General features: G+C 45.6%; 3 protein-coding genes and 2 long non-coding RNA genes across 10 annotated transcripts; 2 read left to right on the top strand and 3 right to left on the bottom strand.

Annotated features, from left to right (window-relative positions):
- Nucleotides 1-2,247: 2,247 nt before the first annotated feature.
- Nucleotides 2,248-8,072, bottom strand: Gm26748. Its single transcript, XR_869306.2, has 3 exons — nucleotides 8,048-8,072; nucleotides 6,563-6,701; nucleotides 2,248-5,072 (listed from the first exon to the last, which is right to left on the bottom strand). It is a non-coding gene; the product is annotated as a predicted gene, 26748 (long non-coding RNA).
- A 392-nt stretch (nucleotides 8,073-8,464) lies between these two features.
- Nucleotides 8,465-23,558, top strand: Prok2 (prokineticin 2). Of its 3 annotated transcripts, NM_015768.2 has the most exons (4): nucleotides 8,465-8,629; nucleotides 12,223-12,348; nucleotides 20,376-20,438; nucleotides 22,400-23,558. In NM_015768.2, exons 1-4 carry the CDS (start codon nucleotides 8,537-8,539, stop codon nucleotides 22,502-22,504), a joined length of 387 nt encoding a protein of 128 aa, NP_056583.1. In that variant the 5' UTR covers nucleotides 8,465-8,536; the 3' UTR covers nucleotides 22,505-23,558. The 3 variants fall into 3 exon arrangements, with proteins under 3 accessions (NP_056583.1, NP_001032628.1, NP_001163890.1); NM_001037539.2 differs by lacking the exon at nucleotides 20,376-20,438; NM_001170419.1 differs by lacking the exons at nucleotides 12,223-12,348; nucleotides 20,376-20,438.
- Nucleotides 23,559-39,790: 16,232 nt separating this feature from the next.
- Gpr27 (G protein-coupled receptor 27) lies at nucleotides 39,791-42,490 on the bottom strand. Its single transcript, NM_008158.2, has one exon. It carries the CDS (start codon nucleotides 42,176-42,178, stop codon nucleotides 41,039-41,041), a length of 1,140 nt encoding a protein of 379 aa, NP_032184.1. The 5' UTR covers nucleotides 42,179-42,490; the 3' UTR covers nucleotides 39,791-41,038.
- On the top strand, nucleotides 41,984-112,978 carry Eif4e3 (eukaryotic translation initiation factor 4E member 3). 4 transcript variants are annotated; one of them, XM_030255549.1, is made up of 8 exons: nucleotides 42,277-42,727; nucleotides 65,290-65,434; nucleotides 83,066-83,138; nucleotides 94,147-94,241; nucleotides 95,634-95,694; nucleotides 98,682-98,748; nucleotides 102,445-102,600; nucleotides 107,804-109,739. In XM_030255549.1, the coding sequence occupies exons 4-8, from the start codon at nucleotides 94,216-94,218 to the stop codon at nucleotides 107,848-107,850; spliced, it is 357 nt and encodes a 118-aa protein (XP_030111409.1). In that variant the 5' UTR covers nucleotides 42,277-42,727; nucleotides 65,290-65,434; nucleotides 83,066-83,138; nucleotides 94,147-94,215; the 3' UTR covers nucleotides 107,851-109,739. The 4 variants fall into 4 exon arrangements, with proteins under 4 accessions (XP_030111410.1, XP_030111409.1, XP_030111408.1 ...); XM_030255548.1 differs by lacking the exon at nucleotides 42,277-42,727 and adding an exon at nucleotides 64,637-64,807; XM_030255550.1 differs by lacking the exon at nucleotides 65,290-65,434 and having other exon boundaries at nucleotides 41,984-42,727; nucleotides 107,804-112,978.
- Nucleotides 57,304-64,469, bottom strand: Gm52869. The gene is made up of 3 exons (XR_003956343.1): nucleotides 64,039-64,469; nucleotides 62,871-62,992; nucleotides 57,304-57,522 (listed from the first exon to the last, which is right to left on the bottom strand). It is a non-coding gene; the product is annotated as a predicted gene, 52869 (long non-coding RNA).
- Nucleotides 112,979-143,257: the final 30,279 nt, after the last annotated feature.

Genomic DNA, 143,257 nt, shown 5'->3' with positions numbered 1-143,257 from the left:
GTGTGCTGTTCTCCCAGGTCAAGTGGCTCTTGCCTGTCCCTAAAGCCAGACAGTGTCATCTGGCGGCTGTCCCACGGGTGCTGTGTGACTAAGTCTCCTTGCTTCTATCCTTCCTAATTCACTTTTCAAAGCCCATTTTTTTTGTGTGTATGTGTGCATGTTTGCATGTGTGGGGGCAGACCTGTGAGTGGCCATACATGGATGTTTTGTGCGTGCACGTGAAGGGTGTCGGGATGATCCTCAGTCACTCTTCCGCCTTATCCTTCGAGGCAGGTCTCTCCGTTAAACGCACAGCTTACTAATATGGCTAGTTTTGCTAGTCAGCTTGTTCTGGACAACCCACATCTCTTCCCCCCAAAGCCAAAATTGCAGGTGGTCTGGTGCCTACTTAACATTTATGTGGATTTCTGTCCTCACACTTGCAGGGCAAGGGCTTTAGCTGCAGAGACATCTTCCTGCTCTTCTTTCAAATTCTTTATTTTAAAACAATATTAGTTTCAAAAGCTATTGTAAAAATAATGTAGAGGGTTGCTTAATACCATTCCCTGCCCACGAGTGCTTGCACACACACACACACACACACACACACACACACACACACACACGCTGCTCTTTTGTTCTAACAGCACCTGGCCTTGCAACCTCAAACAGGTACAGCAAGCCAGTTCCTCTCTGCTGGAGTCACTTACCATATCTTCTCCTTCATGGTACCTCTCCCACTTGAAGAGAGAAAGCAGAATGAATTTTATTGGGTAGAATTCTTATAAAAACTTACACATTCCACCAAGGACATAAAAAATCTGATAGCTATTGATTTCCATAAACTAAATGCTAAAAGATCCATTTACAACCCAGACTGATAACGAGGTCATTTTAAAATAACTGTTGACTATAGGCAGTGGATAATGAATAGGATATGTGGCATTTCATCAGCTCCAAGGAAGACTGTGAGGCCCCTGCTTAAGACTGGTACCCTACCCATGCAGCAAGGAAAACTGTTCTGTTTTAAGCATCCCGATGAAAACATCTCTAGACTCCTTCCTGTTTCTCTGCTTCTCCATCTCCTGCTGTTATGATGGGATCTATTAGCTCTATTAGACAGACAGACAGACAGACACAAGAAAGAAGAGGGAAGAGTGTTCTAGACCATCCTGAAAGTAGATAGCCATAGATCAGTGGCCCAGGCTCTGCACTACTGTTCTCTGGCAAGTCACATGTGGAGGCTCAGAAACATCTGAGATTTGTGGAAACAAGTTTAAAGATTGAGTATATGGAATACTCCCACCAAATTGCTGTGTCTTACTTCTAGTTATTGGCCACCCAAGGTTTTTATGGCAATGTTATAAATTTGAAGAGAAACTCTAACAGTTAAAAGCTTGGCACCAGAGCACACTGGGTTTAAATCTAGTTTCTTTCCTTAGCAATTACCCTGGCTTGAGATGGCATGGTTGACCTTTCTAAATTCCACTTTGCTCTTCCATAATGGCCAAGAGTTCTACCCAGAGGGTCCCTGGGGTTTTTATAGAAGATGTACTGGAATTCACAAAGTACTTACTGTGTGCAACGCATAGCTCTGCACTTTTGAAATGAAAACACCACAATTGGCTTGTGCCCCAAAACAAAGAAACAAAACAAAATAAAGCTAGGAGTCATAATGTGAACCCTAGTTCCCTAGCAAGCCTCCTGCCTCAGCTTCCTGAATGCTGGGATTTCAAGCTAAGAGCCACCACATCTGGTTATAAAAGTTTTGTACCTATTATTTCATATGTATATGAATATGTCTTGTTACTTCTTCTAGGTCCTTTCCTTCTTTAAATGTTGCTGAATGAGGTTTATTTCGCTGTGATAGATAGTTCCTGTTGACCTGAAAGGATGATAAAGTAACTACCTAGTCATGGTTTTTAATCTTAAGAAAACCCCTTTCTTAGGTGAGACTTCTTTTTTTTCCATCTGGAAAGTTACCAAATACGCCACACATTTGCATAACAATCTCTTTGAATGAAGACAGCAGCGCACGCAGCACCAGCTTTTGCCTTTAGGGCCATCTTCAATAGAAAAAAAATAAAAAAAATAAAAAAGCTGACAGAGAAGAGCAGCGAACGTTATAATGAGAACATCTGAATCTTTTAGAACCAAATGTTCTTCGGTGACCCTTCATATTATCTCAAAGTCACGGTGTGCTAATTGCTTGAAGAAAACCCTTTCTCCGGGATTAATACTTCAGCTATTTAAAAATAGATAAACTTTACTGTACATTATCACTTGAATGGAACAAATGCTTTTCAGTGCCTCCGTAGACAATTGGCGTTCACATTGAATCCTGGTGATTTATTATTTTTTTTTAAATAAAGAGAAAATCATCAGCATTGAACTAGATTAAAATAGACATCTTATTTAGAATTATAAAAGCCATTCCTTTTTCATGTCACATTTAAAATACGGTTATTATTTTAGAATGATAGCACAGATGATATTATAGGTTTAACAAGAAGAGCCACGTGGAACAGTGCCTCAATAAAGGATGAAGGCAAAGTAGAAAGGAGAATATCCATCTTATTTCATTTGACTTTTTTTTTGGAACAAATCTAAATGAAAAGTCATTTACACAAAGGCAAATAAAACCCAGTAATGAAATTACCGGGCCCACCTATTGTGTTACCATAATAAGCCATAAGAAAAAGACGCATGCAAAGTAAGGTTTCAGCAAAGCCAGAGTCACTCTTAACAACAGAGCCATGTGAGGAAGCGTCTGGAACAGTTTCCTCTTCTGTGGCTGAGAAAATGCCTGACACTTTCCGTGCAAGATGGAGAGCAAGGCCTGTGTTTCTTGATCTTTCTTTGATAACCTCATCACTCTTGATGAAGCATCTACTGTGTGCTGGATCATTGGAATCAGTTATAGTAAGGTTAATATGCAAAATAGCAATCAGTAAGCCAGAACTTTGGGCAATATCCGAAAGTCCAAAAGAATGTGGATTACATCAGTGAGTTGGAGTCTGCGCAGTACATCTCACAGGAAGTTCAAGCAAAGACAGTGGAGGCAAGATCAGTAAGAGTTTGTAAAACTGCAGTATGAGACAGTACAGAGACTCTAGGCTCTTTTTTTTTTTTTAAACACATGAATCTAGAAACAACAGAGCTGGAAAATAGCCCAGTCATAAGCACAACAAACTAATTTGCTCACTAGGACCCAATGTGAAGCAAGCCAGACTGATGGGTGGTATACACACATCATCCACTGTGTTTGTTCACAAGAACCCGTGCAAAATAAGCTGGACCAGCGATGGTATAGTATACACATATCATCTCAGGCAGAGACAGGCAGATCTCTGGGGCTCGCTGGCCAGCCAACCTAGCTTACCCGGTGAGTCCCAGGCCTAGTGAAAGACCCTATCTCAGAAAAGAAGGTAGAAGGCTCTTGAAGAATGTCAGCTGGGGCTGTCCCCTGGCCTCCACATGCAAAGACGCAGTGTGTGCCCACGAATGCGCACACACACACACACACAACGAGGAATCAGCAAGCTTTCTCTACACTAGCAGATAGAAGATATTTTTTGGCTTTTCCAATCATGTGGTCTCACAAGTACTCAGTAAAAAGCAGACACGGGCAATACAGAAACAGGCATGGCTAGATAGAACATAAAAAATAAATAATAGATAGATAGATAGATAGATAGATAGATAGATAGATAGATAGATAGATAGAATACTGGCTAGTTTTGTGTCAACTTGACACAGCTGGAGTTATCACAGAGAGGGGAGCTTCAGTTGGGGAAATGCCTCCATGAGATACAACTGTAAGGCATTTTCTCAATTAGTGATCAAGAGGGAAAGGCCCCTTGTGGGTGGGACCATCTCTGGGCTGGTAGTCTTGGGTTCTATAAGAGAGCAGGCTGAGCAAGCCAGGGGAAGGAAGACAGTAAGTAACATCCCTCCATGGCCTCTGCATTAGCTTCTGCTTCCTGACCTGCTTGAGTTCCAGTCCTGACTTCCTTTGGTGATGAAGAGCAGTATGGAAGTGTAAGCCGAATAAACCCTTTCCTCCCCAACTTGCTTCTTGGTCATCATGTTTGTACAAGAATAGAAACCCTGACTAAGACAGATAGATAGACAACAAAAAGCAATGTGTCAACGTTTTCCCAGTTTCTACTAAATCCTAGTCATTGTGGCTACATTCTATGAAATGAAAAAATTTTAAAGTCCAACAAGAAGCCACTGGTTGGCCATTTCTTTCTTTAGCTCAGCTGCTCCCCCTCGCCCTGCCTGCCTTTGTCCAATCCCATGTAAGCACCAGAGTCCCTCCTGCGAGCCAGTTACCACAGTGAGGTTCCTCCTTCCTCCCCACTCCCAATAGTTCCTGCCCTTCTTTCTCTTGACTGCCCACAAGGATTCTGCAGTGCTCTGCCTTCAGGAGATGGATGGTGACTTCTCTCAGTCCTCCATCATGCTCTTCTCCACATTCCTAGTGATTTGGTCAGCCAAAATCGAGTGCTTTGTTCAATTCTTGGTACATAGCTTGTGCTTAGTAAGTACCTGCTGAATGAGTGAATGAATGATGGTCTATTAGTTAAAACAAAGCACTCTCAGCTTGCACATTTGTACTCTTTCACCATGTATCACTTGAAGGACTAAACAAACAAATACAGACACACATTATCCTTTGGAGTAAGAATTACTAAGGTTGGCCAAAGTACAGTGGCTCCTTTCCTGTAGCACTGCTTACCAGATTTCTGGTCTTAGCAGCAACTACATTTGCACTGCTGTCTTTAGCAAGGTGAACTGTCACGTGACCCGTTTCCGTCACTGTGGCACAGTCAGGCTTGAGTTCCAGGCAGAGGCAGCAGAAAGCTGAATTGCAACCCTCCAGCCCCACCCTTCCTTTTAGTTTCCCAGAGGTTCTAGGAGAAGTGAGCAGAACTAGGTGGCATCGCACATCAGAGGTTATTTTCTTGTAGCTCTGGATGTTAGAAGTCCAAAATCAAGGATGCTTTCCCCAGCTCTTCTGAATTCTGAAAGCCAGCTGTGGGGGAGGAGGTGTGTCATATCAGTCTCTATATCCAAAGATCTTGCATCTGTTATAAAAAGATGGGAAAATAGCTTAGTCAGCAAAGGGCTTGCCTCGAAAACATTGATGTCCTGAGTTCAGTCTCCAGAACTCAAAAAAGCCAGGTGCGGTGACTTGAGTCTGTGGCTACCTGAGTCTGTAATCCCAACAATGGTAAAATGGGAGGCCGAGGCAGGCAGATTTCCTGAGGCTCACAGGACAGTGAGGCTGACCTACATGTCAAAGTTCCAGTCTAGTGAGAGACCCTGTCCCAAACAAAAGGTAGAAGCCGTCTGGTACTCAAGGTTGTCTGACCTGCACATATGCTGTGTGTAGAGGTGCCCACACATACACAAATGCATACTCATGCATGCACAGACACACACACACACAAAACCACACTTTTTAAAAAAAATGACAAAGATATCAGTTGTTGGGTTTAGGGCATACTCTCATCCAGTATGACTTCAAGTTTGGTTGATCATATCAGCAAGGACCCTACTTCCAAATAAAGACACAGGAACCAGGAGCTAGAGTTTCAACATAACTTTCTAGGTGAGACTTAGTATAACCCTAGTCTGGAATCATCATAAATCATCAGTTCAAATAAAGTCCCCCTCAGCTGAGCTCCCAGAGTGCCTGCTGTAGCTTGAATGTGTGACAGCTGTAAGACATGTCTCCAGGGGCCCCTCATTCCAGTCCCATATTCTTGGAGGAAACAGCAGGCGAATCCCCTGCACCAGGTCTCTCTTTCCCTCTAAGCTTTTGCTGCCTGCATTCGTGATCCATGTAGATTAAGTAAGTGCATCTACACTGTGTGATTCTTGCTTCTAACCTCTCTCTGTCCCTGATCACAAAATCCACTCCTGGTGCTCATCAATCATTGTCTGAGTGCTGGCTAATGCCACATGCAAGAAGGATTTTCAGGAGAAATGGACTCCTAGCCAGCACGTGTATGCGATCTAATTAGGTGGGCAGGACAGAAAACAGCCGTATCAGTGTTCAATGAACCTATCAGGGAAAAGCACATGATAAGATTTAACTAGAGTGCACCCCCTTGCAGGACTTCCAGGCTATCACAGACTTGGTGCTTAGCACTTTCAAAGGTGTTCTCTTTGAGCTTCATGGTGGCTGGACCAGGAAGTTGGTATTTTATGCCCACAGGGAGCCAGAGACCTTAAGAGGTCAAAGGTTCAGTTGCCACAAAAGACTCCAATCCAGGTCACTCTAACTTTCAAATGTAGGGTTCTTCGTATCACACTGTCAAACCAGCTGAGAGGTGGTAGTCATGCAAGACTGCCAGCTATATATACTCTGAACCCACGAAGTTTTGGTCCTCACCCAAAGGTTGTTCCTGGCTAATTTGACCACAATGACTGATCGAACCAACAGGTTGCAGTAACAAAACAGAACTTGAATTTCATTATTGTTTTATCGTTGTCTTACGGTGGGGAGGAGTGTAATTCAAACAGTGTCTTTCCATTTCTAATAAATGAAATCAGACTTGATCTAACTTACCTGTGGGGTCCAAAGAAGTTCTGTTGAAGAGTTTTCATTTCTTCTATCAAGTATTAAAGCCATTAAACCCTTCCAAAGAGGTTTAGGGGGTAGCCGAGCAGTAGAATTGACCCAGGATGTCCATGCCCTTGGTTGCAACCTCAGCACAGGAAAACAGAAGAGCCTTAAACCAGTCTTATGTTTAAGCATCTCTAACCTTGATTCAAAAGTCTTAGGAGACTGTTTTGGGAACAGTCAATCTCAATGGAAGGTTAGCATTTCCCTGGGTAGAGATGGCCTGTTTTCTACGCTCTGAGAAGTAGGGAATACCCAGTTGGCATTTGATAGTAACAAATATGAAACCGACCATTTAAGAAAAGAATTAAAAGAGTGTCAGGAATGTTAAAGTTCATGTTGACTGGTTTTTACATTTCCCCCGGGCTGCACTCCCATGCCTTCGTTGGCATGGAGACTGGAAAGGAAACTTTCCACCAGTCTGTCACTTGCTACTGTTTCCACTTAGTTTACTGTGAATCCACTTTTAACAGTTTTCTCAAAGTTAAAAAGGAGTTTGATCCCGGGTGTGTTTTCGGTCTCAGGATGCTTCTTGAACTCAAAAACATGGTACAAAAAGGCTTTAAAACTCAGCCAAAGATCTAGGGTTTGAAACGCCCAGCTGTTTAACATTCAAATAATTCCCTGGCCCTTTGTTCATTTTTTTTCCCCTCTACATTTCGTCTGAATGCTTTGGCATGAGGGAGCCCACAGACTGAAAGTAACTGTGGCCCAGCTCTCCTTACTGTATTGATTAAAGTGGCTGAAAAGGCCCATCTGCCTTTCAGCAGTCTGTGGTCCTATGGGACATGGGAAAGTCTAAGGTCCCTAGCTGTCTAGGAGTGAGGTGGGCTCCCCCAAACCTCAGAAAAAGTCAAATTGATCATCCTTGTAGAAGCAAGCAAGATGAGATTATTGGAGCCAAATTAGGAACACAGAGAGGGTTGTCTCTTGTCTCATGGGATGAATGCCTAGAGTCCAGCAGACACACCTAAGTGATTGATCAGAACCCCCACCACCACCACCAAAAAAAAATATATATATATGTATAAGACTTGGAGTTTCCTAGGCTGGAGAACCGAGCTGGGAGAGAGCCACCTTCCCAGGGCCTCAGGCTGGCAGAGCAAGCTGGGAGTTCTCCTTTTTTCCCCCTTTGGCAACATCCTGTTCTGCCTGAAGCAGGCTGGAAGCTGCAGAGGGGAGGGAACGCACGTGAGAGAAATCAGGGCAGAAAGGGTCAGGAACAGATGTGGGCACCGGAGAAGTCATTTCCAAAAAGGAAAGGAGACTCCCACAGCTGGAGGGGCAGCCGAGTCCCTCCAACTTCTTAAGAGATGTGGGACGGGGTGTGCTGGCGCTTTGTTCTTCCAGCCTGCTATGTTCGCTTGCCCTTTGCTTGTTTGTCTGTTCTTTCTATGTTGTGCCACCTCAGGGCAGAGCCGGTGGCAGTACCTGGCACGCACGGATCTCTCACTGTAGATATGCTGAACAAATGTGTACAAATACAGTGCAGTTGTGTCCGCCGCGTCTGGCACGTCGTGGGTACCCCCTGCACATCTGTATGGCAAATGATGTGCCTCTGCGAGTGTGGGGGCTGAGCACGTGAGGCTCTGGAAAACAGGACGGCGAAGGAGGAGGGTTTCTGAGACCACAAAAGCTTCAGGAAGGCTGGCTAGGGCTGCGGCGCCCCGCGGGGGCTCTGCCCGCGTGGCGCTTTGCGCGTGGGGCGCGGGGCACGTGCGCGTGTGCGCGTGGAGCGCGGGGTGTGTGCCCGCGCCGTGCCCCCCGCGTGCTGCCTGGCGTGAGTCACCGCGGGGCTCGCCTTTATAACCGCCGCCAGGCTCGCAGCTCCGCAGAGCAGCCCGGCCACGCGTCCCCAACGTCCCGGGTCCCAACGCCCCGGAACGCGTCCCCTAACCGCCACCGCGTCCCCGGGACGCCATGGGGGACCCGCGCTGTGCCCCGCTACTGCTACTTCTGCTGCTACCGCTGCTGTTCACACCGCCCGCCGGGGATGCCGCGGTCATCACCGGGGTAAGCTGCCCGCGCACCTGTCGCGCCAGGATCGCCCAAGAGACACCGGGCTCAGGGTGTGTAGGGCCCAGGAAGGGCGTGCCCTGTGTGGCATTCTCTGGGATAGTTCTTTGGCCACTTGGGAACACGTTCTGCTCCCAAGGCAGGGGACAGCCAGGCTCAAGATGGAATTAAACAGCCTCAGCTGCTGCTGTCTTCCCCTTCCCTCCCTCCCGCACTCCTCCGGTTTGGTCTGCTGTTCTATTCAGCAGCTCAAACAAGTTTCTTCCCCAGCGAGAAAGTTATTTTCCAGGAGCTGGAAAACCTACACCCCCAAATCCGGCCGCTCTTACTTAATTTGGAAAAGAGCAAGATGTACACCTCAAACTCCACGGCTCCCGAGTGGCTTCTTACCCTGTGAAATAACTTGGGTCCGGGCCACGTGTGGGGCTTTGGAAAGCAATTGTGGGCTCTTCTTACTGGGTTCTGGGGCAGCTGCTCTTTTATATTATTCTTTACCACCCTCTTCCCTCCCTTTCACCGTGAAGTTCTCCTTACATAAATTGTCAAGTATGACTCCTGATACCTCACTCCTAGGGCTTAGTGATGGAGCAGGCTGTTGCTAGACATTATTTAAACTCACAGAGAGTGTCTTCTTCATGCTTAGAAATAGCCCATTCTTTCAAAACTCCTGACAGGTTGTTGTTGTTGTTTTTTTTGGTCTATCTGAAGAATGAGTTCACAGTACAAAATTTCGGAAGTCTCTTTTAATAGCCCAGCAGAACCTTGGCTGTTGGCTGTTGTTTTACTCGTTAAAGAAAAAAATAAAGTTGCTAGCATTTTTTTTTTACTAGATTTACTTATTTAAATCACTTTTAACATCTAAGTACACATGATTGGATTTTAATAGAGATGTGATTGGAACAACATACAGGTAATAAAGTAACAAGTCACTTACAAGAAGGGTCATTATGCTGAATAAATAAAGATTGATGGTCTCCATGTTTCTTAGTGTGCAGATTACATTCTGAAAGCTCTGGCCTATGACAGCATTGGGCGATACCCCATAGATACTCGATTTTTAATGCCTTGTGGTATTTATTAGAGTAGCAATTCTTAAAACCATGTATATAGCTTCACTGGTTGCCAGTTGGTGTGCATGAACAAACGTTTCTACAGTGTCTTTGTAACACATGGGAATGGAAACATGATTGGGTTGGGTTTTTTTTTCCTCCCTGCTGGTCCATTCTAAGTGTTTCCTAATCCTCTAAGCCCCAAGGTTCCTGGGCAGTGCAAATGTCGTTTTGTTCCACTCACAGGAGGACACTGTTTGCTTGGCTCTGCAATGGGTTAAGAAGAATGAAGGGTACTCGGAAGCAGCTGTCTAATTAAAACGATATAAACTTATGCAATTCTTTGTAAATTTCCAACAAATGAAGCTTTGTGTTATGAAATGAAATTTTATCTCATTTCAAGTTTACATGCTGGTGGGGTTGGGTGGTTGTGATAAAGTCTTGTGGACTCCTGGTTTTGTTTTTTTTGTTTTTTTTTTTTTTTTTTTGGTTTTTGGTTGTCGTTGTTGTTGTTAATTCAATGTTATGAAAAGGGTATTGGAAAACATTTTTTTTCCTAAAGCAATGTGGCAGTAAAACATAGTTAGGTTCCCCTGACAGAAACCATCTGGACTCAAATGAAAAAGTCAGTGATTTATCTAGATATATTGTATACAGGGTGATAAACATCTAAGTGAGTGATTGAATTTTAAAGGATTTTAGCTGGCTTTTTAAAAAATGGTCTAAGAAAAAGAGCTCACGGGGCTTCAGAAGGTAGAGTATATGTTCAGAAGATTGTATATATGTTACAAACACGAGTCTCTAACACACATCTTTGAACTTGATATCTTTGTATAGATGTATTAAAACCATATTGCAAAAGGTTGTTGAGTAGACCTCACATAGGACTCTGATGGTCATGTTTGCATGATTTCTGGTATTCAGAAACAAAAGGTGGAAATGTTTAAACACCATCCTTTTTCTTTCTTTCTTTCTTTTTTTAAAAGCCATCCAAAGTTAAAGTTGTGGGTTTTTTGTTTTTTGTTTATTTTTGTTTTTGTTTTTGTTTTACAAGATAGGGTTTCTCTGTGTAGCCCTGGCTGTCCTGGAACTCACTTTGTAGACCAGGCTGGCCTCGAACTCAGAGATCCACCTGCCTCTGCCTCCCAAGTGCTGGGATTAAAGGTGTGCACCACCACCACCCGGCTAAAGTTGTGGTTTTTAACCACTACTTATTTTGAACAACGGACTTCTGCACATGGTTTAAACAAAAGCATCCCATTCTATTGTTTTTATCGTTGTTGTTGTTGTTGTTGGCTCTAAGAAGGATTGGTGGTTCTTAAGACAAGCTTTCAGGGACACCAACACAGGCTTATTCTATTTACTGCTACACGGAAGTCCTCCACAGTGGAGTCTTTGGCTCTCTAAATGGCTGCACATATCTGTAGTTTGTATGGGCCGTGTGTGTCCTTTGAGGAATGACGGCTGCATCTGTGCTGTGTGCTGTGCCTGTCCTCACCTGTTGGACCTCAGGGGCTTGTTCAACTGAGTTTCTAACACATACTTTCTGTCCATGAGTTTCTGTCCATCCTAAACCAGTCAGTTCCTTTCTGCATGTCACTGGTACGAAAGGCTAGTGGGATGGGACAAAAGTCTTGGTCTGTCCCCTCTCATGCTCAGAGAGTTATTTTGAAAGAGGAAATGGTGAAAATCAGGGTACCCATGCAAGAAGCATCCAGCGTAAGTACAATGGTGCCCTTACAGGTCTGCACTGGGTTGTTTCATACTTACAGACCATTTCAATCTGTTTCTCTCTAAACTAGGCCCCATATATTCCGCAGTTGATAATGATAAAATTATGTGATTTGATCTGTGTAGTTCTACATGACTGTATAGTGCAAGGCTAGCATAAACACGTTCTTCAAGTGCAGCCATAAAGCACCAGAAGAAGAGAGCAGAAGTGTTGTTGGTCCCCCCCTCCCAGCCCCCTACTCTCCTGTCCTTCCTCCTAAATCCTATGTCTCATCTTATAGGAGCTCTTTAGTCTATGGAAACATTCTGATCGATGTTGACAGTAGATGTAAACACGCAAATGGAACTTCCGGTTTTATTTTATTAAAATTGCTGCTTTGGATTTTTCCTGTGTATGTACATGCGCATGTTTGGGGAGAGTGTTTCACACATGCATGTATGGGCACGTGTGTGGAAGACAAGAGTTAAACTCAGATGTTCTCAAGTGCTATCCACCTTGTTTTTTGAGACATAGTTTCTCACATGGCTTAGAATGCCCCAATCCAGCTAGATTGGTGGTTGGCCACCCAGGGCCCAAGGAGCCACCTGCCTCCATCTTCCCAGAGCCAGGATTGCAGGTGCAAGCCACCACATCTCTGGCTTTTCTTATAGATTCTGAGGATTGAACGTGTGTCCTCATGCACGTGTGGCAAATACTTTATGGGCTGGGCATTTGGATATTTAAAGGGGATTTTCCCTGCTAATTTTAGAGTTCCCTAGCCTGAGCCTTTCCCACCATCTATATTTATCTGTTGGTTCTTTTCCTTTCAGGCTTGCGACAAGGACTCTCAGTGCGGAGGAGGCATGTGCTGTGCTGTCAGTATCTGGGTTAAGAGCATAAGGATCTGCACACCTATGGGCCAAGTGGGCGACAGCTGCCACCCCCTGACTCGGAAAGTTAGTGTCTGCACGGGGATACTGGGGGTACCTTCCCACTGAGCAAGGCCTGTATGACAAAAAACTTGGCTAGCTCACTTGAGACAGAAACCGGAGGACGGTACAGTGGGGATGCACCTATTTCTTTCTTCTCTCCCCTTCCACTCCAGTGGTCATTTCTAGACCATTGCTCTCCTGACATTAAAGATAACCTTACACCAACATGATTTCTAACCTGTGGACAAAGTAGATATTTTACTGGAACATGCTCTGTAAAATCAAAGAGTTCTTTTAAAAGACTCTATGCTCAACCAGCTGATGGAGCAGGAATCAGTCATCTTTGTGGATTTTGTTTGTTTTGGTTTTTTGTTTTTTGTTTTTCAGACAATCACCAATAACAAATACACTTATTCTTGTATCTTAAACTTTGTTTTGTTGGTGTTTGTTTTTGAGACAGCTTCTCACGTTGTCCAGGCTGGCCTTGAACTCCTGATTCTATTTTCTTTGCCCTGCACCCAGTGCTGAGCTTGCACCACAGTGGCCAGTTAAAGTTTTGTATTTTGCTTCTGCACCTGTGAGATACGATTCTTATTACTTCTGGAGATTAGAGACATTGAAGTGTCTGGTGTGATTGCAGACCAGCTCAATGTCACGATGACCTAGAAAATTTTGGAAAGACTATGTGCCCTGAGAGGCAAGGCCATGCATGCGCCTTCCGGATCGGGTCAGATGGGGGGGCTTAGAGGTTGTGTTCCTAGAAATTGCAGATTCTCAACCGGAGGTAAATGGGGGAGATTGAAAGATGTGTCCCTCTCTGTCACACAGAAAACATTTAAACACAGTGTGGTCAGGCAGGCAGGTTCTCTAGGTTGGCAAGTGGCTATCTCTCTTGTCATTGTTGTAGTCAATACATTTTGGTCCAAGGGCAGTGAAACAAAGGTCTAGGGCAGGTTGCTTCTTGAAGGAAGACACTGTGTTTCTTTTCTTTCTTTGTTTGTTTTGTTTGTTTGGGTTTTTTTTTTTTCTCACAGGTACAGGTAGCATATTTTAAAATCAAATAGAATTCTCCCTTCTGCCTTCTTTTCTCTTCCCCCTTTGGGTTTGAAGCTATGATAGCCATTCCAGCCATCCCTGGGATCTGAACTGTGCCAGATAACACTCCGTATTTTCACACCCCTAAGGAAATGAACTTTGGAAGTGAGGTCAGGCGAGGTGCGCTTCAGTGTGGGGACCCCACTTGGTTGCTGGGGAGCCCCGTCTGAAAGCGGTATTCATGGCCAGCTTCCCTGTGGTTGGGGGGCCTTGAGAAATGCTTCCTGTTACTTTTGGGCCTCTCTTCCTGTGGTTTGACCGTACAAAACTTCACTTGTCATTTTTTTTTTTTTTTAAGCACGGCACCACCTTTTATTCCTGGACATTCTAAGATACAACTGGCTTTCCCGATAGTCACCTGTCTAAATGCTGGGCTTCCCAGAAGCCGGTGAGGCTGGCCCAGCTGCTTTGGCTAACAAATCCAGTTTCTTCCTTACTCCTATCGAGTCCTCTTCTGTGCACTGAAGCCATTGTCCCTAAGGAGCATCCCATCATCTCTCTGCTCTGAGAATTGTATGGGTTGTGTATAGAGTTTATAGAGTATACATTTTAACAGTGGCCTTTTCTTGTTGATAGCAGTGACTATCGTGGGTCAGGTGTGAGTATGAGCCATATGGTCTATATAAAATGTTATGTATGTCACTCTTACACAATACATCACACCCGTGCTGTACTTTTATATTTGCCATGTACTCTATATATAACATTAATCCCAGTTGAGGTCACATAGATAGCATGTGAGAGCAACCCTTATGTCTTTCTGACCCTCCCCCCTCCTTCCTATGCAGCCCTGACCACTCGACTCCTCTACCCCAGTGAAATCAACTGTGGTCATTTGAGCATTTTTTCCTTAACTGAAGCCCACCAGGATAAATGCTAATAGTCCAGGCTTTAGTTTGTGTCATGTGTGCATACGTGTGTATGTACTTGTGTGCGCGTGCTTCTGAGTTTGCCTATGGATGCCAGACATTGATGTGGGTCATCTTCCTTGCTTGGTGCTTATGGATGCCAGACATTGATGTGGGTCGTCTTCCTCACTTGGTGCCTGGCTTTTTTTTACATAAGTGCTAAGGATCTGAACACAGGTCCTTGTGTGTGCTTGGCAAGTGGTTTATAGTCTGATCCATTTCCCAGGTCCTTCCATTTGCATGCCAACAGGACCAGCTGAGAGTTCTCAGCCTGGACCACAAGCAGGGGCCAGAGGGCACCCAGGGAACCTCAGATCCATTCCTAGTGACACACCTTCTCCAACAGGGCCACACCTCCTAATCCTCCCCAAACAGTTACACCAACTCAGGACTAAGTGTTCAAATGTAGGAGCCTATGGGGCCCATTATTATCCAAACCACCACAGGCTGCTTTGTTCTGTAGGTCAGCAGAGTGAAGACCATCTGCCTTGCTGAGCAGAAACTTGGCAAATAATTCCAGGTATCTTGTTTTCTCTGCTTTTTGAAACCATATCTAGGGAACCTGCCTGTGCTGACATCCTGACATGTTTTCCTTGTGTCTAATTTTTTTTCTCCAGTATGGTTTTGTTTAGAGTTCCTTGGCTTATTTGACATATTCTATGTGCCCCCCCCATAAATTTGGGGATCTTTTCTCCAGTTATGCAAAGTTACTCTTGCTGTTAAAAGTCACCCACCCACTGTTACACTGGGGCCAAAATATCTATATGTCTAGTAATATTTTGTTGTTATAAAATTGGGTGCTGTTCCAACTCTTGACATATAAATCTACACCACTACATTGGTTTTTTTTAATCTATTTTTCTTATCCTTGTTTATTTTATAAATTTGATAGTTTACTATATTGGTAGTATTTCTTTTTCATTGGTGAGTTTCTTTTTCTAGTGGGATTTATTCATGTTCTTAATGATGTTATTTACTAAATTCTTTCTCTTCTGCGTATAGGAGTCCCTTAAGCATCTTTTGTAAACATGGCTTTGTGGCTGTGAGGCCCCTTGATTTAACCTTATCACAGAGGTGTACCCACTTGTCCGTTGACTGTGATGGGCAGCCTTGCTGGGTACAGCAATCTTAGCTGTACTTTCCTTCAGGGCCCAAAATACATCATTCTGTGCCCTCCTGGCACTTAGAGTTCCTTCTGAGATCTGCCATAAATCTAATATATTTGCCTTCAAATGTTACTTGACATTTCTAGCAGATTGTAATATTCTTTTTGTCCTATACTTTTAACAGCTTAGCTATGCTATATCATGATGACCTACTTCTGTGGTTATGTGTGTTTAAGGTTCTAAATGTTTCTTGTACCTGGATGTCCATGTCTTTCCTAAGACTTGGTGAGTTTTCTTCTGTTATTTTACTGATGAGGTTTTCTATGCCCCCCATCTCCACCAACCTGTAGTTCTCCCTCATAATCGAATATTTCTTTTCTTTTCTTTTCTTTTCTTTTTTTTTTTTTTTTTTTTTTTTGGTTTTTCAAGACAGGGTTTCTCTTTATAGCCCTGGCAGTCCTGGAGCTCACTCTGCAGACCAGGCTGGCCTCGAACTCAGAAATCCACCTGCCTCTGGCTCCCGAGTGCTGAGATTAAAGGAGTGTGCCACCATGCCCGGCTTGAATATTTCATTTTTTAAGGGTTCTTAATCTGTCTGACATTAACAATTCAACCGATCTGTCTTTAAGCCCTGTCATTTTTTTTTTCTTCGGCTTGATCTAATCTGTTACTGAAGCCACCAACTAGTGTTTCTACCTGACCTGCAGAGGCCCCGGGTTCCTCTGTGACTCCCGTCAGTTCTCGGTTCTCCTTCTGACCCTGTGCTGCCTTTCTTAGTTCATTTCACTGAAGTGTGTTTTTTTCATTATTCTTTTATTTCTGTTGAGAATGGTTCATCTGTTGGGATGGGCATCATTTATGACATTATGTGTCCTCTTGAAAGTATGTCTTGGGAGGTGTCAGTCCTGGGTTTTGATTGATTCACAGCACAGATTGTCTCGTTCTTATAACGATCTTCAAGGCTAATCTTCCACCAAGTTTCTTCCTCACAAGACCCCAATGAGGCAAAGCTTAAGTTAGAAAGAGGGTAGCTGAGCGATCACGTGGGCAGGATGGGATGGGGTGGGGCGGGGCGGGGCCGGGGCGGGGCCGGGGGCAGGGCAGGGACTCCCTTGCCATTTTTGATACTTAAAAAGCACCTTAATTTTGTTTCCATGATTCAAGTTCATTTCAATCCTGAAAGCAAGAGAGTCCATCTTTCCCACATCTCTGCTTATATTCCTGCAGTTTGTTTTCATGGGCGGCCAAATACATCTTTAAATAATATAATAGGTTTATAGTAAAAATCAACTGATAAACTGGCAAAGCGCTCAAAGACAAGATTTTGTGTCATGGTCACCTTCCTCCATCGAGTTGTCTACATGAAATATATTTCTAGAACTCAGTTTTATGACATTCTATATTCTTTCCCCCTGTTTTGGAAACACTGAAAGGCCACTTTGATGAGCTGTTTTCAGGGCCAAGAACTGAAGTTGATAATCATAGTGAAGATAAAGCTAATGTATTCTAGAGAAATATAGTTCTTCTAGAGTGTCCTCAGCTACATTCAAGGTAGGCAAGGAAGGATGTTTTTATAAATATCTCCTGATGTATAGTACAGCTTTTCATTTCTACTCAAGATCCAAAAAGGTTTCTTAGTAAACTGTAAAACTATAGAACCTTTATGGGAAATTCTCCTTCTTCAGTTTTGCCCCCAAATCCGTCTTTTGAATAAACAGAAGAGCATTTAAGATGAAGTGAGAGCGTGAGTAAGGGCAGGTAGTTCTGAGGCCAGTCTCCTGCTCTGTCTCAGGAGCATCCATTGACCTGTGGTCTACCGTTTTAAAAGTACAGAAGTTTTTACTTCCTATCTGGTCATTGGAAGTGGTAAGAACAGAGGGACCTTACTACACATGGCTGTAATCTCAGCACTTGGGACCCTGGGGCAGGTGGATCCGGAGTTCAAGTCCAACCTGGCTTAGGGGGAACGTTCCTAGGCTTATGGTTAGAAGCATGGACCTCATGGAGCCAAGGACCTGAGTTCAATCCTGAGCACCGGCAAAGGCAAAATAATCAAGGAAGCAAAAGCCCAAAACACTAGCCCAAAACCTGGAGAAAATACATCTTATGTCAAACAATAGTTTTAACCGGTATTCATTTCTTTAACACTTTGTGATTTATACAGTCATGTTTTTAGGAAACACTGCTACAAAATACACTATCTTAATTCTATTAGTAGTTACATTGTGATTTTTATTAGATTATGATTTTCATAATTAAAAAAAAAAACAAGAATACTGAAAAAGAAGGATTTTGATGCCAGGCTTTCTGTTCCAATTGATGAATATATTTAACACTTGAAATTTTTTGTTTTATTCTTTTTCACTTTAAGGAGGTGTTCTTTGATCTCATCTTTAAATTTGTTCAACCTTCTGGTTTGTTTGTCCAGGGACTAAACATAGAGCTTTGCCCACTCTGGAGTTCTCCCACTGAGTTATACACCCAGCTCCAATCCACTTTTTGTGTGTGTCTTTAATATATGTTTATATAGGTGTGTGTGTGTGCGCGCGTGCGTGCGCGTACACGTGTTAAGACCAGGGATCAATGTTGCTGTCATTTTCTACCTCATTTTTTGAGACATGGTCTTTTCACTGAACCTGGAGTTCCTGACAGGTGTTTGCCAGTCATCCAGCTGTTTTAGCTCACTGGGATTACAGATGTGCAGTGTGCCTGGCTTTCCTGTGGATGCTGGGATGAGAGTCAGGTCTGAGCTTACACAGCGGACACTTAACTGGCAGCGATTTCCCTGCCCCACCCACTTTTATATAAACATTTTAACATAATTTTCTTTCTTTTCTTTTTTCTTTCCATTTTCACTCTCTCTTCCTCTCTGTCTCTTTCTATTTCTCTTTCATTTTTCAGTCACTCACTATGTAGAATTTGTAACCGTCCACCTCCTGAATATTGAGATTACAGTAAGTAACCTACTAAGAAAGATTTTGAAGATGTAGAACTTAGTTGTTCTCCTTCTGAAGCCAGTGTATGACTAAGCACTGTGAATACGATGTAAGCATGTGTTCTTTTCAAAAGGCTTTGATAGTATTTGTTAATGCTGAACATTTTTAGTAAGAATAAAAGATAACGTGGCTTAACAGTTTAGTAAAAGATGGATAGAGAGAAGGTACCGTGTGGTTTCCTCATTCTTCCTAATGAGGACATCAAGAATCACCAGTGCAGTATCAGAGCTGTGGCTGCAGGTTCAAGTCAACTGTGCCTCACGGACAGAAACAGCTCGCAGCTTGACCTAGGGTCCTCAACCTTCACTCTATACCCAGTTTCTCCAGTTGGTGGCATCTTGCAAAACTAGAGGACAATTCAGCAACAGGCAATTGTACAGTCAGCATAGAAAGCAGTTCCATTACTCCAGAGTCAGCTCCCACGCTTCCTTCTTCCCTCCCCTGCCCCTGTGTGTGTGCGCATGTGTGTGTGTGTGTGTGTGTGTGTGTGTGTGTGTGTGTGTGTGTTTCATTGGAGATTGAAACTAGGACCTCAATGCTTAGGCGAGCACTCTGCCACCAAGCTATCTCCTCAGCAACATGTTTTTTTGTATTTTGAGATAGGGTCTCACTAAGTGGTCCAAGCTGGCCTTGAACTCACTATCTTCCTGCCTCAGTTCCCCCCAAGTAGCTAGGATTTTACAGGTCTGTGCTTCAGTCTTCCCTTTTAGAAGTGCCATCTTCCCTTTAGAAGTTCTCCAAGTAAGAACGAGCCAGGTTCTGTCTTGATGAGTTTAGAATTTGCTGTTTGGAATTGTAGGCTGTAAGAGACTGGTGCCCCACTGGTTCTAAAGCCACCAGGTTTGGACTAGTGGGTAGAATGTGCACCGATGTAAACATCTCATCCCTCCGTTGACACCCGTGTGCTTCATTTTGTGCTGCTTCTGAACCTAGAAGTGAATGGAGAAGCAGGCAAGAGTCTGCAGAACGGGTGTTTGCCGCTAGGGACTTCAGGTGGAGAGGAAGAAAGAGAACTGTGCTGACCTCAGGCTGCTTGGAAAGGATGCTTGGAAGAAGTGCTGATTGGGTCTTGGTTTGCATGAGAAAAGGCAAGCACCCAGAGGAGGGGCCCATAGGCCCCTAGAGTCAGGTGTGCCTTGGTGTTCCTACAAAGGGCCTTTCCTTTCTGCTTCCTTGTATCTTTCAGTGCCTAGAACAGGGGCTGGAGATCAGTACCTAGAACAGGGGCAGCACGTCTGCTTTTACCTTGCTTCCTGTGTCCTGAGCAGAACCCTTGGATAAGCAGTATTTGACTATTTTACACTTGCCTGGGACAGGCACAGTTCCGTAACTATAGCTGCCAGCTCTTGGTTATTAATTTCCATGACCATTTTGAGCCAGCTCACTGTTTACTAAAAGGGCTCTCCTGGACAACTAGGGCTTTAGCACATTTCTAGCATCTATTCACTAAAATAAGCATCTCCCCCATCCCAGCTGTGACAAACACAATTGGCTGGGTATTGCCCTATGAATGGAATCACCCCTGGTAATTGGGAACCACTGCTCTATTTTGGACTTTAAGGCTTGCCTCAGAGGAGTCTGGCAAAAATCTCAGAGCCAAAGCAGATGGCCCCATCTCACACTGCCCAAGTTGTGGTTGTCTAAGCTGGCCCAGCTGTGCTCACCTGTCTGATGTGTTGTGGGTGGTAGGCATCAAGGCAGCAGCCTTGACTCCCTCAGTGGCAGGACCATTCTGAGCATACCATCTGCCCTAGCCCTACGGACAGCATGGCTGTGTATAGATGCCATGTTTAGTCCTTCGGAAATAGCCATGCATCAGAAAGGCCCCAGAGGAGCCTGGCTGAGCCCTGCTCTGCCTGCTGACCACACCACCAGCCCTGCCCTCTATTACTTCTCTGACTTCCTTTGTGTTTTATTGATGTCACTCATCTCCCTGACCCATTCAGAGTCATGTTGCAAATGGAAGGCAGGAAAGAAGAAGGGCGAAGAGAAGAAAGAGGAAGAAGGAGGTAAGAAAGAGAGAGCACGGACCTGCCAAAGCATGCGCCGAGGGCGCCCGGCTTTTATCGTGTGCATCACAATTAGGTCTGCCCTGTTAGAGCAAACCAAGAGTAAGGTCAGAATGGTTTTGCCACTGTCTGAAGACAGACTTTTGCTTTTTTTTTTTTTTAATGTATAAAAGAATTCTATTTTGAAAGCATCTGGGTAATTGTTGTGGGGTGTCTTCTTCTGATAGGACAGACTAGAAATACATAGAATGACAGCTAACATAAGATTTGAAGTTGGAAACGGGAAGTTTGAATTTTCTGACAAGGAGCTCTCTCTCTCTCTCTCTCTCTCTCTCTCTCTCTCTCTCTCTCTCTCTCTCTCATCCAGGCTACTCTCAAATTCATGATTCTCCCTTTTTGGTATTCTGAGTGCCGTGATTATGGGACTGAACCATCCAACCTGGCCAGGGTGTTAGCTGAACTAGAGGTCCTGTGCCTACAGGGTGGGGGCGGGTTTCCTGTCTCTGTTTTAGGCCATTGGAAAGCATATGTATTTTCTAGTGTTAGCCATATCAGTTAACGTCTCAGTCCAGCTCCACCAATGGTATGTACAGGGACTGAGAAGTGGCTTTGGGCATTAGGCAGGCCTTCTCTCCTGGGTCAGCTTCTGGTCCCGTCTCGTTCTTCAGACTGAGCTTATCTTTCCCGTGAATTCGCTCTGAACATCCTCAGTGATCTAGCTTTGGTGGCTGTGTGTGAATGCTCGGACTTGTGTGTTCCTGACTGGCTGGCTGTGGATTCGTACTTGCATGGAATACATGTATGTGGTCCTGTCTAGGCATGCCTTCCCTTATAGGGCTTAGATAGGGAGATGGCTCATTCAGTAACATGCCACTTGCGACACAAGCATAAAGCTCTGGATTCTGTTCTCCAGAACCTCTCAGTACAAAGGCCACATGCAGTGGTGAACGTCTGTAATCCCAGGGCTGGGGAGGCAGCAAGTGGATTCTGCGGCTCAGTGGGCAGCCAGCCTAGCGGAATCAGCCATTCCAGCTTCATAAGAGACACTGTCTCAAAAAGTGGGAAAGTGATGGAGGAAAGAGCATTCAGCATCCAGCTTAGCCCTCCACATGGAGTCTGCATAAATGCACCTCTGTACACCACATTGTGTGTGTGTGTGTGTGCACTACACACACACACATACACACACACACACACACACGCACGCACGCACATGCACACAAAACACCAATATGAGAAAATGCAGAAGGCATAAAGACTATTTCCTTTCCATCTGTAGCCAAACCTTCACCTCCAGATGTGTGAACTTGGGCTGTATTCTCCTCTCTGCTCCCCCATCTCTCATCTGTAAAACAGGTGTGAGTCTGTATTTGAAATCTTCACAAACTGATGGCAGGGATGGGAGGCAGAATGGATACACTCACTCACTCACACACACACACACACACACACACACACACACGGTTTTGTGTATGGTCTAGTGAGCATTTGATAATACAGATTTAGGATTCAATCATCTGCAAAATGGCATCATTTGTTTTAACTTTTATTTTGTATGCGTGCTGGACAGATGGCTCTGTGGGTAAGAGCTTGTTCTGCAAGCACAAAAGGCCCTAGTTCGAATCTCCAATATGCACATAAAAAGCCAAGCATGGGTGCTTATGCCTGTGACCCCCAACACTGGGGAGCAGAGACAGGTGTACCCCGAGATATCACTGACCTGCCAACCTAGTTGAAACAGCAATTGTATGGTTCAGTAAAAGACCCTGTTCTGACAAAATAAGATGTCCATAGATAGAGGAAGATGGACGGCCTGCTCTGGCTTCTGCCTTCATGTGTGTGGGGATCGTCCTGCACACTGAAGTGCACGTACCATACATAGACATACACATTACACACTAAACCAACAGGTAAGTTGAAAGGTCAATTTTTTCCTGACTTGGTCCCCTTTTCTCTCTTAGGTTCCATTTTGGGGGCGGAGGATGCACCACACCTGCCCCTGCCTGCCAGGCTTGGCGTGTTTAAGGACTTCTTTCAACCGGTTTATTTGCTTGGCCCGGAAATGATCACTCTGAAGTAGGAACTTGAAATGCGACCCTCCGCTGCACAATGTCCGTCGAGTCTCACTTGTAATTGTGGCAAACAAAGAATACTCCAGAAAGAAATGTTCTCCCCCTTCCTTGACTTTCCAAGTAACGTTTCTATCTTTGATTTTTGAAGTGGCTTTTTTTTTTTTTTTTTTTTCCTTTCCTTGAAGGAAAGTTTTGATTTTTGGAGAGATTTATAGAGGACTTTCTGACATGGCTTCTCATTTCCCTGTTTATGTTTTGCCTTGACATTTTTGAATGCCAATAACAACTGTTTTCACAAATAGGAGAATAAGAGGGAACAATCTGTTGCAGAAACTTCCTTTTGCCCTTTGCCCCACTCGCCCCGCCCCGCCCCGCCCCGCCCTGCCCATGCGCAGACAGACACACCCTTACTCTTCAAAGACTCTGATGATCCTCACCTTACTGTAGCATTGTGGGTTTCTACACTTCCCCGCCTTGCTGGTGGACCCACTGAGGAGGCTCAGAGAGCTAGCACTGTACAGGTTTGAACCAGATCCCCCAAGCAGCTCATTTGGGGCAGACGTTGGGAGCGCTCCAGGAACTTTCCTGCACCCATCTGGCCCACTGGCTTTCAGTTCTGCTGTTTAACTGGTGGGAGGACAAAATTAACGGGACCCTGAAGGAACCTGGCCCGTTTATCTAGATTTGTTTAAGTAAAAGACATTTTCTCCTTGTTGTGGAATATTACATGTCTTTTTCTTTTTTATCTGAAGCTTTTTTTTTTTTTCTTTAAGTCTTCTTGTTGGAGACATTTTAAAGAACGCCACTCGAGGAAGCATTGATTTTCATCTGGCATGACAGGAGTCATCATTTTAAAAAATCGGTGTTAAGTTATAATTTAAACTTTATTTGTAACCCAAAGGTCTAATGTAAATGGATTTCCTGATATCCTGCCATTTGTACTGGTATCAATATTTCTATGTAAAAAAAAAAAAAAATTCTGTATCAGAATAATGACAATACTGTATATCCTTTGATTTATTTTGATATTATATCCTTATTTTTGTCACGGCTGTCAACAGTTTTTATTACGAGCGGATTTCTATATAGCCCTCATCCTAAAGTCGGCAGACACCCCAAAGCTGGTGAATTCACTCTAACGATACATGCATTTTCATCTCACATCCAGGAGAGCTGTGTTTGTGTGAATTTCAAGGTAGCACAAAAACGAATAAATAAACCATGTGTATTCAAAAAAACAAAAGCCAAAACAAAAAAGCTTTGGCAAGTGAAGGAAAGCATGGCACCCGGAAGCGATTGTTAGCTGGCATGGACCCGTAGGCTTGCCCTGCGAGATCCGATGGGGCATGTGTGATGCGTGGCGTGACATGGGTTAGGCTCGAACTGCACAGTGGTACCAATGTGGTCTGGCCTTGAACAACTCACTAAGTGTTGTCAACCCATATTGTGTCACAAATAAACATCTGAACCCTCAAGTTTAACTGACTACACATTTGCCACGCCTACCCACCCACCCGATGTTCCCTGAAGTGGACCCTGGGGTCTGCTCTGGTGGTTTGCTCAGTCAGGGACTGCACAGGAACTGATGTCTGGTACAACTGGATGGGATCTGGGTATACTAATCACCATCGCTGCTAGGCAAAGTGGTCTCCGTTTATGCTGGAAGAAAACAAGAAACATCAACAAGGAGAATTATGGGAAAGAAAACGGGCATGCCAAGAAATCTGGCTGAAGTTATTTTTACCTATCATTCCAGAGACTCTAAGTGTCACTAAGTGGCAACATGTAATTTTAATCTTAATTTTCACCAGAATTGAAAGCCACAACTATCTCTTAAACAATCTTGCTCTTACATATAAGCAATCCAGTTTTAAGGTTCATACATAAAGGGATAGAGTCTCAGGTGCCCAGCCAAGAGGACCAAAATACGGCAGAGCTGGGTAGCCATTCCCACCTGCAGCCCCCGAGCCTTGGTGTTTGCTCTCTTTCCCTCAGCTCATTATTTTCTACTATGTTTTAGCATCACATTCTTAATTGCCATCAAAACCCATCACCTTTCAAATAACTTTCACAAACCTTGTGATCCCATTTCTCAGAAGTTATATTTCCTTAAGTATTATGTGTAAGAGAGACCGTGTGAGGAAGGAGGCATGTGCCAAGGCACCAAGGAGGCAAGGTGACCTGTGAAGGTCACCTGGGGAGCAAACTCAGGTGGTCAGGTTTGCACAGAAAATGCTTGTAACAGCCTGGGCCATCTATCCAGTCAGCCCTCAGAGGTGGTCTGGGACATTTTTATGTGACTAGATAGGTCTATACCCTGGCAACTGCATCTTCTGCTCCCAGGATGGCCCTTCAGAATGTCTGGGATGTCCTAGTCCTGATGGGGTGTCCTAGTCCTGAAACCCTACAAGGTAAGGCAAGGTGGGGATTTCCAGGTGAAAAAACAAATAGCTGGTCTATTTCTGGCAAATACATGGTGTGAGTTTTCTAAAGTGCAAGACGGCAGAACTAGCCAACAGCTAGTGACCAAATTCAAGTGACCTTTCCACTTTTTTTTTCTGTCAGCTTTCATAGACAGTGTAAAGTTTGAATGTGAAATGGCCTCCACACTCAACCACCAAGGGGACGAGCCACTGTGAGGATTCGTACCCTGGCCACCTCCCACCCTGTTGTCTTCCTGTTTCTCTGCTCTGGGTGCAATGTGACATCCAGCTTCAGTCTTCTGCTGCCACGCCTTCTCCTCGCAGATAGATGTAGTATCCCCTCAAGCTGTGACCCCACATAGCCCATTCCTCAGGTTGCTTCTTGTGGAGTATTTTGTCAGAGCAACGGGAAGAGGAGCTGACACAGACCAAAGGTCATTTCTAACTTTGCACTAAAAAATTGGGCTTTGTTATTTTACCAAAGGAAAAGTTGGTGCTGAAACTACTACTCCCAACAGCCAAAGGCTCTGGTACTCCTTGTCAGTCACTCCAATGTGGCTCTTGTTTCGAAAGCTGTGCAGAGTCAAGTCAATCCAGGTACAAACCAAACACAATCCCATCCTCCTCTGGGTCTCATATCAGGAACCTCACTCAATCTGTTCTTTCCTGGCTTACTTTGCCAGAGGATGGAAGGCAGACTGTATTGTTAATCTCAAGATCAGGGCATGATATTTAGCACACACCACTATAAAACCCACTGATAACCCCTTGTGACCTTTCTGTTTCATATGCTCACACACTTCAGATAATATCCTTGGAACTAATATTTAATACTACTGTGATCTGTCCCCTGCTCCATTTGTGTGTGTGTGTGTTTAACATCTATACACCTTCCACTACTGAAAAAAAGTTAATTCGCAAATAAAATGTCTATGGTATCCATACTATTTTGAGTTATACATATATTGTAAAATGGCTAGCCTGCTCTAATTGGCATTCCCACCCACCTCACATATCTATTCTTCATTGTGAAGACATTGAACATCTATGTGTGGGAGGTAACGCTAACTGTAGTCACCATTCCACACAACAGATTTCTCTGCTAGCATTTCTAAAGATATCCTAAGACAGACTTTTATCAATGGATCCTTTTTTAAAAAGATTTTATTGTATGTATATTAGTGCTCTATCTGCATGTACAGTTGCCTGCCAGAAGAAGGCATCAGATCCCATTATAGATGGCTATGAAGAGCAGACAGTGCTCTTAACCGCTGAGCCATCTCTCCAGCCCTGCCAATGGATCCTTAAGAAAATCAGTCTTTACTCCCACCAAACTCACCAGGCTGTATTCAGTACACACATTCCCCAGTGCTAGAGGCACTCTTGATATGCACTTCTCCGTGTTAGAGGCATGCAGGGTCTCACCATATGTGACAGGCTATGAACCATTTTATTCCTGCCTCATCCTCTCAAGTGCCAGGATTAGAGTTGTGCATCTATGCTCGGCTGACACATTGTTTTGGAGGTTCTGTTCCCAGCTTTCCCAACATCTCCCATCCTCCAGGATGTTAATTTGCTTTGTCTGGGATGAAGCCTGGGTGTTGATACTTTTAAAAGCTTTTCTCCTTTAAGGTCTGCCTATAGTTGAGAGGCACTGAAAAAGAGTAAAAGGACTGCAAGTCTCTGGAAAGGACACCACTAAGTGACATTGACCAACAAGACACATTTCTACTTAAGTTGGAAGGCAGGAGATAAATATCTTTGAAAGTTCTTTTGTTCCTTGGCATAATTCACTCTGATATCTCTCTCTCTCTCTCTCTCTCTCTCTCTCTCTCTCTCTCTCTCTCTCTCTCTCTCTCTTTCTCTCTCTCTCTCTCATTATAGAAGGAAACACACAGAGGAGAGCTGCCCTAGAGAATTCAGTGGTGGTCGCAGTAGTGTGCAGTTCTTTTGAACAACCTGGAAAGCACCACCCCTACCCCAAGGCAGGTGAAGCAAGCAGGTGGTGGTTGGGGGAGGCAGGTGATGGGAGGGAGGGTTTTACCCATTTGACCTGTGGCTCTCCTGTAGCTCCCTTCTCTCTTGACTGTGGACTTCCCAGGGGGACGTTTCAGATGACTCATTGTCTGCCCCCCCCCCCAACATCTGGTTCGTGCCCTTGATTCCCAGAACTTCTGCTCTACTGGTCCATAAGTCATCATTTCATCCAAATGTCCACTAGTCACCAAAGACTAAGACCAAGAAAGTGGGAAGTCCTCAACATGGACACAGTGATTCATGGTGACAAGATGCTCAGATTGCACATGTACTTTTGAGTACCTGTCCTGTCCTTGTGCCCTCCTGGGGACTTCCTTGTGATATCTGGGCCCCTCATGCTTGCAGCTGTGCAGTGGCCTGCTCTCTGGAGTTACCACCCATGCATATTCCCAGGTGTCTTTGTCCCCATGAGTTCCTGGGGTTCATGCCCACCCACCCCGCATCCTGCTAACTTTGTGGTTGGCAGTATTGTACCCTGTAGTAGGATTCCAGTATCCTACCCTAGCTCTGACAGCGTCATTAGACATTGTCATGTTTCTTCTGGAGGCAGCAGGTTGAGATGAGAACCTGTGCTTTAGACTAAAGCTCTTTTGTGTCTACTTGATTTTTCTTTTAAAGATTTATTTATTTAGTTTATGTATATGAGCACACTGTCACAGTCTTCAGACACACCAGAAGAGGGAATCAGAACCCACTGCAGATGGCTGTGAGCCACCATGTGGTTGCTGGGAATTGAACTCAGGACCTCCGGAAGAGCAGTCAGTGCTCTTAACTACTGAGCCATCTCTCCAGCCCAACTTAATATTTTTTTTAAACTTTACATTTTACCTCCTCAAAAGATAAAACAATCATAAAAGTTAACCCTTGGCAGACTGTGGAGACAGCTCAGTTGGTCAAGTACTTGTGCAAACATAATGACCTCAAGTACTTGTGCAAACATAATGACCTGAGTACCATCTCCGGAAATCACATAAAAAGTAGAAAGTAGCAGCAAATGCCAACAATCCCAGACCTGGCGCAGAGGAGACTGGAGTCCTGGGGTTTGCAAACCAGTCATCCTTGGGGTTTTGGTGAGTTTGGGTTCAGTGAGAGAGTCTGTCTTAAAAACTAAGGTGGAGAAAAATCGAGGAAGACACCAGAGGTTCACCTCTGGCCTACACACTCAAATGCACATACATGTGAACATATAGAAACATATATGTACACACAGACACAAGAGGAAATTACAAAGGGCAATATCAAAGGAAACAATAAATTCAAAGTAGTAGAAAGGCAATGTAGCATAGCTAGATGTTCCCTGCTTGTCCCTTGTGGGTCAGTGCAGAAGCAAGAGGCTCAGTGACACTCATCACTAAGGACTGGTTTATTCTCTAGGCCATACTGCTAACCATGCTTCCACAATTGTTGAAATTCCTATGTTTATTTTTCTGATTAAAATACAAGTAATCTGTGTGTGGAAGGGAGAGTTTCCCATTAAAGAAATTCAAGTAAAGTTGGAGAAAACGGTTTTATTAAGTTAGGTTTGAGTATCTATTGAGAAGTTTCCTGGATTGCATTCCTCTGTAGACAAGATTAGTGCTGACATGAGTGAGTTTGGCTCATTTAAAAAACACAACTCAATCAACAAAACTTTTATTATGGAAATTTTAAACATACCCATTCTTTTTGTTTGTTTGTTTTCAAGACATAGCTTTTCTGTGTAGTTTTTCTGTGATGTCCTGGAACTTTACCCTGTAGTCCAGGCTAGCCTCAAACTCAGAGATCTACCTGTCTCTGGCTCCCAAGAGCTGGGATTAAAGGCACTGGTCACCATCGCCTAGCAAACATAGACCTTCCTAAGAGGAGGGGTCAATGCAATGGCTCAGACAAAGGCACTTATCACTCTCCCAACACAAACCTTAGGGCCTGAGTTCTATCACTAATACCTTCATGAAAATCTGATAAGTGACATCAAAGGGGTTTCACTGGGAGGTTTCATGTCATCTGAAAGGAGGGAACCTCAGTTGTGAGATCTATAAGATCTGGCTGTAAACATTTTCTTAGTGATTGAGGGGCAAGAACCCAGTCCACTGTAGAAAGTATCATTCTCGGGCTGGTGAGAATCATTCCTGCGCATGCCTTTAATCCCAGCACTCGGGAGGCAGAGGCAGGCGGATTTCTGAGTTCTAGGCCAGCTTGGTCTACAAAGTGAGTTCCAGGACAGCCAGGGCTATACAGAGAAACCCTGTCTCGAAAAACAAAAAACAAAAAACAGAAAAAACAAAAAAAAAAGAAAGAAAGAAGGAAGGAAGGAAGGAAGGAAGGGAGGGAGGGAGGGAGGGAGGGAGGAAGGAAGGAAGGAAGGAAGGAAGGAAGGAAGGAAGGAAGGAAGGAAGGAAGGAAAGAAGTAAGGTAGAGTAAGCCGTGATGAGCAACCCAGTAAGCAGCACTCCTCCATGGCCTCTGCATCTGCTCCTGCCTCCAGGTTCCAGCCCTGTTTGAGTTCCTGCTTTGACTTCCTTTAATAGTGAACAGTAATGTGAATAAACTCCTCCTTCCAAACTTGCCTTGTTCGTGGTGTTTCGTCACAGCCATAGGAACCCTAACTAAGGGGTTTTTATTAAAGAGCAAACTTGGGTCCTCCTAATGACTCCACTCCAGCTTCCTGTGTTACCCTGAGATTATCCCCTCTCATCATCGAGCCATCTACCAAGGTGCAATGCAGCCAAAAGGTGCTCCCCGAACACGAGATGCATAGCAAGTAGTATTTGCTTTGTTTTTATGAGGATACAGAAATAAATTATTAGTCCTTTGCATGGCCAATGTTAATATTCCCTATCACTTTTCTTCTTTCATTTCATTAAGAGCTGAGAAACCTATGGCTAGTAGAAGAGATCTATGGATCGCAGCTGTCCTCTACAGCTCATTCAGAGACCGTTTACTGATTGTTCACGTGTGACTGTGTGACTTAAATTCAGAGCAGCGGAAGGGAGCAGATGTGATCTCCCTTACTTTACTAAAAGAAAATTGAGCTTCCTCTCCAACAGAGATGAGTACATTTGGCATAAGGCCCAGGCAGTGAAGGACCTGGGGAAGCTGGTTGAGTTGACTTAACAGCCAGAATCCCTGGGGCCTCCTGAAACACACACCCTCAATGCAGGAAGAAGCATTCAAGTGGCCCTTGTTTGGAGTCATCTTGGTAGACATCTCCATCATCTCTTTCCTAATCTAATGAGTATTTCTAATGGGTTATCATTTTGTTACACTTTAAATTTCAGTGTGTTACCTTTTAAAATCACTATAGGGTGCTAGGGATATGGCTCAGTGGTTAAGAGCACTTGTCTTAGTGAGGATTTTACTGCTGTGAACAGGCACCATGACCAGGGCAATTCTTATAAAGAACAACATTTAATTGGGGCTGGCTTACAGGTTCAGAGGTTCAGTCCATTATTACAAGGCAGGAGATAGGCAGCATTGAGGCACGTATAGTACAGGAGGAGCTGAGAGTTCTACATCTTCATCTGAAGGCTGCTAGTGGAATATTGATTTCCAGGCAGCTAGGGTGAGGGTGTTAAGCCCATGCCCATGGTGACACACCTAATCCAACAAGGCCACACCTCCTAATAATGCCACTCCCTGGGCCAAGCATATACAAACCATGGCAGCACTCTTCCAGAGGACCTTGGCTTCCATGGTTACCAGACCTACACATGGTACACAGACATGCCTGCAGACAAAGAAACAATACACATAAAATAAAGATAAATAAATCATTACAAATAAATAAATAAAACACTAGTGGCCAGGTATAGTGGCACATAGCTGTAATCCCAGTACTCAGGAGATCGAGGCTGGAGAATCAGGAGTTCAAGGTCTTCCTGTTACATACTGAGTTTGAGGCTACTTAAGTAGCACTTGCAGACCAGGCTCTACCTGGTCTCAAAACCAAAATTTAAAAATAAAGATGCTCATTTTGTAGTGATTGTCCTTCAGAAAGTGGGATCAACCCCACACCTCAGATTGGTTTTGGTGTTGAGACTGGTGACAGGCCAAAGGGGTGTACCTAGATTTTATGTGGGTACATGGTGATAGCCAAACAGGCACACAGTTGGCAACAACAAGGACAGGAGGTCTTAGCCTTTAATGTGAACTAGAGGTAAAAGTGGGGCTGAACCAATGTAAGCTTACAAATAAATGAGACTCAGACTCTGGTTATTTTATTTGGCTTTGGCAATTAAGGGGTAACCCCTAATCTGCTTTTCTAACTGCTGGCCTGGCTACCTCCCCAGCAGTGTTCTCAAATACTTGCTGTCTCTCCTGGCTATGTGCTCATGGTTCATCTCCTCTAGTGGTGTCTTCTCCCCTCTCTCCTCGTGGTCTCTCCTCTCCTTTCCAGCTTCTCTACCCCCAACCAGGTAACTCAAGACCTACCAGATTCTAATTGCTCAATAATCGGGTGTAGCCAATTTTATTTAACCAATAGTTTTAAGTTAAGGAACAACAAAAGCTTATAAATGTGAGAATTTGCTTTGAGCACAGAATTTAGCTTTCCAATACATAGCAACAGACCATACCTCAACAGTCTTTTTGGGGTTGGCCAGCTCAGGAATGGAACCAGAATGGAGGAGAGGAAATGGCTGGAGAGTTACAGTGGTCACAGGTCAGACAGGAGTTCTCCCTCCTGAAGTCTGAGAATTTTCAAACTATGGAGGACTAGACTTGCATGCATTTCCTCCTCGTAGTCCTGATGGTCCCACAAGAAGAAGAAATTGCTGAGTGGAGCAAGGATCTTTTTAGAAATGGTGAAACTCAAGTAGTTTGATCATGAGCACCCCAGGATAGAAAAGACCACAAAGACTGTGAGCCTGTCTGTCTTGTAGCTAGTGTCCAAAGCTGGAAACATGTCGAATGCCCACAGATTAAGAAATTCAGGGAGCAGGGAATCAGAGAGTCACAAAACAACTGTACATTTTCTCATGGTGTTTAAGTGAATGTAATTCTTTCTAAGAAGTGTTGGTGGTGGGGTGTGAAGGAGAAATCAACTTTAAATGATAAACTTTCGGGGAACAACAATGGCAAAGGTAAGAAGCCATTGGCAGCAGACTAATGGCTTTATGTAATTGTGTTCCTTCAATAGAAACAGGTTATTAAATATATACCTAGCACTATTTAATTCTAATATCTTTACAAACTCATAAAGCAACTTAACAAATTTTCTTTCAAAAATCCTTTGTCAGACCACACATGTCGCCGTATTCATAAAAGATTAGAACAATTATGCAAATAGCATTCTAGAAATAGCTCTGGGTATCCCATAATTCCTCAAGATAGATATGCAAATGAAACTGATCTCGACTTTGAGCTTAAAGAATTACCCATGGCCCAATTACACTCTCCATGCCACTTCGCTGAATGCAGGCCTGCAGTAAGAATCCTTTCTCTGTCTGCCCAGCCCGTGGCCACACTTACACAATAGTCAGGGACCATTGTGGGGAAAAAAAGGGGGGAGGAAGCAAGGAATGTTAAATGGGGGGAGGGGAGAAATCTCATCATCTTGTGCATTTCAAATAAAATTTTTAGCCCCAGGTCTGGGGATGGAACTTAAGCCCCATGCTTGCCACACAAGCCCTCTACCACTGAGGTAAATCCCCAAGCTCTGCTATAGATTTTCTTTTCTCCTCTCTCTTCAATTTGCTCTCTCTCCCTTGCTCTCTGTCTCTGTCTGTCTGTCTATCTATCTGTCTGTCTGTCTGTCTGTCTTCTCTCTCTCTCTGAGTGTGCATGTGTGTTTGTGTGTGTGCGTGTGTGCGTGTGTGCGTGTGTGCGTGTGTGTGTGTGTGTGTGTGTGTGTGTGTGTGTGTGTGGTGTAGTAGATGTATGTATGCAGATGCATGTGTGCAGATAGAGACCACAGTTTATCTAATGTCTTCCTCAATCACTCCTCACTTTACTTTTTGAGGCAGGGTCTCTCAGGAACCTGGAGCTCAGTCATTCATCTAGACTGGCCAGAATGCATTCTGTGGCCTCTGTAGCATGGGATGACAGAGCTGCACGCTTGTCCTCAGCTTTTTACCTAGGTCCTGGGGGGTCAGAACCCAGGTCCCCATGCTTACTGTACCCAATGAGCCACCTCCCCAGCCCATACTAAGTAACTATTAAACTGAGAGACACTACCCAGCACACTGCCGTTGAAGTGTGAATGATTTCCAAGGCCCCTTTGAAACTGATGTGTGTATCTGTTCTTTCCAGGTTCCAAGCCAGAAACCATGTGCGTTTCTCACATGTCATTTCCCAGCAGAAAATTAAGCTGTCTCTCCCACAGGGCTACACCAACCAGCGTTCTACAGGTAATACAGCTGTACTCAAGAGCTTTTTTAAAAAGTATATAGCTTTCTAACAGTTTATCTTCTCCGCAGCTGTTGTAGGCCGGCCACTTAAAACTTAATTTGTAAATAACTAAATGATTCCTTCCAGAAACTGGGATGTAATCGCTTCTATTTACCTGTCTCTGTAATGGTATCAGGAAATGAGATGACTGTATTTATACTTCTGAAATGTGTTTGCAGTTCCTTGATATAATTCAGACTGGCTTTGAGACTTCCACCTTCCAGATGTAAATCTCAGGCTATTTATTTACCAGGATCTAGGGTTGGTTGGGCAGCTCCTAAGCCTTTCTTGACTAAGTCTGTTCTTTCTTAAAAACCAAACCCACAAAATCCCTTTTCCTGTGGTGTAAGCCTGCTCCTCGTTCACGTTTTAGGAGGGTTCTGTGGTCCTTTTGAGCGAAACATGTTTGCCTCTTGCAAAGTTTGGACAGAACCCGCCAGCGGCGCGTCCACTGGCTCTCCCGGCATTGGAGCGTTACATAACAAACGTCTCTCCCATGAAAGCGACCCCATTCCTTCCTGGCACTAGAGTTTTTTGGATAGATCAGAGACAGGAAATTTTGAAGGGAGAATTCTGTGATTTTATTTTACTGAGAGAAATAAATTTTTTTACATGGATTCCAGAGTGAAGGGAGCGCTGACTGAGGCAGAAGGAGGTGCATAGCCAGGAGGAGGGGAGGGTGGAGTCCGGGGTATTTAGGTTTCATTGTTCTAGCTCCCCCTTTCTTGTCAACTGAGAAACCAGAGCTGGATGCTAGTCAGCCTTTCCAGACAAGCTGGAATGAAGTCTGGCCTGTGTGCTGGCCCAGCCCTCTTGTGGACCCCTCTTGGCATCTCTCTGGTTCTGCCTTGCTTTATGACGCTGAGTGCCTTTGCCAAGTTTCCCCAGTTAATTAACTAGTAACCAAGAAAACTGCACCTCACTGGCCCCTGTGTCCAGCACTGGCTTTGTGCTGGCTTTCCGTGTGTGTTGGTTGGGTGGATTTATGTGTCATTTCCCAGATTCCTGTAATTAGATATATGACTGTGGTCATTACTTTTCTATTCTCTGTGACGATACCCGACAGGAGTAACTTCAGGGAAGAAGGATTTACTCTGGCTCACAGCTCAGGGACTATAATTCACCATGGTAGACCATGAGGCCCCGTGGATGCGAGGTGAATACCATTCACCAAGGCATGGTGGCTGGAGAGCAGGTGGGGTCTGCGATGGTGGCTATCATAACAGCAGCCTCTCACAAAGAGTGACCAGGAAGCAGAGGTAGGACAGGAAATAAAGTGGGCTGTGACCTCCCAGGGTGTGCCTCTGTGATCTATATCAGCCAACAAGGTCCTATTTGCCAGTGGTTCCACGGCCTCCCAAAATAGATCTGCTAGCTGAGGGGCTAAATGTTCAAAACACACGAGCCTGGGTAAAAGGGAGTGTGGGACAGGACATGTCACATCCAAACCATAAGAATAACCTTTAGAGTTTACACATTCATTGGTCAAAAAGCTTACAATATAATTATATAGAGCCTATCTTGTTATAATGAAAATGAGAGGTCTATTTCAAGCTAGGTGTGGTAGTATATGCCTTTAATAACAACAGTTGAGAGACAGAGGCAGATTTCTGTGAGTTCAAGTTCAGCTGGATCAATATAGTGAGTTCCAGGCCTGCCAAGGGTACATATTCGAGACCATATCAAAAATAAATAAATAAATAAATAAATAAATAAATAAATAACAATAAAACCAAAGCAAACAAAACAAAAACAAAAAACAAGCAAACTAAAGAACACTCTATTTTATTATTTTTCTGGTATGAGGATTATTAGTAGCAGATAGGACAATCTGACAGGTAGAAAGCATGACTTTGATATCCATCTTTGTGTGTGTGTGCACGGGTACTAGATGTCCAAGTGTGCCCATGTGTAAAGATGTATGTGGAGCTCAGAGGACAAGCTATGGTGTTGATCCTCAGGCACCATATACTTAATTTTTTAAAAAATTTTGCTTATGCGGTACGCATCTGTGTGTATACATGTTTGCATGTGTGTGGGTGTGCATGGGTACCGATGTGTGGAGGCCAGATGTGTCCCTCAGCTGCTCTCCACCATATACACTGAGTTAAGGCCTTTTACTTGAACCTAGAGCTTACCAGTTGAGCTCGTTTATCTAGCCAGCTTGCTTTGGGATCCTGTCTCTACTTTTTGTGTTCTGGGATTACAGTCTGGTTACCATGCCTGCCCTGGACTCGCATGGGTGAATAGATCTGGACTCTGCTCTCCTAGTCTTCTGGCTTGCTCAGCAAGTGCTCTACCCATTTCAATTATTTGTTTGTTTGTTTTGAGGCAGGATCTCTCAGGAGCCTGGGGTTACCCTTGCTGGACAGGGAGCTGCAGAGATCTTGCAATGACTCCAACCATAGGTGCTTTTACTGCAAAGCTAGAGTAGAGAGCAGCAGTTCCCAATCTGTGGGTCACAAAGCCTTTGGGGGAATCACATCTCAAATATCCTGCATATCTGATATTCACATTAGGATCCAGAACAGTAACAAAGTCACAGTTGGGAAGTAACAAGAAAATAATTTTTATGGTTCAGGGTCACCGCGACCTGAGGAACTGTGTTAAAGGGCTGCGGCATTAGGGAGGCTGAGAACCACTGAGCTAGAGAGTAAGGAGCACTAAGGCAGGCACTTGTGCATCCTTCGTCCGTGGCTTTCACTGCGATCACAGCGCCTGTCCTCGTGGTCTTAAGGCAGCTGGGCTACTGTAGCTCCAGATATCATGTCTTCACCCAAGAGCACCCCAAAGGGAATGAAATGAGTAAAAGGGAGGAGGGAGACTTTTTACCAGCTGGGCTCAACCTGAAACATTCTGTTCAAGATGGAGGAAAAGGAGAAGGAATCTCTTGAATTCCGCTAACTCTTGCTTTTACTTTTCTTTCCTCCTGGAGTAGCCGAGAGGTACAACAAGGACTGACACAGAACCAGCTGTCAGTGGGGGAGAAGGGCTCCCCATTATCTCCCTTACCCCTCACAGAGAAGGCCCTGAAAGTCAGTGGTCTTGGCTCCCCACATGGGTGAAGCATCTCTCAGATACCTGAGAGGATATTTTGAGCCAGCCACCTTAGCATCCTGACAGTTTAAGGCACCAGAGACAGTAAGTCAGTACTTGACTGCTCCAGGAATAAATCTCATGGCTACAGCGGCGCCTTGAATCTCTCCCACAGCATGCATTGGGATAAAGCCCATCACTGTGTGGAGGCCAAGCATTGACTCTTTGTGTGTGTCTGAAAGATTAAATAGAAGTTCAGAAGCGTCAGGGTATATCTTTGGACAGAGGGACAAATCATAGTGTATGTGACACTGCCATTGACCTGGAACAGCTGGGGAACAAGAGAGGGGCAGAGGAGGGACCTGGAGAGGGAACAGGAGATACCAGGTGTCCCCTGAGCTGATACACATGGCCCTCTTGGTGGGGGTGGGGGGGATCAGAGTGTAGGACATTGTAGCTGGCCAAGAAGAGTTTCCTAAAGTACACAGCCTGGGTCCAACACAGAACCAATGCCCAGGGAGGACCTGAGGGCACTGCTGTTTATACAGTCTCCTTGGGCTTGTGGCATCTTAGACGTTGACCTGCTGGACATGACATAGGGAGGAGTCCCCAGGCAGGTGTGGGGAGCATGGGGGTATGCCCACAGGCAATTCAAGAGGGGAATGTGGGCATACAAAGAGACTCAGAGGTGGACCAAAGAGCTGTGCCCATGGATGCCCTCCCAGAATAACAGAGATGGTTCTGCACAATCCTGAAGGTTGTTAGGAAAATACGTGACACGTCCCACCAACTCTGTGATCTACCTGAAAGTTAAACTGAGCTCTCTGCCTTGGTTCCATCTTCCTTGGAACTTCTGGGCCATGAGAATGATATAGAGGCAGACACAAAGATGCAGAGGAACAAGGAAGTTGGCTCATGCATCTATGGGGGCTGCAGGAGCAGAAAAAAACAAACAAACAAACAAACAAACAAAAAAACGGACTGCCAGAGACTGCCGTGCTGGTAGAGCCAGTGGACTGCACGCCATGTCCATAACTGTCTGGATGGATTGAGACTGTCAGTATCTGACCAGTAAGACCACCTCTGAGAGAATGCCTTGTCTTATAACCTAGATAGTCCTTGTTGATCCGCTGCTCCAGACCTGTGGCATTTGGGGACTGGTTCTGTTCTCTCCAGGGTCAAACATCTCTTTTTGCTATCTCAGCGGAAGAAATTAAGACCACTACCAGCACCACCAAAAACAAGCAATCAGTAAGCCCCAAATCAGACCTAGAATCTTGCCTCTCCTTGAGGGCAGGGCATCTGAAAGATGTGGAGCCATTGCCTAACCAAAGAATGGGCTGAAATAACGTATTTCTTTAAAAGGATCTCAAGAGCCAGGCGGTGGTAACACATGCCTTTAATCCCTGCATTTAGGAGACAGAGGTAGGCAGATCTCTGAGTTCAAGGACAGCTTGGTGTACAAATGAGATCCAGGGTAGCCAGGGCTACACACAGAAACCCTGTCTCCAACTACTTCTCCTCACACCCCCAAAAAAGAAAAAGGGGGAGGTAGGAGAGATAAAGGCAATAAAAAGGAAAGGGTAAAGAAGAAGGTGTGAGCTGGTGAAACGGGCCAGCTTGCTGCTCACAAAGCCTGATAAGTTGTTTGATCTCATATGGTTGGGAAAACCAACCTCTTCAAGCTGCCCTCTGTCTTCCACTTGTACACCACAGCATGGACATATCACACAAACATGCGCACACACATGAACCCGCACATAAAATGAGTGGAAACAAATTTGACAAAGTGACAGGTTCTGATAAGACTGCAAGGTGGGTCCAGAGCCTGTCATTGTGGCTGCCGATTTGTTATGTGCTCCCCAACTTGCTAGAAGTACCCACTTTTTTAAAAAGGGAAAGTCAGGTTTCAATTTACACAGCACGACTCTTGCTGCAAAGCTACTAGATAGAAGGTACCAAAGACCAGAAACTGCTTATTTTAAACTCAATAAATCCATGACAGCACATGAAGATAGAGATTTCTATACATAGCTTTTCCCCTTCTTTTGCTTTGAGCATGGGGACAACTCATTCATCTCACCCTGGGGATGGGGCAGACTGAATTAATATCCCAGATTAGCACATGAGCCATCTTACTTAGTTCCTGTCTTCTTTGAGTGCACTGTACCTGCTCTGCTATAATGAGCTGAGCATCCGGGACACAGCTGCCCAGTCCTTAATGGCTGCTTGTTGCTCTGCCTTGCATTCTCAGTGGAAACCATGCCTTCCTCTATAAGCAAGTTTGTACACAGCATGTCGAAAGTAAATCACGACTTGAGCCAACTGAGGGATGTAGAAGGTGACTTCTCCGTGGAAAAGAGCTCCCAACTCAGCACAACCCAATAGGAACCACTGAGCTGTGTAAGCCCGGCCATCTAATTCCTCTGAAAATAACCCTGGGACTCAGGAGTCCCAGCATCACCTGGTGATGTGTCTCTGATAGAGTCTGGCTGCTGCCCAAGATCAAAATAACTCAGGGATATCCTGGGATGGAGGGATTCCTGTGGCATGCTGGGTGCCAATTATTCTGAATAAAACATGGCCTTGGTGACCTCTGTGACTTGAACTTGAGTCACTTGGATAGGCATGTGAGAGAGGAGGATTAATTTCCCCTGCCCTCTCTGTCTTGGACTTAAGATTTCTGATGAATGACCCTTGAAAACCCAGGGGTGGAACTCTACCTGAACTGAGGCCACGGGGAGAACAGGAGCCTTCCAAGTGGACTGGTGTCTTCAGCTCTCACAAGCCGAACAAAATGATGCTATTTAGTGGAGACAGATTGGCCACACGCCCTTATTGTTCATCTCTCTTGAACATAATGTTTAATAGTTAATGTTATCCTCAAAATAAACCATAAATTTACTACATCCATTATGAATAGTTTGTCAAATTGATTTTTTTTTCTTTTAAACCAGTGGAGTTTATTACCCCCCACCCCCGGCAACTCTAGGAATCAAACTCCAGGCCTCTCAGGTTCTAGGCAAATGCTCTCCTCCTGAGCTCCATTTGTAGCCCATGCTTAGGAGATGGCTCAATGGTGACCTGCTTGCTGCAGAAGCTTGAGAGGCTAAGCTCCAAGAAAAAATCTGGGGGCACCTGAAATTCCCAGGCTTAAGGTCCCCGGGCTTCCTGGCCAGCCAGCCCAGACAATTGGCAAGCTTCTGTTTGACGGAGAGACCCTGTCTCAAAAACATAACATGGAGAGGAAGAGCCACAGAGCTCAGCGTCTGGCCTCCATGACTAACCCCCACCCTTGTTCACAAGAGATGCCAATATCCAAACCAAACACCTGACACGGGACAGCAGACACCAACGGACAGCATGTGTTACTTAGCAACAGACCTAAGAGATTTGGCCTCAAAAACAAAACAGCCACTCCAGAGTGAAAATACTGGTATATTTGTGTAATGCAAAGAGAAGTACAGATAGAAATCTTCAAAACGCAAGTTACATTAATAAAAACAGAGCAGTTTAAGCAAAAAGTATTATACAGTACTTGCAATGAAGTCCTTCGGTGTCAAGTGACAATGTCTAACAAAGAGATCGTATTTTAAATTATGGTTTCTTATTAATCATTGAAAACAGCCATGAGTAGAACAGCACCACCTAACTTAGCAAACACCGCAGGAAAATGCTTGTCTCCTGGGAGAGGCACCGTTATATCCCATATCTTCTTAACCACAGACAAGTCTTCAGAGGGAAAATTAGCTCATAATACAGAGTAAAACTGGGCTTATCAAAGCACAAGCCATTTCCACAAAAGTATTTTAACTTTTTATTGGGGGGGAAAATCCCCCAAACCCCTAACCCAAACAAACCTGTATTTTTCTGCCCTCCAGAGCCCACCCCATCCGCAAATCACAATCGGTACAAACACATGCAATACTGTTTTTTTTTTCTCCACATTACTATCCAAAACACTTTTTACTGTTTAAAAGTCACAGTCTCACAGAAAGTTTCCATCCAAGACTGGTCTACAGAGCAGCTGTTTGCTGATGCATTGTTTTATAATAACTTACACAGGGCCCCAGACCTTGCTCCTTAAGTGACTCAAATAAGACCGTCCTCCTACCCATTCGCATTTTCTCCTAAAGTTCAGTGTCACCACTGGGAGAAGTCCCCCACACCCCCCAAACAAGGCACACAGCTCACCTGGCCCTGTGGCCTGCAGTTCTGAGGGGACTTTAGACAACTCTGTCCCTCTCTTCCATCTCCAACATCTCCTAGCTCGCTCTCCTTCACTGCAACGCAAAGGTAATGCCACTTGAGGTTGTCAAAAATAGCCTCTGTAGAAAACTGGCCATGGTCTCTAGGAAACTTTGCATGAATAAAACCAGTGTAGCCTTTATTTAAAAAAAAAAAAAAATCACACGTGGAAGAAAAGAAGTCGGTACCAGTACAAAAAGACTGCAGGGCCTACTGTCAGGAAGAAAGTATAATTAAAGGACAGAACGGGACCTCAGCATCCCTCCCCCGGCCCCAGAACAGGGGTCTATACAATCCAAGTGCGTGTCCACTTTCAGAGTCTCCTGAAGGCAGCAGAGAAAAACCAGACAACGGGACAGAAGGGAAAGATGAGCGGTCACAATCGAAGCCAGAGGGAGCCTGGGTGGCAGAGCGCGCTTCACAAACCAATGCCTTTCAGGTCGCAGGGGAGGGTGGCCTGCGTGGCCTGGGGGCTCTGGCAGCAGGGAAACTGGGCTCGGAAACAGTCCCTCAGCTCCCGGTTGAAGAGGAAACACACCACGGGGTTGATGCCGGCCTGCGCGAATGTCAGCCACACCGAGGCTGTCAGGTAGGCCTGCGGGACAGCTCCCGGGCGCACCAGGACGCGCAGGTAACTGGCCACCACATAGGGGCCCCAGAGGAGCAGGAAGAGCAGCGTGATGGCGTAGAACATCTTGCACAGCCTCTTCTCCGTCTTGAACTCCTCCAGCACCAGGAGGCGCCGGGCGCCGCGGCCCGGGCCTGCAGGCCTGATGCCCACGAGCGCAGGTGGCGTGGGCCCGCGGCCGAAGCCCGCCGTCCAGTTGGCGGCCGCCTGACCGGTGGCGCCCGGGCCGTGGAAGGTCCAGTCGTGGCTGACGGCGGGCACCAGGCGCGCGGGTCGCATCTTGCGGCGGTCGTGGATGAAGAAGAGCAGGCGGAGGTAGACGAGGTGCGTGGCGCCCACCACCGCGGCCAGGAGCAGCAGGAAGCCTAGCGCACCCGGGGCGCCGTCGGGTCGCTGCTCCAGGGCGCACGGCGCGTCCTCGTCGTCCGCGCCACCGCCGTCCAGCACCGGCGGGAAGGCCGCGGCCAAAGCCAGCGCCCAGGCGGCGCACACCAGCATCGCGGCGCACGGCCAGCCGGCCAGGCGCTCGGCGTAGAAGCGGTGGTGCGCGATGGCCAGGTAGCGGGTGACGCCCACGCCCAGCAGCAGGAAGGCCGCGTGGAAGCAGAAGAGTGCGGCCAGGAAGGCCAGCAGCTTGCAGCCCAGCGCGCCCGGCGGCGTCCCCGCCGCGGCCGCCGCGCGCCGCGCCGCCAGCATGACGGCCGGGAGGCAGGCGAGCGCGCGCAGCCCGTCGGCCAGGCACAGGTCGAGCAGCAGGTAGTACGGCGCGCGGTGCAGGCTGCGCTCCCGCACGATGAGCAGCGCGAACAGCACGTTGCCCGCCAGGCTCACGCACAGCAGCAGGCTGAGCGTGGCCAGCCTAAGGCCCAGCGCGGCAGCCTCGGCCCCTCCGCCGCTGCCGCCGCCGCCCGGCTCACTAGCGTTCGCCATCGCGGCCGTGCTCCTCCTCCTCCCCGCCGGCCCTCGCCGCTCGCCGTAGGCCGCCCCGGGGCCTGCGCTCCTCCACGCTAGCTCTCCCGGCCCGCGGGGTTGTCAGCCCGCGCCCGGCCGGCCCTGCCCCGGGGGCTCGGCGCGCCTCGGCCGCGCCGCCGCCGCCGCCATCTCAGTCGCGGTGCGCGCAGGAGGCGACGGCCACTCCCTGCGCCCTGGGCGCGGCGGGCTTCACTGCGGGCAGGCCTGCAGCCCCCCGCATGCTCCGCGTCCTCCTCCCGTTCCTCCTCCGCCGCCGCGCCTCTTGGCTCTGCCCCCCGCCGGGCCCGCCGCTGCCGCTGCCGCTGCCGCCGCCTTCGCCACCGCCTTCGCCGCCGCCGCCGAGCCCCCTCCCCTCCGCCGGAGCGCGCAGCGTGGCCGCCGCCGCCAGTCCCGCCGAGGCATCCCGCGCCGCACCGGGCCTGACTGGGCTGGGGGCGCCGTTGCGACAGCCGGGAGGGGAGGCAGGGCCCAGGACGCGAGGTGGCGACAAGTCGCGTTTGGCCCCAGGTAAACGGGGGTCCGGCGGCGGCGGCGTCAAGCGCCAGCGCTGGAGTCACTGTGGCCGGGAGCTGGGGGCACGGTGGGGTGGCAGGGTCTGGGAGGCCTGGGGGGAGAGGAGGCAGGGATGTCTGGGATGAACCTTCTGTTTGAAAGCTGGTAATGATGGGCAGCAACATAACAGGGTGAGCACAGAACACAGATACCCAGGTGAAGCCTAATGTGGGCGGTAGCACGCGGGGAGGGGGGTAGTGTACCCCCTTCACCCTTACCCCCAGAGACAACTGTAAAGTTGTCTTTCTATTCGGAAGCCTACCAGTTACCCCAGCAAGCCTAGGTTTAGAGGGCAAGGGAGTCCAGAGCCAGGAAGTGGCCCAGCTGGAATCTCAGTTTTACTTAGTCCTGTTTCCAAGGCTGGACTTTCAGGGACCCTCAAGCGTGCTTGCTCTCTAACTCTTAAGTGGAACTAAACGTGTACCACAGAAAGAAATCAGGCGTTTTCCTTAAATAATGTGTGTCTTTCCTGGGATATCTATCCATTCCCTGGGTTAGTCTGAAATGGCCAGTCCCATGTTCTGGCCCTTAAACACCTTTTCTCCTGCTGGGCCCACTGTCCATACCAGCTTCTCAAATGAGCCCTTATTCTTAAGGCTTTTGGAGCAGACTGCCTGTCACTGGCCTCTTTATTTGCTTCCTAGCACTTAAGAGTTTCCCATCATCTGGTTTTATTTCTTAAAATCTTGTCCATCTGACTAGTCCCTAAATAGTGCGCGCGCGCGTGTGTGTGTGTGTGTGTGTGTGTTTATATCACTATCCTCATTGCTTAACATGGGAACCAAAATTAAGGACTGTGGTGTTTTTCAGATATACCCATTAAAAATTCTACGTGCATAAATGGGCATCTTGGTAGGCATTCCTAAAGTCACCATCCTAGAGAGCCTGAAGTACCGGGCTGAGTCAAAACTTAGCCTGTGATAGGTGCTGGAGAAGGAGAGAGGTGTGAGGACAACACACTGCTTATAACATAAGCAGGGTTACATTGGCAGCAGGGTTGAAGAAGAATAACAGCATCCTTGTGGTCATATGCACCTGTGGTCTCAGCACCCCAGAAGCTGATATGTCAGGGGTGGCAAATTGGAAGCCAGCCTGGGTCATCTAACAAGCCAAAGCCCAGGAGCGCAGAACCTAGATGTTAGTCCAAAGCCTAAGACTTTGCATTTGGAAGTCACTGGGGGGGGGGGGTCCCCTTAAAACACAGTTCTGACTCAGTAGGTCCAGAATGGGTCTAGATAGTGACACTTATATTGCCTGTTCGCCCCACTTTGAGTAACAAGGCCTTGGAAGACAGTTTGGACATTTTCGCAAAAATCTCAAGGGGATGCCTTTCTTGGTACTCCTACGTGGTCAAGAGGAGGTGATTGGACAGTCATATAAATATATGTGACAGCAAAAAAGCAGTGTGTTTGAGAGGGTGCACGGGCTAGGAATTGTATTTCCATCATGGAGGTGAGTGGATGCTGGTGTTGGTTGTTGGCCCACAGACTGGATCTGTGGAAGTGTTCCCCTCCCCTCGAGATCAGGATGGGCTGCAGATGTCCCCAGCAGAGAGAGAGGGGGAAGAGGGGGAGTGTTCCTGGCATGTAGGTTGGCTCCCCCTTCAAGGAGCTTTCTAGAAGTCCCACACTACAGCAGGCACAATGTGATGGACTCCCACTCTCAGCGAGAGAATGGGAAAGGGATCTTTTTCTTTGTTTAAAACCAGATGCATAGCCCTAGACAATGAGATTTTGCCACCATGTGGGCCGTACTTGCTCAGAGAAGGAAATTCCTTACAGTCCTTGAAGACACCATCACTGGGTTCTTTATGTTGATGTGAAAGGTAGCTTCCATATACTGAGCACCCAGATGCCAAGCACTGTGTTAAATAAACAACGAAGTGTTATTTAATGTCGTTGCTGTGGCCGGCAGTGTGTGGTATATATGGTTACAATTTCTACTCAGCAGATCAAGCAGCGCGAATATATAGAGTGTGCATGTTCGTGGGGTTAGGTGCAGAAGACAACCTAAAGTATGCCTCCTCAGGTTCTTGAGACAGGATTTCCTGCTCTTCTATTGGTGTGGAGCTGGCTAAGTAGCCTGGGCTACCTGGCTAACTAGCCCCAGAGAGTCATCTGTCTCCTCTTCCCTGGCACTGAGGTTACAAGCAAACTTAGCTGGCTATTTTAACATGAGTTCTATGGATCAAACTTAGGTCCTTCTGCAAGGCAGAGGACCTTACTGAGTCATCTATCTCCCCAGCCCCAGCCTCTGCCTCTTGGGATGAGAAAGCAGCGAGAAGGAAAACCGGCAGTGAGTAGCAGGTGCTCGGGACTGAGAACGGGAGTGCCTTTAAAGGGAGAAGAACTTTTCAAAACACCCAGTCAGACACTCAGGTTTTACTGACCCGTTTATGGCTGAGTGGGAAGTAGGGCCCAGGTCCTCTTATTTCAGGTCAGACCCTTCCCCACTGAGTTGGAATGTTGATAGCGTTGCTGTTATGAGTATAAATCTCCCAGCAAATCATTTAACCTCTCAAAATGTAGAGTGTTAACATATACAAAATGTGGTATTGGTTTTCTAGGGTCTCTGGGTCTTTAGTTTGTAGGTGAGGGAAAAAAAATGGAGTTTAAATGTGTCTGTGTCCCAAGTGGAGAGAGCTAATCTTCAGAGAAGGGAAAGAAAGAGATCATGGTTCCCTTGTGAGAGACAGACAAATAGATGATGGCTAGATAGACAGTAGATGACAGACAGACAGACAGACTGACTGCTATATGGTCTGATACATTTATCTTTGGGATCTGAGATTTGGTTTAATCATTTGCCCAGAATCAAATAAGCCCGGCAGCAGCAGGACATGTAAACCATGACTGTGGCAGCACTCACGTGTCTACAGCCTTCATTTTCAGCATTTATTCAATAGATTAAAATAGATTCATACTTAAAGAAAAGTCATTAACATTTTATTGGCTGGGATCAACTTGTTTTCCTTTTACTTCAAACAAGACTTTCAAATATTTTCTCAGGCGCCAAATTGATTATCGCTTGTTAAAGGCAAATGAGGTTTTTTTTTTTCCAATAAAAAATTTGATTTGTAAGTAATTTTTCTTTTGTACATAGATAGAGGAGTTGAAATTGCCCCCCTCCCATCCGTTATGTTACATCTTTGATGCACGTAGTGTGACTGGTGATATAAACCAGCTTGTTCAGAGAGACGAGTTGGCACATTTTGACACACGCAGCTGTGGCTGTGGGCTCCATCATCATGGAAGCGTTCTTGACCTCTGCCTCAGGTTTCTGTCTTGGAGAACATTGTATTGACAGCCCCATCATATCTCTGAGAAGCAGCGAGCCAGAGTCTGGGCCCATGGGATGTTGGGTTATCAGAGCATAGCACTGGGCTGTTCTGTAGCAGTCGGCCATAACTTCAAGAATGCATTGGTGTTAGATATAACCTGGCTCATTCCCAAATCAGTCATTATCTGTGTACCTCTGGGAAAGTTCTGTTTCCTCTGAATCTCAAAGGCCTGCTGTGAGGAACAGTCGGTTGGGTGAGACCTACTAATAGAAAGCAAAGCACAAGGTATGTACATGGTAACATGTGGTCACTGAAGATGATGACTGTGGATAGACGTCTCAGCCAAGATGCTCATACCTCAGCTCAGGGAAGGACAGTGACTAAAGATGAGAACAGTTTGACCCCAGCTGATGAAGTACCAGCTTCCATGCTGACATACACTAGCTTGAGTGACCGTGTATCGTAAAATATGTGCGCCAGATTTATGGCACTCTTAAAGAAGCAAGGAACTGCCCTAAAACCTGAAACGACATAACCCACCAGCAGGGCAAAACAGCGACAGAGTCGGAAGTTAGGTTTATAAATAAGAAGTAGTTGTATTTCCCTTGATTTTATGGATTTACCATGAATCCATAGGGATCTACTTCCACGTTTGCCATGCAAATCTTGAATGTATACTGTGTGACAAGGTTCCTTGAATTCCAGTTGGGGGTAGAGAATATATAAATAGGACAAGCTACAGTTAGTCAAGGAGCCAATCAGGTAAGGGCGTATAACCACATATCGCGGTCGCTGGTTTCATGTCACTAGCACATAAGCCTTGTTCTCTACAAATTCATAGAGTCACAAAGTTGTTTGGGGGAGGATGGGTGGAGAATGGAGCAGGGCTGGGAATGGCTATAGCATTTGTTCAAAGAGTTTTGAGGGCTGCAGAGATGGCTCAGCAGTTAAGAGCACTGACTGCTCCTCTGAAGGTCCTGATTTCAAATCCCAGCAACCACATGGTGGCTCGTAACCATCCATAATGAGATCTGACGCCCTCTTCTGGTGTGTCTGAAGATAGCTACAGTGTACTTAGATATAATAATAAATAAATCTTAAAAAAAAAAAAGAGTAATGAAAATTTCCTGAAATTAGGTAATGGGGACAGTTGTACAATGAATGGCCCAAGAGGACAGAATTGCAAATAATTCAAAGTGAAGCCCAATTTGTGTTAACATGAAGCCATCGCTGTGACCTTATTAAAGGGTGGAGAGTTGTCCAGAGTCATACAGACTTCTGCTCATGGTTTTCTGAGTGAATGTCAGCCTGAGGGGTCGGACTTCTTGTACTGTCCTGGGAATGGCCACAGAAGTCAGCCTCGTTTTGTGGACGGTACCAGTTTGCCTCTTGCATAAGCTTCAGTATTTGTAGCAGGAGGATGCTGATGTGAGCTTGGGGGACATATAGAGGGTTTCAGTCAGTACCCTTCTATCAGCCATATGCTCTGCTGTGTAGTGATACACTGGGTGTTTTGTGTGCATTGTCTAGGTACTTCTATAAAACACCCAACTGCTCAGAGTGGTAATTATATAACCTAAGCTCAGACAGAATAAAGAGTCAGGGGAAGATGGATATCCCAATTCCACATAAAGATGGGGTGGGTAGGCATTATTACTGTGTGTTATAGGTGCCCTCAGAGCGCAGATGCTTTGGAACCCCTGGGACTGGACTTATGGGCAGCTGTGAGCTGCCAGATATGGGTGCTGGGAACTGAACCTGAGTCTTCTGCAGGAGCAGTGTACACTCTTAACCACTGAGCCATCCTTCTACCCTCAGTTATTAATAACCGACATGTAATGACAGGAAAACCATCAGCACAGTGTGTTAAATGGGCCGAGCCTCCTACTACAAAGTTGGGAAGGGAAAAACAACACTGTGTTCTGCACGTGTCTTAAATCACCCAAAAGGCCCCGTGTCCCCTGTGTGCAGGTTTGTGCAGTGTTTTTAGAGGCATTGGGTAGTATATGTAAAACACCCTCTTGCATCTGCATCTGAACAGGTGAGAGCTTTTCAAGAAAGTACACTACAGTGGAAAGGTACTTCCAGTATTGAGAAGGATCACGAGGGACCATCAAATTGTTGATACTTGTTTAATGCATTAAATACTCAAGTGACTTAAAGTCATGCCTCAGAATGAGGAATAACCTTTCTTTGAAATCATCTTTTGAGATTATAATGTAATTATGTCATCTCCCCCTCCCCCTTCTCCCTCTAAGCCCCTCCCATGTGCTCACCTTGTTCTCTTGCAAACTCATGTCATCTTTTTCTTTAATTGTTAATATATATTTGTATATCTATACTTACTACATGTAAAGTCTGCTCCGACTGTAGAATGTGTTACAAGCACGTTTTGGGGGCTGACCACGTTAGGGCTGGAGCCTCCCGAGGTTTCCTCCACACATATTAGCATGTCTGTTGGTGGTGTCCGTCTTTGGGTCATGGTTAGGCTGCCATGTTGGTGAGGCTTCATGGGTGTAGATTTTCTTGCATTCCTGGGAGATACAGTTTTACAACAGACTTCCTGATCTTCTACCTCCGATGGCCTTTCTGCCTGCAGTTTTTCACAACGATCGATCCATGAGCCTTAGGTACCAGGGTTGTATTGTAGATGTATCAGGTGGGACTGGGCTCCACAGCTATGCATTTTGATTGGTTGTAGTTTTCTATAGTGGTCTTCATCAGTTGCATAGAGACGCTTCCTTGGTGAGCAGGGGTAAGAACTATACTTATCTGTGGGTATAAGGATAAATATTTTGACGATAGTTAGAGATTATATTGGTTTAGTAAAGTGATGGCTGTAGATTCTCCTTCATGATCCATGACTTCTCCAACAACCAATTAATTGGCGAGGTTTCCAGTACTGGACATCATTTCCCACTTGTTGCGTAAGTCTTGAGTCTAATTAGAGAGCAGTTGGTTACTGCCGAGGTATGTGTGCCACTACTGCAGCCTATGTTTGTTATGCTGCTGCATGCAGCTATGTTGCTATGCTGGTTATTGTTGTGCCTTCTAGATGTCACAGGTGGATAGGACTATTGGCTGTTTCCCTCTTTTGGAAGCCTGCATGGTGCTCCCTGGTATCGTGAGAGCTAATACTCAGAGAGGAAGCTTTTGGTTAGACCTACCTTGAGTCCTCTGAACACTGCACATATGTTTTGGGAGTCTTGTTGACAATCTTAACAACCCAGAAGAGGGTTTCTCGTGCCTCATGTCAGAATCTTTGTTAATCTATAGCTTTTGAAGAGAATATTGCCAGTCAAGTTGGGAATATTTCATTCAAACTTATATTTGTTTATGTATTCCCTGATTTACATGTATTACAGGTATTTTCAGGTAATTATTAACATTTACGATCTTTTTAGACATCTTTACTGTTATTTTACCTTCCTCTGGCCTCCATTTGTATTTATCTCCCTCACCCTCCCTCCTTAGAGCCCTGCTCCATTTCCCCACTCCGCCATCAGATCATCTATTTCTCGCCCTGCCCCTCGCCACCACAATGCCCCCTCCCCCTTACTTACTTGGCTTCTGCAGTTACTCCAGGTAGTGTGCTCACCTCTGAAGATTTGGAGCTAGGAGCCTACTTTCAGGTGACCATTCTTCTGGTTTCCATTTCACTCACGAGCTGAGTGGCTCCCTCTAGTGGTTGAACTTAGTTAGTGTTGTGGTCCTCAGTTTGACTTGAAGGATCCAGCAGGATGTGGGTGCTGCCCTGAGGTTAGAGGGTTAAGGCATGAAACCTCCACCTAACAGTCCTCCACCTAACAGTCCTCCTGAGGTGTGTGGAGCTAGCCATGGATGAGACCACATGCCCCGCTTCTACCCTCTCCACTTACTCAAAACCAACTAGGAGCCGGGGAGACAGCATGGTTGGTAAAGTGCTTGTCTTGTCACCAGGCAGAGCTGAATTCCAGCTCAAGAACACATATAAAAAGCCAAGCACGATGGTATGTGCTTATAGTTGCAGTGTTGTGGGAGCAGAGATGGGCTCACTGGCTGGCCAACCTAGCCTGGCCCAGCTTGGCAACTCCAAGTCTATGAGAGTGTTGTCCCCCAAAAACAAGGTAGGTAGCACCTAAAGAATGACACCCAAGGTTGTCTTCTGGCCTCCACATAGATGTACACTCTCACATGTAGGTGTAACCCCCCCCCACACACACACACAATTAAATAGTGCACTGAATGTTGTAATTGTATACATTTTCTAAGGTGTAGCTTTTGAGGCACATTCCTTCAAGGTGCTTTAAGGTATAGGACAGAGAGAGCCACCATTCAAGATGCATCTATTATTTGTTGATTTTTCTAGATTGTTGCTGTGGTTTCAGATATGGTTTGTGTCCCCTGAAGCCTTCCAGTGCTGGAAACTTGATCCATAATGCGGTGGCGTGGGAGACAGAGTGGAGGCCTTAGGAGGGGGAACAGTGTAGGACATACTCAGGCCACTGAAGGTGCTTTGGCTTGTGTCTGCATGACCTACCTAAGATCACGCGAGGCCTGATTACAGTCCCTAAGCTTCATCGCCTCTCAGAACGCCTCCAAATGCTCCCACTCCCCTTCCATTACCCTTGTCTAGTCTGGACTGCTCTCTGCTCAGCTGTGCCCTCATTCCTTCCATAGCATTCTGTACCCCTACTGTGTGTCTGTACCCCCTACTGTGTGTCAGCACTCCCATAAAGCAGAGCTCACATCTTTCTTTTTTCCCATTAGCTCCTTATTCGTATGCTCTGTAGATGCCAGTAGAGTACTGAGAAAGATGCTTTGGAGGTCTGCAGGTTAAGATTTTAGACATCTGGAAATGGTGTAGTTTGCTTTTGTACCCAACAGCATAGCTGACAGAGATCTACTAGACTGGGAATAATCAATACAGGCAATTTTTCAGATGCTCACCTGCCATTTCTATATATCCTTTACTGATGAGCTTGTCCAGTTTTTGCCCATATTTTTTAGCAGGCTGTGTATCCATTATTGTTTTGTTTTGTTTTGTTGTTTTGTTTTGTTTTGTTTTTTGAGAGTTGGCAACTCTTGAAGCCACCGTGGTTTTAGATGCTACTTTATATCATAGATGTAGCTTTCATGTCTTGACATTGAACTGCCATAAAGTTCCTTTTCCGTAGGCAAAACCGAAAGAACATGGTGTTCTTTCCCTGGGCAGTCACTGGATATTCCTGGCCTAGGACTAAGTGCAGGAGGACGACTTATGAATCTTAGCAGTGGTTTTTCCTAATAAACACACTTCATGTTAAAAAACAAAACAAAACTGTGTGCATATTTTTTCATTGTGTGAGTCTTTTGTCCCTTATTGTGTTTTTGACCAAATTCACTCTTGTTTGTATGTGTGCTGCACATGCCCCAAGGGCCACATATGCCATGTGTTCAGGTCAGGGGACAACTTGCAGGAGGTGTTTCTAACCTTCCACCATGTGCTTCTTGGTGACCAGACTTAGATCACCACACTTGGCCCACTGAGCCGTCATGGAAACCTCTTTAATGTATTTGAAAAAGCAAGGGATTTTAATTTTTATCAAGTCTCATGTTTTCATTTTGATTATTAAAGGGATTATAGTTTTGGTGAATTCTTGCCTCTACCACATCACTAAGATTTTTCTCCTATATTTTCTTCAAGTAGTTTTATTATTTTTTATTTTGCATTCAGCTTTTTAAAAAAAAAATGTTCCACATTTAATTACGTTTTATAAATAGTCTGAAGTGCAGTCAAAGGGTCTCCCCCAGCCTCGTACAGACGTCCAGTTGGTCCAGCGCCCTTCGTTAACCTTACTGCTTACTCAGTTGCTTTTATATCTTGGTCAAAAACAAATTGTCCATACATCTGTGGGTCTATTTCTAGACTCTCTCCTCTGTTCCAGCCATCTCTTTCAGGATCTCAATGCCACACTGCATTGATTATTGTGGTTTTACAATGAACCTCAAAAAGAGACACTGCTGTTCTTCCAATGTTATTCTTTTTTTCCAAAATTTGGCTACTTCTGAGTCATTACCATTTAAATATGTGTTTGAGAATAAAGTTACCAACTTCTGCAAAAAAAAAAAAAAAATGGACGCTGAGATTTCAATTGGGATTATGCAGTGAGTGATTAAAGTCTTCAGAGCCTTGTCTCCTCCTAGCAGGGCGGAGCTTGTCACTTACTTGGCGAGCTGTTTAGTTTCACCTGTCACCTGAGAGTCTTGATGAAGAATTTTCTAAATCAGATTGGCTTGTGGGCATGTCTGGGGAATCCTCTTGATGATCCTTTGAGGTGGGACGGCACCCCTGAATGGTGGCTGGGCCCTGAACTGTCTGGACGGAAAGGAAGCTAGCTATCTGAGCTGCAGAAGGCCAGGAGCCATGCATTGACTCTCTGCTTCACTGTGGACAGGACACTTTTCGTTCCTGTCTGAACTTCCTTGCAGTAATGGACTGTAACTTAGGACTCCTTCCGCAGCTTGCCTTCCATCAGCGTGCTTTACCATGGCAGCAGAGATAAAACCAGGACGTTTGGGATCACCCTTAGGTTCTTTTCACAGATCTGTATTTATTTGTTCATGTATATTGTTCGTCAGATTTACTTATGAGCATCTCATACTTTTAAATTATTGTAAATAGCATCTAAAGAAAGTTCCCTTCCAGGTAGTACAAAAATTGGATTGAATTTTGGAAATTGTTCTTGTATTTTGAAACTTTGCTAAATTATCCACTCTAGTAGCCCTTTGGGGAAGTCCCATCAGGTTTACGTATAGATTATTATCTGCGACTGAAGATGACTTTAACTTCTCTTCCAATCTAGGAATTATCTTTCTCTTTCATAACGCCGTTGCCTTGGTGATAGGCTCCAGAATTATCTTGAACAAATGATGAGAGCAGACCGTAGAGGTCTCCCTCTCGTTATCAATGGGGAAGTGTTTGGCAGGTCACAATTAGGTGTAATAGTAACTGTGCGTCTTTGTAAATGCCCACATGTGAGCAGGTTGCCTTTCACTCTGACTTTGCTGGGAGTTTCTCCAGCTTTTTAAAGTTTGGTTATAAATGTCAGATTTTACAGATGTCTCTTTGCATCTATTAGTAACGTCGTGGATTTACCTATTTACATAATCATGCAAGTTGCTGTTATCCTTCCAGGGTAAATCTGACCTAAGAGGGAAGGACGCACACAGTGACTCTCATGAATATAAATACAAAAATTCTAAGCAAAATGTTAACAAGCGTAACTAGCACAAGCATATCTTTTCTCCTACATACAGTCGTTAGTGGTTATTAGGGACTTTCACAAAGTACACCTGGAACTTCCCGGCACTTTGTTACGTTCTGTGTATCTATAAAGTCAGCATTGATATCACCTGTCTCAACTATGACATCAGTAATTTATGCCTTTTTGATTTTTCTAAGTCCTGTAACTAGAACTTAATCAATGTTTAGAAACCTTGAAGAATTACACATTGGTTTCATTGATTTGCCCTCCCCCGTATTGTTTCTGTTGTATTGTTCTCTGCTCTGACCTTAGCTTTCTTTCGCCTTCACTTCTGTCCAGCTTGGTTTCCTGGGTTAGCGTGGGAGCTGGGTCCCTTGCCTTGAGGTCATCTTTCTGATTTGTGTGCCGCAGACTGTCCTCTCTCCTTTCAGCCGCATCCCATGAATTCAGTGTATGTGTTTTTGTAGCCACTCATTGCAGAATGCTTCCAACTCCCCTTTGGATAATTCCACTCATCAGAGAACATACTTGTGTGACTCAAATTCTATTGAATTTATTGACACTAGTTGTGGCCTGGAATATGCTGTGTCTTGTTGGTTAAAACAAATAAACTTCACATGCACTTGACAAGAGTGTATTGTGTCTTTATTGAATGGAATGCTCTATCAAATGTCCATCAGATCAAGGTGATTGGCATTTTGTTAAGATATTTATGTTCTTTCTGATTTTTTTCTTCTGGTCTACTGTGAGAGGAGTGTTAAATCCATAACTGCAATTCTGGCTTCCCATATTTCTGTTTGAACTTGTAACCATTTTGGTTGTATACTCTAGAGTGCTGTCAGGGCTAGAACTTGAAATTATTGTATCCTCTTTGCACATTGGTGCATCTGTGTTCTCAACTAGTCTTCATTGCTGGTATTGAAAACAAACACCTTTGTTCTGGCTTTCTTAATGTGGCATTGCATGAGAAGAATTGTTGTTAGAACAAAATGACTGTAAGAATTAACTTAAAGATACACATTGTTGGGGGAGGGAGGCAGGTAGAGGACAAGGAAGGGAGGGAGGGAGAGGAGGAGGGGGGGAGGAGAAGAAGAAGGAGAAGAAGGAGAAGAAGAAGAAGGAGGAGAAGAAGGAGAAGAAGGAGGAGAAGAAGGAGAAGAAGAGGAAGAAGAAGAAGAGGAGGAGGAGGAGGGATTGTGTGTTGTAGCTTGCTTTGTAATTTGTTTTTATGATCATATCCTGAGCATAACTTGCAATAAAAATATTTTACAATAAGACTGGGAAGAGATTCACATCTACATAGTAGAAAAACTATAGTAACTAATTTTTCAACTGTCTTTTTTTTTTTTTTTTTTTGTAAAGACAGGTAGCTTTCTGCTTGAGTCTTGCTTGTCATCCTGTTTAGCAATCCCTAACATGCAGTTAGAATATAGTTTGTTTACATTTAATGAGAATATCGGTATCGTAACATTTATATCCGTCTTCCTGCAGTTTGCTTCCTGCTCGTTTCACCCACTCTCCTTTTCTGAAGGTCACTGTTTCTTTTGACTTCCTGTTAGATCCTTGGTTGGATTGTTTACTCTGCTTCATTGTGACTTTAGCATTTTCTTGTAGTTCGCACACAGCACACATCTGTGACTTAGCACAGTCTACAGTGCTGTTTTGAGTCCTCACTCACTGCGTAAGAACTCATCCCGGCATCCTCGAGCATGTCCCAGGCTGTGACGTGGCTATCACAGGTTTCTGTTGCGTACTTTATGAAACTCACACATCATGATTATTTTCATCCTAACGATCCATTAAATACCAATTTCTGGCCTGTGCTTGCCCTCCTTGCTCGGGAGGGCCCTGGGGCAGCTCTCAAAGCACTCATCTTCTGGGCATGATACCTTTCAAGCTTTGCTTGCTGCAAATTATCGCTCTTTTTTTTTCTTTCTGTTTTTCCTTTAATTTTTCTCTTATTTTTCATTTCTCTTTTAATCTAATTTCTCTATGAATGCCACATTAAGTAAGCTTTATTGATGTTTCTCTATTCTTTTCGTGCTTTTGATTTCATCTGTATTTTCTTTTGTCTGCCTGGGGTTGACTCTCCTCTCCCTTCAGTCCCTTCCTTCCATCCTTATTTTTATGAGGCAGGGTCTGAGACTGGCATGGTTACTCTGTGGCGATTTCCCCCTGTCAGCCTTCTGAGTGCTAGGATTACAGGTGTGACTCACCATGCCCAGTTCTTCCATGTAAAGATTCACTTGATCGATGGAGGGCTTTTCTCTTCTCCCGTGTAGGCATCAAATGCTATAAATTCCCCCTCAGCAGCAACTTCACTTCTTTGACAGATTTTGCCGTATGTTAACTCAAGTATATATATATATATTTAAATTTCTTTACTATTTTTCTCCATATGAATAGTGTTTAATTTTCAAGCATTTGGAAATAGACAACCCCCCCCCATATGTGACATATGTGCATGTTGATGTGTGGAGGTGTGTGTGGAGATGCACATGCATGTGTGCACATGAAGGCTAGAAGTTGACAACCAATCAGGCATCCTTTCCTGTATCCTAAGACTTTGAAGCCTAGTTGTTTGGGACACAAGTATTTAGGATGAGCCGTCCCCCTGGCAGGGGTGATTCAGGGTGCGCTGCTCCCTTCCTTGTTGCTGAGGAGCTTAGCTCAGCTTTCCCTGACATTAGTTAACCACTTCCATTGCTTACATGGTCTCTTTCTTTGCTCTTTTCCTTTCAGTTTATTCACATCTCTTGTAAATAGCATTTTGTTGGGTCATGGTTATTTTAATTGGTGTGTGTTGCTCGTGTGTCTGTGTCTCTCTGTGTGTGCTCGTACGCATGCGTGTGCCTGTGGAAATTATTTGGATGTCATTACTCCCCAGGCACGGTTCACCTTGGTTTCTTGACATGGAGTCCCTTGCTGGTCTGGAACTCCCCAAGAAGGCTAAGCTGGCTGACCAGAGAATCCCAGTGTCTGCTTGTCTCCACCTCTGGGATGGTTGGCAGTGACACTCGAGATATCTGCCCGTGCACCCCTCTCCTACTGGCATCACAAACATAGGCGACCACTCTTTTCTTTTTTTCTACCTGGGCTCTGGGAATTGAACCCACACTTTCCAGGCGAGCACGTTACCCCCTTACGGACTGCAGTTTCCTCGGACCCGGTTTTTGTTCACCTCGCGCCATTGCTTTCTGGGCTTCCCAGATCTGAGTTCCCTCCTGGTGTTGCTGGCTTGCGTAGCTGCACAGTGACAGCTGTGTCCTTTGTATTTGGCTGGCGGTGTTGTCTGTGGGCTTCCGCCTTTGCCAGCTCTTCCCTTCCTGGTACTCTGTCTAGAGAAAGCCCTTTCTTAAGACTCCTTCTGTGTCCACGGCCATTTCTGGGTGCCAGTGTCTCCCTCTCCAAGTGTGAGCAGTGAGTTACACAGGAAGACCTAGGGGGCTTCATCCCTGTGTGCCAAGCACCCAGCCGGTGCCTGCATTCTGCCCTGCTCACCGTCATCTTGTTTATTTATGATGCGCTGGACGGGAGGAATGGCGAAAGCATGCTCACTGTTTTCCTGATAGAGATTTCCTCACGTTTGTAATTGAGCAGTGTTTACTTAGCGCATAGTCCTAGATGGACAGTCGTGCTTTATCTTCTCATTAAGTTGCAGACATTGTCCGACTGTTCTGTCTTCGTACCCAAATTATTTTCTATGAAAAGAACTCTCTAACTTTGCTCTCATTCTTTCCCACATAATTTTTTTTCTTGAGGATCCTCTGTCTTGGTGTGCTTCTTTTTTCTTCCTTTGTCTGTGCTTGGGCTTCACTGAGATTTTAAAAATTTAATTGATTATTTTTAACATGCTGAAAACATAATGCAATTTTTATACAAGTCTATAAGTGGACTCTGAATATATTTCCTCATTCCCCTTTCAATGCCAGGCAAACGCTGAGCCATACCATCAAGGCCTGATAGAGATTGTATCTGTGGGTTTATGACATGCAAACAATCCTCCCATAGCAGGTGACTCAGCTGAGTTTATGATACATACCGACTTGCTTTAACTTGTAGTCTGATGTGTGCCAGTTGTACTGTTTATTCAGTGGGTGGGTGTTTACAATACACCACGGACAGAGGTGCTGTCCCCCGCCATGCTGTTTCAAATGCTCAGAGACACAATGTGAATACGTGCGCAGGTCAAGAGCCTACCTCATTTCTCAGACGATATGGAGGTGCTTTCGGGGGGTAGAGGCCTGTAGAGGGATGGGCAAGTGTTAGGAAGACAGGCTAGGACATAGGGGATTGGGTTGCAAGTCCATACTTGTTTGCTACATGTTGGGAATGCTATTAAAATCCAACGTGTGAGACGGGGAAGATAATGTTACCTGCCTGCACCATAAGGCCTATCTGTGGATTAGATAAGGGAGTGCAGGACATGGTTAAGTACTGATGAAAATGGAGGTAGGTGTGTGTGCACGCACGCACATACATGTTTTCACACCTATGCATACTCATATGAATGCAGGAAGAGGGCATTCGGTGCCCAGTCATAGTCCCTTGAGATTGGATCCCTTAGTGGATGTTGATATTTTTGTTTTGAGGGGGATGGGAAAGCAAGGCTTCCTACCCAACATGCTCCCAGGATCTACTTGTCTGTACCTCTGAGTGCTGGACTAACAAGTTCTCAAGTCACCCCAGAATTTACGTAGGACCCCAAACTCAGGTTTGCGTGGTTGTGTGGCAAGCTCTTTCCTACCCACTGTGCCATGTCACCAGCACCATTAAGGGCATAGACTAGGCTGGACTCCAGCTTGTGATGCTACAACCTCAGCTACTCCAGCTACATCCCTCTGGCATGCACTATGAAGCTGGCAGTTCTACTTACTAAAGTAGTTTGAGGCTCACAGCAAAACTGAGTAGAAAATGCTTCCCACCCCGTCCCTGATGCCATGTCTTACACCAGAGTGCATCCTCTGAGATAACTGCTGCAGCAGCATCGTCACACGACACCTTATACTTGGCTCTTGATTTTGGCAGATATGTAATGACACATGCCCACCATTGTGGTACTATAGAGAATATCTTCACTGCCCTAGAAGTCCCCATGTTCTACTTGTCCATCTCTCTCTTCCTTCCGTGAGCCCACTGATCTTTGTCTCCATCGTTTTCTTTCCAGAATGTTGTGGGTTTGGATTCCTACAGTATGTGGCCTTTTAGATTGGTTTACCTCAACTAATAAAGTGGTTACCCTGTGTGTTTTAATGGTTTAATAACAGGCACACTTCTCTTTAATAGTACTATTCTATTGTCAACTCACCTGCTAAAGGCCACCTTGGTTTCACCTGAATTATGGCAGTCATGAGTATAGCTGCTGTAAACATTTGTCTATGTGTTTGTACCTCATAAAGAACTGGGGTGCTATTGCTTGGTCTTGTAGGATGAGGAGTCCTTGCTTTTTAGGGTGCTGATGGGTTCTATCAAAGTGCCTGTACCATTTAGCATCCCCAGCAATGAGTGTGAGGCCCCACTGCTCCATATTCGTGCCAGCATTTGTTTGAGGCTTTAGCCATTCTAGTGAGTTATGTCACTGTTGTTTTAAATTTCCTGATGATAAAGAATGTTGAACATATTTCCTTATGCTATTTGCTGCCTCTATGTCTTCGGTGAGATTTCAAGATCTGTTTTATTCTTTTTCTAGTCAAGTCATTCATTTTCTTGTTGAGTTTAAAGTGTTCTTTATATATGTTGGAGCTATTCCCATTTTTAAAAAATATGTATTTATTTTATGTATATGAGTACACTTGTCACTGTCTTCAGACACACCAGAAGAGTGCATTGGATCCCTATTACAGATGGCTGTGAGCCACCATGTGGTTGCTGGGAATTGGACTCCTCTGGAAGAGCAGTCAGTGCTCTTAACCACTGAGCCATCTCTCCAGCCTGCTGTTTCTATTTTTGTATTTATTACTGGTCTTAGTGCCTAAATAAGGGATTTGTAGAGACCTCAGCATAGCTAGGGACATAAAAACAAAACTTAAAAAATTGCTTCCTGCCAGGCATGGTGGCACACGCCTTTAATCCCAGCACTTGGGAGGCAGAGGCAGGCGAATTTCTGAGTTCAAGGCCAGCCTGGTCTACAAAGTGAGTTCCAGGACAGCCAGGGCTATACAGAAAAACCCTGTCTTGAAAGAAACAAAACAAAAACAAAACCCAAAAAAAACAAAAACAAAAAAAAAATTCCTTCCTTTTTTGTGAGAGAGGTGGAGAAAATATTTTCTACCTGGAAAAGGGAAAGAATGGTTGCTTTTCTAGGTAGTTTGATCCAGAAAGATCTTTATCTCTTATCAACAGCCTGGCCTCCATGTTTCTCAGCTGTTGATAAAGAGTGGAAGCTGCCACTCAGCTCTGTGTCCCCACCCCCTCTATGGTTCCACTAGGAATCCAAGTCGAACATCAAACTTGTCAGCAACTCACCTCAACTTCCAGACAGCTACTCTGGCATGGAATATTCTATTCAATCCAGTTGCTAATGCTATTGAAGAAAGGCATGCCCTGCAGTGGGTAAGGAGGCTGTATATTATACTGCCTGGCCCCCCTGCTCTCCCAACCTTTCACAGTGCATCGATAGGTTCATGTTACAGGACTCATTTTCATTTTATGTCTTTTTATTTACACACCAATTCTTTTGCAAGTAATTTTAATTCTCCGTTTTATGAGAGAGGGGCTCTGTGTCTGAGCATTCCTACATAAAAGAAAGAAAATGATTGTTTTTAATGCAGATTTGAAAGAAATATAATGGATTTCAGCTACAACAATTTCTCCCCATTTAGAAGAGATGAACACCTAGTTAGATGAACAATGTCATTCCTCCTATAATCGGAATACATCCTGTTTCCATGACAACCTGTACTTACCAGATTGCCTGGTAAAAGAAGTATTTTGATTCTGTCTTTGATAAAGGACTTGACCACACTCTTCATTTCGACAATTCAGTTCTATTCAGGGCTTTTTTTCCCCCTCCTTTAACATGGGGCGCTTTTGAGAGGTAGGGCCTGAAGCCCATTTTAGAGGTAAATTTCCTTCAGAATGAAAGGAAAGGCCTCCCTAGCCAAATGCTGATGAACATAGAAAACGAGGCCACTGCCATGGGTCGGGTCATAGTCATTTTCTGGTATCTTCCTATTAAATTAAGTCAACAGCCACGATGCTCCAACTTATTAAGGCGCTGTTTGATCTGCAGAGGAACGATTCCACTGTTCATTTCCATCCGGACTTTCTAAACAGGAGGGGCCTCTCTCCACTGCTCATTTATATCTTGCCTTTATGGATGGCCTGTGTCCTCTTACAGCTAAATCCTGTTTCTTGCAAGGAGAGTACTGCAATGATTTTCTCTCAAAATGAAAAATAGGGAATTATTTGCATCATTAACTATGCTTTTTCAAAATTTGAAAAATAATGGCACTACATTTTATTGACAAGATTATGTTTAATGTAACATAAAATATTTAAGTTCAATATGTTAAGAAAACATGACCCTTAGACATTTTAGGAATGGTAGGAAATAGAGCAAAAATGTGGGAGAATTCAGTCTAGTTTTGAGGGTTCAAGTGAGTTTGGGAAGAACAAAGTGATTCTTTGGTATCCCGGAATCATTGTCAATGATAGCAACTATTTATAGTCTGAAACAATACAAAGTCACCAGAGGGCCACCAGGTATCTCATTATTCTACCTCATGTTTTGTAACAGGCCCCTGTGTCAATAGGTACATAGTATTAGCCTCTGAGAGTGAGTTATTGACCAAAACTACTAAGAAACTTTGAGAGTAATGCTACAGCATACAATGTAACAGTATGTATATGCTGTGTAACAAATGAAAGTAAAAGCAAATGAGACATCATCAGGCCCTCTGTTTCTATCATTCCTACTGATATTTGTCCTAGTTCAGGGGACTTAATAACTATAGAGATTCCTCCTGATGAGGGTCTGACAGCATCTTCAATGTTCCTAATTAACATTTAGCCATTTAGCAAGGAAGTTACTGTCCTGAAAATGCTACACAAATCTTTCTTTCTCACTCCCCCCCCCCCCTTCTGTGTGACTTCATTTTAAATCCTACTTTATTTTTCTTTACTTCTTGACTGCCTATCAGTTGGGTAATGAATTCCCAACTTTTAGTGTACTTAACTCTTTAGAAATAAATGACTGGTCTGGGGAGATGGCCCATTAGGTTAAGTTCTTAACACAGAAGTATAAGTTTCAAATCCTCAGCACCTGTATAAAAATCTGGCCACAGAGGTGTGATCCTACTTCTGAGGAGGCTGAGATGGGTCCCTGGATCTCACTGGCCTCCCAGCCTAGCTGAATAAGTAAGACCAGGTTCAGTGAGAGACCCTATCTCAAAGTTAAGTGGACTGGACTGAGAAAGGCACCTGTTGACCTGTAGCCTGTTCTTTCACACATACTTTTAAAATATGCACACAAGACACAATACATACACACACATCACATTGCCACTGAAAGGGGAAAAAAGAGATATATGAGATATGTTATTTAACAGAATAGTTCTACAGGTGCTTTTGTGAAGGCATCTTTCTCCTGCAGGGGGTCACTCTTCAGGCATTTGCCAAGTTTACATTCCATAAACATTACTTTAGTATTTTTTTTTCTTTAGCTCTTAAGAGGCAAGCTCTCACCTCAGGGGCTTCAGCTAACTGAGGCTTTGAGAAACATGAATTAGCTGGTCATTTACTGATATGTTCCTGATATGTACGCAGTCACAGCAAAGGCCCTTTCCTTACTTGGAGTTCCCAAGGCTAGGCATGTGACCATTATTTTTGAAATTGTCAGGGCTCTGATTTTCAAACAACAACAAATGCAGAGTTAATTCCCAGCATCCCTTTCGCCTGAGCAAGTGTCCGAGGGTTCTTTGCGCCCCTGGTTGGCAGTGCTCCACATCTCTTTGTATCTCACACAGTGGAACTTTTGCCTACCCTCAGGGGACAGTTAGAGATTGTTAATGGTGGAAAGGAAAAGTCTCAGGCAGTTCTGAGGAGATGTAAGCACCACAGTGTGAGTAGGCCAATGGGTTAGGAAATCTGATTCTCCCATGAGCCAGACAGATGCTGAGAACTGGACTGTGGGAGTGGGGAGGGACCAGACCTGTCCCCAGGTCTAAGCTGTTAAGTCTAAGCTTAGCTACATGGAGGGAATAGGAGCAGGCTTGCTTGGATCACATATATTTTCAAATATATTCAATATAAATTTACATATTTCCAAGAATATGTAAATAGAGGTATGTTTACGTGCCTCTATTTATATACACACACACGTGTATATATTCACATATATTTGGAAATAGACTTCCAACTGCATTTGGGAAGGCAGGAGGAGGTGTGGAAGATTCAGCCACTAGACTGGAGAATTCAGACTTCATCCTATGAGAGGCAGCCACTGGAGCCTTGAACAAAGAAGGAGTAAATCAAAGGACACAGTAGGGCCGACATGCGGTCCATGGACAAGAGGAGGAGTGGACACAGGAAGCAAGGCAGTCCACAGGACTCGGGTACCCTTGTCAGTTCCTTACCAAATCTTGCTCCTTACCAATCCAGCAGGTGGCAGACCTCTGAAGGGTGCTGCAACAGAGACATGGGACCAGATATTCCAGTGTGTATGATGGAGTGCAGGGGGTGTACTGTAGATTCACAAAGCTTGTGACATAGACTCTGAAAGAAATAATCAGGAGGGGTCATTTGACATTCAAGTGGAAGCTTGGAGCAAGAGACAGAGCCAGCTATGAGGAGCAGAGGGACTCATTTCTTTATTGGCCCGTCAATAAAGAAACAGCTACACGGTTGCCCTGTGGCCCTGGAGAAGTTATGAGGACAGGAAAAGAGGCAGCTCTGGGATGGACAGGCACAAGGAACTTAGGTCCTGTTGGCTGCCAGAAAGAGTGTAGCTTGTCCTGAGAGTAACAAGAAGTCTGAAGGGCCGTAGAGCATGGTAGAGTCAGTGCTTGGCTACTGTGTCAGCTGTTTAGAAGATAGGTTTGAAGAAAGGGAGACTGGCTAAGAGAGTGTGTTCCCATGGTGTCCTTTGCTGAGACTCAAGCAATGAGGAGCAGGGGTAGGTGGTATTCTCATGAAAGAAGGAAGACCAACTCAGAAGGTATGGGGAAGACAGGACAAGGCCCACGTGGGCAAGTGGGTGGCTATGGAGTTCAGGAGCCGTTAGATCCTGGGTCAGTAACACTGGTTGAACTTTTACTATGTGCAACGTATAAAAGAGGGTAGTCCTACCAAAGGCAGATTATCTCACCATCTCCTTGTCTTGGGTGAGGAATTTGGGGCTCAACAAATTTATTGTCCGTGGATTGCAGTTAAAGCTTAGTTCAGACTCAGGCAAAGCAACTGCTGTTAAAACACACACTGCAGTCTCCTCTCACCCTACTGGAGTCCCAGACTAGTTTCATGTTCCCCCTCCAAGCCATGGCTTTAGGACTGAGAAACTGTAAACACTTGCTTTGCTGGAGGCTCTATGCAGGTCTGTGCCCCAGGCTTGTGTCTGAGGTCTGAGGTCTGCCACCTAGTGGCCACAGACATCCTTTTTTTTCTTTGTAATTCCTAGGGCTTATTTGTAGCACCACAAACTGTAAACAGGAAACTGTAAGTCTCAGAGAAGGAGCCCAGCAATGTAAACAGCATATTGCCCGTGAGGGCCTGCACCCATCTGACAATTGCACAAGTGAGTACAGATCTAGCCATATACTTACATGCACCCTGGTCACTGCGACACAGGTGTCTCCTGTCTGTATAGTTCAGTGGTGATCTCAAGAGCCTGGGGTGGTGGCATTTGCATAGCAGATCTGCAACCATTCACTGGATGGAATGTTGGCAGCATCTTTGTGATTGCCCAGTCATGTGCGCATTTTCTGGATTAATGATGGCCAGCGGGATCCGGACTGGCCCGTTTCTCACCTATGGAACCTTGGCACATGTGACGCAGACTTTCTGGCCTTAGAGACTCAAAGTCTAACTGCTAAGATCTACTCTGTGCTGTTTTGTATGTAGTATTGCCACTATATGGACACATGGTAGAACTGTCTCCTTTAAAACAAAACAAAACAAAATAAAAACAAACAAGCAAACAAAAAACAAGCCACCACCATCACCAAAACACAAGAAACCACCAGACAATTACACCCATGTTCTGGCTTTAAAGTATAAGGTTTGCTCCCCTTTGCTGTGGGAGTGCATAAATAAAGGGAATGTCCCTAGCTTTCCCTGAGCTGTGTATATGCACAATCTTTCCACACATCCTTCATTGTTTAAAGGAGGAAACTGAGTTAGCATCCTTGTCTTCTCTACCAAATCCAACATTCTACTGTTTCTGTGCCTCCCAGGGAGCCGGATATGAGTGGAAGAGAGAGGACCACTTGTTACTAGGCAACCAGCACCCACCTCACCCATGTTACCATGGTGATGATGAAAGTTGGGCTGATGGGATTACCAGCTCCTGCTAATTGCACATGAGCACTCAAGGTCTCTGTCTCTTTCTTGCTTGCTCACTGGCTTTGACTCTCATGTTCCTCTAGGCACGAGAGAGAGAGAGAGAGAGAGAGAGAGAGAGAGAGAGAGAGAGCGCTTCTCTCTCATCTATGGTTCTCCTGGGGCATCCCTGGTACACTAATGGAAAGCAACTGGAAATGGAGCCTGGCTGTGCCTCTGAGTAGCTGTGTGACCCTGGGCAAGTTACCCAGCTTCTCTGGGCCTCCATTTCCTCATTTGGGAAATGAAGGGGTTGGAATGCTGATCCCCTTCGAAGGTTCTTTCCAGCTCTCAAATCCTTTGATGCCTAGGGAGCATGTCAGGGGAACAGACCACACTGTTACCAGGCAACCAGCAGGCACCCTGCCCAAGTTGCCTTGGTGACTGGATACTGGCGGGGAGGGGAGTCATTGCTGCAGCTAATTGCTTAATTATTTATGAGTGCCTCAAGTCCTTTCTGTTGTTTTTGTTGCAAGGGGCTGTGGGGTCACCTTTTCCTCTCTCCTGCCACCCCAAGGCATCTGCATTGTGTGTTATGCAATGAGAGAGCACCTTGGCCTGGACCTCAAGAGACCCACGGTCTAGTTCTGCCTTTGCCATGTCCTAGAGCAGTGTCCTCAGGTAAGTCACCTCACCTCTCTGGGCCTCCAGCTTCCTTTCTCATAGCCTTGTGTTTGTTTCGGGAACACAAAGTGCCCTGTCTACCTGGAGGCTCTGGCTCCTGCCATCTACTTGCAAAGTGGGGAATACAAGTGAAATAATGTTCCTAATGTGTTTTTACTGAAGTATAATTTTGAAGCATAATGAGGACCAACATGTGTTTGGTGGGAAGGGGACAGAAGTGCTCAGCGTCTTCTCCCTTCTCCCAGCGTCCTTAACCATGTCACCTGAACTCTTGGTTAGCCTGAGGTTATTTATATGTTACTCACTGTGTGTCACCAACTTCCCAAATGGACCTCAGGCCTTCACAGTATAAGATGCAGACATGCAGTCAGGCCATCGAAATAGAAACAGAAATGTGAGAATACAAGAGCCCCTTCTTCACTGATGAATATCCGTGTCACAATCCGGCAGCACATGTAATTTTGAGGGCCTTAGAAGCCAAAGCGAATGGGTGGTATGTAATGCAGAAAAAACTGTCAGGCTCCTTCTGGTCCTAAGTCCTAGAAGGAGTTTATTATGTGACTTTGTATTTTATAGAAACTGCTGATAGAAGTGTAAAGCTAGCCCTTTCTGGCTGAGTGATTATTACAGGGTATGAGGAAGAGTCAGACTCTTGACAGTTTGACTAGTCGTGATCATTAGGAAGCAGCCATCCTCTTTACGGATGCTTTAGAATTTCATACAGATAAATGTCACTGAGTCCTCAGAGTCAGGCGCTATTTATAGATCACATACAAGGATATGTGCTTATCTTGTACAACTTGGCAACGTGGACCAGAGTCTTAAACGCAGGCAGCTGTTCTCATCCACCAAACTCACTCTGAAGTGAGCCTGAACGGATGAGGATGTAATTATGAAGATGCCCAGGGCGGGTTTACTCAGAGAAGAGAATAGCTAGGAAGAGCAGATGTTGGGGGCCATTGCTTTACATAGTGAGTCCTGTTGACACCCTGGGTGAGGTAGGTCTGTGTGTCTTGATATGGAAGATGTTCAGAGACAATAATGCCAAAGAAGGAAACAAAGTGCAGCATTGATGTTAAATTCGTCTGTTTCTTCTATAAAAAGATTTGGAGATACAGTTTATAAGTTGAGATGTATGTTTGTATGCACACATGTGGCAACAGTTTCCTCTGGGAGGTAGATTGATTGTCTTGGGAGAAGGTGAGACCATTTATGACTTATTTCTACTCTCTGGACCTTTATTTTTTGTTCAGATGTGCACAACAGTCTAGCGGTGGAAATCCTCAACTCAAGAGTCTTAACACACCACTTCAAATCCCAGCTTTGCCGTGTACTAATCATGTGAACTTGGGGTTAACCTACCTATTCTGTCCCTTATCTATAAGATAGGTGGATAATATCTTCCACATCATATTATTTAAGGGGTATACAAGCTAATAGGGTAAAGCTCTCTGAAAGGCTTTAGCGATGTCATAGGTGTGCTTTTTTTTGAAAAGGTAAAGAAAGATTAAGCAACAAATGCATATGACCAGGTGGACCCTGGTATCTCAGGGATGGAAGACTTGCTCAGAACCTGGTTACATTCCAAGAAGGGGTCACAAAGCACGCAGACTGTTTTGTTGCTATTTTATCTTGCCTGGGCTAGCTTGGGAGGACACCTGCCCTGGGTTCAGGACAAGCTATCAAGAAGCCATAAAACCCCTATCCTCCAGCTATTCTCTCTCAAGCAGAAAGCAAAATAAACACTGGTCAGCTAGAAAATGGACGAGTTGACCAACAGCACGTCCCCAGCTGCTGGAGGCCGGGAACATACAGCATGCCTCCAGTCCTTTGCCTTTCTCCTGAAGACAGAGTTAACTGAGGCCTGGGAGGAGGCTTGCCTGAGGGTTCCCCTTACTGTGAACGCAGCGGTCTCTGGTTACATTGACTTCCTGGATTTTCACAAGTGTAGGCTATGAGTGCAGAATTGCAGCTCCCTCTTGCTTCCTCTGCTGGGCTTGGAGGCAGAGCTGGACAACTTTGGCCGACTCTGATGATTCTCTTGAAAGCTGGGCATTCTGTGGGCACATCGTGGCTCCAGAGATAGAAGGAAAGTAACTTCGTTCCCTTATGCTACACTGTTAGGTAACTTTATCCTCTCCTCTAGGCGTGCACAGCTTCAGTACAACTCCATGGCCTCTGTTAGTGTGGCCTTTAGTACCTTGGTTCTACAGTCTCAGACATTGGAGTCTCTTTATCTGTTCGGCCATTGGTCCTCTCTCCATCTATCTGTCACATCCAACTGTGCTTCCATCTGCCCTTCCATCCCTCTGTCCCTCCTCCAGCCATCTGCCAGCCTTCCCATCCAGCCTTCTGATTGCTGGTATGTCAATCCACCTCTCCTTCCTCTCTCGCCCTGTTGGACTTTGAGACTCCATCCGCACTGATCCATTGGCCGGACCTTCCATCTGTCCTTGGCCCCAGCTGCAGGGGCTTGCCGGGTGACTGTTCCTCTGCCCTTCTCCCTCGGGTCCTCTGCTCCCGGCGCGGGCCCGGCCTTTGTTGGACTGGGGCAGGGCGGAGGCCGGTCGGGGTGGGGCGCGGGGCGGGGCGGGGCGGGGCGGGGCTGGCGCCGGGAGACTACTAGGCGCTCCGGTCCGCTTGTCCGCGGCCTGGCCGGCGGAGAACATGGCGCTGCCCCCGGCTGCCGCACCCCCCGGGGCTAACGAGCCTCTCGACAAGGCTCTGTCCGCGTTGCCGCCGGAGCCGGGCGGTGTCCCGCTGCACTCGCCCTGGACCTTCTGGCTGGACAGGTGAGGGCCGCGCCCCGCCGCTTTGTCTCGGCCGCGTCCTCGCCCCACGCGCGCCGCTGCCCGGGGGGGGGGGAGCTCGCGCGGACGCAGCAGAGTTCCGCGCGTCCCCGATAGCGCCCAGCCCGCTGGGCAGGGAGTCCCGGCTGGTCTGGGAAGGCTGCCCCGCGTATCCCTGGGGTGCTAGGCTTGCTCGGGACGTGACCTTTGCGGTGACAGCAGTCAGAAAAATCGGCCGGCGGCAGGGAAGCTCTGGGACCTAGCTGCGGGCATCTGCACACCCAGCCCCGGCAAGGGGTCTGGAGTAAGCTGGGGCTTCTGTGATACCGGACAACTTTGTGGGGACAGCTTCGGTGCCCTAGCCTCTGTGAGGTCTCAGATCCCTCTCCAAAATAGAAACTTCTCACAGGATCCTGTATCTCTATCCTGCCTTGTTTTTCATCACAATGCTCAATGCTACCGCGTGCTTGCAGTGTGAACTTATTTCCAGTTTGCTATCAGTTCCTCCATCGCTTGCCCTGAGCGAGATTCACCGAGTAGGGGCTGGCTTTGGCTACATGCAGAGTCCCAGAACCTAGAACTGTGCCTTTGTGGTAGTAGAACGACTAGTTTTGTTGTGTGGATAGATGTGTGGATATCCAGCCCTTTCTTAACGACTGTCATCTGTGCCGGTAGTGATAAATCAAGTTGTTTCCACAAGTGTGTGGGAATCTTGATGAAACTGTCTAGCATGGTTTAAGAGTTAGGAGGAAATGTATGTGACAGTTTCCGGAGAGACTTAGTTTTATACTCCACACGGATGTTTTGTTTTGTTTTTAGCTTTGCACCCATGCCTGCAGATTTGTTTGTTTTTTAAAACTGATATTCATGTTTTAAGCGAAGACAGTTCTTTTCCGGACAGATTAGCCCTTACCTCTAAGAATTTACACCCGGAGCCAGTTTGTTTCCTGGAGACACAGAGAAGTTGGGGATGGGAGAGATTTGCAAAAACATTTTCACTTTCATTCTGAGTTTCCAGAATTTGGCTGTCATAGCAGGAGTGGCTTTGGGTTTTGGCAGTCACTAGCACAGTGAAGTCATGACTTTGTTTTCAAAGGTATCCTCTAACTGTGAAGTTGGTACCTGGAATATGTTTTCAAGGTATACAACCGGGCTTGTGGTTCAATCTGTGGGTGTGCTGTCCAGAAAAGACTGGATGGAGAGAGCTCCACTTTCAGTGGATTAAACTGTAGTAGATTTAGAACAGCATATTTTAGAACTACTCTAAGGTGTATGTCCATGTATCCTGTATGTTCACGAGTGCTTTACGAAAACATGTAATGTCTTCTAACGTAAGATATGTAGGCTGGCAGTGTAGTTCAGTGGTAGAGCACATGTGTTTTAGGAAACAGACCCTGGGTTCAATTCTCAGCCCCGGGCAGAGGGAGGACAGCCTTAAGAATAGGTCACTTTAGTAAAAGTACAAATGATGTCTTTTTTACATTGATTTGCATTCTTTCCCCCCTGCTAAGACATCAATAAATGAAATGTGTTACTTCTGTAGTGTCTAAACCTTTAATAGAAATGCTGGATCCATTTAGAAATTATAACTAGTTTCAACATTGTGCCTGATCCATCATCTCGTAATTTTTATTGAACTCTATGTTTCTTCTCTGAGAGTCTACAGTATTTATTTATAGAGGCTCTACCCACCCTCAGGCACACTTGGGAAGAACACCTCAGGTTCTGCAAGTTAACTTGGAATTTCCCCCAGAGAAGGAACACTGCAGAGAGTAGTGGTGTTCTTATGAGACCTGCAGGGCGTCCTTCCCTCAGGCTGGAAGTCCACGGCTTCCTTCCAGCTCCTGTCTCAGGCAGTCCTACCTTACAGCCGACTGGATGCTGATGCTGCTGCTGCTGCTGCTGCTGCTGCTGCTGCTGCTGCTGCTGCTGCTGCTGCTGGGGGGGGGAGGAAGAGGAGGAGGAGGAAGAGGAGGAGGAGCAGCAGCAACAGCATCAGCACCACCACCACCACCACTACCTTGCCCAGCCTCACCCAGCTGCACTCCAGTGTTAAGTGAACACAACTGTGGTATTTGCTGCCCAGGGCTATTTTGAGTGATGGATGTAAAGCGGGAACCTGGTGTGAAGTAAGAGCTTAATGCATTTCAACTGATGGGGCAGAGGAGCAAGCTGGGTTGGTAAACTGCTGTGCACACATGAGGATCTGCATTCCTCCAGCCTTTTCCCAGGGCCCAAGTAAAAGGCCAGGCCTAGTGATGTAGCAAGTACTCACGCCGTACTTATGATCTCAGTACTGGGAAGGCAGAGACAGGTGGCTCGCTCACACCCACCGGCTACCCAGCCTATCCTTATTTGGCCTATGCTGCAGCCTGGTAAGAGAGGACCAAAGCAGATGGGTGTGGGGGGCATTCCTGAGGAAAAGATACCTGAGGTTGACCCCTAGGCCTCTACTACATCACTGATCTGAATTCAAGTAGTAGGAAGCCAGCATCCTAAGTTCATTTCCCTATCAAACAGATTGGAGAATCCTCCAGAAAGCATTTGCATTTTAAGTAGTCAACTGGAAAGCCAAACCTTACTTGCCTGAAGTCAGTGGGCTACTGAAGTCAGTGGGTTAAGTCAATGGGAAGTACGTGGGTCACTGCACAGGACGAAGGAACTTCTTCCTCTTAGCTTGGCATCTAAACTCTGTTTGGTTCTTGCCTTCCATTCCCACGAGTGTCTCTGCATGTTTCCAGGTCATTGTGTGGTGACCTCCGGCCCTCTGCTTCTCCCAGGACCTAGCCCTTGGGGCCTGTCCCACACAGGACTGCCACCCTGACACAGGAAGGCTTGTAGCTCCAGCTGAAGCAGGAGGTGACAGAACCCACAGGCAGATAGATCCTGCCGCCTCTGCCTGCCCTGCATGCACCATGCCACCTTTTCGGCTGCCCTCACAGCTTCCTTAGTGTCTTCTGAGCTTAGATACGAGTAGTTAACAGTTAATCTCTCTCTGTCCTAGTTTCTCAGCGACCCCCCCCCCCCCGAAATCCTTGAGCAGTCTGTAGCTACCCTTGCCCAGAGCAACCTGAAGAATAACTGGAGACTATACTCTGCAGCTGTTACTGGTGGTCTTTATCTAGAACGTGAGCTCTGACCATGGTTACTCACTTCTCAGCTCCTAGATCTGGTGTGGCGCTCATGGTGGAGTCTAAGTCTTCCCCTAGCAACCGCACTCTCCTGTGGTGACTCACTTCACTCTTGTACACATCTGTCAGTCTCCCTTCTCTGCCCTCTCAAGTCTAGGCACGTATAGCCAAGAGCCAGGAGGTCGGCAGTTTGGGTGCTTTTCTGATTACTCCAAAATGGAACCGATTTCTCTCCAGGGTCTTCCTTTTCTGCTGACCCATGTTGTTCCCCACCAGATCACCAGCATCTCAAAGTAATATTTCTCTCTGATCCTTGCATCATCTTTCCTAAGTACCCTGCTTTGTCTATTTCTATACTTTTGCAGGTTTAGTGACGCTTAGCAAACTCACTAAAATCTAAGACATCACCACCTCTACATGTGCCTCTCCCGGCTCTTTCTGCTGGCCCTGGGCAGCTCTAGCACCAGGATCATCGAAGATTGCCTAGGTATCTGCCTGGTACCCAGACTCCTCCCTCTCCAAAGCATACCCTGTCTGGGAGGAAATCTTCTGCACACAGTGCACATATACCCAATCTGCCCGTCATGGCCTCTCTCTTACCATGCAGCTGTTTACTTAATGCCTCTGCTGAGCTGGGTGTGCGAAGATTAAGTCATGTTCTAGATCTCTACCTGAACTTCTACCAAAGAGGCCATCAGTGGTGAGGGGTGAGGGGTGTGGGGTGTGTGTGTGTATGTGTGTGTGTGTGTGTGTGTTTAGATATCAATCATAGCGGGTTTTGTTTCATTTTGTTTTTCAAGACAAGGTCTTATGTACTCCAGGCTAGCCTTGAACTCACTATCTTCCTGCCTAACCCTCTGGAGCGCTGGAGTTTCAGGCATGCGCCACCACAGCTGGCTTTAGAGCCATGTTTCAAAACTAACAAGCAAACAAAAGTGCTTCAGTTTTTGTTTGCTTTGTTTTTAAGGAAACCCTTATGCTCACAGGTTATAGTAACAATGTATATTTGCTGTGTCAAGTTTGAGACTTTCCTTTTGACTTGGCAAACCATTGCCAATTCCAAGTTTCTCTTCCCTAGTAGCAGCAAACTTGTAATGCCTGTCTTGGGTGGATTAGGGACTGCACTGGTAGTGAACTTTGTCTCCTGAGCTCATGCTTTTCGGGATGCGGGATGACTCATAGTCTACCCTGAGGACCTGGCTAACTCATTCTTCCTTGGGCATGAAGCTTACAGCCTGTTACTCTTTGGTTTCTCTACAGCATTTCTTTGTAAGCAAGAGTTCTATTACAGATAGTTGATTTTATTTTATTTTATTTATTTATTTATTTATTTATTTATTTATTTATTAGCTTACTCTTGATGCTGAGATGCTAAAGTCTTCAGGTCTGTGACCTAAGGGTGTGCCTGTCACATAGCAAGCATTTTGTATTTATGTGTATGAGTGTTTGACTTACATGTATGTCTGTAGACCACATGCATGTCTGATGCCTACAGGGACCAGAAGAGGTTATCAGATCACCTCATATTGGAGTTACAGACAGTTATAAGCTGCAATGTGGATGCTGGGAATCGAACTTCGGTCCTCTGCAAGAGCAACCAGGACTCTTAACTACCGAGCTCCTAACTTCTGTTTTGGGCCACAAAAATTGACCATTACCTATATCTGCCACCAATTCCAACTTGTCTAGCTTAGCCGCACCAAGTTTGTGTGTCTGAAAGTATAGTTCTCTGACTCTTACATCAGAATCACCAGCCTGTGCTATACCAGCTTGCACCTTGCCCAGGACCTGTTCAGTAAGACCTCTGGGTACAGAGGATGAATGCGCCTCGTCACGATGTGCCTTGTATCCGAACTGGAATGTTACTATGCATGCATTGATCCTATGAGCTGAACACGTCAGAGCTCAGTTACTTAGAATCAGAGAATAGAGAGCCTGGCCATGACCACAGTGGGCTTCTCTCCAGCAGGCCACCTCGCACACCGCGTGCTTTGGGAGCATGGGTGAGAATCCCAAGGCAAGGAGTTCTGAGGAATCCACCTTACAGGTGTGATGCATCCTGATGCAGTCTCTCGGTGTGGTCCGTACCCGTACATCTGGTACACAGAGGTGGTTCCGGCCTTGCGAAAGGAGACCCCACAGCATCTTTCTTCATTGAGTGGCTTGAGTAGATGAGGTCAGCAGAAGACACTGGAAGAGGCATAGTCTGATGTTGAGACTCCTCCTCTCCCAGTCTTCCTTTATATTTCTGCAAACTCTCTTGAGTGGCTGATGGTTTTATTTCTGTAAAAGGTTCAGTATTGATCTGTTTGCAGTTAGTACCCTTCCCTGAGGGGATGGTTGCACAGCCTGTCCACATGTGACCAGTGCTTCTTGTAGAGTGGCCCAGGGCCTTCAGTATGTGTATTCTGAAAAGTTACTAATCCTTAGTTGGTAGTACGAACTCAACAACAACAACAACAAACAACAAAACAAGACTTTTTTGTTTGTTTATTTGTTTGTTTGTTTATTTGAGATAGCTGAATAGCCCTGTCTGTCTGTCTGTCCTGGAGCTCACTCAGGCTGCCCTCAAACACTGTCTTTCTCTGCCTCCTGAGTGCTTGGAAACCCAAGGCAGCAGATAGTGTGGTGTGAGGATACTTCAGGAGCCAGTCTGCCTTAGTGGGATCTGTGAACTTGTGTTGTTCCTCTCCACCCCACTTCTGGCCCTAAAGAGATTAATTGTAAGACAAGATGAAAAGAGCCCCACAGCTACTGAAGAACAGGAAGGGCAATGTTGGGAAGCAGGGAGAAACCAGAGCCAGATAAACATGTAGAGTGCTCGGTAATGAGGCCAGCTTCTGCAGATGTATTGCTGACTGTCAGCACCAAGCTCAGCCCCCTTTTGTATGCGACTCTCAAACAGGAAACTGGTGTAGCCTCAAGCCACAGATCTATCTAAAAGTGATTAAAATGAAATCATCTTTAATGGAGTGAATGATGTACAAGGGGCATGCTTAATCATGGTACTGGGCCTGTGTGTGTTTTCCCTCTGACAGCTGATGTAAATTGCTCGGGAAGGCTGGATTCGGCAGATACATCCCTGGCTTTGAAGTCTTTCCCCTTCAGATTTGTTCTCTTGGCTAAAATGAAATTGTCTCCTCTAGGACATTTGACTATTGTCATCATTCGTGTCTTTCACAAAGTGTATGTGTACTGGGCATATAATTGGAGACATTGTACTATACAAACCAAAAAAATGCCTTTCCCCATCTTACCCTGTTAATACGACATACTATGTACTGTGTTAATATGACTCCTGTGTATTAAACAGTGAGCCAAGTGCTATATAAACTCAAGCATAAGGTCCTCACGACACTGCAACGGATGTCCCAGAAACATTTTATAGATGAAAACGTTGAGGTCACCTAGCAGTGCAGGGGAGAAGCAGAATTGAAATAAAGCACTGGGTGACCATACAGTGGCCACCAAGACCCCTACCAGTGCTTCCCTGGGGATAGAAGCAGTGAATGGGACATCATTCTCTTGTGTCATATCATGTAGTAGTATAGACTTAGAGGTAGGCTCTCAATTTCAGCCACTTGGGGAAACTGAGGTCTGCTTTCATGGAAGGCAATTCAGCCAAGGACACCCCCCCCCCCCCACACACACACACACATTAAACTTTGCAGAGATAGCTGAGGAGATGGCTCACTGGGTAAAATAGTTGCTGTGTGAGCATGAGGTTGTGAGTTTGAATCCCCAGAACTACTCTATTCCAGCTGCAAGAGCATGCTCTATGATCCCATCCCAGCACCCCCAGACAGGAGGCAAAGACAGAGAATTTCCAGAAACGTCCAGGCCAGCTCACCTCAAAGTGGAAGGTGAGGGCAACACCTGGGCTTTTCCTAAGCCTGACTCTTAGGACACTGTACATTTGAGTCCATATTCATGTATGTTCATGTGATTGTGTGCACATGTGTGAGCGCGCGCGTGCACACACATACACACACACACACATGGAGTGGGGGGACAGGCAGACAGACAGACAGTGTTTTTAATGCAGATAATAAAAAGAGCCCTGCCTGAAACCTCCTGTCCAAGCCCCTGGACAGGACCACCCTTCACAGTCAGTACTGCCGTTGCCTTGGTGATGTCTTTGCGCGGCGTTGAGGGCGCTGTTAGAACAGTGGCTTTTACATTTTGCTTAGATGCTCCTCCTCACTGGACTTTACCATAGAGGGGTTGGCTTTCCTTGTGGTGATTTTATTCAGATGATACAGGGTCATCATGACTAGGAGAAGGATTAGAAACCCCAGGGACTTAACACGTGTGGGACCTAGGGACTGAACCTGCCTCTAACAAGCTCCCAGGGGCTGCTGCCTGTGGACTGATGACACTTTAAGTGACCAACGTGCAGGTAGAGTGTGGGAAACCTTTCCTCCGCTTCTGCTTTGTGGGAAGTCTCCCCAGGTATCTACGTGGCTGGGTTGTGGTGCCGTGGGTAAGATCGTTTAGGTGGAATTGACTCCAAGGTCTGCCTGCGGTGGCCATGTCTTTAAAGGTGCACCGCATGGAGAATGTTCACCTGGAATGGCCAGGTTGAGGATTGCAAGGTGTGGCGTTTGGGTCTGTGCTGCATGTGGGGTGGGTTCCTTCAAGGGCCACCCCTGACAGAAGATGTCAGCCAACTGTGGCGAGTCTCAGCTCTGCCACTGCCAACTGTGTGTCAGTTAGTGAGTTCCTGTACCAACCCAGCTTTAGTGATCTTATCTGCCAAGTGGAGGCGGAACATGGCATGTACACGTGCAGAAGGCATGTAATCGCTTCAGTCACTGGCCCACAGGGTCTCCTAAAACAAAGAGGGCAACGTGCCCTCCCTCAGACGTTTGAGAAGTCAGTGGAGAGAGTGTGTTCTTGTGAAGTGTCTCGGGAATCTGTTTTAATGGGTAAATGTGGTTTGTAAATATTAAAATTTTGTACTCACGTGGTGCCTGGAAATGGTTTGAGTAGAACAGTTGGTCTAGTGTTACTAGATTCCCACCATCCTCCTGACTCTCCAAATGAGAATTTCTCACCAATTTTAAAAAGAGAATCTTAGGATCCATTCTGTATTATCCTGTTAAAGACACAATCTAAAGAAGGAGCTTAGAATTCAGTCCTAAATGACATCAACAGCTCTCCAACATCGTTACCTTAGGCATTGATTTGCCAGGGCCCAGATCCCTTCTGCATTAACGGGTGGATCCGTAATTAACTAAAGAGACAGCCTTCACCAAGGCTGCAGCCTATAGCTAGGAGAGCCTAGTGGGTGTCCTCTCTGTAGGTGAACACAAGCAGCTCTCAGCTGTTTGTGTGGGCTTTTCTGTTTTTGGCTAGTGTGTCCATACTGAGGGCTTTCTCATCTGTGTCTGTCTGTCTGTCTGCAGTCAGATGCATTTAGATGCACTGTGTAAGAGAAACATCTACCAGCACTGGTTCATGTGTCCAGGCAGCAATGCAATAGGTAAGGCTGTTTCTAGAGAGGGGAAGCAGAGGGTGAGGCTGGTGGCAGAACGGGGCTTGTCTTGGCAGGGATTGGTTACAGAGAGTAATTAGTCTTCATAGCTTTCCTGCTCCTGTCCCTCAGTGGCCTTTGTTGGGTATGCTGGCTTCCTCCTAGGCCGACCCCTCAGCATTGATCTAGAATGTTCCTCCTCCACAGCTATGCTACTTGTATTGCTAGGCACCTTGCCTTGCCTGCCTCTGTCTCAGAGTCTCACACAGTGTAGCAAAAGAGGGAGAATGTGTAACAAGCAGGTAATATAGGAGCAGGAGGGAGGGATTTGCCATAATATCTGCTCTGTGGGTCTCCGTGCTGACTGATTTTATCAAGAGATGGACAGTAGTCCTGGGAAACAGGAAGGCAATGACACCAGAGGTGGCAGAATCCAGGTAAGTGTAGGTTATGTTATCAGCCTGGCAGAAATGCTTTGAGAATCAGAGCTAATACCTACTCAAAAAAGGGAGGTTGAGATTACATTATAACTATTAAGTAGAGGGTAGACTAGGCTAGAACAATTCGAAATCTAGACTCTGGCCCACCAGGGACATTTATCTTTCCACTGCTGTGTTCTCAGCTCCAGTACACTATGTTGCGGGGAGGGTCATGTATGCAGGGAAGAGAGAAGCAGAAGACAGGCCTGATCTTAGGTTGCAGAATGGCTCACATCTGTGGTCCTCTGGGAGTGGTCACAGTTGCATGTGTGCTCCCTTGTCAGCTTTCTTTCCCATATCTTCTTTTCAGGGAAAATAAATCCATTCCAAACTTTGTTTCTTTGCCTCCAGGAGCACAGGGAGCCAGGGAGATTGGGGGTGGGGGTGGGGTACGGGGAATGCGATCCAGAAAGCAGAGATGTCATGTGTAGAACATATTCTCCAAGGGCTTTGCCTAGAGTCATCATCACTGTGTCCTCAACTCCAAAAGAGGTAGAAATGAATGTTTGTAGTGTGATAAATGATAAATCCCCCAAGGCTCTTTCATGTCTATACCGGAGCTCTCCACACTATGGATTTTGTTTTGTAGAAGCTTCTGTATTGTGGAGCGTTATGGAGGTTCACCTGCTACTCGAAGCAACACAAAATGCCTTCCAATATTTGCCTTTGATCATCTGGGTCACTGCCATTCCAGTGGCATCCAGGTCTGCAGACAGAGGGCTCTGACTAGACGTCTCTATAGAAAATGAGATCTCTGGTACTGATAAAGTAAAAATATACAATAAATAAACATATATATATATATATGTATATATATATATATATGTATATATATGTGTGTGTGTGTGTGTATACATGTATATGTTGCATAAATGGTTTTAGTAACACTGTCTCTTGTTTCAAATCTATTCTATATCTTTGCCCTTCAGTTACTTATGTGGCAGCAGCCTTAGTCTGCATTGCCTTCTCAGAAAGCAGCCACAGTCCTATAGTCCCAACTACTCAGGAGGCTGAGGCAGAAGGGTTTCAAGTTCAAGGCCAGCATGGACAACATAATGAGACCCTATCTCAAAATACTAAATTAAATGCTAAGGAGGTAGCCAAGTTGCCTAGTGTGTGTGAGGTCTGTGATTAACCCTCAGTAATGAAGAAAAAACATCACAGTACACCAGTAACTTGAATCAGCAAATCCAGTGCACACTGGCCTGTTTACAAGGCAGGCCACTTGAAAACCTTGGCTTGTTTGCCCTTCTAAAATGGGCTCTGCGGCTGTGTCCCAATCTTGCTTGTTAGGAAACCTGAAGTTCGGGATGAGGTTGAGACATAGCAGTGTGTTTTAGTGACTACCAAATCAAGTTTGGTGCATAGAATACCAAACCTGCACTGACCAGCCAAGCCAACACAGACCTGACAACATTGCTGTACTGGTCTGCAAGACAGATGTTTATAAAACCACCCAGCAGCTAGATGAGCCCTCAGAAATCAGAATCAACCTCTTTCAGGAAGTAACTGGGAAACTGTCTACTTTGCGGTCCCTGGGATCAAGCGCCATGACCTGATGTAACCTGGGGGAGAAAGGGCTTACTTTTGCTTCGGGCTCCTGAGAACTATGGATCTCTCACTTCATTGTGGCAGGGAAAGACATGGCATGGCAGCAGGAGTAAGAAGCTGGCTGATCACATTTCGTCTGCACACAAGGAACAGAGAACAGAAAGAGGAAGGAGGCTGTAAGCCTTCATAGCCCACCCTAGTAACTTACTTCTATCCAGCAAGGCTCTACTTCCTAAAGAGTCCATAATCTCCCCCGAAGCAGTGTTGCCACTTAGGTACGGCAGACGAGTTGTTTCTCATTCTAACTACCACAGCGAGTTTCTGCAGAGCCTGTCACTTCCTTCCTAGCCTTGATGCTGTTAGCCTATCAGAGGCTGGCTGTGGCCAAGCATGTTCCTGTCGGGTGTTGTGAGGACTTTCCCTACCCTGCTTCATTGGAAAGACTATTTAATCCAAGTCTTCTAATCCCCACAGACTCGCTCTTGAATTAATAATAAGATTAAGCTAAAGTGGTAGCCTTGTTGAGAACACACCAAGATTCTACCGTAATGTTTCCTGCAGAAATGGCAGGGAATGGGGCTGGGGAGATGGCTCAGTGGCTGTGCAAGCATGAAGACTGGATCCTCAACCTGTGTGGCAGCCATACCTGGTGTGCTTATAACCCCCCCCCCTCCCACCCCCCCCCCCCACAGTGGGGAACTGAGACAGGAGAACCCTGGAGATCTACTGCAGAGCTACTGTGTCCCTAACAGCAAACTCCAGGTTCAGTGAAAGATATTAAAGGCCCTGTTTCTGAAAGATAAATAAATTTAAAAGTGGGCAGTTATAGAGAAAGATACTTGACACCAGCTTCTGGCCTCCAGGTATGCATATATGAATGAACATAGCACACAGGCACACATTCACACACATGGACACACTCACATACATATACCGGCACAAACACACACATCACATACAATTAGAAAAGGTGGGGGTTTTTGGTTGTTGTTGTTTTGTATTTTTAGGAATACAAGTGTCGGCTGTAGAGAAGTGCTTGTCGTGTGAGCATGGAGACTTAGTGCTGGTCCCAGCCCTCAGTAAAGAGCCAGGTGTGGTGAGCATGCCTACAATCCCAGAGCAGCACCACAGGACTCAGGAGGGTCCCAGGCACTTAGAGATCAGACAGCCCAGTCAGTTGGTGAGTTGCAGGTTTAGTGAGAGACCCTGTCTTCCAAATGATGGTAGAGAGATGTCCTGGTACACACCCGAACACACATGTGCACACTACAGAAATGAAAATGTGGAACTGGGTGAGCTCAATGTGGCACACATGCTTAGTTTATGTGAGGCCAGGTTTAGTAATTGCTGAGACTTGACTGGGTGGCTCTGCAGTATGGCATAAGGAGAGACTGTCACAGGCACGGCATCTGGTTTTGTTAAGTGTTTTTTATTCCCCTGGGAATGTTGCCATGCCTCTCTGAGCCCCGGTGTGCTCAGTGTAAAATGGTTACAAGTACCGCACAGGCTACAGGGGCCCCTGCAGGACTCTGGTCACTCAACAGCAGCTGGAGCCCTGCTCCTCTCACTGGCTGCCAGACTCCGCTGCCTTCCACTGGTGAGTGTAGCTTAGTTACCTCCTTCCAGACGCTCCTCCTGACCTCTGGAGACCCAGTATCTTCAAACACTTGGACACTGAAACAGAGACCTTAAGTGACTTTGTACATTTGTCTCCTACCCCAGAATGTCACAAACCAGACTAGAATCGGGACCCTTAAAAAAAACCTTGGAGACCAAGTGCTCACTAGTCACTTTTGAAAGTTAAATGGGAACCAGCACCTGAAAGTTGGCTTTGTGTAATTTGTGATGATAATGGACTGAGTGAACACGTTAAACACGTACTCTAAGGCATCCTGAATTGAAGAGTAGCTTTAAAAATCAGTGAAAACTTCAAATATGTAATTTTATTCTACAGATTAAAAAGCTGCAAAATTCATCCCCTACCTTAGGCTCTGGCCTGCCCGCTTCCTGAGTGCAGTTAGGGGTGGAGTCCTGTCTCCAGTGCTTGTAGGATCCAGGAATATATTTGCTCGGAGTATGTGGTGGAGCAGTTAGCTCGATTGTACGAAGAAAGAGAAATTAGTTGGATTAAGTGCCAGTTGATTGTCATGTAAAAGCAATAGACTTCTAAACAGTTCGTGTCAAATAAACAGAAACAGAGAGATGAGTACTTCTTGTCTTCTTTTCTAATGACTTTATTATCTACAAGTGCACTAACTTGCTTTATATAGAGTATTTACCTGTGTCCAAGTAGAGGGCTTGGACAGCCACAGTCCAGACCCTCGGTGTTGCCTGGTGGGTTTCTGTGGGTCCAGGCAGCTGTTGTTGGTCCCTATGTATTCCTCACTGCTGTTTACTCGGGTCGGCTTAGATATGTAATAGCTGGCACGGATGTCACCAGATGTCACATCTGTGGTTGTGCTTTTGCTTTTGAAACATGAAGGCCATAAAATTTGCAAACAGCTAGGAGATAGATATAAAACCATGACTTATTTATTAGAACTTACCTGTCTAGTGGGTGACAAGACATCTTTGCCCTCGGACTAGTCCGAACTTGCGTCCTTACTGACCTCTAAACAAGAGAGCTGTATTCCAAATAATTTTGATATTTTGATTTGTGTATGTGTGTGTGATGGATGGATGTGTATGCCAAGGTGCAAGCCCACGCGTGAAGGCCAGAGGTTGATATTATGTATCTCCCTCTATTGTTTTCTACCTTAGTTTGAGTCAGGGTGGTCTCTCACTGAACCTGGGGTTTGCCATTTCAGCAAGATGACTGACCAGCAAGCTCCTGGCATCCACCTATCTCCCCTCCTCTAGCACTGGGGTTATAGATGTCTGTCACTGTCCCTGGCTTTCCCATGGATGCTGAGCGAGGGTCTGAACGCTGGTCCTCTGCTTACCAAGCAAGCCCTTCCCCCACTGAGCCATCTCCCCAGCTCTGATGTTTTCATTGGTCCGTGGTTCCAGAAAGCAGGTGGTGGAGCCCTGTCCCCAGGGCCTCGGCTGTCTCATTGCCTCGACTTCAGAGATGGTTTGGGGTTTTCTCTGCATCTTTAAGGTGTGGTAGAGAACAACTCACCAGAAAGTGTTCCCCGATGATAACCTCTGGGACTCTCAGGGTCATTGCGGTCAGTGGCTGGTGAAGGGTGCTTTTTCATACATTCTAGATCCCAGTGCATCAGCTGAGCACAGGGTGCTTCCCTTCTTAGCAAGTCCTTGATTCCTCGCCCGCAGCCAGATATGGGCCTCTGAGCATTGCTTGTGTGGTGTCATTAAACCTGCTACTGACAAGGACCACAGTGCCTGTGAGCACAGACTGCTAAGTAGGCAGGAAGGAGGAGACACAGTAGTGCTGATGGGATGGGGGTGGAGGCTCTGAATACCTCTAGATCTGAACAAACACCTATAGATCCACACAGCCCCATCCCAGGAACTGTACTTGGAAAGCCAGTCAAAATGTGATCTTTTTTTTTTCCCCCCAGAGAATAAACCTGTAGTGTGTTGCCATCTAGTGGAACATATAGAAAGTAGAGATTAATGTATTCTGCCCATACAATTTACAAGAGCTCAGGGGAAGCCACTGAAAGTATTAAGGCAAGAAATTTAGGGGGGAAACCAAGGCTGACTCTTAATAATGGTCTCTGAAGTAGCTGAATGGTCCTCTGCTTCCATGGGGAGTGTGGATATTTACCACATGGGTGGTATGGGGGTTTTACGTGGATCCCACAGAGGAGAGGTTTGCACTCAAATTGCCAATGGCAAAGCAGACAGTTTCTAATCTGAAGTCCTGAACAGCACCTACATGTTAGTAAAATATTCTCATGGTGTTTTTTTACTATGTTAAAAAAAAGCTTCCAGTACCTTTCTTGTATACTTTACCTTTCTTATCTATTAAATTTCCACAGAATACATATTTCTGCCTATTAGGAGAAGCAAATACATGCCCTTAGGAAAAAGGATTTAAATTCTAGCTACCATCTATCTCTAGATCTCCCTTTCTGAGGCTCTGGACCTACCGGTGATCAAAACCCACACAGTTACATTGTAGGATAGCTTACAATCACTGACCGTGATCAAACCTACATAGTTACATTGTGGGATAGCTTACAATCACTGACTGGATTTGTTTGCTTCTTTGTTACTTATTTTCCTGATGACAGATCACTCCCTGGTGCCACAGCAGCCGAGTGTGCCTCGAATCTGAAGAAAATCTACACGGTACAAACAGTGCAGGTAAGAGTGGAAAGGGGCATCCTGGGCCAGGGAGGGATACAGTAGACATCATCGCCCGACTTTCTATTGCTTGGACAGTCCTTGCTCAGGGCTCTGCCCTGGAGTCGTTGCATAGGTCCATCTTCATAGCAACTGTTCATCCATCTACCCCAGAGGCAGGCTTTCTCTGGCCCTAGCTGAAACTTCATCAGCAAAATCTTTCATTGATCTTCAGGGGAGGCAAGAGGAGTGCAGAGCTGATAGTGAAGGTTTTAAAGACATGTGCCAACCACATTCTGCTTCTCTGTCTCCTTGAGCTTCTGTGTAACTGGTGCAACAGTGACATCCACCTCCATGGGTCACCATGAAGACTTGAGTATGACCATGGATTTGGCAGGATATTTGATGTTCAAGAGACACCCCCGCCCCCCAGCAAGTCTGTAGTTCTGTTTGAATTCTCTTCTCTCTCTCTCTCTGTGTCTCTGTCTCCCTCCTTCTTCCTCTTCTCCCTCCTTCCCTTCCTTCCTCTTTCCCTCCCTGTGTGGGTTGCAGATGTGTGTCTTTGCATGTTTGTGCACGAGCATGCGTGTATGTGCAAATGTGAGGGTCAGAGTCTAACTTTATGTATCATTCCTCAAGCACAGGGTCTCTCACTAGCCCAGAACTTGCCTAGTAGGCTAGGCAACCAGGCAGGGATCCACTTGTTTCCCACCCCCACCCCACCCCCAGTTCACCATTAGTGGGAGTAGAGGTGACCTTACTTCTACACCTGCCTTTTAAATACCAGCGCTGGAGAACTGACCTTTATAAAGTATATACTTTATTGGCTAAGCCACTCCCCCCAGACAGTTTCCAAAACCTGGTTTACTTTATTCATCCCATTCCCCATTTCTTCCCCAGTGAACTCTACCAAGTTTCTCTCCCCTGGTATCCTTCCCAGCTACAGGTACAAAGCTTTTGAGGATACATCAAAGCCATGCTGGCTATATGTCCTGGGTCTTCTACAAGGCACAGGTTATAAATATTTTTCTTCTTGTGGCTCTAAGTCTATTAGATAGGCATCCTGTAGGCACTAGCACATACTCTGCTTCCTACATGGGCTTAACAAATTGCACTTTCATACTTACACAGGCAAGGAGCCTGGGTGGTAAGTACCATGACTGGCCCCTGTGAACACAGTAAAACGACATAAGGGCAGTCCCAACCACAGGCCATTTCTCGTCTTCTTGGGAATGTGACATAAGCCTATGACTAGCAAACTGTTTCTCTAAGGTTACCATTCAGCACTGAGTGCAACCTTGTGGACCAGCGCAAGAGCTGCTGCCCCCAGAGCCAGACCCCTCAGAGTTGGGGGAGCTTCCCCTTGGCTGCTGTTTGGTGAATTTGTAGGCTTTTGCAACTCTTTCCTGGGAGCCACTTAACCTCAGAGCACTGATTTTAAGGCCTGCCTGAGGAAGCTCTTCAACCCTACTGGGATTTTAAGAGATTCCTCCTTTCTCCACTCTTTTGTGACAGTGAGAACCTCTGAATGGGGTGTGGGATCCCAGGACAGAGGCTAGAGGGTGATCTCTCCACCCCAGCAAGGTCAAGGTACACACAGCAGGGCTTGATCTTTAAGGCGTGAATTGTTAGGATCCTTAGGGACCAATTTAAAGGCCCTGGGCTGACACACAGGAGAGACTTTTCTCCATTGTACTGAGGTATAATTAACAGAAGTCCTTGTCCAAGTTTAGATGCACATGCCCTTACCAGTGTATCTCCATAGCCCCTCCCATCAGACTCTCCTCCCCTGGTTATAGCCACCACTCCTGATCTGCTAGTATATGTTTTTCCATTGGAGACTGAAGTTGAGTCAAGTTGAAGCACACAGTACCATTCTCTGCTATATCTGACCTCTCTTCACTGAGTCTGTACTGAAGGATGAAGTGAATGACTGAGAGGTGAATGCGTGCACATATTTCCTGAACCTCTGCCCACTGTTCTCAGAAAGCTGTATCCATTGGCGGCTGCACCTCCCCAGAGGGGCAAAACTTCAGTTCTTGATAGGTCCATGACCAGATCTTAATCTTTGTTTGTCTGAAGCACAGACAGATATACAGCCCATAGATAAACACAGGGCTTCCCTGTGATTTGTAAATATTTCAGGGCTGATTTAGAAAGGGCTCCTTCAAGATGGTGAGAGGGGATAACAATGCAAAAGAGGTTGTGAAACACCTCAAGTTCCTTATTTATACAACTAATGTGAGAACAGTGCTGTCCAGTGAGACTGCCTGGGGGTAAGACTGGATGTAGCTCTCTGCAGGGCGTGTGTTTATAAGCCCAGGAAATGTGTTGCTGGTGCTGGGTTACTGCAGTCTGCCCCTTTGCTGTCACACTGTTTGAGTGCCACTGCCCACACTGAGTAGCGAGCACACTTCTCTTCCTTTTTAAAATCTCTATATACCTTATTTACTCATCTTCAAAGCAAGAATAATCATGACAGAGATTTTACCATGCTGAGGTGCGGATGGGATAGTTCACGGCACAGTAAGAGGCCGATGCAATAGCACTCTCGCCTTTTATCACCCGTTGCCTCCCGCCGCTGTTGCAAACACCCCAAAGTCACATTTTATGTAAGAATATTACATGCCACCACTCACAATTACTCCTGTCAAGTGGGTACTCCCTGGGTGACACCACTCAAACCTTTTATGTATAAACACAAATTTGACTTGCCTGTGACTTTTGGTAACTCAGCTGTGCTTGTCTTTAGCATCTCAGAAGTGTCCCTTAATGCCAAAGAAACTGGCAGGGGCCAGAGCTTTTGAGCACATGAGAGGACAGGCTTTGCTGCCTTTATCCCTTGACTGCATGTTGATGTTAATTCACTCGGCTACCTCAATATTTACTTAAACATTTGTCCAGTGGTATCTGAGTCCCCTTCCCATGTATGTTTTGATGAAGTTTTAAAACCATCTGTGTGGTGTGAGTAGTAGAAAATTATCGTCCTCTTTTATGAGCTGGGGAAATGGGCTGGGTGGCATGTGACCCAGAATTTCAGTGGGAACAGCTGATCGTGGACTCTCTAAGGCTGGACATGCCTTTGCTTCTTTGTCAGCTCTCTTTTACTTCCCCTGTTGTGGGTGGAGGGATGGAGCAGGAGAGGCATCCAGAGGATGCCCACCTCTGCTGGGAGCACTTGCTGGGAGCACTCGCTGTAGCCACAGGAATTCTCTGCCGAGAGTTCCATGTATCGACTGCCTTCCGGTCTTCCTTGGACAGTGCACTCTTTACTTCAGTGTGCTTGCCACTTTTTGGACTTATATAGACTTGCCCATTTCTCTCACGTGTCTGCATCCTCAGTGAGCAAAGCTCAGAACATGGTTTCTGAGCATGCCCAGTCTAGGGGAAAACAAAGAGCTACCAATGCCCGTGTGATTTGCTGGGAGGGTTGGCTGGTAGCACATTTTTCAGCATTGGCTGTCTGTTGACTTTTTAAAGCAACTCTTTACAGAATTCCATACCAAACTTCGGTAGTTTGTGCTGTCACCTTCATTTCATGCCCTCCTGATCTTCTCTCTCCTGTGTTCTATCCAGGGCATCCCATAGACGACTTAGTACTAAAATTTTCAAAGAACAGAAACTTGTTGGGTTTTTTTTTCCTGTAAGTGGAATTTCTGCATCATTCTTCAAAACAAGAACATCTTTATAAACTTTATGTGGGGTGTGTGTGTGTGTGTGTGTGTGTGTGTGTGTGTGTATCCCACTAAAGTTAAAAAAAACTATGAACATCCTATGTAGTGCAATAGGGTGTGGGCCCATGAGATGGTTCAGCTGGTAAAGGCCTTTGCCAACTAACCAGACTACATAAGCTCAAACCAGGAACCCCCATGATGGAAGGAGAGAACCAAATACCACAAATCATCTTCTGACCTCTATAAGTGCATGCATATACATACACACACACATGCACACACACACACACCACACGTATGTGCATGCATACATACACACATGCACACACACACCACACGTATGTGCATGTACACACACACATGCACACATACACACCACACGTATGTGCATGCATATACATACACACATGCACACATACACACCACACGTATATGCATGTACACACACACACACATGCACTTAATAATTTTTATTTGTTCTAAATAGCAGTGCATGTCCCCTGTCTGGAGGTTAGACCACCTGATTGTGTTGTGCTATTAAAGGTCATTAAGTCGGATTTCTTTCCAAAGCCTGAGGAACAAGAACTGTCCTATCTCAAAGGTTTCATAAGTCAGGGTTGATAGAGATGTTGTATAATGAAACCAATATCTATAGTGACAACCCAGTTAGGTCGAGCTAGAATTAAGACAGTTTCCTCCTGGTCCTGTTTGTGGTACTTAGAAGCTATTATGTGTGTTGCAGAGGTGGGGATGAGAAGTGAATAAAATTTTGTTTACAAATGACAAGTAATTTAGTCACTTCTAATGTAGAACTTGGAGTCTTCCAATGTTAAGTCTTTTGAGAGCACCTCTCTGGCCCCTTTTCCTGTTCCCGTGAACTGTAGCAGCACACCTGGCACATGTCAGCAGCCCATCACCTTTCCTCAGACCATGATGGCCTCTACTGGGTGCACCCACATCCGGGCTTCAGCTCTCACAGGCCTTCTGTCAGCCTCATTCTCCAACAGGGCGGAGGAGAGGCTGGGAGTTAAGAATGTTGTCTACCTTCACTTACCATCCTAGAGCAAAAGGAGCTTTGACGCTGTGGTAAGCCCCTGAAGCAAGAATATCCCTCCCCCCCCCCCCCTTCCTGGGGCTGGAAAGATGGCTCCATGGTTAAGATCACTAGCTGTTCTTCCAGAGGACCTGGGTTCGATTCCTAGCACCTACATGGCAACTCACAATCATCTGTAACTCTAGTTCCCCGGGAATCTGATGCCCTCTTCTGGCTTCTGTGGTCTCTGCAGTCATATGGTACACAGATCTACATATAGGCAAAACTCTGGGCCAAACATACAATAAAATAAGTTATTTTTCAAAGAACACTGCCTCCTCTGCTGGTGTCTTATCTCCCGTTCTTTACACCTGCAGCAGGAACTCCAGCCTTATGAGCGGTACCCAGGAAACAGCTATACACTGCTCTGCTTAGGGGTTCCCCAGGCTTTGCCCCCTCCCCCTTCTTATGGTTCAGACTCCACCCTCCTCAGCTCAGACTAAGTAAACAAAGTCTTCCGTCTGCTGTGCGACCATTTGCGAACCCTCAGCTCTCTCCTTTCAGCCTGGGCTCTGCTGTGAGTTAAAAACATCCATGCATGCTACACTCTCAGCTCTGAGCAGTCTCTCTCCGTCAGTGCCTGGGACTCCGCAGCCCGGCAGCCCTGGAGGTTCTTCACTGCGAAACCGCTCTACCTGTGCTGCGGCACTAAAGCAAACAGGACCGTTCCCTCTTTCCTCCCTCTCTTGCTTTTCTTCTCTTCCTTCTTTTTTCTATCTCCCTTCTCCCTCTCCACTCCTCCTCCTTTCTCCCTTGCTCCCTCTCCTGACTTCCCCCTTCTCTTCTCCTATCTCCTTCCTCCCTCTCTTCATCTCTGTTTCCCGCTTTCCTTTTCTCGTCCTCATTCCCTCCTGTGTTAGTCAGGGTTTTCTAGAGTAATGGGACTTTATAACATTCATATGGAATTTATAGGGCTGACATCAGGCTGCAGTCCAGCTAATCCGACAGTGACCTGCTGTGAATTGAAGGTTCGAGAGTCTAGTACTTGCTCAGTCCACAAACCTGGGTATATGCTGGAATCTCAAAGAAGCAAGCTTCACTGTGAGTGAAGGAGTAGATGTGTTAGCAAGGCAAGGACAAGCAGGCAACAAGGGAAACCTTCTATCTTCTCTGTGTCCTTATATAGACTGCCAGCAGAAGTAATGGCCCCTATTAAAGGTGTGACTTCCAGCCTCAAGATCTGGATCAAAGCTGTGCTTCAGGGTGTGATGTTGCTCGCCTTCAGTCCAGCACTTGGGAAACAGAGGCGATCAGATCTATATGAATTTGAAGTCAACCTGGTCTACAGAGTGAGTTCTAGGACAGCCAAGGCTACCAGACACACCCTGTCTCAAAACAAACAAACAAAAAAACGATATATGTCTTTTCATTTCAGTGGTCTGGACTAGACATGGATACACCCACTTCAAACCAAGCCCTTCCCCCCCCCCAAAAAAAAATCCAAAACCAAAACAAAAGTCTCACAGGCATGCCCTCCATTTCTGGATTTTAGTTCATTGCAGACACGGTCAAGCTGACAACCGCTTGCCTGCCACTATGCTGCCTTCCCTGCCTTCCCCACTTCCTCCTTTCCAGGATCATTTGTGGGCGGCTTTATTTTTCTTTTGTTTTACAAGACACACATGTACCTTTCTGACAATATGTAGCATCTTTCTAAGACCTATCAAGACTTATCCTTTCTCATGCTTCAGAGCATTTCAGGTAGAAACTGAAGAGTGGATTTGTGAACTTTACTGATAATGAATGGCTTTCTGTGGCAGAAAACTGTCTGGATAGCTCTAACTGCAACCAGTAGAATGCCATATTTGGTGACTGGAAGCCATGTCTTCCTTCTGTAGATCTCCTGTTGCTGTCGGTGTACTGTCTTTGAATCACCCGAGGGTGGCGGCATGGTACTCCTACTGCACACATAGAGGTAGAGTGGAGTGGGATATCTGATAACTGTTTGACATTTTCTGAGAACTAGTACTTTTTGTTTGTTTTGTTTTTGTTTTGAGACGGGGGTTTCTCTGTGTTAGCCCTAGCAGTTCTGGAACCCACTCCGTAGAACATGCTGGCCTCAAACTCACAGAAATCCAACTTACTCTGCCTCTCAAACACTAGGATTAAAGGTATGTGCCAGCACTGCACAGCTAAAATCAGTGCCTTGAATCCAGGTGGTCAAGTGTCTGGGCTGCCTCAGTTCCTTAAGGAGGAGAGCAACGATGCTAAAAACTTATCAAGCGGTGAGTGGCCCCTGTGACCACAGCTGTGCTTCCACATTACAAACTTAGTTACATCACAGTGTACTGCTTACAACTGGTGCCCAGCAATGTTAACTGAATAGATGGTGCCAATGTGGAGACCTCTGCTGGCCTTTGGGTGCTCGATCGTTAAGGCTTTGCAGGGCTGGGAGCATTTATCTATCACTAAGAAGCATTGTGCTTAGCTGTACTGCAGTGCTCTGTCACAGGCTAATGAAGAGGACTCGGCCTGGTGCCTCTGGAAATCTACTTAGAAGATTGAACCTTTAGTAACATTTAGGTGTTTTGGAGACAGTCATTACAAATCATCAAGTTTGCACCAGGTCAGCCCTTTGCCTCCTGAAGGGATGATCTAGGTTCCTCCCTCAAGCTCCTTCTCCATCAGACGTAGAGATAAGTACTTGACAGACGAGAGAGGTTTGTAACAGCTGTTCAGTGCCGTGTACTTTTTCAGTGCGTCCCTTCCCGCTGGCATACTTGGAACTTTTGCTCTCATTTTGTGTTCAGGCACAAACACTCGCAATGATAATTCCAAGTTCAGCCCGACGTTGCACTGTGATGGTTTGGCTTCTTCCTGCCAGATTCACCAAAGTAAACAAGCTCAGGGATGTTCTTGTTTTTGTTCTTCCAAGGCTACAACCCGTAACAGAGTCCTCTGGCCTCTTCTCATTTCTGAGATAAAAAGAAATGCATGCTGTGTGTGTGTTCTCTAAGTACTTCAAATGCTAGGCGAAAGGTCAGAACTGGAGGAGCCTGGCAGCGAGCCCATGGGAGGAGCTTTGGAACTGTTGCCCTTCAGAGCCGAGGTTGCAGTTAGCAGCATCCTCCCAGCCTTCTCTGAGAAGGAACTTTTTCTTTCTGCATCGTTTTGTTCATGGATTCTGCAGAGACCATTGCCATGTCATAGCAAGAGTCTTGGGCTGGAGTTATGTGCATCACCAAAGTAAGTGGAGAAAAGGACATCTGATTGGTTGGAACACATTGTCAACAGGTGTCCCTCCTTCTGTGACTCTACACATGACTTGTCTGTGACTCTAAGACTGGAAAAAGACATGCAAAAAACCACATAGTATCATCATCAAAGAAAATAGGTTAGTAGTTTAAAAAAATAGGGGCTTAGGGGATGACGTTCACAGCAGCAGTACAGACAGACGCTGGGGTGTTGCAGAGATCTGACAGTTTGCACAGACAGAGAGCATCAGCCCTCCACGGGACACAAGCCTGTTAGAGGATCTACTATCACACCATGCTAATTCTGAGATTGCCAAAATTACCATTTAAGTAGAAGGCTCCTGAAGTGCTGAAGTAGATTCCCCACTAATAAGTCTACCACATATACTTTATATATATGGCTTTGATTGTCTTTCAGTGCATTATTACTATCTCTGCAGTTAATTCAGCTGGGTGTATTTATATATGCTTGTGTGTGTGTGTGTGTGTGTGTGTGTGTGTTTCTGGATGCTTGTGTTTGTGTGTTTGCGTGCACGTGCATTTACTTGTGTGTATATAGTCAGAGGGCTGCCTTGACAAAGACCTGAATTCCCTGTGTATTGCTTCCTGGTACCTATGGCCTGGCTGCTGAACTGTTCTCAGATCCTTGTAGGAAGAACAAGAGAGAATCATCTAATGTGATTCCTCTGACTTCCTCCACCCTCAGCCCCAAGGCAGAGCACCACAGACCTCTTCCTGGCAGAGTCCATTACAAGGACGTGCACTTTAATGATCACACTAAAGGCCCTGCTAAGTACCATAACTGTCAGAACATCTGTTGCAAGAGTCTTTCCCTTGAGAATATGTGTGTGTTTTAGAACAGGGGCTTCTGGTACTGTCTTCACTCCTGTACCTTTGCATCTAACAAAATTATATATATATGAACATAGGGTCTATAGGAATATAAACTAGGTATGCACATTTTAAAAATTGTGGATAATATATCATGAGAATATTTGTTTTAAAACAGTTATCCAGCATATATGTCTACTTTTGTCATTGACTAAAGACAAAAGCAAATGTTCATACTAATGGGATGGGTGCTCGTAATTTTTTTTATATAAAAGAATATGTCTCAGCTGAAGATTTGCTATCACAGGACGTAGAGCACACTCAGCAATGTTTCAGACTTGATAGACATTTGATTCTATGATAATTCTGAGAATGCCACTTTACATAATGGCAAAGTGTTTATTCAGCCATTTCAAAAGAAATTTGAAATTCTGTCCTAATCCCAAGCCAAAATTTATTTAATGAATTTTTTTCAGTGAAACACAAGCAAGCAATCTTCAAAACTTAGACATGCTAATGTTTTTTGCATTTCCAGGTATGCATGTTTTGTCTTTATGTATGTCATATATGTGCTGGTGTCCATGGAGGTTAGCGGAGGGCATCAAATCCCCTGGAACTGGAGTTATACATGGTTGTTATACCATGTGGGTTCTGGGAATTGAACCCGAGTCCTCAAAAAGAGCAAGTGCTCTTAACTACTGAGCTATCTCACTATCCCTCAGACCAAATATAGTAAAGTCCAAATATATACTAATTTGATAGTTGCATGCTGAGGAATTATGGTAGGAAAGTATTAACAGTCTTCTTCGTATTCCAAAATTAAACATTAAGCAGGGCAGACGATTTCATATGTATGTATAAATACTGCCATGATAGCCTTCATTCTTCCCAGATCTGAGGGGAGGGGGGTGTCCAGGCATGCTCATTACTGTTACATTCTGTGGCAGAAAGCACATGCAAAGTACACACGTCGTGTGTTCAGAAAGAAGACTGTAGCGAAGTCACATGAACGACACAGGCGAACGCTCTGTGGGATATTCCGGATTTGTTGTGCATTCAGCATTGAATTTTGCATTATTTTGTTGCTGCCTGTTAGAAGCCTTTTCCTCCTGACAGGTTCTCTGCAACCCACATGAGATCGTGACCTACAGTTTCGAGAAGCTGAGTTTTACAGGGTCAGCTTATTTATCACCAGTCTCCGCTCATGGTGGAATGCGAACTGATGAGGAGCTTTCATTTTTAATTATTCATGTTTATATGTGTGCTCCTGCCTGCCCACAGGATAACTTGGATAGGTACCAAGTGATATGTGTTCACATGCCCACAGAGGTTAGAAGAAGGTGTCAGAGCCCCTGGAACTGGAGTCACAGGTGACTGCAAGCCACCTGATGTAAATGCTGGGAAGAGAACCCAGGTCCTGTGTAAGAATAACGAGTGTTCTGAACCACTGAACCATCTCTCCAAACCAGCAACTAGGGCTTTTAGATGAGATAATATTGAAATGTAGAATACAGAGCATGCTTTTTCTGTAGTCTTTCTAGTCAAATCTTCCAAAACACAAGACCTAGGCTCCATAAATATTAAGGTTTTAGGTTAACAGACCTACCTCACATTCTCTTGGGACAGGAGCAACTGAAATCTACATAGTTAACAAAAACTTCTCATGAAAAACAGTTTTTTTTTTTATTAATGCCAGTCCTTGGGACTGGAGAGCTGGCTCAGTTAGTTGTTAAGAGTATTTGTTGCTCCTGAAGAGGACCCAAGTTTGGTTCCCAGCAACTGAAAGATGGCTCACAACCATTCATAACTTCAGTTGCAGGTAATCTGACACCTCCTTCTGACCTCTGAAGGCACCAGGCATAGACATGGTGCACATACATGCATGCAAGCAAAAGAGTCCTACGACATAAAATTAGATAAATCTAAAGCAACTAACCGCAGTCCTGGCTTTGTGCATTGTTACCTTTCTAGTTTTATATATATACATGATGCTTAAGAATACTTTTTCATGACAACAGCTTTCTAACATATGCAACCTAGCCTAATGTCTAGAAGGAGCAATGTTTTCATGGTCTGCATTAAGAATTTTGAAGAGCTAATGAGAAAAATCCACTCCAAGTAGCTAGGAATTAATGAGAATCAATTTTTTTCTTTAACACATTGATTTTATAGTGTCCTGGCATAGTTAATCAATACTGGGTTTGTTAAAGTGTTTTGCTCTGTTTTGTTTTTTTAAGATATTCTGGAGTGTATACAATAACATCCCTCCTGTGACCAGCCTGCCTTTGAGATGTAGTTATCACTTAATGAGAGGAGAGAGGCGACCACTTTGGTAAGTGTGTATGGTTCACCTGGAGGTAAAGGTGGGAGGGAAATGTAAATGTCTGGGACCCTCATGAGGACTCATTTTGCCTATGGTGTGCCTCTTAACAGCAAGCATGCCCTGCTCATCAAGGGCCAGAGGCTCAGAAGAGCCTCCCGTAGCTGCTGTAATTATTTGATATAGTATGAGGGCACTGGATAGTTAGCTTGCCCAGGCTCAGCCTCTAATACCAATAAACCCTTACATCATTTAACCCTTCACAGTTACTTACTCACAATGAGAATGTGATTCTGTCTCAGCTCATTGCTCAGTGAATGGTAGAAACCTGAATTAAACAAAAACCAAGTAGAGTTCAGTTGAAACCTGTAACTGAGAAGTCCGCAGGTACGGCTGGTGTCCCCCACATCTGGTTTTCCAGGTTTCATCCGGACTCTGACACTCTCCTTCATGTTTCCTTAGCTTTCTCATTGTTGGCTGGGTTTTAAGTCAGACATTCCCATTCCTGCGAAGACAGATCTCTCTCTGGAGACTGAACCTAAAGCCTTACACCCTGTGCTGCGCAAGCACCGTACCATTGAGCTTCATCCACATCCCTGCCCCCCACCCCCATCCCCCCACACACACCCTGTTTTTTGAGATAAGGTCTGACAAAGTTGCCCAAGCTGGCCTTGAACTCATTTTGTAGCCATGATAAGCCTTGAACTTGCCATTCTCTGCTTCAGGGATGACAGACCTGTACCACCAGTCCTGCTAGCTGTGAGCCGCAATTGACACCCTTCAAGCTTATCAGTTGTTGGGATTCTCCAAGCCACCACAGGCTCACTATGGGTCAGCTCTCCATCCCTGGCCAACCATGGAGATGAAGAAGAAACTATAAGCAAACCTAGAATCTTTAAATGTAGTGTGTCTTCACAGCTAGGATATGGAATCAGCCCTCCCTGAGTCCCTCTTACATGGAACTTGGCATGCTCTTCCATGCAGGAAGTGGCCGTTAAACCCTGGTCTGCCACACAAACACCTGTTAAGTCTGTGACCCCAGGTTTACATGGAAATTAAATGAGACAATATCATGAATACACTTTGGAATACCTGTAAAGTAGTTGCACCAATTGTCCATCCCCAGAGAGCCAGGGAGCCCCTGGGTACCACTTCCTCGAGAATGAGGACCTCGTAACCCTGCACCCAATTCATCCGCATCACAGCTAATTCCATGTTGCCTCCTCTCTCATCTCCGTTCCCTTTAACATTCATCTGACTCTGCTCATAATCACAGAACTGAGGGACATTTACTTATAAACACGTGTGCGCCTTTATTTTTTTTCTGTCACACCAGCTATTGTTAAATGGAAATAGAAATATTCCATCATGGAGCACAACTTTAAATGTTGTTCTTTGATGTAGGGAGGAGGAGAGTAATGCGAAGGGTGGCGTGTGGAAGATGAAAGTTCCCAAGGACAGCACGGTAGGTCTCTGCTGATAACTTCCCAGACCTGCCTGGCGTGGGCTTGAGAGTGTTGTGTTCTTCAGTGAGCAATCCTAGGTGGAGACGTTCGTTTCTGCCATTGCTGATGGTCACTTAATCCTATCACCTTGAACATGTATCATTGAAAAAGCCAGGTGTTGTGGCTCGCACATTTCTCCCTAGCACTCGGGGTGGTGAGGAGAGGGGCAGAGGCAGGTAAATCCCTGAGTTCAAGTTCAACTTGGTCTTCAAAGTTCCAGGATAGCCAGGGCAACACAGAGAAGCCTTGTCTCAAAGAGAGAGGGGGGGGGAGGGAGGGAGGGAAGGAAGGAAGGAAGGAAGGAAGGAAGGAAGGAAGGAAGGAAGGAAGGAAGGAAGGAAGGAAGGAAGACTGAAAATGTATAATTGTGAATCTACAGACATCCTGTGTCATATAGCCATCAAGGTTTAGAGCAGAGCCATTGGGAGCTTCATGATGGCTATTTCCTCCCAGGCATGCCTAACACATGCAAACTGATCTTCCACAGAAGAGCAGGATACTTCCCACCAAGGACTCTGTCCTCCTGACCAAAGACCAATGGGACCATGAAATGGAAAATGGGGACACTTAAGGGTTCCCCATTCATTGTGGTTCATGGAGATGGGCAAGCCTCAGCAATCTAGATTTCTCAGGAGTAAATCATTAGCCTGAAAAATGAACATCCATTAAGCCCTGGGAAATGACAAAACTCCTTTAAGAATAGACAAAATGGTCTAGGCATGGAAGTAATGTCCCTCTGATAACAGAAGGTATAAACAGAGGCCAGAGAATCATGAGTTCAAGTTTTAATGTGCCATTCAGTGAGACCCTGTGTAAAATAACAAAAATAGGGGCTGGGGAGATGGCTCGTCTGGGAAAGTGCTTGCCACGGAAGCATAAGGACTTGAGTTCCAATCCCCAGGAGCCATGTGGAAAAGCTTCGTGTGGCTGTGAGTACCTGTTACCCAGTGCTGGGGAGGCAGAGATGGGAACGCCTTTGGGACTTGCCAGCCAGCTTGTCTGGGAAAAGAGTGAGATTCTCACTCTCAAAAAATAAGATGGAAAAGTGACTGAGGAGGACAGCAGAGATCAATCTCTGGCTCCCACGTGCCCCTGCACACATATGCAAACACACACATACTCAAACACAAATGCACACCCCAATCCATACATAAGTAATACAAATCCTTAGAATAAAATGGACTTTTTTTTCTGATTCCTTTCACTTGATTATGGTCAAAGAATTGAAATACTTCTGGGAAGCTACACACGTGGGCAGGAGTCATCTCCCTGTGAGCACACACTTCAAGTTACAACCAGATTCACTGGTCAGGGCTAAAGATCTGGTTATTAACGTTGCCAGCATGGAAAACAGCAGAGCTGAATGGGAGTCAGGCAAGGTGTGTGACCCTCTCTGCTCTGCTGAGAGAGAACAAGCAGAAAACAGGAAGTGCAAGATACAGTGCTCCCCCACCCCATGTGTGTTACTTCACTTGTATGCTGGTTTATTTTGGGGGTGATGGGGAGCAGCCCTGAAGCCTTGTATATTTATGAGCCTTTTTTACTCGCCCTAGACTTGGAACTCACTGGCAGGCACCGTGGTGCTCACACCCAGAGAAAACTGCTCAAGGCAGTTTGTTCTGGCCCACCTCGCCAGCTCACAAGGCCAAATTCAGGCACCAATGACACACTTTTTGTCTGGATAGGTGCATGGGTTTCCATGGCTTATCCTCCTATTAGAATTCTGGGAGGCCAGAGCTCTGCCTGTATTCACAACAGAAGCCCGAAGCCCCCCACCCCACCCCGCCATGCTATCCTCTCCCACCCCAGCTTCATCACCAAGGGAGCTCAAGATCAAAGCTGGACCGATGGGAGAAGGAAAGGTCTAGGAAAGAAGACTTGAGCCTTTCTAGGAGTACAGGGTCACCTTCAGCTCCCAATTTAAATGCTGTCACGTCACCTCGGCTAAAACCTTAAGCAGCTGCTGCAAGCTCGTTAGAATGTAATAATAAGCATTGTTACAGTTAATGTGCACTGAGCGCCTGGCATATGGATGCATGCCACTATTTATGGCTCAGCCTTAAATCTTGAGCCCTCTCGTTGCAGCCACTCTGTGAAGCAGTTCCTGGCAAACATTATGCTTGCAACATCCCTCTGAGGTCAGTTGTGTGGTTACTCCCTCCCAGATGGAAGTTGAGGCAGCTCATGGCCTGCTCAGGTCACAGAGAGTAAAGTGAGCAACTCCTTAGGATTCAGACTGAGCTCTGAAAGCGGAGGAACTGTGGCAAGGGGGAGCCTGGACCTTTCCCGGGGGAGAAACCAGGAGAGCCATCGAGCCTCCAGTGTCCTGCGAGTGGATCCCCGTCACTTGACAGCATTAGTACCTGTTCATAGAAGGAGCTCTGGTGTTTCTCGTCAGCAGGAGGCAGACTAGAATGGATGCACTTCCAGGGAAATTGTGCGTGCACCATAGTACATAAATTTATCATTCAGTGCAAATAACCTGTCAGCAGTGAATGGAGTTTTACAAGTCTCTGGCATTCAGTAAATAACAATGTTTCTTAACATTCTTGACTGCAGTAACATCTTAAGTGGTAGCATTTTAAGTACCATATCAACTGCAGGGGGAAAAACAAAGAGAAGGATTTTACTAATGGCACTCAAATGTAATGGGTTGGTTTGTACACTTTGAGAGTTAAAAGACATCAGAAAATGAAGTGAGTTGACGGCTTGCCCCCTCCCCCCAGCTCTTCTGGCATTCGTGGGAGCTTCGCTAGCAGTGAAGCCCCTGGGTCGCATGTGTCTGTGCACAGTCACTTGCAGCGTTCCTGTCCGTGTATGATTGCACGTATTCACTTTGATGAGTTGGAGGTTCCAACTGGGGGTGGGGAGCTGGTGTCTCTTTAGCACCTGGTGATAACTGCCTAAACATTTCCTTGTTTTTCTTTTTATTCTCTCCTACGTTTAGTCCACAGTTTGGAAAGAATTGTTGTTAGCGACCATTGGAGAGCAGTTCACAGACTGTGCTGCAGCAGGTAGGGAGGCCACAGCCCTTTGCCCACGCCCTGGTATGCTGGGCTCATATTTGTTATTCACAGACCTTTGATTTTATGTCTGGTCCTTCTGCTTGCCTGCAGGGTATTGATTTTGTAGCTGTGATGTAATTTAGACTTGTTTCTGTGCCTTGGGGTTTGGGGTGAGATTCGTGTATATAAGCACATGCGCATATTTATATGTGTGTACAGTCAGCCCTTCCTTTCTTCAGATCCTGTATCCATGGATTCACAGATCAAAAACCAGTAGAAGGCATGAACAGTACCTGTAATAAACACATGCGCACGCTCATTATTCAAGAAGCAATGCAATGCAAACAACTTGCACAGCATTCGCTTTAAATATTATAAGTAGAAAAGAGATGACTCAAAAATAAGTTTGGCTTGGTAATACAGCTCGGTGAGAGAGTGCTCACCTGGTGTGCAAAAACAAACTGCTCCAAAATAAATACCTAAATAAGTATTATGTGCAAATGGCATTTTATATAATGGTCTTAAATAGTCATGGTATGGAAGGGATGTAGAATTTATCTTGCATAAATACCAAGGGGTGGCTATATATTATAACTATAAAAACATACATAAATGTGTGTGTGTGTGTGTAGGTATGTTCGTACGTATGCCTACATTATTTCCTCTCATAACAGTTGCAGCCATTCATCTAATATAAATAGGCAGAAGGAGAAGGTAAATCTCTATCAGTGAGCTAGCATCATTGGTGGTAGGTTTTCTGTAGCTGCCTCATCTTTGGGAGGGGGACAGTGCCTGCCATGCCTAGTGGGATGGGGTGAGTAGGCACGGTTTCTTCATCCGTCCCAGCTTATCCTCTTCCTCCTGTTCTCCTGACTCTGCACACAGAGCAGCCGACTCAGATGACTACGATGTCTCACTGTTCTTGCTGAGGTTGAAACAAGAGACTTGCATCTGCAGAAGGCTTTGGCATGCTGAGTAGCCTTCAGAGAGCCCCTCTGAGATCTGTGTGTGTTGGAGCTGGAACCGTGGACTCTGTGGTCCAGCCATGAGCTCCGCCGAGCCCACACCTCTTCCCTTCTGTGATCCCTTTTTGTTTACATCGTGTTTATCACAGAACCATTCAGAGAGGGCTCATTGCTTGTGTCAGGGTCTCTTTTCTTCTGGGGCTCTCCAAAGCATCTGAGGATACCCTTAAAGTTCTGTGGGGTGTGGTTGTGGTTGTTGTTGTTCTGTTGTTCTGTTGTTCTGTTGTTCTGTTGTTGTTCTGTTGTTCTGTTGTTGTTGTTCTGTTGTTCTGTTGTTGTTCTGTTGTTCTGTTTTGTTCTATGCTGCTTTTGCTTCAGAGTTTTATCTGCTTTCTTTTGCTGATTTGGCATTGTTTTTTTGTGGACTGGCGTATATCAGCTGGCACCCAGACTTAGGCTGTCTCTGAGAGCCTTTGTCACCCTGACACCCATGACCTCTGACCTTCACCTGCCTGGAGCGGGGTAGGGGAAGTGCTCACCTGTTCTGACTTTCTGTAACACCGTTCTCACGGCTTTTACTCACTGCAAACAAAGTGTGTGTTCATATGAAATGGGCTTACAAGTGCAGATCTCTTCTGTTCTGCTGGAGAAAAGCTAACAACTTTAGATCGCCCAGCCCGAAGTGCACTCTGTGTGTAGCTCTAAACACAGAAGTCCCGGAATAGTCATAACACCCAGTATCGAGCAGAGAGAAGGCCAATTCTTCTGTGGCTGACAAGAGAGTTGACTATTAACCTCCAGCGCTTCCATTAACCAGCTCTGTCACTTGAGGCAACCAGCTAATCTTTCTCAGCCTCACTTACAAAGCATCTTCAAACTCCTGGTCCCGCTGTCTTCTGCTGCCAGGGCTCTGCCACAGCCTAGGTGTGGCTGGCTGCTTCTCCATGGGAACATTATGCATTTCATCACATACCTGCCTTCTCCTAAGATCTTTTACCACACTGTGCAAAAGGGCCCATCCTGTCCTGCTTGCCGGAAGCCAAGCCAGAGTGAAATAGTGACCGTTGGCGCTGTTTGGCGTCTGCTGCTGACCTCACCCATTACCAGTAGTGCATGAAAGGATCATCCGACAGGACTGGGGAGCACTCACGACTCCCCGCAAACTGGGTCAATGGCCTGCCCTTCTTGAGAGTGGAACACTTGATCACCTCTTTCTTTAATATAATAATCGTCCTTTTATATGAAACTTATCATCTCCTCTCCCCATGGTGAGATGAGCGATGCCACAAGTAGATGCAGCCTTGCTTTCGTTTTATCTTGGGTTTGGATGCGGCGCATGCATAGCAATGTCCCTGCATTATTGCTGTGAAGCCTGGCAACAAGTCACAAAGTCATCACATCCTTTTCACAAGATTAATGCCCTTTGCCCTCCAACCTGCCCTCCTCTTTCTCTTCTTTGTCAGGCGCCATCCAAGTTGGTCGAATCCAGCTTTGAACACCATAGTCTAATTCCGTCTGGTTTTGAACACTTCTATACATGTTCACAGGGTGTCAGAATATGCACCATAGCCTTGATCAAATTAATTCATAAAGGAAACAGGCAGAGAGGAAGGCAGGAAAGGGGGAAATGGAAAAAAAGGGGAATTATTTCACAGAAAATGGTTTCTCTCAGCAGACTTGGTATGCCTGTACTTGTCTCCTAATGTCCAGGAGACAAGCAGAAGAACCAATGGCATGAACAGCTCAACCTATGATCGATGGCAAATTAGCGTGTATCCGCTAACATAAAATCCCTAACTGGCAATGCTAATGCTTCTCCCTCGGATGCTGCTTATTGGCACAGAGTACGCAGATACGGAGAGACGTCTCTGTTTCCTGACTGTGTCATCAGCATGCAAAACTTGGAGTCAGAAGCTCAATTTCTGTCAGTTTGCTGCCAATTAGTGTGGACAGGGCAGCTGCGCAGGAGCGTGAGGGTACAGTGGGTTCATCCTCCAGCCGCCACGTTCAAGGGCGCCCGTGTTGCCCAAAGCCTCTGTTAGTCAGTATAGGTTGATCCCTAAGGACCATTGGCTGGGTGCTAACAGTAGAGCGTCACTCAGAAGATGCTCAGTGCACCTGTCATGCTAACGGGTAGCTGCCAGCTCTTTAGCCCCTGGTCCAACACACTCAGAAGGGGGATGGCTAGAAGGAAGCACCAGAGGGCAGAGTAACTAGGAAAGGAGCAGACAACGCACACAGCAGAGGAGCCACTGGACACAGTCTAGCTCCAGAGAGATTCGGAGCAGATCGTGCCAACAGTCCCGAAGCATCCAGCAGCTTAGCAGGACGTCACAGAACGTCTCACTGGCTCTTAACAGAGAGGGCCAGGCTTCAAGCACATAGTTCATCTGAGTTTACTTGGCTCTCAGAGGGCAGGGAATTATGCAACCTATTTTAGAAAAAAGTCTCATCCAAGCAGAGTCAGAAAGTGACAGAAAGCTTTGGGTAACATGTTAAAAAGGGTAGAATTTCCTTATCTGGGAGACTCACTTGGCGTGAACACTGATTACTGAATCCCCGGCTAACTGCGCTGCGGCTCTTGTGGCTTGTGCCGAACTGGCTTCCCTCGGCAGCCCCCACGGAAGCAGTCACTCACCACGGGTCCCTTTCCTGTCTGTAACTCACAGCTAGAGTGGTGGGCGCATAGATGTGATCAGGCCAGCTTACCCACCCCTTGCCTTTTCCCCTCTTCCCTCAGATGACGAGATCATCGGAGTCAGCGTGAGTGTGCGGGACCGAGAGGATGTCGTCCAGGTGTGGAATGTCAACGCCTCACTAGTGGGCGAAGCGACTGTGCTAGAGAAGATCCACCAGCTCCTGCCCCACATAGCTTTTAAAGCAGTGTTTTATAAACGTAAGTGCTCCATTTCCACTCGCTGTTTTCGAGATTCTCCTGCCAGACTTGTAGAGCTAGAAGCACATTGCGAGTGAGGCGAAGGCAGGACCACCCGAGACGCTACTCACACAGACCACACAGTTCAACACAACGCTCTTTGGGTATTTCTTTTTAAAATCAAGTTTAGTTTCAGAAATTAAAATGAGATTTTTTTTTTTTGTTCTTGCCTAAGTGCATGAATTGGAAAAGCAACTATACGTTGTATTCATTATTTCAAATAGTTGAACCTGAACTTAAATTTGTCAGAGGCAATTCTATTCTGTTGGGAGTAATAATAAGAGCAAATGAGAAAAGTCATCCAGTGAGCTGGCAGGCAGATGGTCGAGCATCCTTCCCACACAGGAATTTACCATGTCTAACATATGGGGGGGGGCTCAGGGATGAGTGACAGTTCTCCTGAAATGCTACCCCCTTCCTCATTGTGACTGTGGCAGAGTCACCAAGAGTTCCCATGCAGCGGTGCACACAACTCTTGGTGTGAACAGCGTGTGGACCCATTGTTTCCATTGTGGTGTGTGTTCATCGCCTTTGTGTGCTCTTCACAGACACTCATCTTTTTCATAATGAGAACATCCTATCGTGTTAGAACCAGTGTTTGATATAGTGAGTAACAGGAAGTGATTAACAGCCCCACGCACATCTGTGATGGGTTGTCTATGTCCCCAACTGTTCTGGGAGTCGCTAACCCATTTTTTCTTACTATTGTATTTCATTGACTCTAAGGTGCTTTTGAGCAGAATATGCCTTATTATTTGATTACTTAATGAAAAAAAAATCAGCCAAGTGTCTTCAGTTAAACCAGGATGATATGTTGGTTGTAGAGTTTTGGAGATTTGCAGGGGACAGAGCAGAGGCATCTTAGAATCTCTGAAATATAAGTCATCATTGTCTCATTAGTCTTGGTCCTTGTCGAGAGGCTAAAATTCAAAATTTATGATTACCCTAGTGTTATAGCATCTATGGACACCCAGGCCTCCCTGGGAGGAGTTCTGTAGGCAACATCAACGAATCAGGATCCACACAGGGAGATGAATCCCTCACTCTGTGCACTCAGGGGGTACTGATCCTCTGAATTATGATAGAAAGTTTAAAATGAAAGAGACAGAAAATGCATCCTGGAGCGTTGCTCTTGGCTGTGCAGGGTGGAGGCAGAACAGGCGCATGGGTACCATTCCTGTTCCTTAGGGACACGTCAGCTCTAGCTCACCCCAGGTAGCAATGTGTGTTCTGGTTTCCAGTCCATAAAAATAACCAGCACAAACTGCACAAGGAAACGTGAGCTAGCATCAAGTTCAAGCGGGCCGGTACTTGAGTGTGCCCAGCACTTGACTGAGAGGAGGAGACAGCAGTTGGGGGGTCGTTGGGCTTTTACTGTACTTGTACAGAGTAACCATAAGCAGTCACCAATGCCCTGCTTGCCCTCCCTCACCTGGGTATCCAGAAGGTTGGTCTCTGATGATCTCCAAGGTTCCTTCTGCTTTACAGTTCTGTGAATCGACAGGTAGCGAACTGGTCAGCAGCTCAGCGTAAAGTCGGTGGTATCCTCCTAGATAATTAGGGCCTGAATTTAAGGCCAAGGCATAGTCACCTAAGAACGACCAGGGGCAGGCAGTTCACTGCTTAGCTGTTGGGGTGGCTGGAAAGAGGCATTGGGGTTAGGAAGACACCAAGCAAGGAGAAAGGAAATTGCGCCCGGGCAAGCTGAATCAAAGCTGAACAGACCCTGCAGGTAGTTAGCACTGTCAGCTGTGTGAGTCAGAAGGAACTGGCTGCGGGTCTAAGCAAAGAACTGCTTTTTAATGACACACATTAACATTTAAAAGCTCAGGCTGTGCACATAAAAAAAAAAATTGGAATTCCCTGTATTATTTGCCATGGAGCAGGCTGTCCTTTACTTGGCACTGTTGCCAGCACCTGTTGTATAAGTGATCTGGACAGAAATTGGCTCCCAGGATGAGGGATAGCCCTGGGTGAGCCAGGCTGGAAGTGGCCAGTTCATACCACCTTTGTCTTGCTAGGGGATCCTGGCTCTCTGGAATCTGTAGAAGCCAGCTGGCTAGATGACGGAAATGAATCCCAGTTTATCCAGCCCTGGCCTCCAGCAGGCATTGGCATTCCTGTGATTTCTTTTCTATTAAGATAGATGATTTGAATGAGAAAAATCATAATTTATACACTCACCCTCCATAGTTCCATTAAGTTCCTTGGAGAGCCGAAGGCCAAAGGCCTTTCGTTATGTGGTGTGAGCGCTATGGAGGGTAAGGGTGGGAGAGCCCAGAACTGAAGGTGAGCCAGCCTCTCTCCTCCTGTCCGAGTCCTGCCATGTGGGTGCAGCAGAGAGCAGTCTCCACAGTTTCATATAATTGGGAAAAAGCAAAACTGTGTTTGTGGCACTTGAAAATTGTATCGGTGTTAAGTGTGAGTACCCGTCAGCAGCTGGGTAGCATAAGGAAGCCCTCATTTGAGCCCACATTTTCTATAGCTTCTTCAGCAATCAGGAATTGCATGGATTACTACTAAAAAGTCTGCTGGCTCTTGGATCTGGGAACAGCCCTCTAATTGCTGCCCCAGGGATGCCAAACGGCCCCACAGTGCTGCAGTGCACCTGCTGTCAAGCTCTGACCACTGACACTTCTGGGTTTCAGCAGTGGCTGTCCTGACCCCGAACACCTCGAGATAAGACAAAGCTTTGCATCTTCACTGTCTTTGAATTCATAATTTTCAAATCAGCATTGCTGTCATCTATGGCTCCTTATATTGGCCCCGAAACATAGTATCGCTCACTGAATACCGGTCTATGTTTTATTTAGTGTCTTCCCTAAAACATCTTTCTTAAAGACAAGAATTAGAGTTGAGGAGTAAACTCTTTAAGGGGACCTGAGTTCAATCCCCAGAACCCACACTTAAAAATAGCAAGGGGTAGGGCCAGAGGAGAGGGCTCAGCAGTTAGGGTTGTGTACTGCTCTTACAAAGGACCTGAGTTTAGTTCCCAGCACCCAGGACAGATGGGTTACAACTGTTTGAAACTCCAGCTGCAGGGGCTGTGACACCCAGTTCTGGCCTCTGCAGACACCTGCACTCATGTACCTTCCCCCACACAAGGACATGTAACTTAAAAATGAATCCTTAAAGAAGAAGCTGAGGCTGGAGAGATAGCTCAGCAGCAGCACTTGCTATAGAAGTGTGAGGACCCGAGTTCACATCCCAGCATGGGGAAAACTGGGCATCGCCACACACACTAACCCTGCACTGTGTGGATAGAGGCAGGGGGCTCACCAGTGCTCTCTGGCCCTAATCCTGCCCTTAATGTTCAGTGAGAAAACCTGTCCAAAGGAATATGTCAGAGAGTGACAAAGCAGGACACCCAGTGTCCTTCCTCTAGTCATGTGGTATAGGTATGTGCACCAGCATAATCCGGTGCATGTATAGTACCTACTATAGTACCTACATGTACATACCACAGCTCTGTATATAAAGATACTACCACACACATACACACACAAATATCACATACACACACATATACATACACCTAACCACACACACACACACACACACACACACATATACACTACACACACAGATATACACATATACTACACACACATCGCATCCACACGTACATTCACACACACATTACACATGTATGTACATGCCACATACGTAATATTCAAATACATATACATACAGCATGCACACCATACATACACATGCTTATGCAGACACACATACACATACAGAAAGCTGAGTTTGCTGGTATCTACTTATAATCCCAGCACTGGGAAGGTAGAGACAGGTGGATCTCTGGGGCTTGCTGGCCAGGCTAGCCTTTAGCAAGTTCCAAGTCAGTGAGAGATCCTGTCTCCAAAACATAAGATGGATAGCATCTGAGGAATAGCAGCCAAAATGATTCTTTGCCCTCCCTGTTCTCTCATCTTCCCTCCCTTCCTCCTTCCATCCCTTCCCCCTCCCTTCCTTCCTCCCTCCAGTCCCACACTATCCCCTTCACATGCAACTATACCTGCGCATGCAAAAATGTACCCAAATAATGAAAATATTTTAAAAGCTAAATAACTCAGTTAGAAACTTGAAGTTGTGAGACGTGTACAGTTATGCTTGGGCAGAGGTTAGGTCACCCATCCTAGTTGCCCTGGGAGTTATAAAGTATGTCCCTCCCAGTGGTTTATCCAGATGAATTGCTGCCGGGAGCAGCTACCTGAGCTGATCTGGAAGGACAGCTAGGCCAGCTGTCCGTTCCCTTGGTAGCCTGTATAAAAACAAGAGAAGGAGGAGCTATGGAGGTGAGCACTCCTGGAGGTGGAGCACTCCTGGAGGTGGAGCACTCCTGGAGGTGGAGCACTCAGCCGTGTCTCCCTTTATTGCCTGGAGGAGTGTGCAGAAGCACTAGGACTGAGTAGCCCTGGCTATATCACACCTTGCTTCATAATGACAGGTAGACACCCCTCAGTCAAACTTGGCCCTTTGGGTTACAGCTAATATTGGGTGTCTCGGGGCCTCCCATTTCTCATCTCCCAGTTTAAAAAGTTTAAGTCTTTGAAAAGCATACTTTTTAAAAGTCAATTTCCTAATTAGTGATTCTACAAGACAAACCATGAAAATCCCTGAGGTGTAGGCTGAGGGTTGGGAAAAATAATAGATTCATTGATTTTTATGGAAGGTGATGAGAAGCAGGGGGCGTAATATAATTCCCACCCCCCTCTTGTGTGGTTCTGTTTTGTTTTGTGTCATTTTATTCTTGAAGGTAGGCTTGTGCCTGGCTCTGTCTTCAGCCGTAGGTCCCCCTCCTTCCCATGCATTTTTGTGGGGCCCCTTCCTTCTCCTCCTGGCGTTTGCCTTGAGCCCGGCGTTCTCCTCTCATAGGTTTTGGTGGATGAGTCATGCCCCAGGCCCAGCAAGAAGAAACAGGCAGCAAGCCCGCAGCTTGTTTATTCCTTGTTTTAATTTTCATTATTACATTTCTCAGGAAATGCACGCCTTAGCTAAAAGTTACTGGAAAAAAAAAAAAGGAAAAAAAAAAAAGGTATTTGAGTTCTAGCCAACATCTGGGGAAGCTGAATGAGATGCCTAGAGGAGGGTTGGCCCAGCCTTTGCTTAAAGTTTTCTTTCCTTCTTTTCTTTTTTGTTTTTTTCTGTCCTTTAGCCCATGAAGAGCATCATGCTTTTGAAGGTGGACGTGGAAAACACTAATTGCACTCTGTAAAGAATTCTTTGTCCTTTGCTGATTGGTTTTGGAAACGGTCTTAACAGGAGGGAGAGTGAAGAGAAGACTTGCCGAAGCCCGATGCTGGTCCATTTAGAGTGGGTTTCTGTCCTTGCAAACCGGGCCATTAGGACTCAAAGTGGCAGGTGGGGTTGGGGAAGAAGGTGCGGGTTTCTGCCATCGTATCACTTGCTTTAAAGAGAAAGAGTGAGAGAAGAAAGAAAGAAAGAAAGAAAGAAAGAAAGAAAGAAAGAAAGAAAGAAAGAAAGAAAGAAAGAAAAGAAAGAAAGACTTTCTTAAAGCTTTCCAAATTCTCTGGGTTTTTTTGCACTCTTCCCCTCCCCATAAGATTCCTTATTCAGGGTAATTATTGTTTTCTGCCCACCCTTTCATTGAGGCATAAGAGTTGGGTTTCCCCTTCAGTGACTCTACTGTACCTTGTTAAGGAACATAGCCGCCACAGGACTGCCTGTGAAGCCACAGGGCACCAGGAGGAGGCCTAGCCTAGCAAAACCCTTTTTCTGATAAATTGTTGTGACACTTCCCTGCATATTGTGAGCTGGGCATTGTTTCTTTTGTGTGTGTGTTCCGTAGAAAGCACACTCAATTGATAGCACACACATCTTAAAACCCCTTTAAAAAGCAGTATAAGGAAAATAAATTGTTGGTTTGCCTAAAATGAAAACTTTAATCACAATTGGGTGTCAGGCTCCAAATCAAACTCTAGGTTTTGGGGGCCTACAGTGTAAGTATTTCTAACCAGAATTCCCCCTCCCCACCATATCTGACCCTTTCAACAAAAGACCCAATGATTTGTCCTGAGAGGAAACCTTCTATTTCTGATTTATAGAGGAGGCGATGTGTATTAATTGTGGGGAGTAGAGCTTCTTCCATGTTGCAGCATGTTTACCCAAACCAATTCTCACATCTTTTGTTAAGTGAGCCGGCTTTCCTGCCCCTGTCACGTGTCCTTTCTGAAAACCGATGGCCTTCCTGCAGAGGCGTCTTTCCCCTCATCTGTGCACTTACAGGAAGCACCTAGCCACTCACACAGCTGCCCTTGAGTGCATCTCATTCCTGTGGACTGTGTTATTCGATATTGGATTATAGTACCAAAGAAATACTGCCTTCAGTAGAAGAAAACCTTTCAGAGCCTCCCAGCTCCTCCCAGATGTTCCCCGGTTCCCTCTCATCTTTGCCCCACCCCTGGTCATTTTCCTTCAGAAAGGGCTTCTCCCCTGCGGGCTTGGGTCAGATCCATGGGCCAGTGTGCAGCTTCTGTTCTTCTCAAAAGGGCGAATTTTTAATTCCCCTTGCACTGTGGGAAGGAGAGGTGGGGTTACACTAAGCCTTCCACATGCATTTGTAAATAAAATTCCCATTCAGATATTTCAGATGGCTCTCGGTAGCATCTGTTTATAAAAAGTCAGGGGCCTCCACTTGCATTGCTAAACAGGAAGCCAAATTAATTAGTGGTCAGAGCGTAAGAGGCGCTTCTTTCCCAACCTTAAGTCCCTCCACGGTTTCACTCATGAGGGGCTCGGATCCTTCTTGTCTCAATGACGTGCATTTCTCTGAACAGTTTCTAAACTTGTTTTAAAACTATAACTCAAGGACTTTAAAACTTACTGTAGACACAATTCCTTTTTATAATATAAGTATTTTTTTCTGACAGATTAGCACAAAGGATATAATTGACTTCAATATTATAATTGTCATATGCATATATATATTTCCATAAGTAAATAAATTTTGAGAAAATTTTATTTTTGAACTTTATTTAAAGCATTTGTGATAACATGTTCAAATTTTGCGTGTATGTAGCTTTTGAAGTAAAAATAAAATAAAATAAATAGGAATGTTAGGCTCATGTTAATGCTTTCGAGTTTCTATTGTTTATGAACACAAAACATGACAACCACACAAAGCAGTTGGTTTGGTTTTGGTTTTGGTTTTTTGTCCCAGTGGACTTGTGCACCTGTTTCTCTTTGGGAAATGCTAACCACGAGAAGGATTTAACCTGACCAATGTTCAGAACCTGACTCTGAATCACTTTGAGTAGATTTTGTCAACTTTTGCTCTGGAAATGGTTTTGATTGAATATTTAGTCATGATTGACCGAGAACTAAGCTGACCTAAGCAGTTTAAAGCCTTTCGTTGCCTCCTGACAGAAGCTGATGATTGGGAGATAGAGGCAACATTTGGGGCACATGACTCAGAGTCAGAGCAGTTCAGCCATCTTGGCAGCTGCTGGGGCAAGTGGAGAACCCAGTAGAATCTTGGTCCTTCAGCCAAGTCCTGCAGGTGCAGCCCTGGCTATTCTGCAGAATGCTACACAGAAACCAAGGGGCTTGCATCCTTCTCCTGTAAGTCTGTGAGGTGAGCCAGGAATCAGGCTGAAGCCAGTGTGTTTTCTTCTCTGTCCTACGATCCCCTTGATTGCTACAGTATAGGCTCTTGCCTACATTGGGAGAGATCCACCCCTGAATCAGGACAACTAGGAGCCACGAAAGACCTGCCCCTGAAGTATTTCTGTGACGTGACTTTTGTGAGCACTTTCTGAAAGTTTTTAAGATTTTCTTTTCTCCCTAGCCATCTCCTCTTTCTGAACTGACCTAGCAAACCTGCAATGCTGTAATTTAATTCATGGTCCCCTTGACAGAGAACGAGCACAAGAAGGAAAACAAGACTCTGAGAAACCGTAAGGTTAAGTTTACTAGACTGTCCTTAGCGCCCCCCCATTCTTTGCTTTAATATGCCTGCACTGTAAATACAGTTATAAAACTTGGCCATCAGAAAGAACTTTAGATGCTAATTGCATTCAGTAGACACAATATACTGTATAGCAGCTGAGCCTTGACTGAACTTGTCTCTGGTTGAAGGATAGAGATCTAGCCATCAGGAGAGCTGGGCATCAAAGTCTGTGACTTGTGATCTACACAGGCTTCTGTGTCAGGAAGACAGTGGCATCTGTCTGCCTGTCCTTCCCTGCAGGTCATCCTGGTCAGCACTGAGCCTCTGACCCACTCTGGCTAACATTACAGCGCATGCTCAGATGTCCTCGTGACACCAGCTGCTTGTCCTCACTCCCTCTACTGACTGAATGGCATTAGATTTGGGGTCTAGAGACCACTGTAGTGTGACAGATGCTCCACTCCCCACGAATTCCAACTTTCCTATGCACACAAAGCTGACAGCATTTGCAATGATCACATGGTGGCGCTGCCCTCCAGCTGACAGTTCTGAACCAGCGCTCCTGTGGGGGGGGGGAGGGGCGGGGGGAATATTTTAAGAGCTTGCTGCCTGCTGCTCTAGGGCTTTACAAAACTTTCTTTAGAGAGCATACAAATCATATTTAGCGATAGACATTGAATTCTCATATGCCTAATAGAAACAAATCACAGACAGAATGCTGTAGACACACTTTTAAAAATCTCAGCTCCCAGCCTGCTCTTGGCTTTTTAAGTACTGATAGATAGGGGGAAAAAAACCCACATAAGAGTATAGGGAAATGTTTTATCAATATCTGATTAGCATGGCTAATGATGAACTATTAGGGTTCCTTTCTTTTTCGATAGATATAGAATGCCTTTAAGAATGCAAATTTGCCCTTCCCCTCCCCTGCGAAAGGAAAGAGGAGTGCCTTACGTGGTTTCTGTATCACTTTAGCTTACTCTTCAGAGTTTGGAAGACTCACAGAGTATAAAAGGGGGAACAGAGAACAAACAGAAAAATGCTTTAGAAATGAGCAGATAGGGCAGTTAGGTGGGTCCCCGCCTCAAGAAAAACCCTAAACCGATTCCTTAACCATCTGACTAGAGACTGGAGGTTAGCATTTCCGTTTGTTTTTATTTTGCATATGAATGATCATGAAGAATTCTTTCATTAATCTGCTGAGGCCAGAAGTCTTCATCCTTCATGGTGCTGACAAGACTCTCAATTTTAAAGAGATCCCAAGGACACAGAATTTGAGAGTGGAAGGGACCTTTGAGATCATCCGGCAGTGTGTCTTGACTGCTTAGTGGGCAGAAGGACCACTGTGGCCCTAGCTTATCAAGCATGTTCCCTGGCTGCCCCCTGCAGCTTTGGGCGTCTGCATTGTGAGCTAGCACCCTATAACTCTAATGAAGGCCTTGAGGCCTTAAGACTTTGAGAACCTGCAATTATATCCAACTTCTGCATACTACCGGTGAGGACACCCACCCAAGCTCTCCAAGATACCCTGATAGCAGGGTTATCACACCAACAGTCCTAAAAAAAAATCACTACTCAAAGGGAAGATAAAAATAAGAACGTTATAGCTAGGAACACAGTGATAGAGCCGTGGTTCTTCTCTTTTCTAAATAACATTCTAGCCTGTTAAGAGAAGAAAAATTAATGTTCAGAAAAAAGTAGCTACTCCATATGTGCAGTAACTACTTTTCTATAATGTCTTATGGCATCTGGGGTTCAGCATCATTGAACAAGATTAAATGAATGTTACAGAGCTATAAAAGCGCATGTAAAATACCGCAAAACTGTTCGGAGGACTATCAAAGTAGCCTGGGAATGAGTTCCCACTAAAATTAATTGTCACTTTCTAAACGTAGCTTAGCCAAGCTGTTACTAAACTGGAGGGAGTCTTTAATACATACAAGTGTTAAAAAGGAATCAGATAGGCGCTCCCCAGAGCATGTGGATGGGAGGCAGAGGTCATCGTGAAGTCAGTACGTTTTGTCCATCATTGCTGCTGAAATTTATAGTCTCATTGTATCTGTGTGTGTCAGATGTGCTTATTAGAATATCCAATAAACTGACCTTTGGATATTCTATGCTCTGTGTCCTTCTGAAATCATGGGGTTATAGGAATGTGTGTTATATGTTATTGTTTTGGTTGATTCATTTGATGAAACACAACATTTCCAATTTTACCTTTGAACATTAAAGTTGGATTTTTTTTTCTTTGAACATCTGTTTGGGAAGAAGTGTTTATTTGGGATTTGTTAAACTGGCAACTTTGTGTTACGGAAATGACTCTAAAATCAATGCTTCCGAATTTCTGATGGGAAATTAGTGTATCTATTGTTACATGCAAAAAAAAAGCAATTTATTACATTTATTAAAACTGTAAAAGGATAAAATAGACTGTAATTTTATCACCCCATATATTAAATGAGGACTATTGAAGACTTTGGATACGTTTTTAACACACGTGCAAGCTTGCTAGTCTTAAGCGATATTGTTTTGGGAGTGTGTATTGAATTCCCTTCAGATTTCTCAGACTCTAATCAGGTAACCAGGTTTTCAACCACTGTATGTGTCCTTAAGCACTGTTGGTGCTGGGTCCTTGGTATTCATTTACACTAAGTCACCATGACCTCACGTGTATCCTCCGGGAGCATTTTTCCCTCTTTGAATTAGCACACAAGAGAATTTCAAATGGAAACTCCTCTCACACACTTCAGCTGGAGGCATCTAGCAACATTTGTCTCACGTTTAAAATCTTATCAGTGGCTTGAAAGTGATTCATTCTTTCAAGCTGTCTTACCTGTGTAAGCCAAACCAGGTTTGCCTGCCTCATGTTTCTGGTGTGTGTGTAGTTCCTCCCCCACCTTCCGCCACCCCATATTATACCATCTGTGCCCTGTGCAGTCTGGGACCCCTTCACATCTGGCTACAAGCTGGTGTAATGCCCTTCCTTTTGATCTGGTCTCATCGAGTGATTTGCTCAGTATTTTTAAGGTCAGACTGAAAAACTTTTTCTGCTCTAGTTATTTTTTGATTTTATATCTCTGTGTGTTTGATGTACAGATACATGTGAACGTTGCTTCTATAAGCCAGTAATTTTTATTCCAGCCTTTTGCAGCGGTAAGGTAAGTCAAGCCTGTATTCTTCTCACTCAAAAATGTAGTGATTTATATGTTTGGTACAATGTTTATTCATCCCAGAGTCTTTGCTGCTCTTGCATCTGGGACTCCATTGCTATGACTTTATTGCATTCCTTCTTTTTTCAAGAAAAAAAAAAAGTAGAGTGTGCTTAAGAGTTACCGTCTCTCAAGACTCGGCTTTGAGGTCTTTGCTCATCTGTTGCCACTAATTCCTTCTCAGGACTTGGGTTCTTGTGACTTCAAACAAACAAACAAACAAAAAACTTTCATCTTCTGGGGTTAAAATCTCATGCAGTTTTATTATCTTTATCTTAATTACATCTCTCTCTCTCTCTCTCTCTCTGCGTGTGTGTGTGTGTGTGTGTGTGTGTGTGTGTGTGTGTGTGGTGGTTGTCATAATCCTGCACAAGGCACAGCCCAACTTCCTACCAAACGGCTCTGCTATGTGTGGAGTGCCTCCACAGCGCCTGGGGGGGTAGCGGGTTCTATGTGACTTCTCGTTTCTGATTTATGGAATAAATGCAGTTGCTATAGGACTCGTTTTGGCCCCGTGGAAAACATTTTGCATATTCAAATTCTTTTTTTAACCTTTTATTTAGAACTGCTTAAGTACATTAAGTCCATTACTTTTCTTTCTCTTTGGGTGCCAAAGTTTACCTAAAGTTTTCCCACCTCACCAAGCAAAATGCACCGATTCTTCCTTTCCGCTTGCATAACATATCCCTTAAGAACAAACAGAAACTCCAGAAAACTGATGTGTCTTCCATTCATCCCTACAGTTTCCTGTCTCACTTACAAGCAGGCAGTTCAAGCTTATGTACGTGAAGCCCAATTCATTTTAACACAGCAAATTTCATGAAATCTGCGAGAGGCAGGCAGGGCATAACATTGAGGCTGTGAAATCTCCTAGTGCCTCCTCACGCTGGAGTCTGCTCGCAGTGACGGAGCAGGTTCTGTCGCTTTATCGTCTAGTGGGCACTTTTGGGAACTTGCTGTTTGTTGTTTGGTTAGAAGTTCTGCCTTGCCACCTCACATACAGGGAGCTCTCAGGGGGCCAAGACTGTGTGCATATACCTTTTCTTCCTCGGTGACTCTTTCTGTGTGATGATTACTGTTAGGAAAAGAAGACAAAAGAAACTTTTAAGTGCCTTCACTAGTGAAGGCACTAAAAAAAAAAACTTAAAAAAATTTCTGGAATCCTACAAGCTGATAGGTCTTTTGTTAGAGGAAGAAAAGAAAACAGTAGCTTTTTACAAGGCTCAGCAAGTTCAAATATATATATCATTGAAATATATTTCTATTTCCCATCATCTGCCTAGGCCACGGTGCTGACTAGCTTATTCCTTGCCAGAGAAAATAAGTTTAAATCATAAGCATATTTAACTAGCAAGCATAAATCATAAGCCTCTCTAACCGTAAGCGTGTTGAACTCTGCACAGTTTGTACAGATGCCGTGGCTGACTCTGTACCCCTCCCTCCCCATGGCGAGGATGTGGACAGGGCTCCTACTCCCCAATTTCCTGTGCAGCTCAGGGAACTGAAACCATTTGTTTTACTGCGCCTACAGGATTCTGTAAAGTTTGGACCCGGAGCAAGGTTTAACTTGATCCTCCTTTCATACCGAGGAATGATGGGGGTGAAGGTGGCCTCCCTCTAGAAGCTATATCCCCAAAGTACCTCAATCACAAAAGACAAGATGCTGCTGTTTAAAAATGTGTCTTCTTCTAAAAAAAAAAAAAGTACAAATAAAAAAAAAATAAAATAAAACCCACAGCATAATAGGGTAAAAAATGCTAGCAGAGATTTATGGGCTTCAAAGAGCAACTTCTAGGAGGTTGACTCTATGGCATTCTTTTTGACAATGCACACAAAATTCTGCTTGTGTCTTGTAAGCCCTGGCTGCCCCTACGAGTCAATGTCTGGGCAAAGTTCAGCGTGCTTTGGCTATAGCTATGGCTGTGTTCATGTGCTCATGAACGTAGAGTGGCAGCAAGAGTATTTACTCATGGGCACTGGCATGCCATTGAAGCACATAGGTGGTGTCCCCTTATTATCACTCCCAGTTTTCGTATGTGGGAGTGAAGGTTAAGACAGGTGAGGACCTTGCCCAAGGTCAGACAGGGGGAGTCCATCTTCATGACTCTCCCAAGTTACTGTGGCTCTAGCCTGTTCTAGAGCCAGGACCTTGAAGAACATTGAAGATTCCAAAGGGCAAGAAGTTTGAGATTCCTTATGGCCTCACTACTACTACTACTACTACTACTACTACTACTACTTCTACTTCTTCTTCTTCTTCTTCTTCTTCTTCTTCTTCTTCTTCTTCTTCTTCTTCTTCTTGTCCTTCTTCTTGTTGTCCTTCTTCTTCTTCTTCTTCTTCTTCTTCTTCTTCTTCTTCTTCTTCTTCTTCTTCTTTTTGTTGTCCTTCTTCTTCTTCCTCTTCCTCTTCCTCTTCCTCTTCCTCTTCCTCTTCCTCTTCTTCTTCCCCTTGCCCTTGCCCTTCCCCTCGCCCTTGCCCTCCCCCTCCCCCTGCCCCTCCCCCTGCCCCTGCCCCTGCCCCTGCCCCTGCCCCTCCCCCTGCCCCTGCTCCTGCCTCTGCTCCTGCCCCTGCTCCTGTTCCTGCTGTTCTTCCTCCTCCTCCTTTTTAAATCTGTAGCTTTAATATAATGGAAGAGTTGCTGGCCTCATCCAAAATATTCACATTACAGATGAGGCAATGGCCCAGAGACATGGAGTGACTGTCTGCTTAAAGTCGCACAGGCAGCTTGTGGAAGGGTCACAACTGGATCCCCAAACCTCCTGCCTGAAAGCCAGAGTCCCAGCTTTCACTTTGATGCCTCATCCACCACCCTCCCCCCCAAAAGTATCCATTTTCCCACCTGCTTTTGCAGCAGATCCTGTGAGCAGATCAGTCTTGAAAATAGTTTCCATCCCCGGCCCCCTCTCCGCACTTGCTTATTTTCTCAAGGTTTTAACGGGGAATTAAAAACACTTCCATTTGAAGCTTGCTTTTCTGTCTCACTTATTGAGTGCCCAATCTGTAGGCGCACATGCCTAACACTCTTCCCAGAAGAATGTACAAGAATCACACGTTTGACTGCTGTGGATGGCAGGTGAAAAAGAATTACTGCCGTAGTGTGGAGGCCCTTAAACATATTCACGGCCAGCACTGGATTATCCCAGCCCAGATGGATCAGGCACAGCTCTTCCTCTGCTTACTGGTGACCTTTAGCTGTTTTTGTTTGTGAGTGCTTCTCTCAGAGACTAGAAAGAAGAACAGAGATGCCATGACTTGGTTTCTTGACCAGAGTACCGGAGTCCTGATTATAATTTTAGCAGTTTGTCCTGTTAAGGCAGGAGAGTGATTGATTGTAGGAGACTCTGAATGGAACCCACCTGGGATGCACAACTTGACCTTGATTGTGAACAGTCAGGGAGCTTAATTGTTGGGTTGAAATCCTGTTAGCTGGTGCCTAGAGTGAGTTACTCAACAGCTCTGAGTCACTGCATCCTCATCCTTAGGAGGGAGAAGTCAGCTGCTTAGAAACAAATAGCACAGGGGGATGCAGCTGGGACTCAGCTCTTGTTAGGAATTAGCAGAAGGCGCTTCTCTGAGTCTGTCCCCAATGGCTGATACAAGGACACTTGCTCTCTTGACACTTGAGGTGCTGACCCTGCTCACCTGGTTAGGATACCAGAGAGTCTTTGCTGGCAGTTTTCTAGCCAAACCTGTGCTCTGCTTCTGTACTGATCTGTGTACCAACTCGTACCATTCAGGGAAAAAAACCAATTGTCCCCTTTGGTGGATTCTGTGAATCTGCTTTCCAAGTTGATTTGCCATGAGGGAGTTTAAAATATAAGTGAACTTGGCAATTAATTGTTTTTCAATAATATTATTGGCATTTCTTGGGGGATATGCAGAGGAAGGTTGGTGTATAAATGTCTTCTAAGCTGAACAAATTCTTGGTGAAATGTAAGTCCCTTGTGTTCCACTGTGAATTATAGGCCCCCAAGGATATAACTGTGAGGTAACTGCTGGACAGTCGTGAGGGTTCTTTGGATCGTGTGAAGGTTATTATTCCTGTCATTGTATATGTATATGTATAAGGTTATTATTATTCCTGTCATTGTATATGTATGTGTGGGGATGCATGTATGTGCACGTCGAGGCTCCTTTTGAGATAGGATCCTTCCCTGGTCCACAAGGCTAGCCACTGAGCCCCCATGAGCCTGCCAGTTGCTGTGTCCCAACACGTACTACTACTCCACGTTGCTTTTTACTGTGTGTCGGGGAGACTGAACTGAGGTCTGAAAGCATGCACAGCAAGCATCTCGCCGACTGAGTCATCTACCCCCAGGCTCCCACATGCATCCGTCTTAGTCCCTGACAGCGGAAGGGACATCTGACATGGCATTACTGTGGCACATTTCTGTATGCTATATTGACTCATTCCCTCATCAAGTGATTGCTGCCCAGCTGCACTGTGCTAGGACCAGAAGATGTAAACATAAACAGCGAGTCCTGTCTGCTCCACGGAGCTTAGAACTTAGACATGTGAGAAATGGCATGAAAATAGACCCACAAGCTAGGTGGTGGCGGCACATGCCTTTAACTCCCAGTATTCAGGAGGCAGAGGTAGGTGGATCTCTGCGTTCAAGGCCAGCCTGGTCTGCAGAGTGAGTTCCAGGACAGCCAGAGCTACACAGAGAAACCCTGGTCTTGAAAAACAAAAAACAAACAAAAAAGCCACTAGACCCTAAGGAGAGGAAGAAATTAACTCAGATATCTTTGCGTTCCACAGACCTGACTTAGTACAGACTCACTGAAATGTTTGAATGCTGTCAGAAGCAAAATTTGCTTTGGTTTTCAATTCAAAATATCCTTAGCTTTCTAAAGCTGAGTGTCTCCTCTAGGTTCATTATTATTCTAAAATCCTCTAATACAGTTTAGACACTGGGGTCAGTAACCACAAAGGCTGTTTGTAATTTGTTGCCACTTCCCAGATCTCTTTAAAAGCTAAGCAAGCCCCCTGACTTTTGCTCCCTAATTCACTAGGTCTTTATGTATATACCTGAGGAGTAACAGTCATAAAAGGCCCATGCACCAGCATGTTAACTTCGGGGTTCTTACATTGTGGAATGTCTCACGATGGCTAACTCTGTAATTTTTAAAGGCCGTGTAACTCCTTCTAAACCATGCATAGCATCTGCACAAGAAATGTGACACTAAGTCTAAGGCTTAAATAGCTCAGGGCCACTGTCTTGTGCCTTGCCAGCAAATCAGGCACTCCACTAAGTGCAGGTTAACAAGACCAGAGCATCGTAAATGAGCCTCTGCCCCGTGACCCAGCCAGAGACCCCTTCCATATTCTCAGCTCAACCCTATAGCTCTCCCTCTCTCACAGGCTTTTAAGATTGGCAGGAGGCCACACCCTACCATCCCAGTGCTTTGTGGAGTGGCTCAACATTCACTAGGACTTCCTTGCCCTGTAGCTCTGATCACTTTAACAAAGACAACAATAGGGAGCCTTTGCCAGGGAGGAACCTACTCGGAAATGCTTTTGGAGAAACGGTTAAAAGCAGCATTGTTAGCAGGAGCATGCCCTTGTGCCTAGATGCGCTTATTCCATGGGACACCAACGCTGATTCGCCTCCTGACCTGGGCTTCCAGCCCAACTGCATCCTTCCTCTTCAAAGGCTTGGCTCTGAGCGGATCACACATTTTGCTTGATGACAAATTAATCAAACTTGATTTCTTGGATGAGATAGGTACTAAAGAGCTACAACTCCCCACGGGCCGAAAGTCAATACGGCCCTTCTGGCTCCGATTAGAGAAACAAAAGGATATCTGAGAGCCATCTTCCTCCCTGCCTGGGCCGAGGGAGGAGGCTGAAAGGCAGAGGGGCTTGTAAAGGAGAGGAGCCTTATTAAAACACATTTCAGCTGTGGCCAAGTGCACGGCGAGCCCTCCTGATGACTTTGAGAGATGCCCACCTTGTCTCAAGAGCTACGTTTCCGCTTCGAGCAACCTAGAGGAAGCAGTATATTAAGCATCTGAAATGTTTATGGATCGCCCCCTTTTATGTTCCTGCCCGTGAAGATGAATTTAAAAAAAGAAAAAAAAATCGGCCCGGGAGATCTGGCAAATGTTAGAGATAGCTCGAGTTTGGATAAGTAAATTTACTTCCATGGGGGTTAAAAAAAGAAACTCCTGGAGTCCAGGGAATTATTTATGTACCTGTGAAGGCAGGCCTGGGACAAGGTGAAGTGGCAAGCTTCACAATGCAACCACTGCAGGTCTGCTTCGCAGCCCACTCACGTGAGGGAGCAGAGGGAGCCTTCTGCTAAATCGGGGAGCACAGGATTTCTGCGCAAAACCCTCTTAGCAGCTTTGTCATCCGCCTGTTCTGTGGAGCATCCAAGGACATCTCTTGCCTCCTGTGTGATGGCTCTGTGTTCTATATTTAGAAGAATTGCTGCTGCGCAGAATATGGTCCCCTGACTGTTCTGGGGGTGCTTTATGCCCTTTCCCCCAAAAGAGTTAAAAGAGGGGTTTCTACCTTCATAGCACACCTCAGTAAGGTTCTATAAATGTTCCCTTTAATGAGCAGGTAGAATGCACAAGTCTATATAACAGTGGGTTCCCGTTATATAGGACCGACTTGAGGGCAGCCAAACCATTGCCAGCTGCAGACACAAGCCAGGACCACAGGGGTTCCCCCAGGGATTGTTGAGGACTCTGAAGGAGGCAGTGAAGTCACAAGGACCTGACACTTCTCATTCCTGACATTTATCTTGAACATCTTTCCCCAAGTATCTTTCTGCTCCTGCTAGCAGTGCCCAAAATGTTTGTGCTATTCCAGCATACTTAATAACTTAAAGCTGTGTTTTAGATTCAAACAAAGAGCAAAATACACAGAGTTCTGCCTCCCTCGCCCTGTGAACTAACTCCTCCAGCACCATCTTGCCTAGTTCTCTGACATGTGTGCTCTGTGTTTTGGCCATCCAGCTCCGTGGTCTCTCCAGGAGCCCTGGCCTGGATCTCCACCTGTGTGCCCTTAGGGAGACCCTGGGGAGAGCCAAGAACCTCCCACAACAAGCCTGTTCTGCATCCCCGTCACTTCTTACAATGTAGGGAGCCTGGGTTTTCCTATGTCTTCTGCCATGGCCCCTGTGTTATATCAGTGTGGTCAGGGAAGTCCTGGGTATATGGTTCCCGGGCCTTGGTCACACTCCTGCTTATTCACAGATGTTGGTTGGTACTGAACAGAAGAACCACAGTTTCCCCAGGCTCCTCTGAGATTTGCTTTGAGAAACCCACCCATAGGTGAGAGGAGCTCTAAGTTTTGACTGGGGAGATCAGCTTCTCCCACTCCACACCAGAACCCTATCTTGTAATGCTCTGTGACCCAGGGTGTGCTGCCTGGCCTTCCAGGCCTCAGTTTGCCTGTCTGTAGGAGGCACACGCAATGCCACCATCATGGGAGGTGAGAGGCATTAACTAAACCAGCAGCTCTGAGCTGACCGTGCAGACCTAAGCATCAAAGCCTTGCTACCACAGTTCTCTGATGTCTAGGTGTTAGCTACTTGACTAGTTATTTTTAAACTCATATTCTAAAGCAGAGCCTAGATTACTATGCCCCCCCACACACACACGCCCCACATCCCCACCCGGCCACAGACACTTATTTCTACAAAAGTCCATTTTGTAAAGGACAAAAGTAATACACACTTGTTTTATCAATCACAAACAATAACCATAACTAATACCTCATCTACTCCCAGCCTCCCCGCCCCCGTCCCCTAAATGTTAAAATTAATCCCTAGGCTGTTGTGATCTGTGTGGTTGGAATTTCTGCACTGTGCAGACTGAGACAGGAGGTCTAAAAGTTCAAGGCCAACCTGGGCTATATCAGAATAATTTGTTTTTCAAATCCAAAATATTCATAGGAAGCAACAAGTTTTGTAATTATGTGAAGACATGGAAAGGCCAGGGTGAGGCAAAAGACACAAGAGGAAACACTAAAGACAAAGGGAATGGTGGTGGTGGAGACTAGGTTGAAGTAGAGATGGGCTGGCTGCCTTGCCCAGGTGAGACTGCAGGCATAGTTTTGTTAGCAACACCCATCTCGTCTGTATATTTAAGATGCTGTTTGCTGGAAAAGGTAGCCATCGTGATTCCTGATGGGGAGTGGAAGGGTGTCTTCTACACACCCAGAATGCTGTCTGGGGTCCACATGGCGAGAGACAGAGAGTCCCTGTGAGAAGTGAGGTCAGCTGGGACCTTGTAAGGGCACGCTCTTCATCTCTCCACCAGAGTTCCGGGAACTGTTAATCCCAAAGAAGCTTCACTGGGGCTTGATAGCTTTCCCGTGGGGGAGTCCTGTCACTATTGGACTCTGTCCTGCAGGATTGCCTCTGATTCCTGTGCCGATGTGGCAGAGCTGTGCATTAGGAATCCTTGCCAGGAGACATTTTTACTTACCCTTGAGTATGTGTCAGATTCCAAGACTAGAAAAATGGAAGTGCCCCCCCCTTTTTTTGTTCTGCTAAATAGGCTTGGGGAGCCTCAGTGGCCCTAGGATGTCAATCAAAATGAAAGAACTAAGACTGATGCGTGGCAGGATTCCTCAGACCTAAGGCAATGGGAAAGTTCTCTGGTGCTAGAGGTATCGATGACTTCTGACTCTGCCGTGACCCGGTTCTAACAAGTCTTCAGAGCCCCTTTGTGTGGCTATTTTATTTAGTTTTAAAACTTTTAAAAATCACATGTGTTGCAGATAAATACATGTAATTAGTTCAAAGGCTGAACTGTTGGAGAACAGAATGTATTTATCTGTGACAGTACAGGTTTTTTTTTTTTTAAAAAGCAGATCCTGTTAGAAGTGACAGATTTCCTATCTCCGATTTTTCCTACTTGCATTGTGAGAAGTTCACAATAGGTGACAAGGGCCTATTTTTAGCAGCTGTGGCAATGCTCAGCTCCATTTTTTAACGGAATAGGTAAATAAAGCCCTGAGAACATCGGGTTCTTTGGGAGTCACCTCTCTAGTGCCCCCTGTCGGTGTCTTTCTGGATGTCCTCAGCAGCACTGTATGTAAGCCATCCCTGGGCTCTGGCTGGCAGGGCCTTCCGAGTACCAAAGACAGCAGCACTCTGGAGACACACGCTAAAGGTTTGCATTGAACAAACAGCCCTTGGATGGCCAAGTGCATTAGGGAGTGAGCTCTCTCAGGGCAGTGGCTGGAGCCCCTTCAGTCCTTTTCTTCCACCTTCTTTCTCCCAGGGCTGCCATGATAGGTTTCTAAGACCCAGCTGAAGTTGGTCTTCTAGAAGACCTGTGTTACAGGGTCATCCCACTGCTCTCTGCACAAGCTCAGCTAATGGCCCTTTCTCAGAGCATCTGCAGCTCCTGGCCAACCCTCACTTACCCTTGTCTACCCAGGGCTTCCTAATTCTACTTTTAAATTATTCAGAGTCCACTTGGAAAGAGGTCAGAAGGCCTCTGTTGTTCAGGCTAGAGGGGGGGATACTTGTTCAAGGTCACAAGTGTATACCACCCTGTCACTAAGCCACCTCCCTTCTCCATACCCAGCTATAATTTTGCCTCTGCCTAAGAAACACATCTCTGTATTCTGTACTCTACTTTTATTTTCAGAATCAATTTATTCCATAGTTGAATTTTTCACTTGTTTTTTTTTTAATATAAGAGTTTTATAAATCACAAATTGCTAACTTGTAACATTAGGGGTTAACATTAAGGGAAGGTCACTGTGAACATGGTTACTATAGCAATACTTTGTTGCAATTGATACTCCCAAACTCTACTAAGACTCAAAAAAAAAAAAAAAAAAAAAAAAAACCACAAAGGGGTTTTGACCGAAGGGAGAAGGAACTCCACTCTGGGGGTCACCAGGCTCAGCACCCTCAGTTGGGATCCCTGCCTTGGCGTTATTCTGTCTAATGCCTAAGGAGACTGTGCTGGACGGATGGATGGATCTTTCGGGCATCCTCTGTCAGCTCCCCAGACTCCAATCGTGCCTGTAGTTTTGTAGACAGTGTTGTACACGGATAAAAGAAACACGAGTGTGAGAATTGGTTGGTTGCCTAAGTCCCGGCTCACCATAGCCCCACCCCATGGAGGAGCAGCCTTATGAAGAGGAAGGAAACAGCTCTCAGGGGAATCTGGCCAGGATGGTTCTCTAGTGTAACTTTTTTTTTTTTTTAAGTTAATTTTGGTGTTGATTATGCACCAGCTAGACCTCCAGAAATGCTACCTTCTTATAAACACTGGAGGGAGGTGCAGACTTAGACCTGGGCAGGGAATGGGTACCTTGTGTCGGAGAAATAGCCAGTGTGCTTAGGGCTCAGATTTCAAGCCATCTTCTGCCCCCATTACTTTCCTTTTGGGAGGACCCAGCCCCCTCTCTCACTGGCTTTTGCATGTGTTTGCTGGAGAGCGAAACACCACATCTGCAGAGTCTCCAGGCTTTGAAGTATCCACAGAAGACTGCAGCAGAGAGCCATCCAGAGTTTCTGTGTTGCTGGTGGCTGGGTTGTTTGTTTGGTTTAGTGTTACAGCAGCTGCTGGTGCAGCCGGAACTGTAGCCTGGCACCACCGAAAATTAAAGCGCCTTCATTTCTCTCTTCGTTTTTTTCTACCCAAACTAAGAGCCTTTAAATTTTTCTTTTCTTCTTTTTTTTTTTTTTCTCTTTTCCCTACAATTCAAAGGAAAGAAAACTAGAAGCCCACATGGAGAGAAGTGTTCCATTGTCCCTTGTTCATACGGACATGCAGGTCTTTGTATGCGTCTCATGTTCACGTGTATGCTTTGAGTGGACAGCATTCCCCATGCATGCAGCACCAAAGAGCTTCCAAACATTAGCTCACATGGTCTTTCTAAAAATATTGGGTTTTACTTTCTATAGTTTTGAGTGTGAAGTGTCCCTCGCAGGCTCAAGTATTTGACACTTGGTCTCCAACCCCATGGCAAGTTCCTAATGAGCTGCTATAGCTACCATGACTCCACAGCCATATTAGACTGAACCTCCCCCCCCCCCAAACTTTCAAGTTGCTTCTCTAAACTATGTCATTGCTGTGATGAGAATAACTAATATCTGGGTTTTGCAGGAAAAGTGTCTGGGCAAAGTGGGGAGGGGCAGTTCCTAGATCTCTGAGCCCTATAGTGGGAAATCACAGCACTCATTGGCAGCCTAGTGAGAGCGCTTCAAGCCTGGGGACATTCCTTCCAGGTTCCTGTGGACAAAGTGGCCCTGTACTGAGCCATGTCCCTCTCTGCATGGTGCCCACACACCACTGGAGTAACTATTGTGGTGCCTCGGGGCTGCCCAGGACAAAATAGAAGCAAAGAATTACACAGTGATTAAAATACAATTAATAACAACTATTTCTTGCTATCAACTATGTGTATTAATCCTCATAGGAACCTTCCTTATCCAGAAAGATGAAGTGATTTGTCCAAGGTGAACTAGCAGGATTCAATACAGGGATCTCGACCCCAGCTTCACTATCTTATCCAATCTCTAGTTACTTAGGAAGTAACCAGACTTACCCCAGACCTTCTTTTTGTACTATCTCGCCAACTCCTTGTTACAATCTTGCTGGTGAGGAAATGGGCTGGGCATGGTTCAGTGACCTGTGAGAGACCATCACATTTCAAAAGTGTTGGACCCATGGTCTGAAACAGGCTGCCTATCTCCTAAGCCTAGATCTTCTCGTTCCCTCTGTGCCAAAACGGGGCATTTCTACATCACTGCATAAAACTGCCTTATGTATAAAATTGTGAAAGAGTCCATTGGACAATGGATTGATGGTGAGGGAGAGCTTGAGAAAGAGAGCCAGCTGGTGTTTACAGTGTCCCTAAGGAGCTAAGCAGTCCTGTCTGCGTGCCTCCTGGAGGTATCTTCAGCTCTTGTCAGATGGGGAGGTTGAAATCTAGGAAGGCCAGAGACTTTTTACTAGCTCATGTATGTGACAGCATGATCTGAATAGAGCTTGCCTTGGGACATGGTCCCTAGATAGTGATATGGCCAGGATGACCCCAAGATACACTGGGGAGAACAAGGGCTCCCACTTGCCACTTGGGGTTCAGTACCTTTAGCCTCATTCTACTCCTTTTCTCTCCTTCCCAAACTTAGAGAAACTGCCACCCACCATCCTCACGGGGATTTTATAAAGATTAATTGGATAATTTCAGAATAGTTCTTTGGGCTGCTTGGTGGAGAGGTGCCATCTAGAAGAACAAAGGAAGACAACAATAATAATTATAATATTTAAAAGTATTTATGAAAATCTCTGTAGGGGCAATTAAGCGGAGACCAGCTGGTACTTGTGGAAAACTCACAAGTTGACGAGACAGCCATATCCACCTCCCCTGGCTGGATGCTGGAATGAACATGGTAGGGAACTGGCAGGTCAGGGGCTGCAGGTGTGGGGCCCCAGGAGCTGCAAGCTGAAGTCCCTCTTTGGCCTGTACCAAAACAACCCCTGGGTCTGGATGAAGCCTGTATGGCCGATCACTACCTGGGACTGTTTACCACCAAGCACTAATGCCGCAGTTTCCAAAGATTGCAAAGAACCCTTGCTTTCAGAGCCTTGAGAGCTGTCTGATAATCACTACCCGTTCATCCCAGGGGCAGATAATTCTTACTGCTTCCTCATGGCACCGCATCTTCTGTGTAGGGGCCTGTGTTTGGTATCTGAAGGGGCTAGGTGCTGTTGAGTGGAGGGGGAGGCTCCAAGCTGAGGTTCCCGACTGTTAACATCTGGGCTACTCTGTTTGCATGGTGCTCTCTCCTACCCAGAGTCCTTGGTTGTCTGAGCAAGATGTTCTCTCCACAAGCCTTTGACCTTCCAGAGTGGCTTCCCTGCTCTCCTGCCACTCACTCAGGCCCTGTAGCCCTGTGTGCACTGACAACGTTGCCTTCTGTTGCTCCCTCCCTATATCCTTCCTTCTCAAACATTCCCTTCCCCACCCGTGATCATTTTTGTCTTGCTTCGCATTCTGCCCACAGATAGCTGTTATGCTGTGTATATTATTGCTGCCCCCACCTCCAACCAATTCTTCAGGATAACGGTATACGTCAACCCTTAGGTACCTTCCTATGTCTTACAGCTTGGTTTTCAGCTCGTACCACCCCCATATAACCCCCATCCACCAGTGCGAGCAAAGCCAGGGCCCCACAACAGGACTGCTCCAATAGCATAGACAGCACCTGGGCATCTGCTCACAATGCAGGGCTGCACCCTAAGGACCTAATAGGCCACATATCCAGTGCCATGTCCTAGGCCATCTTTGGAATTAGCTATACTCTGGTCACTCTGAGTAAGGTCTCTGTTTATTCCTGTTCTTCTCTACAAAACTTGACTGCCTTATTCTCTACTCCTATAGAAACCCACTCTTATTCCTGGTCACTATTTTATACTCAAATGTTCATAGCTAATAGAGAAGCAACATGTAGAATCAGTAGACTATCTTAGAGGGTACAATATAGGATCGGTGCTGAGACTACAACATGAAAATTAAATGTCCAATGGGAGCCATTGTTGTCTTTAATATATTCTACCTTCTAAGACACATTCTCTCCCCGCCTTCTCTCTCTGTTTCTTTCTCTGTTTCTTTCTCTCTCTGTTTCTCTCTGTGTGTTTCTCTCTCTCTCTCTCTCTCTCTCTCTCTCTCTCTCTCTCTCTGTGTGTGTGTGTGTGTGTGTGTGTGTGATCATGTGTGTATGCAAGCACACCTTAGATATGGAGATCAGAGATCAACATCGAGTAGCTTTTCAATCATTATCTAGCTTATTTTTTGAGGCAAGGTCTCTCATTAAACTTACAACTCACCAATTCAGCTAGGCTGGCTGAACAGAAAGCCCTGGGACCCTCCTGTCTTACAATCACACAGTAGTAGAACATTTTGCTTATTATACTGGGCATCTGAACTCAGTGCCCCATACTCAGATGGCAAATGTCAACCAAACCATTTCCCAACCCCTACCTTGACAGGATAGTGTGTGTGTGTGTGTGTGTGTGTGTGTGTGTGTGTGTGTGTGTGTGTATTGAGACAGGATCTCTCTCTACATAACCTTGGCTTTTGTGGAACTCACTATATAGACCAGGCTGGCCTTAACATCATAGAGTTCTGCCTGCCTCTGTCTCCCAAGCACACTGGAATTGAAAGTGCATGCCACCGCACCCGTTCTGGATAGGATATTTTAAAGGAAGAATGTTGCTGCTCTTGCAGAAAACTGGAGTCCAGTCTCCAGCGCCATGTTGGATGGTTCACAACTGCCTAGAACTCCAGTTTCAGGAGTTCTGACCTCTTTTGGTCTCCATGGGCATCCACACACTTGCATGCCCACACATGCAGAGATGCTCATACATAAACATAGTAAAAAGTAAATCTACATCTTCTGGTCTCCACGGGCAAGCCCACACAGAGACTCACACGCAGAGATACACCTGCATATACATAAATAAAAAGTAAACCTTTTCAAACAAAAACCAGAACGTGAGTGATATGAAATTTGGTTTCAAATTTTCTCCCACGTTCCATTCCCTTCCTGTCCTCAGAGTCTGCATGGTTCCAGTTCATTGTTGAGAGCACCTGGACCTAAAAATAGTGTCATGCTGACTTAAGAGGCAAGGCTACACCCCTGGCCCACTCCCTCCTGCATATGACACCGGACTACTCCTTCAGAAGTGGGAACATGCATTTCTGTGGATGAACTCTGATGGCATAATTAAAACCTTCCTATCCACCACGGAGCGCACGCTTGCCTCTTAATGAAACCTCAAGGGTGGCATTCACACTGAGCCCGCCCTGACATCTGACATCTGTGTGATGGAGTGACATGCAGTGGGAGGGAAGCTCCTTTGTGATGTCGTTAAATAGGCTCCTGTGATTCTCTCCCTGACACATCCTGCTTGGCAGAGAAGGGTTTGTGAGTTCACAGAGCCTAGATCCACATCCTGGTCCTGTAGCATCGTTTCACCCTTGTTATATAACCTTAATGAACTTCAGTTTACTTACATGGAGAACGGGCATGGCACGTTGTGTAGTCCTTTTCTGTACACAAGAGCTGTGTAAAGCTGTCATAAAACTCTATGACATGGCACCTCCAGCCTTTGCCCTGGAGGACTCGGCACCTGTTTCTACTATGTGTTATGAAAACTTGCTGTGCATGGGTTGGTTTTTTTGTTTTGTTTTTGTTTTTGTTATTGTTTTTGTTATTGTATTGTATTGTATTGTATTGTATTGTATTGTATTGTGTGTGTGTGTGGTGTGTGTGTGTGTGTGTTCTGCAGGTGCATGCTACAGTGCTTGGTGTGGGAGGTCAGAGAACAACTCTTGTGCGGGCCCTAGGACTCAAACCCTGGTCATCAGGCTTGGCAGCAGTTGGCTTTACCCGCTGAGTCTTGCCAGCCTGTCTTGCTGCTGGCCTTTGATTTTGTTTTGTGAGACAGGAACACTCTGTGTATCCTAGGCTGTCTTTGATTTTACAGCCTTCCTGCCTCAGTCTCCTGCGTGTTAGGATTACTGTCATGCTCCACCGCACCCGACTTAAAGGCTTTTTGACTCTTTTAATGGATGGAAAATACCAAGGATGAAACAAATTGTCTAATCTGTCCTAAAGAGTGCATGGTGGGGTCCCGATATGCCCACAGTGGAGTGAATGGAAGCCCAGTCCATGGGAGATGGCATGCTGATAGTACCTCACAGCACGGGCCTGGGGGTCAAACATCTTTGGCCTTCCTTTGCACTTCACTCCTTTTTACTTTATTTTTTTTAAGATATGTATATGAGTGCACTGTAGCTGTCTTCACACACACACCAGAAGAGAGGAAATCAGATTCCATTACGGAAGGTTGTAAGCCACCATGTGGTTGCTGGGAACTGAACTCAGAACCTCTGGAAGAGCAGTCAGTGCTCTTAACCACTGAGCCATCTATCCAGCCCCTGCACTTCACTCCTAAGCAATGTCTTTCTGTTTGAGGGTAGCACCTAAGCTCCTTCGGATCCAGCAGGACCCCCCTTCCCACCCTCCCCACAGTGACTCATTGATTCCAGCCCCCACCCCACAGCTCCTCACACCAGCTCCACCACACCAGGGAGGTTTCTAGCTACAGGTTGGTGAAGGTTTCCAGGGCAGGATGTTTACAACCCCTAAAGGAATGGGCAAAGAACCAAGCAGCCCTGCTTGGCAGCCTCTGGCTGTTCTCTGCAGCCCAAGGCACCCTGCCAAGCCAGCTCAGGAGAGGAAAACATAGCAAGTGCTGATGTGCCTCCATCTTATGTGGAACATAGTAAAAGTTTGCAGGGTGATTTATTTTTCTAAACAAGGAAATACCACGGGCCCCATCCATTACCCACATGCTGTAGTGGCTGGCCCAGGACGATCCAAGGAATTCTGTAGAAGCATGAAGAAGAGGCAGGGAACACACCCACCCACCATGGCTCCACAACGCCATGATGGTGGAAAGTACTTATGGGGCAAAAGATTTAAAACTCAGAGGAAAGATGTTTTTACCCATACAACTATATGGAAATATTCAAATAGAGATGGCTTTCATTTTAGGCAATTGACTGAAACTTCATAGGGAGTGATATCCAAACCCAGGAGTTAGTTTATTGTGATTCATTGTCTTGTTTTGTGTGTGGACACACATCCATATGTGGGTGTGTACATGTGTGCTCAAGTGTACTGAGAGGCCAAAAGTCAACTTTGTTATCTTTCCTCAGGAGCTAGCTTCCTGATTTTTGGAGACAGGGTCCCTCAGTGGGACCTGGGGCTCACTGATTTGGTGAGGGGCTGGCCACTGATCCCCACTGATCCCCACAGATCCTCCTGTCTCTACCTCCCCAAGGCTGGTATGTAAGCACCACCATACCTAGGCTTTTCAGTGGCTTCTTTTTCTCATGTTGGTGTAGTGAGCACTTTACTAATCTTGCTGGAGCCTGACTTTCCTGTAAGTTTTACACAATGCATTTCTTACGGCTGCCATTATCAACATCATAGAGAGTGGACAGGGTGGAAGCTAGCTCTGTGCCTGGCCCCATGAACATGTGCAGGCACTCACACACACACACACACACACACACACACACACACACACACACACACATACACACACACAGGAACACACGTGTCTGGGAAGCCCTAGGGAACCCCAGAAACCAGTGAACTCAATCTCTCTATCCCCAGCCTGAAACATTTTTAAAAGAGGTTGTATTTGATAACATCAGGCTGGAGATAGAGGGATAGAGTTCAGCGGTAAAGCTGTTGGCTAGCATGTGTGAGGCCCTGGATTCTATTCCTAGCACCATGAAACACATTAACAAAAACCGTCCTTCCATCCTAAGGCATGTAGGTAGCTGTGGACTAAGGAGTGTGTTCAGACAAAGGAAAACTGCAGTGAGCGCGGTCAAGCCAGCAGTCTGATCATGTCCATAACTTCTAGGACGTTTTGTGTGTTAAAAGAAGAAGAAAGCAAAAACCTTTTCAGACTCTGTTAAATGGGGTTTTTTTGGGGGGGGGGGCTATGAAAATGTAAGCTTCACTGAGAACAATTTTCATGGCCATGGCCCTCCTCCAGATATTTCCTCCGTCTTGAGGGTTAGGTTTTAAGAAAGATTTCAGAAGAAGCCAATCTCAGCTCTGACACAGCCAAATCTGCAGCCCCAGGAGCTTCCGGGGCTCGGGGTGTGGTGTTCTCGTGGGGATGACCTGAGACAAGCTGGCCAAGCTCTCAGCGAGGCTACCCTTCCTTAGCAAGATGTGAGACTCCATGGTCTGTATGAGGCTGATAGGAAGCCGGGAAGGCGAGATGCTAAGTTTCACCGGCAACGGAAGAGATTTTGTGAGAAACATCACACTTTGCTCCTAGCCACCAAAACAAACAAGCAAAACAATAATAACAACAACAATAAGATGTCAGTGTTGGGGGGGGGAGGGGTTAAGAACAACTCCCCTTAGCAACCCACAGCCCTGTGTTGAGCCAATTAATAACAGAAAGTCTTCTTAAAAATGTTCTCATCCTTTGCATAAATGTTGAGTGTTTGTCATCCCTAAGGCACCAGCGACAATCTCCTTCCATTCCCAAGCTGGCAACACCTCACTTTGCAAGCAGCCATGTTGAGTTTTAAAGGTCTTTCCAGCCAGGAAAAAAAAAAAAAAACAGTCTAAAGACAACATCACTAAAACCCAAACCAACAGAATATAAAATTGAGCCCCTGGGGTGTCCTTCTAGAGAGTTCTAAAAGGTAGTTCTAAAATTCTGCCCTTGTCTTTTGAAGGGGCTCCTAAAATTCTTTAGGCTTAATTCCACCATTCCCTACTTGCAATATCATGTTGAGGATTATTCTAAATGATTCTGAGACTTTCCACAACTATGCCTATTTCAAGTCTGTTCTCAGAAGATGGGACTCCACAGAAGGCGGTTCACATGATTTTTAGTCCGAATCTATAAATAATTGGTGTATCCATTTTAGCCCCCAAAACTCCCATCTGGTTCTCTGTTCACACAAGACACTGGGCCGAAAGCTTGGAAGGATAGTAACTCCTGAGAAACAGGAACATCATGGGGTAATTGTGATCATAGTAGATGCCGCTGGCTTCTGGCTTTCTGAGGGCTTCAACTTGGCTTCCCCCACCGTGGTCTGTACCCACGGGCAGGCATCGGGGAAGAACAGCATCCCTTCATGATGCCTGTCCATCAAGCCTTCCCTGTCCAGTCTCTTTCTATTTCTAGCTCAGTCCTGGGTGGGTCTGACCTCCTTGCCATTCCCACTGAAGACTTTTTATAATTCCTGTGTGCGAGAGAGGCAGAAGCACACAGCTTGGTTGGGGGATCCCAGATGGAGTCTGCAGGATGGATATTAGGAAAATCAGCTCTTTGGGGTGGTAAACGGAGAAATTGCAATCAGAGCGGCAATGAAACCCCATCCGTGTTAGGAGGTGGGGTGGGGGTGAGGCAACCCATAATTTCCCTTCTGCATTTGTAAACAGTCACTCCGAAGAGACCGTCTGCACTTGAAGAATTCCTAATGGGTACAGTCAGTTTCAGATAGCGCTGTGCTGTGTTGGGAGTCTCTGATCCTGTTCTTCTGGTTAAGGGGAGCTGGGGGTAAATAACAGACATACAAACATATATTCAGTGAAAGATGGTAGGACTATGGGTGCCAGGAACGCCCCTCCAAATGTGAGGGGTGACAGAGGAAGAGAGGGCATTCTCAGTGAAGGGAACGCAGCAGGACCAGCCTCCCCGAAAGGAGGGGGAAAGGTCAGCAAAGGTAAGTCCCTAAGCAAAACAGAGTTGGGGGGTGGAGGGTGAGGGGGGGGGCGGGGGGCGGGGCTAAACTGGGGACCAGACAAAAGTAACAGAAGCAAGCCGACCAAACCCACCCACCGTGGTTTATAGGGCATGTTTAATTTGAAATTGTGATGCCTACAATTACTGAGAGTGGAGCCCTTAAAAAAAGAAAACACTTCTATTGTGACAAGAAGAACCGGAGAAATATTTGACATTTGGATGCCTTTTTATAAACCGCCTTTGTTCCGTGCTTCTTTTGCATGTAGTTAAATGCATATTAATTTTTTTCTTTCATAATGAATCACCATGTCTTCTGGGTCTTCTCTGCAGAGAGGGGAGCGGGTGTCCATGGCCTGGAGGCTGCAGGACACCCTCCTTGCCTTGCTGGGTGGCTCAGACTTTTCAGCTTGATCCCATGGCAGTCCTGAGATACTGAATGAGGTGGTCTGGATAGAGATGGCGTGAGGCTCCTGGGCTATGGAAATCGGAGGCTGGTCCCTCGCTCTGCCCCCACTTAGAATGCTCTGTCACCCGAAAGGATGGGGCGTTAACTTTTAGTCATTTCTAACACCACAGCTTCCAGATCATTCCGTTAACCAGAGCCTCCTAGGCAGACCTGGAGTTGGACCACCACCGCCCTCCCCCTGGGTGTTCCTGAGAATGACTGGCTGATGGCACAGCCACAGAACTGGCAAGTTCAGATGAAGGAATTAGATTCAGGCCCCTTCGTAATTTGACTTGTGGGTGGAGGAGGGAGAGGAAATAAGCCTTAAAGCCTCCCAAAATTGGCAGGCAGACTTCCGGAAGGAAGTTCCTCCAAGGAGGCTTGTCTCAGAATTAAGCTGAGAGTGAAATTCACATATAAATGATGAGGCTGAAAAGTGGGCTGGCTGGCCGTGTGTCACGCCAGTACAGGATCACTGGTACAGGACCTGGGAGTTCTATAGGTTGTTTTTTCTCTCTCTCTTTCTTTTTTTCCTAAGATGAGGAAGGCAAAATGTTGTGTAATGTGAACTCAGAGCCAAACATTCCAGGCTGAAAATCACTGACTTATGACAGATTTTTCACCCCTCTTCCCAAATACATCATGGAATTCACAAAGAAGGCTGCTTCTAAATGTTGGATTGTGCAGGATACCACACAGGGACACCAGTGCCTCTCAGGAGGTTCTCTAGCTGTCTTCGCTGTACCTGCTCACATCCTTGCTGTGGACTTTGGCCTTTAGCCTGCCGCATTGCAAGGGCCTTCTTGTTTAGAGACAGCCATTTTGACGTGTGTATCTGGTGTGATGGATTAAAGATGATTTTTAAACCCATATATTTCTTTAAAATACAGATGAGACAGTCCAGTTTTTTTTTCTTTCATAAACTATTGTCGTAAACCACCATAAGATGGCAGTGTAGCATAAATTATGGGAAGAGGTGACTCTGGTGTAAGGACTACGGGTGTGAACAGTGTGCGCCCGCCCCAGCTTGGCAGGTGGGCACGGGACTTGTTCCCACAGAGGCCTCGGAACGGGGACACATGTTAAGAACTCACTGTGTTTGTAATGAGATTGAACTTTGTAAGATACTAGCCAGCATGGATAGCCCTTTTAGAATTTCAGAGAAAATGATTTTGAATATATAAAAAAAAAAAAAAGAAAAGAAAAGAAAAGGAGAAATCAGACCACATGTGCCAAATTGGAAAGGTTTTTTTTTTTTCTTCCCCACTCTGTATTCTATCTGAGATATATAATAACCAGGGGCAAAGGGAAAGCCTGCTTTGTTTCTCTGTCTCCCTTTCCTGCTTCATGTTCTCTGCTTATAGGACAGCAGTGGTAAATACTCTCAGAAACATGCCCGGCCCCACAGTGCCTGTCTGTGGAGGCTGAACCTTGGCGCCGGCACGTTTGTCCCCTCGTTTGTCACAGCTATTGCCTTTCACAGATAGACATCGAAGAATAAAAGGTATTCTGGGATGTGAGGCACCAGGCATCTCCCCTCCACCCTCTCTTCTTCTCGTATTCCGAGAAGGGCTGGGTCACAGCTGCCTCTGTCAGTGTGGCCCTGGGTTAGTGGCAATTCCTTGGAGATTAAAGAGGAAAAGGGGAAGAAAAAAAAAAATAAAAAGCCTCATCCCAGGCCCTTTGTCTGGGCTCCATGGCTTCAGATACCGTTGAATACAGCAGCCTTGCCAACATGTTCTCTGGCTTTGTAGAAAAAGCTTTAAAAAAAAAAAATTAGTTTCTTGGAGATCTTTGGCCATTGTGACAGAAAGTGAGTACTCTCAGGCTTGGCAGAGGCCCAGGTACAAGCTTTGCTCTGCTTAGCAAGCAGGTATCCAGGCCCACTCAGTCCCCTGTGCTCGGAGGAGCGAGGCAGGCTGCCACCAGAACAGCCACAAGTCAGGCATCTAAATGCTCTATGCACCACACACACACACACACACACACACACACACACACACACACACACACGACTGTGCTTGCCGAGAGGCCATTGAGAGAGAAGCCTTGCATTGTATGGTAACAGGAGGCTCTGGGCAGAGTGATCTCCTGTCTACCAAAACAGCGGGACTACTAAGAATGACAAATACTGCTCAAAAAGCCATGGGTAGCCAGACTCTGATGAGATTGTTCAGCAGATGAAACAAATTACTGCACAAGCCTGACTACCTAAGTCTGAGAGCCCTAGAACTGTTTGTGGAGAGAACCAACTTGGCAAGGTGGTCCTATGACCTCCCTGTGTGTACTGCCACATGTGCATACAGTGCTCCTGTAGTGACATACATACCAAATACTAGCACACACTGCTAATAATAAGTTAATATATATGTGTGTGTTAATATATAAATGTGTATATTAATACATATATGTGTATGTATATGTATATATGTATATTTTTAAAGTTTGGGGTGTGGTATTCTAGGAAGCCAAACATGGCAGTCCGGTTCTAGGAACCCACAGAACCTGACTTCTAAAAGACACCAAAACTGGTAGATTCTTCCTGGGAGAATGAAGCAGCAGTTTTGAAGAGGACAGATATATCCAGCCACATGTCCGTGTATATGAAAGCCAGAAATGACCGTTTTTATTGTAGGTGTAAATGGGAGGACAATGCCAGAGTCTCATGTACCCTCTGAGGCCATCCTGTACTGAAGACAGCTGTTTCTCAGCATGTCTGGGCCACTGTGGCAGGTCTGTATGGGGCTAGGGGACAGAAAAGACTTGCTTCTTAATAAACCCATGTCCTTGGCTCTCTGTAGGCAAAAATCTGCTGTGGGATCACACATACTTTCTTTACTCAAATCCTTGCTTTTTGGAGGACATGGAACTATCCTGATTGTCTTCATAAATGCTACGTTAAAATCCTCCCCCCCCCCCTTTCCGGGTAACTACTTTTTTTCTAAATGGAGATAATTATGTTTTAGCCCATAAGTATGTGAAAGTTTACCTCTAAGGGTCGCAATCTCTTACCCAAGCCCTTGATGCCAGATTTTAGGATTTGGTAGCACTGGGGGGATTTCTACAAAGTTTCCATGATACATATGCCATGTTTATATATTGTGTAAGGAGTGGTAGCATTGCTTCTGTGGTGAAGCCTGTGAGCAGTCAGGTGACCTAAGAGTCATGCCCTCCAGAGAGAATAACACATCAACTCCCGTCTTGACAATGTGGGTTCATTTTTAATAAAAGGCCACTTGGGGCTTGAGGAGATGGCTCAGAGAACTAGAGTGCTTGCTGTATAAGGACTTGGCTATGAGTTCGAATCCCCAGCCTCCATGTAAAGGTAAAGGTTATAGCCACACGGACGGACCTATAACCCAAGCACTGTGTGGAGTAAAGACAGGGAGGATGGCTGGGCTCCGGTTCAGGAAGAGACCCTGTCTCAAAGGAATAAGACAGAGGGTGATAGAGAGGACACTTAACAGTCTTGACACTATGGGACTCAGGGTAAGTGTGTGGTTCCCTTCTGTCTTCACCCTGCTTTCCTCTCACCTGCCACATCTCCAGAGTTATAATCAATGAAGCCTCTGTCTCCTCTCTGAATTCACTTTCAATCTGACCCACCAGAAACAGAGTCCCTAACTAACCAATCCTAATGGGGTCTTTCTCACTCTTGAACTAATTTGTATCATTCAACATGTACCATCCCCATCCCCATCTCCACACCCACCCCCACACCCCCACATGTCCATATCCCTGTGCCCTGGGCATCCTCCTTCATCTCCATCACACCAGGGACCACATCCCTGTGCCCTGGGCATCCTCCTTCATCTCCATCACCCCATGGACCACATCCCTGTGCTCTGGGCATCCTCCTTCATCTCCATCACTCCAGGGACTACATCCCTGTGCCCTGAGCATCCTCCTTCATCTCCATCACTCCAGGGACCACATTCCTGTGCTCTGGGCATCCTCCTTCATCTCCATCACTCCATGGACCACATCCCTGTGCTCTGGGCATCCTCCTTCATCTCCATCACCCCATGGACCACTTTTCTCCACTGGGTTCTAACCTCAGCTTGCTTTTTCTTTACATCCCAATCCTGTGGTGTCTCTCAAATTTAAACAGTGTCTCCATCTACAAAGGTAGATATTTCTGGGTGTCTCTTCTTCCTGGAGATAAGCCCTCAGATTCTGATTGGATATTCCACAGGGTCCTAAGACTCAACCTCCCTGAATCAGAACCCGGAATGCCTCCGCCCTCTTTGCCTTCACTGGCTGGTGAATTGCCCCAGGTATTGGTGATCCAACACTTGGCATCCTACTAGTGTGAGAATATCAATGATTCTTTTTTCTCTGCTGCCTTTGCCTCCCTCCCTCTATCACACCATCCTCACCCTCAGGATTTCATTGTTCCCAGGCTTCCCTTGCTCTCTTATGGATCCAGTATTTCCCAATCCCAGTAATAGCCGGTTGTTCGCCTGTTGTCTGAATGGCTCCACGTTAGGGTCCAGGTTAAACTGATTCTTCCTAAGCTTGAGAGGCTGTCCTTTACCCTCCTCCACTGTATATTCAGCGTTATTGACTACAACTCCCATTTGTGTGAACAGTAGAGGTTTGATCATCTGAGCATCTTATTATCTACCTCATATCTTCTGATTTAAAAAAAAACTGTATTTTTCCTTTTTCTCTGAAGTGGAGGCTCACTTGAAGACTCAGAGGCTAAGCTGTCATTGCTAAAGTTAGATCAATTCATGGATAATAAAAAAATATAGAGTAGTATTTCTAACATTGCTTCCATTTGGACTTCCTAGAACATATTATGTTTTCTATGGACTCTCAGTAATAAAGTAGCAGGATTAGAGTTCATGGCCTAAAATATATTAAAGTGTGTGTGTGTGTGTGTGTGTGTACACGCATGTGGAGATCAGGGGTTGATATCAATTGTCTTCTTCAATTACTCTCTACTTAAATTTTCCTCTGTCCTTTATTATTACTGGATGTGAGTATTTGACAGTGTCTGTGTGGAGGCCAGAAGACATCTTTTAGGAGTTGGTTCTCTTTTCCAACCTTGCCGAGTCAGGGTTTCTCTTATACCTGTTGGTGTGCTGTGTATCCCAGAGAGCTGGTCCAGGGGCTTCCGGATGATCCTCCAGTCTCTTCCGTCCATCTTGCCGTCAGAGTGCTGGGATCACAGATGTGCACAGCACATCTGGCTTTTCCACGTGAGTTATCTGAGAATCACACTCAGGTTGCCAGGCTTCTGTGGCAGTCCTACCACCTGAGCCACCCCCACCCCCCATCCCCCACCCCCCATCCCTGTCCCCAAGCCTTTACTGAAGCTTGTCCTAGTATCACAGCCCAAGCAAACATTAAAAATCTCGATGATTTGGCTTAAATAAAAATAACCTGTGTAGCCCCTAGATGACAGATTATGATGGACTCTAAGCCATGATCACAGGAAACATCAAGAGTTAATACTCACTCTCATGGTAGTGCACGCTTTTAATCCCAGCACTCGGGAGGCAGAGATAGGCAGATCTCTTTGAGTTCAAGGCCAGCCTGGCCTACAAAGAGAGTTCCAGGGCAGCCAGGACTATACAGAGAAACCTTGTCTCAAAAAAACAAAATTAATTAAGTAAGTAAGTAAGTAAGTCAAACTTCCACTAATCATGCCATCAGCAGTATTTCAGTGTTTAATAGGGCCGAGACAACTTAAGGATAGTTTCAAAAATCGGGCACATTACTGAATGAAATACAGTTTTCCATCAAATAGATGGTTCATTGAGAAACCCCAGGGCAAGAGGAATTATTGTGTCTGCTGGAAAAAGATTTCTGGCTTTGGGTTTACACTTGGATTTGTAAGAAAAATGCTAGCAGCACCTCACCAGGGATATGATCGTTGTCTTCCTTGACTGTCATTAGAAATAAAGATTCCATGTGTTTTGCCAGCACTCAGAAGTGAGAATTTCATCATTTATTTCATCTGTCTTTTCATGATACAATAGCAATAAAAATGATTCTTTTCTCACACTCACTGGAGACAGGCAGAGGCCCACGTACTCTGTACCTGGAGGTGGGTGACGACTCCACGCAGCAGCAGGCTGAGAAAGGATTTGGCAGAATTCATGCTCACTAGTGTTTTTTTCCTACCTTTTTTTTTTTTTTTGATAGAAAAGAATGTGGGGCTGGAGAGATGGACCAGCTGTGAATAACACTTGCTATACAATCAGAGGACCTGAGTTCAGATTCCTGCACTCAGGGAAGTCAAATGTGGTCTCATGCAAGTCTGCAGTTCCAGTGCTGAGAGAGTTGTAGGCAGGAGGATCACCAGCCTAGCCAAAAAGCACAAACTCTAGGTTTAGGGAGACACTTTACCTCCATGCTTGCACATAAGCATGTATGCCTGCCTGCACATACATGGGCCCATACACTATATACACATCGCTCACTCATGCACATAAACCACACATATCACACACGTGCACAATACATACACAACATATCACACACACACACACACACACACACACACATGCATGTATACGCCTCACACACCTGTATGCCACACATGGGTACCACACATATATAGCCATTTGCACACCCCTCACACATACACATTACAAACACTACACATATATACCACATTCCACACATACATACATCCTACATACTGCACACACATAAACATTCAACATATATTACATACATATACATACACTATCTACACAGAACACACACACACAGCATTATGATCCCTTCCTCCTCTGACTTTACAAGGAAGTTTCTAACCCAGTGATGAAATTTTGAGGAGACATATTACATCTTTTCTTGTGCAGTTTGACTTGGACTCCTAGCTTTTAAAACTGTGTTTTTTTTTTTTCCCTCAAGTAGGCAACTATATCCTAGCTTTCAAAGTTCAACTTCCAGCCTAAGTAACAGGCAATTCTCGTGCCTTTCAGAGACTATTCAGCTCCTTGACCGCACTGTTAATGCCACAGTCAGCTAAGTTAGCAGCTTCCAGCAAAGCCGGTGGCATTGAGAAGGCAGATGACTGAGAACAGGTCACACTTCTCACGCAATGTGGACCCTGGAGTGGGCGAAGACCTGCCCGTCTTGTACCTCTCGGTTTTTAGTTCCACTGCCTCTCTTTGTGCTGAAGAGGCCGTTCCCATTCAAGCTCAAGATTGTATCCATGGATTTAGTGGATGAAGACCTGTAGCTAGACAGTAGTGTGCACAACTTTAATCTCAGAGGCAGGCAGATCTGTAAAGTTTGAAGTTAGCCTAGACTACTGAGCAGGTTCCAAGACTGCCAGGGTTATAGGGTTACAAAGAGAAGCTGTCTCAAAAACAAAACGAAACGAAACAAAAACAAAAATCACCAAATAAATAAATAAATAAGAGAGAAAAGAGAGGCGGGGGCGGGGGGTGAGGGGTGGAGACTGAAAGATCTCTAGTCACAAAGATATAAGGAAGTAGGTAGACAACAACAATAACAAAATGTGTAAATGCATAGCTGGGACTCATGTATGTGTGTATGTCGTGTGTGGGGGAGGTAATGTGTATATGTGTGCACATGTGGAAGCCACCTTACTTTTGAGACAAGTTTTCTTATTGAAGCTGGAGCTGTCTGGCTTCTCTCTGAGACCCCAGAATCCGCCCCCCTCGTCCCTGCCTCCTACACTAGAATTACAGGCACATGCCGCCACACCCAGCTCCTACATGGGAGCTGGGGATATGGACATGGGCCCCTTTGTTAACTGAGCCATCATCCCAGTACATGAAATTTCCTACTAAGGTCATGTCCCCCAAATTCAATCCTTGTAGCTGTGTGGCCAAGGAAGAGCTCTCTTGTCTCCCACACCCTAGTTTTGTATAGCTTTTCTATAGATTGTCTGTGAGGAGCAGTTCCCAAAGACCTGCCTGGAGCCGAGATTATCAAGATCTGGCAGTTGAAGATTATTTTGTCTGGAAAACATTTGTAGGCTGAAGATGAATTGCTGTCGGAATCTCATCTCAGTCGCCATAATTCTCCCTCCTTGCAGGACCACATTTTTCTTCCAACGATGCCAGGGTTATTTGAATAGAGAGGCTGGTGGTTGTGAGGCATAGCTGGAACGTCTGGATTTACACAGAAGTGCTTCTCTCAGTTTCCAGGCTGATTGATCCTCACGGTGACATGTCACATCTGGTCCTGTCACTCCCATTCTGTTTATGTAGCGTAGTGTGGCGTTGAGTCGGGCTGGGCTTTGGCACTCTTGTCCTCTGAAGAGATCACAAGAGTCAAGCATTACTCCTGAAGACTGCCAGCATATTTCAAAATGTGTTCAGACTTACCTATGAGGAACAAAAGCATTTATTTAAAAGACACATCTTCTTGAAAAGTCTCATTCCACAAATGGATGTGTCCATAGGTGAGAGATCAGAGTTTGGTGTCTCCACTGAACAAAGTGATTGAGGCATTACTTTGGGCCAGGTACCAAGTTTAACACCAGGTTTTAGGGATGAGTGAGATGGAGAGGACCAGAGGCAAGCATGCTGTCCATCAAAGGGGATTGTGTGTACACGGTGCCATGGGCACATCTGTATCTCCAGGTCCCATCTCTCTCTTCAATCCAGAGCCAGCAGCTCTAACTACCTATCAATATATCACTCGGGTGCCCATTTGTTGTTTAACACAGGTACCCTCTAGACATGGAGGGTAAAATGGGGCTTGCTAGATGCTTCAGGGAGAGAGAATTCATAATTAATGTGTGATGGTTGTATGGAGATTCTGTGACGATGGGAAGGGTCTGGAAACAGATGTTAACTATGGCCACACTTTGTATGTCCACACAGTGTCACTGACTAATGTACTTTATACTGTACATTTTATATAAGTTTTACCACAAGCTTTGAAAACAAAAAACAAAAAAACAAAAAAACAACCCGACATGTCCAAAGCCCTTTAACGTTCACACCCTTGCGGAGAGCATTCTATTTATTTCACTTTCCATTTTCACATGTGTGTGGTATGCACATTTTTTGGCATGTATGTGCTTGTGCCTGTGGGAGCCTGAGCTTGATGTTGGCAGCCACCCTTGGGTTTTCCTAAACCCATAGCTGGCCGATATGACCAATTTTGCCAGCTAGTTTGTCCTGGGGACTCAGGGGTTTGAATTATCAGCAGCCTGCATGGCAAACCATCTTCCTAGCCCAAGGAATCTATTTTTTATATGAAGCAAGATTCTGCTTCATCAGCAAAGCCATTGGACAGTGACTTTCCCTGGTCATTTGTCTTTATGTGCCAGATCAGATTTGCCTACTGGGACCTTAGCCTCTACTGAGTTCTTCTCTATACCCTGACCCAAGACCTCACACCCGGGTTAATCAACTCCAGCAGTGAGGCAAGCCCCTAGTTGCTCAAAGACTGCAGGAAACAGTGGTAAGAGCCCTTGCCTTGGCTTCTGGGTGACATGGCTTGTGATCCTGACTATGGCACCTGTTGTTTCTGCATCTGTGGGAAAGCCATCTTAACCTACATGGGCCTTAGTTTCCTCTTCTTCATAATGCCTATGTCATTGCATGATGGGGTTTGACAAGGACCCAAGGAAAGGTTCTCCCAGTTGGAGCCATTGGACAACCCCGATGATTGGTGTGTGTATGTGAGGAAGTCCATGTCAGTGGCTCTCTCACATTTTAGCCCCTGTACCTGACGGTTGTCCTGCGCATGTGTCTGCACATCTGGTGAGTGGCTGAGTGAAGTATGGTGTAGTTCTAGGCACTGGAAATCAA

This window comes from Mus musculus, chromosome 6 (genome assembly GCF_000001635.26).
Source record: "Mus musculus strain C57BL/6J chromosome 6, GRCm38.p6 C57BL/6J".
In the NCBI taxonomy this organism is placed as follows: Eukaryota; Metazoa; Chordata; class Mammalia; order Rodentia; family Muridae; genus Mus; species Mus musculus.
The sequence above is the reverse complement of the archived record's forward strand: the minus strand, read 5'-3'. Positions and strand labels throughout refer to the sequence as shown.

Excerpts from the sequence above, each read along its gene's own strand:
- Prok2 (NM_015768.2), top strand. The coding sequence starts at position 8,537 with ATGGGGGACCCGCGCTGTGCCCCGCTACTGCTACTTCTGCTGCTACCG. Across the intron at positions 8,630-12,222 it reads ATGCCGCGGTCATCACCGGG|GCTTGCGACAAGGACTCTCA; the intron begins GTAAGCTGCCCG and ends TTTTCCTTTCAG. Across the intron at positions 12,349-20,375 it reads GCCACCCCCTGACTCGGAAA|AGTCATGTTGCAAATGGAAG; the intron begins GTTAGTGTCTGC and ends TGACCCATTCAG.
- Gpr27 (NM_008158.2), bottom strand. The coding sequence starts at position 42,178 with ATGGCGAACGCTAGTGAGCCGGGCGGCGGCGGCAGCGGCGGAGGGGCC.
- Eif4e3 (NM_025829.4), top strand. The coding sequence starts at position 68,105 with ATGGCGCTGCCCCCGGCTGCCGCACCCCCCGGGGCTAACGAGCCTCTC. Across the intron at positions 83,139-94,146 it reads ACACGGTACAAACAGTGCAG|ATATTCTGGAGTGTATACAA; the intron begins GTAAGAGTGGAA and ends TGTTTTTTTAAG. Across the intron at positions 94,242-95,633 it reads GGAGAGAGGCGACCACTTTG|GGAGGAGGAGAGTAATGCGA; the intron begins GTAAGTGTGTAT and ends TCTTTGATGTAG.